Source organism: Aythya ferina (genome assembly GCF_964211825.1).
Source record: "Aythya ferina genome assembly, chromosome: Z".
Classification (NCBI taxonomy): domain Eukaryota; kingdom Metazoa; phylum Chordata; class Aves; order Anseriformes; family Anatidae; genus Aythya; species Aythya ferina.
The window spans coordinates 44535163-44679341 of NC_140299.1; the positions used below are offsets into that span (position 1 = coordinate 44535163).

Genomic DNA, 144179 nt, shown 5'->3' on the forward strand with positions numbered 1-144179 from the left:
CAGGCTCATTTATGGACTAGAAATGAAGTGTGAAAATTGTTGAAAAGTGTTACTTTTTATTGCAAATATTTCATATGTTTCTAACAGCAGTGTTTCAGGTGTACTAGGCAACACAATCTGAGAAAACATCTGAAAATTTCAGAACTTTAAAATCAGAACTTTGAAAATTAATGTTTGGCAAACAAATTATTATTTTTTTTTAAGTTGACTCTTAACTGAACTTTGAGTGGCAGTCTCTCTCCTTGTAATCATTGCTTCTCTCTTCCTGTTGATTCTTCATGAATTCCTTGAGCTTCAAGCCCATGACCCTTGCTGAGAAGGGTATCTTATATTTTCTCTGATGGCTGACTGTGACTTCAAAGCAATTGTCTAATTTGATCATGAATCACATAACCACCAGAATACATTGCACCATTTTGTCATTTGTAAAGAATCAACAGATTTACATGTAACATTTTCTCTTATTTTACTAAACAAGAGGCTTCATCCCTGAGGCTACGCTAGCCACCTGTTTCTCTGTCAACCTCTAGCAAAGAATCTTCTCCTACTACTTAGTATTGCTGATTAACTTTTAAATATCTAATATCAAATATTTATGGTGAGTATATCCTTTGTGGCTTTGGTGGAGCTCTGGAATTTTGCTTCAATGCTGCAAGAACTCAAACAGCAAGAACTGGACCTGATGAGGCCCCACACAGATTTCAGTATAACCTGGTTGAGTCAGGTGGTATGGAGCTTGGAAACTGAATAAAGTTTCTGAAACCTAAGTAAAATTAAGCAATCAAGCAGATTTTTATTTATCAAATAATTTCTCATGAATGCGTACAGAAGATGAAGAAAGGAAATACAATAACAACAAATGGAAGAGAATAAACATCTCCTGGAATTATTTAGTAGAATGCCTAGAACTTTTCATATGCAAGTCTGTGTCCTTGAGCATGCAGTTGCAGAAACAAAACGAAAACGAACACTAAATTTTAAAGCTGTGGATTGGAAATAGATGCAGATCATCAGCTTGAATCCAGGCCAGGATAGCAGTAGCTGAAAGGCATTATGTCATGGAAACAATTGTGTAGTCTGTTAAAGATGGGTTGAGATTTGCAGAAAGCCTTTCATTACCCAAAATCATGTGGGCATTAAAATGGAGGAGGAATATTATGATTTAATTCCTCTTTCAGTCCTTCCTGAGATCCAGCTCAGCAGGGGAAGAGCTAGGATGAGAGACTAGCTGTACTATTACCTGCAATGGATCACTGTAAACAAAAAGGCTAACATCAACCTAGTTGAAAGGAAACATGTAGTTATATGGGCAGTGTATCCACCCCCTACTCGTATCCTACTCTAATCTCTAATTAAGTGTTACATGGCTTCCATTCAAGGAGACACTCCATTGGTTTCAGTCAGAGTATAATAAGCTAAAGGAAACCAAATAATGGAGTGGTGCGTTATGGACTCTTGGGGCATTAATCATACACAGAAAGAAAACAGACGTCTCGAACTTCACAGAAAAGCATGTTTTTCTCTTTTCATTCATGTGGGAATAGCCAATCACTGTCAGATATGGAGCTCTCTGGTCATCTCAGCAACCAGGCAGAACTGACACTTTGCTAGTATATTACCCAGCAGGACAGAGCAGAGGGGCAGCAGGCTGCTTGCTGCAGCTGGTTGTACTGGCCATTGCAAACCACTGTGCTAAAACTGTGTAACTGGCTGCACACCTCAGAAACACTCCATTTGCTGTAAGTTACTCCAGCTTGTGGTGACATCTTCTTGTACAGTCTATTCTTGTCTCTAACTCTGTTTCTTTGTCGATAATAGTTTAGCAAGAAAAGTCTGAAACAAACAAACAAACAAAAAACATGTACTTATATTTATAATTGGGTTATGAGTCATGTGTGTTGCAGTGACTACCAGTTTTTGAATATATCAATATTAACTTGAAGTATAGAATACTGGTTCTTTCTAAATTCAGAGTCTATACCTCATAAAATAAGTTATATTCAAATAGAATCAAGGAACAGTAACTTTAAGAGTTATGATCTCCTATACCCCTCTAAAAGTCACACCTCTTTCAGGAATTTCAATTCAAATATTCTTTCATTTCCTTTTTGAAATGCATGTGAACTGAACAACAGCACAGCCTTATTTGCAGAGACAATATATGAGACTTATTTATAAGACTAATTCTTCCTGTACCTAGAGCAGAAGGAGGAGATGGAGAAAGTAAGCCTGGCTTTTGATATCCACAGGAAACCTGTAAACCAAACCCAAGTTCTGCATTGTTCAACTTTTTGCGTCTTTATCTTGAGCAGAAGTAGTTTTTTATTTGCTTATCTCAAGCAGCTACCCAAACTACAGTCTTTCCCTCTCTTTTATCAGTGAACAAAGCTCTGGCCTGCAGATTTTCCCAGAATTCAAACACTTCCCCAAATAGCTACAGCTTTGTAATCAACTCTCTGCTTTCCTGAGCTTTGTTTTAACCTCCTGATCACCTTTCAGCCATCAGAGGGCTCCATACTTGTGGGGAGCAAGAAACATCACTAACCCACAGCTCACCAGGGCCCTGGAGTCCAGGGTCTGAACTCTCACTCAGTGAGCACCTTGCCATACAGTGTTTCAGTGGTTCTGCAGTACTAGTAACGACAATCCATTGCCCTGGAAAGATAACACCCTTAAATTGATTACTTCAGCAAAATTTCCATAATTGATTTTTTTGCTGCTGTTGCTGTTCAAAGAATTTTATATATTTGATTTAAATTAAACAATGGTAAAAGGAAGAAACAGTGCAAGACCTTGTCCTCAGAAGCTGTGGCAATAGCTGTGTGGAAAGAAAATTGAGGTCCTGGTGCTACAAATACCCCCTGCTTATTAACTACAACAGCTTCACCTTGGAGAACGAGTAGGTCTTATTTAAAGCACTTGAAAAGTGGGAGATTCAGGCGGACACCCCTGTGTCAAGCACTCTGTGTCAGTGAGGCTGCAGGCTGCTCTGGGTTAGAAAGGGCTCTCTGCTCCAGACATGAAATCCCACATGGGCCAGAACTGGGTGTGGATACTCAGGAGGGATGTCGTAGAAAAGAAAAAGTTGCTGAGTTCTCACTGGTTTTCTCTAAGTGCTGGCTATGGAACATGAGGCCACAGGTTCCACTCTATGAGGGGGCAAAGGGCCATGCATTGAAAGGACTGATACATGCAGAAGACCCACAAAGCATTGTTCCCACTCTACCCAGTTACTCACTTGAAAAGAGAAGAGAAGAGAAATACAGGTTAATGCTTTCTTGTGCCTCTTACTTCAGGCAAATCTGGCAAAGTTCTGTGTCACAAGAGCCAAAAAGAAGAATTAATTTTACAAATAAAAGTGGCTGGGCTCCCACATAAAACCTTGAAATGTTGTGGGACTTTCCTTCTTGCAGCTTGTTTTATTGCCTTGTAGGCAACTGACATAGCAGTGGGCTATTCAGCTTTATTTCATTTATTAGTTGTAGAGGGCACACACACAGACAAAGCATGCCTAGCTTAAGGCTTCCAGGAAAGAGTTAATGACTACACATTATTACATCTGCTTGGAAAAAGTGAAATTGACAAAGATATATTGCTCCTTCATCTTGAAATGCCTCGAAGCCCACCTGTCCCATGAACGTCTTGCATACACAGCAAGCTTGTGCTATGTTTATTTCTAATGTAAAGTTTGTTCTTTTCATTTTGTTGGATCTCTTTCTCTGTTTTACATGCTGTATTTCTTGACATCTGTTGTGTTGCCTGAATAAGAGTAAAAAAGGTTTTAAGCAGTCATTTGGCACTGTGAGTGCAGTGGAGATTTTTAAGATGTTTGCTGAGAGACAGGCTGTGCAAAGGATTTGTTTTTGCAAGTATTTGTGTGCATATGCGTGCATCATCCCTGTGTGTGGCCTGTGTGAATATAAAGTGCCATTTACCCTGAGGGCTCTCTAAGCCACCCTCTCTGCCTGTGTAGAAAACATCTTTCTACTGTAACTAAGCAGAATAGTTATTTGTCCATTATTTCTTTTATATGTGCACACTTTGGCCCTCAGTGAGTCTCCTCTCCAATTTGCTGTGTATTTTTTTTAGGGGCAGCCACAAGTCCTCTAACACTACAACACAGGCACAACAGAGTTGAGAAGAGAGTCAGGACACTGGAAATACACTATTTCTCATTGTCTCACAAAGCAGATGCTTCAAACTCCTTCATGCCGTGACCACTTACTAGGACTGCTCCTCCATGCATGTTTCTGCCTCCAGCCTCCAAATGCACTCAACCACCAGTCCGTTTGTTGTATTTCTCACTCATGGTGTTCCTTTCCCAGCACATTTAAGTTTCTGATTCCTCAGAGGTTGCATGGATGAACTTTTTACAGAATTACCTAGGACAACTGCTTCATGGACCATGAAAACAAGGTCCTATCTCTATCCTATTAAACTATTTCTTCTACATAAATAAATAAGACACCAAGTAAAACCATCATAAACTTATAGTTCGAACACCTTTTTGAAATGATTGTTATAAAACCTTGGAATGGATTTGTTTAATGTCTTCCTCATGCATGCTTACTATGCATACTCACCACAAGAAATATGTGTTAATTTAATTATCAGTGCAAGCAATTCTAATCTACAGTAGTTTCTGGCATATAAAGTTCATTAGCAAAAATAAGGAAGCATAAAACACTTCACTGCTAGTACATTGAAAATTAAATTGGTCTACTTTGGAATCTGAGATAATTGATATCTACTTTAATGTAAGTAGTTCAAAAAACTTATTCCAGTTCCAGAGCACAATACATAGTGTTTGAATACAGTCTTTCATTTGTTTTGTTTATCACAAAAAGTAGCAAGTGTTTTAGACCCATTTTTCTTCTAGGGAAACTGTGGTTGAGGGAAGACTTTCACAACATTTTGAGAGTTTTGCTGGTCTAATGACTTTCCATTAGCCATTACTGCTTCCAGCATGGGCAGGCAGATTGCTCAGATTCTTCTAATATATTTCTATTACCACCTCAAAGCTGCTCCAAAATGATTAAGCACATGGCCAGGAACCGCAAGTTATTTTTCTCTTCCAAAGCTGAATTCCGCACACAGCACTTACTTTTGTGAGTGAGGTAAAAGGTGCTCAAAATTGTGAAGGATTTCTAGCCATTTGGGAAACTGGCACCAGGACATACATCTCCAAGTGCAATGCTGAGTGCACAGTACCTGCTGGAGAAACCTCACCAATGGTGATATCCTAGGACCTTTTACCTTTTACCTTTTTTAGTGGATTCAAAATTTCCCATTTTTTTTTCTCTTTCTCTCTCTCTCTCTGTTTTTTTTTTTGTTTGTTTGTTTGTTTGTTTGTTTGTTTTTTTGAGGATGTACCTATAAAATGGTCTATGTCTGTAAATCTAGCCTGGTGACACTTTTATTTCAGATGCTTCTTTCCAGTTTACAAAGCAGGAGAACATTTTACCAGAGGGCAAAGTTACTCTTCTCACCCTGTGAGAAGAGAGGCCTCTGCATGAAGCAACAGACCAGGACTGAATATTTTTTAATTTGTTTCTAGCTATTTGAATATGTCTTACTATAGGCGAACTTGTGAAAGAAAAGCACCCCAGTAATTAATTCCCAGACATTCCTAACTCATAAATATGAAAAAATACAGAGGTTGACAAAAGTAGTGGTTGGTTATATGAACTATGAAACTGTTCTCAATCTAGTATGCTTTTAGTGATATTAGATTAGATTAGATGATATTAGAAGTAAATTCTTGTGCTAGTGGTCTTGATTGTTTATTCAAAAGTAGTTATACGGTGTTAACAAGGAAGAAGAAATACATATGGATTCTTCATTGAAAACCACACTTAGGTTTCTAACAACAGGGACATAACCAGCATGTAGTGTTTTCTGACAGGCAACAAATTCTAGCATGGAAGTTAGAACTGCATCTGCTTTTGCTTTATAAAATGCAGCAAGCAATCTACTTGCTTTCCAGATTTATGGATACTTGGGATAGGAGTCTGCAGCTCTACCTGTGACACCACCTACACTGCTCTGCTCGCCTAGCTTGAGGCAGTGTCCCCATGGGCTGTGCTGTTGCCTCGCTGTGGTCCCCCAGGAGCTCACAGGCAGCCTACAATTGTATGTGCACTGGATTATGTCTACACTGGGTTGTTTTTGTGCTGTAGCACACTGCAGTAAGCCTAGGACATCCTGCTGTTAGATATAAGGGGCCTAAGTTCCTTAACTCTATGTTTTTGGAAAGGGATTGTATGAAATATTCAGCTATGATTTACATTAGGCACTGCTAAGGAAATATATAGAATTAGACATATTCTATGTCTAAAATTAGACATAGAATATCTGGAAAGCACATAGTGAAATTAAGAACCGCTTGGAGCCCTGAACTTCTTCCCATATGGTCATCTTCCTCACCTGTCAGTGTTTTTACTGCACTCACTCAGCACAGGTGAGGTGGGGCTAGGAATGTTTGCTGTATCTGGCCAGGATGGAGATAACTTTCTTCAAGTGGCCATATGGTGCTCCATTTTGGATTTGTGTCCAAAATTGTGTCAGTAGCACACTAGGGTTTTGGCTGGTGCTGAGCAGTGCTTGTATGGAATCCAGGATTTCTCTTTTTGTCGCTCTGCTGTCCCAACACACATGCCAGGGGAAGGGACACACATGCCAGGGGAAGGGGCACAATCTGCAGCACTGACTTGTGCTGAATAATGTTTAGCTTAGCTGATGGCCAGGGACAACTCACCCTAGAGGGCAATTACTTAAAGGAAAACTTAACTCTTCAAATTAGCAGAGATTTAGAATAGCAGGTTCTGGTTTTGATGGATCTGGATTTGGTTGCTGATGTAAACATGCCAGGGCCTATTTCACAGAAGAAATCAATGCATCATTTAATCTAGCAGAGCAAGGTAGATATCAGCTAGGTTATTGCTCATAAATGTTTGAGTTTTATCACATACCTTTAATGTTTTGTTTGTTTGTTTGTTTGTTTGTTTGTTGTTTGTTTGTTTGTTTGTTTTTAACCTGGTAAACAGACGTCATACATTATTTAGAAAATAAAAATAGATAGTAGATTTTAATGCCAGAAATCTGGCATTGAGCAAAATGCTGCTTCAGAGATGTTTTTATGTCAAAAATATAAAGACATTTTTAAAAGAAAGACTAAGAAAAGTAACTGTTTGAAAGTGTGTTAAATTAGAAGTCCAATAGTACTTCTAGCTCAATTGTTAATGAATGGTGGACAGCTTAAAGATAAATTTACATTGCTGGTTGGAAATCCAAAAAAAAAGACAAACTCAGAGCTAGATGGATATGGAAAGAGAACTTTATTCCTCTGACTGCTTATGAAAATCTCAAGATTTAGACTTTCCAGAAGACAAGGGCACAGATGCTACTGAGGGTAATACCTTCAGAAAGAAAATTTTGCATTGTACTCTGCTTTATCTTTTTTTGAAAACAGGCAGGCACTCATGGTTCAGGAGCATGCCCTTCTTCCTTCATAAATCTTAAGATCATAAAACACTTTTGTAAAGCCCACAAGTTCTCTCGAAGCATACTTGCAACAGCACTAGTGGCAGAAATGATGAAGTAATTGTCTCATTTAATAAGGTCCAAATTTTACTGCAGTTAATTTCTCAGTAGTCAGGAGCAGATTCAGCAAAAGGTTGTATTTCTTGGTGCAATTTCTGCATAAATGACATAGGAAATTGGCTTATTTATTTAAATGGATGTCAGATGTTGCTAAAAAGACAAGAAAACTCAGTCATGGGAAACAACTTCTTAGTACAACAGGGTACTTCTAACTGCTGAATAAAAGTGTAGGTAGTGAATTTTCCTTCCAGAAGTATGTGTTACACCATGCACCAGGAGTAATCACCTGACTTAATAACCCTTAGCAGTTACTACAACAGTGTCAGTAAAAAATAAATAAAATAAAATAAAATAAAATAAAATAAAATAAAATAAAATAAAATAAAATAAAATAAAATAAAATAAAATAAAATAAAATAAAATAAAATAAAATAAAATAAAATAAAATCATAATAGGTTTATATAAAGTTATACTTCTGGCAACGTATGACAAGCAAATATATATATATATATTTATATATATATTTATATTTATTTATATATATATTTATATATATATATATTTTATATTACATAGAGCTCTTCAAAAATGTTACATTTAATATTATCTCTCTGGAACACATTTCTTCAGGTAAAAGCTGGAAATAGTACTATGCCAGAAATACCTGTTTTTCAGTAGCAAAGAACGTACATATTTTCTTTTAAAGGTTGCAAGTATAGCTCTGTGCAGACTGCAGTTAGGACAAGCTAAGGAAGCAGAACATAGGGGAGACTTAAAAATGGGTACAAGTGAGCTAAATTCATTTTAGTATCAAGCAGGAAGGAATTCTGGTTCAAAGCAAGCATCGTGGTTCAGCTTTCAGGGGGAGGTAACAGGAGAGGGGCTGCAATGAGCATCCTGTTCAGCATGCTGCACATCAAAATCTGAATTTTAAAAGCCTTGACAATCTGAGTCAAAACTTGTATTTTGACACCTTAGAACTATTGTATAGGCCTCTTCTGTTCTCATATTCATTTTAAACAGACCCATCTCTGTTTACTCTAACAGCTATGTCTATTTACTTTAGGTTCTTTGTCAGGCTCCATGGCCACATTTCTTGAAGCTTCAACAAAATGATTTTGGTCCTGACACTGGTGAGAATTTACACACATGCTAAACTTCCATGAAATGTATTTCCCATGAATAACACTGCTGTCAGTGAGACCATTTTTGCAGTTCAACGTGTATCTAAGCACCTGGAGAAGCAGGTCCTTTAACACTATCAAACAGAGCAGGTGGCTTGTGTTTAGTAGTGTCTAGCTTAACTAACATCAGTTTGCACCTAAGGAGGCGTTAGGACATGTGACATTAACTCAGTTCTTATCTTTTAATGAGGAAATTGTCATTTCTAAAGAATAAATCTTTAGATAGATAACATAGGTAGATAAAATTCAAGTGGGTTCAGTAAGACATTTGGTATGATGGTATATTAGAAGTTATGTGGAGTTTGTTTAACCTAGGAATTATCAGAGACAGAAAACATTAACTCACTAAATAGGAGACTGCCTTGAGCTATCCTGAAAAGTTAAAAAGAAGCTATTCTTTCTGAAAATACATTTTGAGGATAAATAATTATTACTATTTTTAAATTAATTACAAGATCATTAATAAGTGTTAAGGCAACATAAGTTGCTGTTGCCCAAGTTGTAGGATGCCAATGATCCAGAAAAGAACCCAAATCTTATTCAAGAGTCAGGGAATTTTGAGGACAAGAGCCATGGGAAGAACTCAACAGTACCAAAAGAAATAACTTAACTCATTTAGCATTTGTTAATAAGAAATTTCACTCTTCTGAGTGATTACCACTTAGAAAAAGAACAGAAAATATGCCTATTATCTGTTGTGCAGTAAGATGTTAAAAGGAACTTACATTTTAAGAAGTAACCCTGTGTTTGTGAATACAAACCAAGTACAATACTCACTGCAGCTCCTCTCCCCCCATGCTTCCCAGTAGATAATACCAAAACATTAGGATGTGTGAAGAGAAAGGAAAAAAGGGGGAAAGAAAAGAGGACCAAAAAAATAAATAAAAGAAAGTTACATTTAGAAACAAGCAATTCATGGGTGGTTTTATATCAGCATGACCACTGGAATAAGCTGAACATAGTGTGTCAGAGTCTCCAGCAGACTCCTGTGTGGGATCTTCACTCCCATCCATGGCATTCTACCCAGCTTCAGCTGCTGTTCTGTCGTGGTTGAAGCCAAAGGAGACTCAAAAGCCTTTCATGTACAGACAGATGAAACAGACAGTTATACTGTCTGGCTGGCATGCTCACTTTGTCTCTGCTGCTAAACAAAAGGTCTCTGTACGAGGTCACTGTATAATGAGCCGCAGTTCAGTTGTAAATACATTTTCGATGTTTCCGTCCCAGTGCAGAACAAAGAGGATTGTCCCAATTCAGGTCAACACTTCACAACATCATCATTTGAGAAGAAAAATAATTTTTGTCATCAGTTTGTAAGCATCCCTGTTTCATGGGAAGCAGGCTTCCTGATGCATTTGATACTGGCTGCGATGTCAAATGTCTGCCATTGCCCTCTTTAATCTTAATTGGTGATCTCTGCTTTGAGCTTTGTAGCATTTCTGTACACTCAATATTATGTGAATGAATCCTGTTTTCATCCTTCAAAACTACACTGCTTTGGTTTTCAAAGACTTTCTTTCCTCAGGTGCCTGCAAGTAAATAAAATTTGAGGTGCAAAGCACCAACAAAAGATGAGCTGGACTAGGAAACAGAAGGTTGGTTGGTTTGCTTTTCCAGAAGAGAATTTTTCAAATTGGTTGATGTATTTCAGTTCCTCTCCAGAATGCAAAGCCAACTTCCAGGTCTGCAGGCTCATAATACTGATATTTCACCGTAGACTTTATATTTTGATTCTGAAACTGACTCAAAATTCTGTATTCACCCTAATTTCTGGGTTAAATTGTAGGACTTTCACTATTTCTCACTAACTTTAACATCATCTAGTCCAACTGCCTGACCAATTCAGGGCTAGCCAAAAGTTAAAACATTATCCAAATTTTTAGATTTTTGAGGATAAACGTAATATATTCAGATAGTATTATTAAATACTAGAGTAAAGAATATTTCAGAATTCCAAAATCAGATTTTCTTTCAAAAACAATGTACACACACAAGAAACTAGCAAAAAAAAAAAAAACAACCACCAAAAAAATAAAAAAAATAAAAAGGAAAAAAAGAAAGATATTGTTCTTTTGAACTGAAGATTATAGGAAATTTTCTACTAAGCATGTAATTACAGTTGTGAATTAGCATGGGGAAAAAAATAAACAAACAAAAAAAACCAGCTAAATAAGTTTACATCTGTCCCACTGTAACTTACAGATAAAGCAAAGTTGACAGTTATATATTAATTATATATTATATTAATATATATATTAATTCAAAACCTTTGGCAGTTTCTTCTTTCTGGATAAATCTCATCTCTTTGGCACATTTCTTCTGCCTTTGCACAATTTTGCCTTTGCTACTCCATGTTGTTGTGAACACAGCTACATTGCTCCTCAAGTTTACATGCACAGGGGCCAGTGATTAGAGATGGCAGTAAGCATTCCAGAATTTTTTAGATTTGTTTATTTTATTCCTGAAAATGATTACTGAATGCTTTATACAATGCATCATCTAAGCACGCAGTAGAAGCAAAAAATGTTTTTGGGTGCCATATTTCCAGTGTCAGCTTAGTTTTGTAACTACATTGCTAAAATAGGGCACTTGGAAAATATACCCTATTAGTTCCTAAGTAAGGAAGCATACAGACAGATTTTCTTGGCAAATTCTTACACTAACATAACAGCACATTAACAAGGTACTTTATAGCAATATAGGGCAAGGTTACTGTGCAAAATGTTTAGTTTTAGGAACACCAATACCTTTCAGTATAACCCTCAAACTTTCTCTGTTCTGAGTGTTTTGCATGCTTTCAATTACTCTTTTCCTGTACTTCCAGAACATGTCTGCATCTTCCCATGGCTGTGATGATCCAAACTCTGTTCCACCTCTGGTGTGAAATTCCTTATGCCTGATGACTAGTTTCTTTGGAATTAATTAGAATATTCTTCCTTTAAAGACAGACCTGCATTTGTAATACACTGCTTTGACCCAGGCATAATAGTATGGTTTCAAGCCTCTCACAAGGGGCTACCTCAAAAATGTGTCACCAAATGAGGCAGAATGTCAAATATTCCCTGAGTAAACAACTCACTAACCTCCAGCCCTGCTCACTCCTTACAAATCCATTAAGTGTAGGTGTTCCCCACTTCTGCTTCTTCTGAACTGGTGATTTCTGACTGACTACAGCTTCTTCTAGTTATGCAAAAGCTTATCAACCAGCATGATGTAAAAGAAAAAAAAAAAAAAAGTTGCTTGAAAAAGACTGCAGTCTGGCTCTTCTAATCTTGTACTTGTATTAGAAAATGGAGGTGGGGAGATTTAGAGAAAAGGTCTTCCTTCCTTCCTTCCTTGGTTAGTCAAAGCTGGGAAGTTTCTGACTTCTGTTTTCAATTGCAATTGTATTTTGTTTGACTATTGTTAAGAACAAATAGATTCTGTTAGGAAAAAAAGCTTTTAAAAGAACATGGGTGTGGTTTTTGCTTCTCCTCTCTTGCTGGTGACACAGCCTACATGATTGTACTTTGAAAATGCATTTCTTGGAGGGAGAGATGGAGGCTGGATGTCTCCTTCAATGTAAAAGATTCTATCTTCTTATTCACAGCAACAAAGACAAGGCCATATTAAAGGATTTCAGAGATTTGTCAGGATGATTCATCATGATACACTGCAAAATATTAGAAGCATGTTAGATGTATAGTTGATTTCTCCAGTCCCTTTCTACTGCATGGAAAACTCCACCAAGCATCTAATTTCCATTTATACATCTATACTTTTTCATTATCCCTGCCAAAGAAAACACAAAATCTTTAATATTTAAGAATAATTGCAGAAATATTAAGGAAGAACTATGGCTTATCCAGTCTAAAGGGTCTGGTTATGAGTCGTTTCAGTCTTTTCATTCACTGAATAAAAAAAACAAACTTTTTGGAACAAGACATATAATTCAATCTCTCTCCTCAGGATACAGTAATACCACAGGTGTAGAAAGAAGTCTTACACCTTTTCTATTTCTTTTGAGTATTGTTTGTTCCCTAATGTGTCTGAAATAGAGAAAACAGCATAACTGGAGCAAATATGCTCTAAACTTCTTTGTATAACTTCTTTTATTTCATGAAGAATATTGGGGTACAAATAGACCAGCCTGTCTGACAGTTTCTTTTGACATGTAGTTATGTTTATTATTCAAGTTTATTCTGAACCTATTTTCAAGAGGTTTCTTACTTTACAGAACAAAAATTAGCTAGCAAGAAATATAGATGGGCAAAAACAAGTATTTCAAGCACAATCAGAAGGTTATGAGTGTGCCAAAGCAAATAAACAAACACAATACGAAAGACTTTGTTTTTGTCCTACTAAATCATAACCTTATTTTGAAAACTGGTATGTGTTTTGTAATTTTTTTGTTTTCTTGTTGTGACAAAGAAGAACATTTCTTGGAGACTTAATTCACTTTAACATACACTTTGGGGAGCTTTTTGGAAGCTGATAGTAAGAAAACATCCTCTCCTTTTTATTATAACTTAAAAATTTCCTTTAATTCTGTGAATTTCTACTGTATTTTATTTAGTATGCTTTTGTATAAAGGAAAGAGAAAGAGAAAGGAGTAACACATGAACTTGAACTATTTTTTTTTTCTTTGAAAAATCCATTAGGCAAAATCCTACTTTAAGTTGTAAGGTTCAGTACTTTGCAGACGACACCAAGTTAGGTGCTTGTGTCGATCTGCTCGAGGGTAGGAAGGCTCTGCAGGAGGATCTGGATAGGCTTCACCGATGGGCTGAGGTCAACTGTATGAAGTTCAACAAGGCCAAGTGCCGGGTCCTGCACCTGGGGCGCAATAACCCCAAGCAGAGCTACAGGCTGGGAGATGAGTGGTTGGAGAGCTGCCAGGCAGAGAACGACCTGGGAGTATTGGCGGATAGTTGGCTGAATATGAGCCAGCAGTGTGCTCAGGTGGCCAAGAAGGCCAATAGCATCCTGCCTTGTATCAGAAACAATGTGGCCAGCAGGTCTAGGGAAGTGATCGTCCCCCTGTACTCGGCTCTGGTGAGGCCGCACCTCGAGTACTGTGTTCGGTTTTGGGCCCCTTGCTACAAGAAGGACAGTGAGCTGCTCAAGCGAGTCCAGAGAAGGGCAATGAAGCTGGTGAGGGGTCTGGAGAACAAGGCTTACAAGGAGCAGCTGGGGGAGCTGGGGTTGTTCAGCCTGGAAAAGGGGAGGCTCGGGGTGACCTTATCGCTCTCTACAGGTACCTTAAAGGAGGCTGTAGCGAGGTGGGGGTTGGTCTGTTCTCCCATGTGCCTGGCGACAGTGTGAGGGGAATGGGCTACAGTTGCACCAGGGGAGGTTTAGGTTGGATATTAGGAAAAACTTCGTTCCCGAAAGGGTTGTTAGGCATTGGAACAGGCTGCCCAGGGAAGTGGTGGAGTCACCATCCCTGGAGGTCTTTAAAAGTTGTTTAGATGTGGAGCTTACTAATGTGGTTTGGTAGAGGACTAGTTAGTGTTAGGTCAGAGGTTGGACTGGGTGATCTTGGAGGTCTCTTCCAACCTAGATGATTCTGTGATTCTGTACCAAAAATCTCTAGTGAAGTCAGTGGACTAGAAGACTCTGGATTTACAGGTATAACAGGCTAGGCTTTATGGGTATTTATGTTTTGTAACAAGTAGTGTACACTTGAAGTTTTAACATACACTGTATGAGCAGCTTTATCTGGATATAATCAGTACATCTAAAATGATGAATAACAAAGACCTACAAATAAATAGAAATGTTGTCTCACTCTTAAAAGGAACTTCTTGTTTGTTTGTTTGCTTGTTTTTCTCTGGCTTGTTTTTCTCTGACTTTAGTGCTTGTTTAGTACCAAGTCCTTATTTTATACTTGCCTTTGAGATTATTACATTTCTGCCAAAACTGCTTAAAAGGCTTTTCATCTACTTCCAAATCATCTAGGCTCTCTTTCATTCTACAACGTGCTGTTTTATTCCAGAGAAAAATCTCCCTAATAAAATCATCAAATATCAAATAATACACCAATTTTTGAATTAACAAATATATTTCTGGGTAACATTGTATGAAGTTAGTTAGAAGACTAACCAATTTCTTAAGGTATTTCTTAACCAATAACTTAAAAAGTATGTGGATATGTATATGCCTTGCTATACTATTGTATTACTATGTAAAAGCTGCAATTCTGGTGTAATTGATAAAATATTCCTCTGAATTGATCCTGTCATCTATACCTTAATCAGAACTCTAAGGAAATTTGTAGTGTTCTTTTTACCTAAAAAAAAAACACCACCCTTAATGCTGTCTATGACATAGAAGAGTTACTTTTAAGTCTCAGTTTTAGAGTATAGATGCTTTTATTGCTGCTTGAAATTTGCATTTGATTATCTGACTAATTTTCTAGCCCTTACCACAACAGATTTTTATCTTTGATAATGACCAAAAAATTACTATGTTTGCAACTAGATATAGAATTAGTTCATATTGTAGCTTTAGCACTTGTAATTACCTCCCTTATCTTAGAATCACAGAATAATCATATAATCATCTAGGCTGGAAAAGACATTGAAGATTATCGAGTTCAACCACCAACTTGATCTACTGTGTGCTACCTCCAAAATGGGTACATCAGTGCCACATCCACACATCTCTTGAATGCATCCAGAGGTGGTGACTCCACCACTTCGACGGTCAGCCCATTCCAATGCTTGATCACCCTTTCTGTGAAGAAACTCTTCCTGATATCTAATCTAAAACTCCCCTGGTGCAAATCAAGGCTCTTTCCTTGTGTCCTATAGCTTGCCGCCTGAGAAAAGAGACTGACACCCTTCTCATTGCAACCTCCCTTCAGGTAGTTGTAGAGAGTGATGAGGTCTCACCTCAGCCTGTTTCTCCAGTCTAAACAGCCCCAACTCCCCCTCATATGTCTTGTTTTCTAAATCCTTCACTAGCTTGATTGCTCTGCACATGCTTGAGAAACTCACTTTCCTTCTTGTAGTGAGGAGCCCAAAACTGAACACAGTAGTTGAAGTGCAGTCTCACCAGTGCTGTTTACAAAGGGACATCTTCTCTCCCTAAAGTTGTTTTTATTTAAAAAAACAAAATCTGGGAGTCAGGATTATGCTTTCCGTAAGACTGGGAGTTTCCATTTTATAGCAATGCAAGTTATTTATCACACTTTTCAGTAGAAATTGAGAGAATGAATGTTCTGTATCCAACGTTCCTAAAATCAATGAGTTTGGAATACTCATTGAATAATCAGTGAGTTTGGAATTTCTGTGAAACTTTTGTTTTGGGGAAACAAAAGTCTGAAGAATGACTGCATTTTCAAGTGATGGGGTTAGAAAAAGCAACCATTTCAAAATCTAATGCTCAGAAACTACAGGAATTCTAACCTCCAGATAGTAAGCTTAGTCTGGACATATATAATTATGTCTACAGCAATATTACTGGAGATTTCTAAGCGTTTTGCATGTCATAAAAAGGTTTTATATTTTGAGTTAGCTATATTTTCAAAGGAATGTCATGATTTAGACCTAGTTAAGAAGACAGTAGTAATCCAGACAGGAGGTGTTAGGGCCCGAAGTTCTTATCATAGAAAAATAATCATGAACCACTAAAATGATTAAGGATATCTTGATCACTGAGTCCATGCCAGGGATGTTTGAGCCACAGATGTTTCAATTTAGTTAATGAAAATAGTATGACAAACTTCCTCCCACATAATGGGATTAGACATTAATTTAAGAATATTAAGTATTCTAAATGATCAGAAGATATTCCCTTTATAAACAGGAAATCTGTGTGCAGGACAGAGCTGCAGCAGAGTAAGAAGTTACACCATCATGAAAAACTGAGTATAAGTAAACATTTCTACAGAGTGCTTGAGAGACACCTGAAAATGACAACTTCTTTGTGCCAGAGATTTTTCACATGATTAGTGTTGAAGGTGGATCGATGGCTTGTGGCAATGGTGATGGGAGCTTGGAATATTTTTAGGAAAACAACATTTTTGTATATCACAAAATCCTCACTTGAGTGAAAAAAGTAAAAACTGCCAAATTTGAAACATATGAGACACTGGTTTTAAATGAGGTTGGAAAACAGATTGTTTGGTCTCCTTGAAGTTAATTTAGCAGATATATCAACATGAACAGGAAGGCTGAGGACACAAAGGTAATCAGAAACAAAGATGGAGAGTAATAAATTATTGAGGTGATTTAGAATAATACAAAAACAGAAATATTTTAAAAAATAGAAAAATAATATAAGAACAGCACGGAATATTTACTAGTGAAAGGATTTCTGATGGTGAGATATAGCCAGTTAGGTTAATTCCCAACTAAAATATCACTAAAAGTAATACTTTTGATGCAGTAAGAAAGGAAAGATCTTATAGCACTGACAGCACAAAGCTTGTCAGTTAGGGTAGACAATGGGGACACACACAAGGTAAAAGAAAAACAGGGGCTCAGTTCTCCAGGATCTTTTGAAACTGGAAGACTTGGAAAGAAAAATGAAAGACGGCAGGTGATACAAGTTAGAGTGTTTGGAGGACCTTTTGTCATCTTAAAAGTCAGATGTGATAGCGTCTTGTTCTTATCTCAGCATCAACCCATCTCTTCTCCTAGTATCGCTCATAGGTTCTACAACTTATTCTGGTCCAAAAAAATTGCAACCAAACAATAATGCTCTTAAGGATACAAAAAAAAAGGTAATGACTCAACTAGATGAAGTTATTCTACAACACTTATAGCTGTATTATAATAACTTTATTTGTGTTTTGTAATATTAGCAACACTGCAATATTTGAGCTAGATTTCTGGTATATGTGTATGTAAAGGTTCAAGTATTAAAAACTTCGTGTCAAAGGAGTTTGAGAAATGCTAAGACATACAATGTCAAATTTGGCTACCCTGTACTTGTACTGTCAACCACACAAATTTTTTTTTGAAGTAAATGATTGAGGGTGAATAACCATCTCTCCCATGTGTGTAACACTGTAGCGGACTGCTGTGACTAATATAGGACATATATAATCACATGATATTTCCATTAGTAACATGTAGCACAAATATAGACTGGACACCTTTTTATTTATTTATTTATTTTTCCTTTTTCCGAGCAGTAAAACCTGAATATCTGTCTCATATATTCCTTTTGTTGCTATGCAGCTTTCTGTGTACTTTATTCCACAGATTTTATTTTAAAAGTACCAATATATATATATTTTAAATATATTTGTATAACATTGTAGTTTTACTTACACTGCTATAAGTTATTATAAAAACAGAAAACAAATTTTCATCTCATAAACTGTAAGAGTAGAAAAAATAAGCTACAAAAGGAGTCATTTTTTAAGTATTACTTCCAACTGCTTGTTTAAATCAGGTTGATTATTAATGATATTTTAGCTTTGTTGATGTATTGTTTACATGTTTTTCAAGTTAAAATCACACCACAGTACTTTACTAGCTTTTAATATATAATATTTCAGTTTTGCATGTATAGTAGAAAAAAATATATATTTCTCCAGTCTTTGTTAGCAAAACATATATTTCTCTTCTTAGAAACTCTGTATTTCATTCTGCATTTCCTGAAGAAAGTCAAGATTAAGGCATAAGTTTAGCTGATTCTCATGATAGTCACAGGAATTTTTAATTAAACTAACAAATATTATTGATTAACAACTTAATATTTTAAAACTCCTGGAAGGTGATGGTTGGACCAGATGATTTGGAGGTCTTTTCCAACCTTAACAATTCTATTATTTATTCTACTGTATTAACATACAGATACAAAAATAATTTTGTCTTACAACAGTTCTCGTCTTAGAATAATACTTAAAATGTTGTTCTCGGGAAAATATTAAATGTGACTTCAAACATAACCAACAATTTTCCTGTTCTTATTTACAATTTAGTGGTAAATTAATAAAACTGGAAAACAAAGGCTTTAAACATGATGGTTGGGTTAGCTCAACAATAGTAGATGAATTATTGAGAAAAAAAAAAAAAAAAAAAAAAAAAAAAGCAGACAAGAGAGCTTTCCCTCTCCTACTAAATTATACTTGAGATCCTTATCCCTCCATTACCTTCATCCCCATACACTACTCCTTTCCCGCAAACCCAGTGTACTGTAAATTGTTACAGCTCTTAAACTGACTTGTCATATTTGGCATTAGTTTAATTAGTTTTGGCAAATGCTTTTTGGTGACTCATGGGAGAGTTCTTTTCGTCTCTTTACTAACAGATGTACCATTTCCTGTGCTAAAAGCAATGACAACAATGTCACATGGCTATAAAATTGTAGGAATTTGCTACTCGTAGGCCAATAAAAACAACTTGCCTGGAAAAAAAAAAAAAAAAAAAGGAAGAAAGAAAGGGGAAAAAAAGGAAGAAAGAAAGGAAAAAAGAAAAAAAGAAAAAGAAATGGATTAGATAAGATAGACAATACACATTAGAAGAAATATTTGGTCATAAAATACTGGATCCTTTGTCACTTACCTAAACTTTGTATGTAAAATTCTGTATAACAGAAAATATTAACTTGGTCTGAAAGTGACAATTATTTGGGGGGGAAATAAATAAATAAATAAATAACTTTTTTTTTTTTTTTTTTAAAAAGTGACTACATTGCACAAAAAAGTGCAATTTTGTGCAAAAAGCAAAGTGCTCTTTGTGTTACTTGCATGGGATAAATAGAACACACATAACTGCTGTCACTTTATCATCTTAAGTACAATTCCTTACTATCATTATTAAAGTAAGGGGTGAGAAGTAGTAGTAAATGAGTAGTATTGCTCTATGGAGTGATACTAGATGACCAGGAAATGATCCACAATAATTTTTGAAGCATGATGTATTAGTTCACACATGCTTACTTTCATTCTATGCTTTGTTTATGCCACAGAAAGCTGCTAAAAGACTGAAAAACAAGTTGAAGTGTAGCAATTAGGATATAGCAGTTTCTTTAAATGATCCCCAATGTTCCCTCCTCATTCGGAATCAGAGGGAAAGCTGCATCTCTTCTGGCATGGGTTAAAAAAAAGGCAGTGGTGGCACCTTGCCTGCAATGCCATCTTTTTGTTCCAAAGAGGGCACTGGAGGAGGCTACTAGTTCTTTCCAAGACTCTCGTGTTCTCAAGCCCTTAGGGGAAAGCAATTTAAACTATCAGTGACCATAGAGTTTTCTGCCAAACACCACTCACATCTGTTCGTTCAAGTAAATCCTTACAAATATGGGTATATATTGTCTATTCATTTCTGTGTGCTTTCATAAACATTCTGAGATTTTTATCTCTTTTAACAAAGAACAGGAAAATCCAGTGAATCCTCAGGAGGAGAGATTTCCATGTGAATATGTGTCTGGCCATTCTGAAATATTTTTGAGATGCGTGTCCTTCTGATGAGCACAGCCAAAACATGTGGCTTTTGCCTGGCTGCACTATACAAATAGCATTTCAAAGTGTGGTACAGATATCTGGATGTAGGTAGACAGGAAGGACCATCCTGATGTTAATAAACTGTGATTGTTTAGATCTAGCTGAAACATTTTTTAGATAATTCAAGGGGAAAAAAAAATTTTTTTTGAACCATTTCTCAACCAGCTTCAATTACTTCATTCCCCAGTGCAATTAATCTGTCACCTTTATCAGAGCTGAATTCACCAAAACAAAACAAAAATGAAGGGAATGTATTCATCACTTAATTACAATTAAAGGTTCAGTTTTAGACAAGCTGCCACACGGATATGTAATTTACACTTCCTAACATCAGCCAACCCTCCTATGCTAGAGGGGGCAATTCATCAGTGGGGGGGGTGGTGGGAGGGTATGTGGTGTTTGACGGGAGTGCTGCCGGCAGTAGGCTCCGAGTCGACACCTTTGTTAATCATCCTAGTTATGCCCCCTTCTGGACAACGCTACCCACTCCTCTAGCTCCTCCAGCAGCAGCCAGGACCCAAAACTAACATTACGTACGTTGAACCAGCAGCTTGGTGCTGCAACTTCCCCACACATCACAAGGTGGGCAGAAGAAAATTCCTCAGCATTAGAAAGAAATCTTCAGCTCACAAATAAAAGATTACATACAGTCATTTACTTTTCTTTTTCTTTTTCTTTTTCTTTCTTTCTTTCTTTTTTTTTTTTTATTTTTTTATTTTTTTTTTTTTTTAAATCCTAACTCTCTGCATACATGAGGACAAGAAATAAAGGTTCTTAATGAGAAACTGGACATGAAGAAAAGACTAAAATTAAGCCTGGAGTTGAAATGGTCTCAGATGTACTTTTCAAATCACCTTATATTATATTTTCATGGTGTTTACTACAGATTCTTCCTTCCCACTTCCTTTTTGTATTAAGTAAAAAATAAATGATTTTAAAAATCTATCTGATATGTATAGGGCCCCATCCTGTAACATTAATTCAGGCTTCAGTTAGTCAATTAACCAAAGTTTGATATTTGGTTTATTTCTCACCCAGTTCTTGACTATTTTGATGGCTTATGTGAAAAAAAAACAGCACAGCAATCTTGGACAAGTGCTCTCTACCGAAGAGTTTAGGAGAGCAGATTTTGGCCTTTTCAGGGATCTGCTTGGTAGACCACTATGGGACAAAGCCTTGCAGGCAGGGAGGCCAAGAAGCTGGTTAATATTCAAGGCTCACCTCCTCCAAGCTCAGGAGGAATGCATCCCAACAAAGAAAAAATCACACAAAAACACTGGGAGGCCTGCATGGATGAACAAGAAGTTCCTGGAGAAACTTTAACAGAAAAAAGAAGGTCTACAGAGGGTGGAAGCGAGGACAGATAGGGAGGAATACAAAGACGTTGTCTGAGCAGTCAGGGATCAGGTTAGGAAAGCTAAAGCCCTTTTAGAGTTAAAATTGGCCAGGGAATTCTGGCCAAGAAAAGCTTCCCGAGGTACTTCAGTGATAAAAGAAAACTAGGGAAATTGTGGGCCCTCTCCAGAAGGAAATGGGAGACCTGGTTACCCAGGATACAGAGAAGGCTAAGGCACTCAATTACTTTTTTTGCCTCAGTCTTTGCTTGCAAAATGCCTAAAAATATTTGCAAAATGCCATAAGGCACAGGCAGGGACTGGGAGAATGAAGAACTGCCAGTTAGAGGAGAAGATCATGTTCAAGACCATGGAAGGAACCTAAAGGTGCACAAGCCTTTGGGACCTGATGAGTAACATCCTGAGGTCCCGAGCGAACTGGTAGCTGTAGTTGCTAAACCACTGTCCATCATATCTGAGAACTCATGGCAGTCTGGTAAAGTTCCCACTGAATGGAAGGGAAACATAACCCCTATTTTTAAAAAGGAAAAAAAGGAAGACCTGGAGAACTACAGGCCAGTCAGTCTCTGTGCCTGGCTAGATCATCGAGCAGATCCTCTTGGAAACTATGCCAAGGTACGTGGAAGATAAGCAGGTGATTGATGATGGACAAGTTTCACAACCTTTTATGATGGGGTTTATATTGTGTTTACATGGCAAGGTTTTGGTAGCAAGGCGGCTGCAGGGGTTGCCTCTGTGAGCAGAGCCCAGCAGCTGCCCCATGTCAGGTCAGAGCCTGCTCCAGGCGGCTCCAAAAGGGACCCTCTGCTGGCCAGAGCTGAGCCAGGGAGTGGGGCTTGTTGGGCCTTTGGGAGAGCAAACTGAAGAAAGGGAAAAACTGTGCAACAAAAGCAGCTGGGAGGGAGAAGTGAGAAATGAGAGAGAAGCAGCTCTGCAGAACCCCAGGTGAGTGCAGCAGGAGGGCACAAGATACTGCAGGCAGGCAGCAGCAGTTCCCCTGCGGGCTGTGCAGGGAGAGGGCCCTGGTGGAGCAGGCTGTCCCCCTGCAGCCCATGGGTCCCACATGGAGCAGATCTCCACGCTGCAGCCCCCCCATGGGTGGAGGAGCCCCCGGTGGAGCAGGTGGATGTGGCCTGGAGGAGGCTGCGGCCCATGGAGAGCCCCCGCAGGAGCAGGCCCCAGGCCGGAGCTGCAGCCCGTGGAGAGGAGCCCACGCAGGAGCAGGGGGTCTGGGGGGAGCTGCCGCCCACCCGTGGGGGACCCGTGCTGGAGCAGTTTGCTCCTGGGGGATGGATGGACACCATGGGACGGAGCCGTGTGGGAGCAGAGCTTGAGGAGCTGCTGCCTGTGGGCAGCCCCTGCAGGCTCAGTTGGGGAAGGACTGCATCCTGTGGGGGGGACCCCACGGGGAGCAGGGGCAGAGAGGGACCATGAAGGAGGGGCAGAGACAAAGCATTAGGGACTGACTGCAGCTGCCATTCCCTGTTTGGAGGGAGGAGGTAGAAGAGGGTGGATGGGGGGAAGGTGTTTTTAGTTTTCTTTTAGTTTCTCACTGTTCTAGTTTGCTAGCGATAGGCAATAAATTGCATTACATGCTGTCTTGCCCATGATTTACCGTCATGGTCAGCAATCTCCCTGTTCTTATCTCAACTCTTGAGCTTCTTTCTATCATATTTTCTCCCCCTTTTCCTATGAGAGCGGTCTCTAAATTGGAGAGATACAGACTTGACAAATGAACCATTTGTTGGATAAGGAATTGGCAGTATGGTCATACTCAAAGAGTTGTGGCCAATGGATCAATGTCCCAGTGGAGATCAGTAACAAATGGTGTTCCTCAGGGATTAGTATTGAGAGTGACACTGTTCAACATCTTTGTCAGTGACATGGACAGTGCAATTGAGTGCACCCTCAGCAAACTTGAAGATGACACCAAGCTCTGTGGTCCGGTTGACATGCTCTAGGGAAGAGATGTCATCCAGAGGGACACGTTTGAGAGGTGAGCCTATGCAAACCTCATGAAGTTCAACAAGGACAAGTACAAGGTCCTGCACCTGGGTTGAGGCAATCCCAGGGACAAATGCAGGCTGGGCAGAGAATGGTTGGAGAACAGCCCTAATGAGAAGGACCTGGGGGTGCTGCTTGACAAGAAGCTCAACATGAGCCAGCAATGTGCGCTTGCAGCCTAGAAAGCCAACCGTATACTGGGCTGCATCAAAAGCTACATGGCCAGTAGGGTGAGGGAGGTGATTCTCTTCCTCTACTCTGCTCTCGTGAGACCCCACCTGGAGTACTGTGTTCAGCTCTAGAGCTCCCAGCATAAGAAAGACATGGACCTGCTGGAGCAAGTCCAGAGGAGGGCCATGAAAACGATCAGATGGCTGGAGCACCCTTCTTATGAAGGAAGGCTGAGAGCTGAGGTTGTTCAGCCTGGAGAAGAGAAGGCTCCAGGGAGACATTATAGTATCTTTCCAATACCTAAAGGGTGATGACAGAAAAGATGTGGAAGCACTCTTTTTTAGGGAGTGGAGTGATAGGACAATGGATAGTGGCTTTAAACTAAAAAGGTTAGGTTTAGATTAAATATAAGGAAGACATTCCTTACTGTGAGTGCAGTGAGGCAGTGGAACTTGTTGCCCATAAACATTGTGAATCCATTCCTGACAGTGTTTAACGCTAGTCTGGATGGGGCTTTGAGTAACCTGATCTAGTGAAAGGTCTCCTTACCAATGGCAGGGTTGTTGGAACTATATGATCTTTAAGGTCCTTTCCAACCTAAATCATTCTATGGCTCTACAATTTTATGAAATCTTTGTGTTTAGTTTTGATGAAAGAATTGTAACTTCATCAAGTTTTGTAATGTGGAAAATCTTTTCAAAAGAAAATCACAGAAATTATTAGGGATTTTTAAGCACACCCAAGAGTTTCTTTTCTATGTTATTAAGGCTAATTTTGAATTCTTCTTTTTGACTCTGGACAAACACACATTTTTTAATGTTTAACACATAGGGAGTTATTTTGCTAATAAAGAAAGCCTGTTGTGACCTTTATATTGTCTGTGATACAAAAAACTCACACCATAACAGAAAGCAATATGATTTAATTAAAATCATTGCAATATTATCTGTCTCATGGTGACTTTTTTTCCCATCAGCAACTGGGGAAAATGTGTCCACTCCTTTGAAAAAATGTGAAAATATTTGGTATTAATGAAAACAAGTTGAATATTTATTTCTAGGTTAAAATTTTGGTTGTATAAACTAAAAATGACTAAACAAGGTTTCTGTAACATAATAATAACTCAGGTTGAAAGACTTCAGACCCTTTTAGGAGAACAAAATCTTCAAATGGCAATGATTCAATTTCTCACACTAATATAGATCAGTATAATTGCCTTCCTTTGCAGACAGATAAATCGAATGAAGCTATGATGCTATGTTCTAAGAGATTATCCTGGATCTTGATGTCATTATTTACTTATTTATTTATGGATAAGCATTCATTTGACAAATAAAAATGCTTAGTGGATGAGAAAAAGAGGCCGTCAATGTTTCGTGTGAGTATTCATGGACCCTTCAGTTCCTATCTAGTGTAATTATTCGAATTTCTAACAATAATTTAGTCTCTGTCCACGTTAATGGACACTTTTATCTTCCCAAGAATTTGTAGCTAGTGAGTTGAGAAAACCATTATTTACACACTTTCTGGCAGCACCATATAGTTCATATTGTCTCCAGCAGACTTATACGAATAATCATTTCAGTACACTCTTCTCACCACTGAGCAGAGAAATGAGATATAAAGAGTTTAATCCTTTCTCTTTTAAAAATATAGGCTACACTTTTTACAACTAAAGTTTCAGCTTTTTGAGTCACATACTTCATGATACACTGTCATTATCGTGATACATTATCATTATAACTGAATGTTATTGCTTTCCTTTCTTTTCTCTTTCAGATCAACTCAGGAGATACCAGTCATGGAAAACCAATGTGTAACTCTAACTCAAGTTAAAGAAAGAATATAATTTATACGTTCATTACTGTTTAAATAATTTTAGATTGTATATAAAGTACATAATAAACTTTGCTTATTACCAAATTTTAGTATTTGTATAGCCCATGTCTTTTGCATTTTTCCTTAGGAAAATTGTTTCCACAATGTTTGCATTTCTGACAGTATTAAAACTTGTTTAAGATTACTAAAAAATTTTTGTGTAAATAGTAAAAAAAATCACAAGACATCACATTGGGAGTCTGAATTACCACCCAACGTGTATCTTATTTTTAGATTTCTCATTACTCATACATTTACATTTTTTAGATATGCTTTTGGCTTTGTTTTCAATTCACAATTAAGCTTAACTTGCCTGCAATTTGTGTGCAAACTGAACCCAGTTGCAGTCGTCCTCTCTGACAGAGCAACATCTTTCTTGAAACCTTAGTTCTTCTGGCATGGAGAGGTAAACTGGTGTTATTGTTTTAGGTTTTGCTTTTTTGTTTTATTATCTTTTATGGTTATGAAACATACCCTTCCTGGAGCATTTGGCAGTTGCTAAAGATTAAAGTCAATTGTCCAATCCTCCCATCTCAGTAAAATTGCACCATTATTAATAAAACCTTTCAGATTTTGTGTGACAGCATGACTTGAGCAAGACAGAATGAGCTTAAAAAGGGCAACGGTTGTAATTCAATGCTATCATACTACTCACCAATGTAACTGAAACAGAATTCATATCAGTTTCCTACTCCAAGTGTCAAGAGATTTGAAATAAGGATGGGGACATCATATTAGGCACTAGGAATTTTACTGAGGCATCAGGCTTAATAATGATTTAAAAATTAGAAATTAAACTTGAAAGCATAAGGCAAGTCATCACCATCCTTTGTCTGTATAAGGCAAAATATTTCTGCTGCGTATTAACACTAGCAAATTTTATTTCTGCAAAATTTTTTAAAGCTCTTTTTATTTCCCATTTTATGGTTCTCAATAGGTAGGAAAGATATTAATGTGAATAGTCACAGAAGACTATTTTGCCCATCTTGTTGAAAGAATAAATAAACATAATCAAATAACCATATAGTTTATAAAGAATACTGAATTTGGGAATGTGTGTTTTAGCATATGGACACATACACAGGATACATAACAGACAAATTCTTCATGGCATAGTTCTGGGCACAAGAGTTTAGATGTCTTCTGTGTTTATCAGATCTGCATAATGAGAAGAAAAAAGAAATCATCATCTTGATGGTCAATTTCATTACACATCACTCATGCAGCTGCAATAGGTATGCACAACACCCTAAAATAACACTGAAGAACGGCACAAAATTTTTGTCTGTACTCTCACTATTGACAGGGCACAGTAAGTACCTTTTTTTTTTTTTTTTTCCATTCTTGCACTTTCATCTGATACATCAGGCTTCCAAAGCAGCTCTCTTACAGGGTCATAAAAAACTCTTGGATATTCTGAGTCCAGAACAAACACACACACACAGAAAACCAAAACAAAATAAAAACCCCCCACCTCTTTCACCACTTTTGGGACCAGACTTTCATTAGACTCTTCACCACTGCAAGACTCTACAAACATTTCTATTCTGCCCAGGTTCAGGCAAGCCTAAGTTGTTTTTTTGGCAGCTAAATAAGCAATCATCTCCTATTAAGCTCTACCTTTCCACAGGGAGCAATCTTCTTTAGGTCCTGGCCCTCAGCCAGTGTTTTTACTCCCACGGTAACAGATTTAAAAGAAAAGAAAACAAACCAAAACAAAAACCTCTTCCTATTCTCAAAGAAAAAAAAAGAAAGAAAGAAAGAAAAAAAAAAAAAAAAAAAAAAAAAAAAAAGCAGTGTTAGGCTTCTCCCTTGGAATCTTCCAAGAAACAATTTAATATTGGTCTCAGCAGCTCCAAAGCTAGCTAACACCTTTAGTGGCTCCCTGTATGTTTCTTGAGTAAAACAGGGCACAGTAAGTACCTGACAAATCAGCCTTACAGGATGAAATTATCTTAATCTTGGAATGCCTGATTCAAGAAAAATAAAGAGAGATTGCATTTTTTAATTTATTTATTTATGTATTTATTTTAGAAGAAGATGTTTCTACCAGCAGTGAAATGACGACCACATCATTGTGCATGAAATGCTTTAAAGTGTAAATATTACATTTATGTCGCTTATGCAAGCATACTGGGGGAATGTGCAGGGAGGGATGGGGGAATAAATATTCCAAATACTTCATTGAACTAAGGAAATTTAAAATATAGACATGTGACAGTATCAAACCAAACAGCTTACATCCTTGTGTTAGCTGACGTATAAACAGGAATGCCCTAACAGGTAAGGGTACAGGTTCACGAAGAAAGGTGTGTAAAAGGGACAATCTGATAAGATTTTCTGATTCTGCAATTGTTGCTTGCTGTTTCAATATCATCCCAAAATAGAACTGATACATAAACATGGTTTGGGAAGCTCCAAATATATGCTAAAACTCTGGCACCACAGAATTCAGCACAGCAGTTCTACCTCACAGCAAGATACACATATACTGGGATCTGTTGACAACTGTGTGTTGATTTGCCCTAACAATTGAAGTTTTAGTATCAGAGTTTATTATGTAAAATAGTGCTTCAGGCTATTGGTACTTTCCATGGCCAACTCACTCTGTATATTGCAAAGAAAAATCTCCATTGTTTATCCCTCTTTTTTGCTTGGTTTGCTCTTTACTGAAAGATGTACTACATATCGGCTGTGCCAGCTCCACTGCAGATCACAGGATTATGTCACTGTTGATTCTTAAATGTACCTGAATGCCCCATATGTTTGTTCATGTTGGTGGACAAATCAGTAACAACAGGTATGGAAACTGGAAGTGCAATAGCAAGCAAGTTCTGAGAAGCCAGAAGCATTACTATTAAAAGTTTTTGCCCAGTTGTCCTAGCTCTACTCATGACACATGCATCTTTCAAATAACAGAACACAGCCAGGGCTTTAACTAATGGCCCTCCAGTGCTGGCTGGCTGCTTCCTATATGTGATGTAATTGTGAATCATAACATATCATGAAGTTACTCAGTCTTAGTAATAGAACAGCATTTTTTTTTCACACATTTTGTTAATCTGTATAGCAAAAAGTAATTTAAGCCAAACTTCCACAGGTTGGGGTATTCTTAGCCAAGGAATGATTTTGTACAGATCAAAGTAGGTCCTCACCAGCTCTTGGAGGGTAAACCCCTACTGTAATTCATATTTACAACATCCTGCATATATATTGCAAATATTGTGACATAGCAGACTCCATTTTTCAACCGAGTCTAAAACATATGTTATGTCCAGATATAATAATTAAAGGACTAATTAGATCTTTTATTTTTTTTTTATTTGTTTTTATTTTTCCAGGAGCTGCTACTGCCTTCTGACCAAAATTCTACACAGAGTATCTAATTATTTGATATTATTGAATATTTCATTCAATTTAATTAGCTGGATGCAATATAGACTTCCTGACCTGTATACTCATTTGCAGCAAGGAAATTGTAATCACTGTTGAGGAAAGACATATCTATGAAGCCTTTGCTTTCTATGATCTGTTACTCATGCAGTGTACTGAGTGCATTTCTCAGAAGTTTGTGTTTACTTCTAGTCTGTGGTCCCAAGAGACATCCTGGGAATTGGTCTTCAAAATAATCCTGATTTGTGCTCTCCTTTCATCAGTTCTGCACCCTTCCTGGAAGCAGATCCTGCATTCAGCCTTCCATTCTTTCTATGGTTAACAATGCAATCTTTGCAATACATATGTATACATATGTGATCCTGCAATTCAATATACTGTACCAAATGACCCAAACTCTTTTCTTCACTAGAATTAATGGTCATAAACCCAAACAAGAAGAGACAGACAGCACGATACTACAAGCAACACTAAAGTTTGTGGGGTCTGAAATCAACAAACATTTCAATTGTGGAAGTTCCCTCCTTCCAAGACGGAGGTGAGAATAGGAAATAATAGAAGAATACACTGAAATGTAAACTGTGCCTATGACAAATGTAGGGGTCTTATCCAGAGAAAGAAAAAAGGAAAACAAAACTCAGTTATGCAGTTAATGATCTATTGATGTGTAATTTTCTTCTGCTTGGTTCACAGTTTAAAATATTGTTAATATAAAAATCAATCATTTTATTACCATATTAGACTACAATGAAAGCAAGATTAAAGGAATATTTATACCTGAGTGATCTCTACATTTTCCATTGCATGCAGCTTCTATTCCTGATAAAGCTTTTGGTTTCCGCTCCCACTTCTCTCTTCCTTTCCACTCATTTTCATCATTTGTTTATCATCCAGTATCTTTCACAAGACTAGGGTGGCACGGATCCATTGGAAGATTGCTTTCAAGCCTTTTCTCCTTATCTTCCTGTACTTGGACGCTCTCCATGCTAACTTACTGAGGATAGGAAGGCTTTCTTCCTGAGCATAGGCTTGTGCTTTAGCACTCCACCTTCCAAGTGGGAGTTGTTTATTAAGGAAAAGGAGCAGACATTTCAAACCAAAATTGAGAACTTGCTTGACAAGAAGCAGAAAAGAGATATAAGATTGGATGGTGCACTCTAGTTAAATGGGGTGTTGCCATTTCCTCTCACTCGACACCTAGGTTGCTCTCCCACTTGATGGTGTTAAATATCAGGCAAGTGCAGAGTGATTTCTTTTGGCTGCTTAGCAGGATTCTTCTGGAGGCTATGTGGCACACAGAATGAAAGATGAGTTATTTGATGCAGAAATAAACTCCATAACTTAACTTTCTAATCTGAAACCAAATCTTTATCTGTAACACGTGAATGCACATCTTTATAAACTTGTCAAGCCAAAAGGATTTTGACAGTATACACAAAGTTCAGGTCCAGGGCCTCATAAGGTTTCTAATGAAATGCATCTAATTGATATCAGTAGGACCTGGCTCTATGACTTCCAATAAACTTTAGATAAGAACTCTCCTCAGCTACTATTCCATGAAGAACCGAGACAATGCTGGCACCAAATGTTTAATAATTATCAGGTCTTCTCACGGTTCCTTTTAATTTTTTATTCTAATGCTACAGAGCAGCATCAAACCTTCTGTACTTGACACTGAGCTAAGAGCTAAGGTGTTAGACCAAATAATTTAGGGAGCAAAATGTGAACTGAGAGGCAAAGCCTGTGGAGAAAACTGAAAAAGATAGACTGTGGTAAGTTGAATAAATAACAATGGACAGCATATTAGTCTCTATTAGAAAAGCAAACAGACTCTTCAGTAGATGGCAGGTACCACAGATATGCTATGTTTTTAAGAGACCAATACAGTACAGAATAATTAATCCTTGAGGCTGCGTCTGGCACCTCATGTTTCTTCTGACAGCTACTTTAGTTTGGTGGCAGTCTACCTTGTCAGAGCACTCAACCTTCTTGCTAGCTTATACAGTATAAACTTTGCAAGTAGTACCGATGGGAGGCTCACATAGCAGTGTCAGAGTCCTGATGAAGGCTGCAGCTCTTTTCCCCACAAAAAGTAAGGGAAGATTAGAAAGAAGATAGAAGCTACATGCAACCTGCAGTGTTTCAGTGTTGCAATCTCTTGCTTCAACTCTTCCATTGTCCAGTTTAGTATCCTCTCTTTGGATAGCCTACTTCTCCAGTTGATGGAGATGTGGGTAACATGGGTGATGCAGCAATTGGCAGCTGTCTTGGTCATAGCAACCACGGTCATAGTGACCATGAAGCATTGAGTTTAAAATTTTTAGTGGCACAAGGAAAACTGCCCCCTGGATATGGGGAGAGCAGACTTCAGGCTGCTCAGGGAATTAGTAAGGTCCCCTGGGAAACTGCTTTTGAAGGTGTCAGCATCCATCAGGGCTGGTCAGTCTTTAAGCACTGCCTCCTAAAAGCACTGGATCAGGCAATCCCAAAATATTGGAAGCCTAGCAGGTGGGGCAGAAGGCCAGCTTGGCTGACCAGGGATCTTTTTCTAGAGCTTAGGGACAAAAAAAAAAGTGTATGGCTGCTGGAAGCAGGGTCAGGCAATGTGGAAGGAATATAGGGACACTGCTTGCATTTGTAGTGAGAAAATTCATGCAGCCAAAGCCCAATTAGAGTTGAAGCTGGTCAGGTCTGTGGGAGACATTAAAAATGTTGTTTGTTTGTTTGTTTGTTTTTTATATATATGAACAGAAAAAGGAGGACCAGAGAAAACAGAGGTCTGCTACTTGATGGGGATGGTCACCTCACAAACAAGGACATAGGCATAGAAGAGACTTTTAATACCTTCTTTGCATCTGTCTTCAACACAGATGGGTTTCAGGACCCCAGAAGCCCTGAGCTGGAGGGCCCTGACAGTGGGAATGACAAACTCCCAACTCATCCTGAATGTGTATGAGATTTGCTACTCCACCTGGATCCATACAAGTCCATGGGTCTGGATGGGATTCATCGTAGCGTGCTCAGAGAGCTGGCTGACATCATTGAGGGACCTCTCTCATTTTTCAACAGTCTTTGGAATCTGGAGAGCTCCCAGTAGACTGGAAGGTGGCAAACGTGCCAATTTTCAAGAAGGGCAAGATAGAAGACCCTGGCAACTACAGCTCTGTCAGTCTTGCACCAGTGCCTGGCAAAATTACGGAGATTATCCTGTGAGTTATTGAGGTGCACCTGCGGGACAATGCAGACATTGGTCCCAGCCAACACAGGTTCACAAGGGGTAGGTCCTGCTTAACAAACTTAATTTATTTTCATGATAAGATAATCCATCTAGTTGATCAAGAGAAGCCAGTTGATGTAATATTTTTGGATTTCAGTAAAGCTTTTGATGCAGTTTCCCATAGGATCCTACTGGACAAAATGTCCAGCATATAGCTAGATAAAAACATAATATGCTGGGTGAACAATTGGCTGACAGGTAGGGCTCAAAGGGTTGTTGTAAATGGGGCTACATCAGGCTGGTGGCCAGTCACCAGAGAGGTCTCCCAGGGCTCCTTTTTAAGGCCGGTTCTCTTCAATGTTTTCGTAAATGATTTGGATGTAAGACTAGAAGGTGTTTTGAGTAAGTTTGCTGATGATACTAAACTTGGAGGAGTTATTGACTCTGTTGAGGGTGCAGGGCCTTGCAGAGAGATCTGGACAGATTGGAGAGCTGGGCAATCACCAACCACATGAAGTTTAACAAGAGCAAGTGCTGGTCTTGCACCTGGGATGGGGCAACCCTGGCTATATGTACGGACTGGGTGATGAGACACTGGAGAGCAGCCCCGCAGAGAGGGATCTGGGGGTCTGGTTGATAGCAAGCTGAATATGAGGCAGCAGTGTGCCCTGGCAGCCAGAAGGGCCAACTGTATCCTGGGATGCATCAAGCATGGTATTGCTGGTTGGTCAAGGAAAGTCCTGCTCTACTCTGCACTGGAATGGCCTCAGCTCAAGTACTGTGTGCAGTTCTGGGCACCACAGTACAAAAAGGATGTGAAACTATTGGAAAGTGTCCACAGATGGGCTACAAAGATCGTGAAGGGCTTAGAGGGGAAGACATGGGAGGAGCAGCTGAGGTTGGTTGGCCTGTTCAGCCTGGAAAAGAGGAGTCTGAGGGCAGACCTCATTGTGGCCCTCAACTTCAACACAAGGGGGAGAGAAGGGGCTGATCTATTCTTTCTGGTGATCAGTGATAGGACCCAAGGGAATGGAGTCAAGCTGTGACAGGGGAGGTTCAGGCTGGATATCAAGAAGTTCTTCACTGAGAGAGTTGTCGCATGCTGGAACAGGCTCCTCAGGGATGTAGTCATGGCACCAAGCCTGTTGGAGTTTAAGAAGCATTTGGACTGTGCTCTTAGTCATATGCTCTGAATTTTTGGGTAGACCTGTGTGGAGCGAGGAGTTAGACTCGATGATCCCTGTGGGTCCCTTCCAACTCGGGATATTCTGTGATTCTATGTATGCATTTCCTACCAGCATTCAGAAATGAACTGTCCACTGCATATTCCAATATCAAGACAGGCCTTACTGTCTCACTGCTAAGCCTCATTCACTAACCCTCACAAGATTAAGTTTCAATGGCCCTCCTGTGAACTCAAAAGGCACAACGCTGAAATGGTAAATAACAGTGCCTCAGGCAGAAAGGAGAGGGAAAGAGAGTGTTTCCTTCATCGTGTTCAGGCATTACTGTAACACAGAAAAAGTATTCCTTAAATAAAATACAAAGATCTCTAAAGCCAACACCTCAGCAGAATTGCAAATCTTCTTTTCTAAGCAGCTCTCCGTTGAGCTGGGAGATACTACCAATTTTTGTTTTCTGAAAATGTCCTCAGTTCTATAGGAGGAGCATATCCCAGGGAGATAAAATGTTAATATTAATAAAAAAATAAAAAAAAATGATATAAAATTTTATATGGAAAATGATGAGTTATCAACACAAGCTGCTTTTCAAGAAGTACTTTCTTTTACCATAGAGATATCTTTAGTTCATATACTCAGTGAGTCAGAGGAGGTTCAGTGGTGCTGTCTGTAACTGCAAACTTTAGTGTACGTTCAAAACGAAGAATTGTCTTAAATCAAGATATACAGGATAGAATATGTGAAGGAGGATTTGTCTTCTCAGAGCCTCAGAGCCTCAAATTTCCTAAAGTCAGCACCATACTGTTTCAATATCAACTGAATCATGCAATCAAGGATTACTTATGATTCAAATATTCAGATCTTCTGTGATTCACATCTTGAAGTGTTTGTTTTCAGTAGAAAATAATTTCCATGTTCTGTAATATTTCTCAGAGTCACTCTAGTTATACTCATGAACACAAGACTAGTAGGCCCATAGCTCTAATTGGTTAATATATAGCCAGTTGGAAGGCTTTTTTTTTTTTTTTTTTTTTTTTTTGCTACTTATAGTCATGGAGGACACTTTTGGGGCTTGTCTCTCTACACAAAAACATTTCCATTGTTTGGAGCATGTCAGATGAGTAAAATTTGGCTGCCAATAGATCATCTTGTTCAGTAAGAATTATTTGCTATAAACACTGTGCAGGACTGCAGCCTTACACTACCACCACTACGGATCATAAATTCAACTAGAAATTATTCTCTCTTCTTCTTCTGCAGGCCTCAGGCCTATATTCTGCCAAGCAGGAATCTCCTGCTCATTCTAGAATCTCTCCTCAGCCCTTAGGCTTTACGCAAAATTAGCAGCCCACCCAAAATGGAATCCTAGGACCCCTAGCAGAGGATTTTTTTTGCTTGTATCTTGCATATGATGAACAAAATACAATCTTATGGAAGACTACACTGTGAAAAGGGAGCCTAACTTCATATGCAAAAAGATTTGATGATTGGCTCTGAGTTAAGACACAATGCTTTGTCTCAGGACTGAGTGGTACCTCATCTCTATCCAGTCTTGAGAACCTGCCTGTATGAGTCCTGCAGGTGTGGCAGATGTAAAACTGTCTGTGACCAAAATGTTCCAGTGTAAACGAGTGAATTCTTTAATCCCTTTTTATCAACAAGGAGTCTACATCTATAGACAGTGTGATAAAATGCTGAACAGGAAATTAATGCTAATAATATTTGTAGGACAAATACGCTCCTTGGCCCCCAACATACACACAAACAGATGTTCTATTTTTTCATGTCAGTGGGAATGGTGAGTTACAGTGCAGAGCTGAAATTCCAGAAGCTATGTTTGAATTATGCTGTCATTTGGGGATAGCAAATATCTTCCATCTCTACTCCATTTTTCATGAAGGAAATAAAAATGCAAGTCCCTGCTTGCCTCATGAAGTGGGTCTGGATTTAAGGGAGGTTGCAAAGAGGATGCAGCTAGGTAGATACCAGAGGTGGCCAGTTGCAGAACAAGAGGCAACTGAAACACAGGAAATACTCCCTGAACCCCAGGAAACACTTCTTTACTTTACTCTGTGGGTGACTGAGCACTGGCACAGAGAGGCTCCCTCTCTCGTTGTGGACTCTCCCTCCCGTTGATCTTCAAAAGCTCCCTGGACACGGTCCTGGACAACCTGCTTCAAGTGGTACTGCTTGAGCAGCAGCTTGGACCAGATGACATCCAGAGGTTTCTTGCAACCTCAGTCACTCTGTGGTTCTGTGGATTGTGTGAATCCTGGAGTCAGAGCTGTATGTTGTTATTAGATGTAGCAAAGGAGGACACTGCAGTGAGCTTAAAGTATATTCTGGAAGGCAGAGGAATGACTACCAAAAAGTGAAGTCTGCCAGTGTCATGTTAAAAGTTTGGACTATAGATTCATTGGTGTTTTCAATTATTCTCCTGTCATGTGGTAGGGGGTATGACCAGAGATTCTTCCAGTTATCATTTGCTAATTTGAACCTCCTCTCCCCCTCATCCTACAAACTAAAGATATTTCATAATAGTAGGAGTTGTTCTTTTTGTCCAATTCTTGGGGAAGAATTATTCACCTTCAGAGTCTGCCAATGCAGATAATTCAGTGAATCTAACAAAATAATTTAGGTCTTCTATTTATACACAAGTAAGTGTTGTCAGGAGTGTACTATCTACAACTCCGGACACCTCACAGGGGGCCTCTGTCCATGGTGCCAGCTGAGGCATTTTCTTACTTGCTGTCTGTTAAGTAAGCGGCACAATGGAAGACTAGAAAGGATGAATACTTAGAATATATCTGAAGAATATGAAAGACAATATGTAATATGTTTCTTTAGTCTTCTGCAAGAATACAAACCCATCAAATTACAGATATTTGCCTTTTTTTTTTTTTTTCCTAAACTAAAGGCTTTAAAATACTATTCATAAAACTCAACATGTGGAGAAAATGGCTTTGATCCAGAAAGCCTATAATATAGATAGATAACAGAAAAGATAAAATAGCAGAAGTCATGCAACAGGGACATTATAGCAATGACACTGAGCTTGTGTCTTTGCCTTTTTTCTACAAATACATTTGCTATTTGATTGTTTTTTTTTTTTGTTTTTTTGTTTTTTTTTTTTTTTATCCTTCTGTATTAGCTGCCATATTGAAGAAGGGATTGAAGGAATTAATAAGCTAAATGCATTAGTATTAAATGGCAACAAAATGAATATCAGCAACCTCAAAAGCCACTTTTTTTTTTTTTTTTTTTTTTTTTTTTTTTTTTTTTGCGTAAGAGATGACCTAGCAAAAGCTATGCCTTTAAAAATAACCTTTTCTGAAAAAGTTAATTCAAGTAAAACAAGTAAAGTGGAAATATGACATAAGGCATCTAAATAAGGATCCCATTTGTGGAGATGTCATCCCTTTATCTGCTGTGAAAGAAAACAGGCCCTTACAAACTGCACTATAGCTCCATCTGTAGGAAGCTTGGACATAAATAATTCTGTGAGTCAGCAAATACACATATGGATATATCTCGCAGCTCTGGCATTTCTTGTATCTCTTTTTGAAAGCCTGGAGTTTACAAATTAGGTCTCTAATTCTAGGTCTCCTCTGGCCCTAGAATTCCTTCCTGAAGTCAAAAGGAAAACAGGGAAAAGGGAAGATGAGAAGGAAATAAAAGATCATGTTCCATGTCTTCATCCCAGTTATCTGAACTGTTTTACATATATTTTACATATAAATGTATCAGAATTTAGGTTAAGGCTTTTTATAAAATTCAGGCTTATGATGTGTCTGGAATGCTTTTCAAGGTTTGGTTTCTGCACCTTAAGGCTTCTTCTTTGTCAACTCAAATGACAGACAATATTTTAAAGTGATAGACTGCTATAATTGTTGTTAGAATAAATGTGTTTTTGTTTGTTTGTTTGCTTTCATTTTTGTATTTATTTTTCCTCAGAAAACAATAGGAATTCTGTAGGAACTAGCTACATGGACAAGTCTTGTCTCCCTGTCTAAATGCCTGTGCTACCGCTCATCCTAAGAGGCCACAGTTGTGATGCATCTGAAAGTACACATAAACTACGTAGGTATTACCATACACATCTAAGAGTTTCAGCTATCAATGGATACTAATTAAGTTAGGCTGTATTTAAACTGGCTTTCCTGCAGGCAGTTATTGGCTTTATTTCAATAAGACAGAGCACGATGCAGACTGCAAAGCTTACCTGAAATAAATCAAAAGTCCACACTTGCTGCATTGATGTGGTTAAACTACTACTTGATATCCCAGTCAACTAATATAAAGCCATGTCACTGTAGGCAAGCAGAAGGGCACATTTTCTGATGCAATTATTTTTATGGTTATACCTGGGGATTCTTCTAATTTAGATATGAACTGTGCTGGCACGAGAGGTCTTGTTTAGAATATCTTACCATATTTACCTAAACAAATTATTTCAGTAACTTTTAGTCTAAGTATATTGTTAGATATCATACTACTTATATTACAATACTAGCATAAGTTTTCAGTATACATGTAAACCAGCTGTTTTTGCCAGTTGAAACAGTTTTTCCTAAATGATGGTAGCTACTTTTGGTAATGTGTTTTCACTGAAAGTGGTATGCAGACTGAAACAGTACTCTATTTTCTCAGCTTAGAGGCACATTCATTCCAAAACAAAGAGCACAGAGTCAATCATCAAGCAGTACAGTCTTCTCTGATTATCTTCTGCAAATGACCACATCCACTTTAGCTGATATAGTAAAATGATTTCTGTGTTTACACAAAATTACTTTAACCAGTCTTGGCACAAATGATTCTATTTCATTGCAGATTTATATATTGACTGTATGGAACTCTAATTTTTGGTAGAAAACAATACATAACAATAAAAGCTGATCTTGGAACTTGAGTTTACCAATGTGAATCTGAAGCTGTGAAATGAGAAACTAAGAAGCAAAGGATTTTTATTTATTTTTTTTTTTATTTTTTCCTGGTTGCTGTAAGTGTTCTTTGTTCTCTCGGCAATTCTTTCATTCAACCTCCCTGCATTTGTTTGTCTAATTGTAAAATGTATTGCTGCTGTCAGTGTACGCTGCAATATGTTACTGGCTGGGTATCAGAGATGCTGTGACAGAAAATATTGTTAAGTAAAGTATTTGAAGAAAATTAAATAACAACTTCCTGCAGCTTATGGTACATTTGGTTTTAAATTACAGGTTTATCCTATCACCTATTTTGCACAAATACATGCCAGAGTTGGTAATACAGCATTTGTTCAATCACAAAGTTGTTTCTACAACATACTGCAGTTCATTTTGTATTTATAAACTGTGGTGTCTGACAACACTTTTAAAATTCCTCTAGGCATTTTCCCTAGTGGCTAGGTTTGGTTTTGGTGAGCAATTTCAAGGCACAAGAGCTGTTTGCCTTCTAATTGATAATTAGATGGCACATTAGCAATAGTCCTGATCCCTGAGAAAACCAGCCTAGATTTACCCCACAGGACATTCCCTCTGGTGCATGAGAAAAAAAAATGGTATATTTCTCAGATATTATCATTTCTTGCCATTTATAGAATAGAACCAGTGTGGTAAATATGACCTATGAATCAAATTACACACCAGGAGATTTTTACTGACTTTTCCAGATCATAGCTTTTAAAGGGTCTTTCATTACAATGAATTCTGGTTGCTCCAGAGAGAGCTGTACAGCAGTTAACAGGACAAGTAACATTCAGTTTATGTGCAAACTGTACTTTATATTGAATTTTATGTATTGTAATCTTCCATATAACTGCAAAGTGGTGAGATGTGATTATACTATCTATCAGTCTCCCCTAATAATATTCAAATCTTTGGACCAACTTCACCTAGAACAGACTGAACCACAAAACCTTTGTCAAGTTTAGTTGGAAGAGGTTTTATATCCAACCTCTTGCTGAAAGCAGGACTAAATTTAATCTAGATTATATTGCTTAGGTCTTCATCCAAGGTTATGCTGCTCAGGTCTTCATCCAATCAAGTGTTAAGAATTACTAAGAATGGATTCTTTAGCTCACAAAAAATCTCTGTGAAAACTACATATTTAAGGTCTAATGAAATTTATCAGCTGGGTAGGTAGGCCAGTATGAGTGGCTTTGTCAAAGGCAAGGCAGACAGGAGGCAGTTAATAAACATTTTTGTCACTTCTACTAGTTAGCCAGGTGGGTGATAGTTGAGGTTAATGTTGTGCCCTATGGAGGAACTGGCAAGAACCTGATGGACAATATCAAAAGGAAAATAAACAAAGAAACAAACATACAAACAAACAAATAAATAAATAAATAAAAGAGAACTTTGTTAGGTTTTCTGTTTCCCAAATGTATTGGAGTAGCTTTTTTTTTTTTTTTTAGTTGGTTTGTTACTTGCTTGGTTGCTTGCTTACTCTTGTTGTTCTTGTTGTTTTGATTTTGTTTGTTTGTTCGTTTTGGCTTCTAAAACAAATACAACATCATAAGCCGAAGTTTCATTTTTCAACTATTTCTTCTCCAGTGAAATGGAATTCCCATTCATGAACAACATTTTCACTGTGGAGATACAGGAAGTAAGATACTAGATACATAATTGGCCTAGATTAAAAACTCTTATTTGCCGACATCCTTCAAATACACTTAAACCACCTAGCTTGACTTTAACTAGGATTCAGTTTATTTCTGAAGGCAGAATGCAGATGTGCTGGTTTGTTTTCATTATATATTGTTTAATCCTGCAATTCTTACAAGTTCCTAATTGTACTTGATACAACAGAGTTCATTTAGACATACTCCAGAGTTCATTTTCATGCTCCAGAGCAAGAAAGCATCAACTGCTATAGAGTGGATTTTAGCTTCCCCAATTAGGGTATAACACATGAGTAATTCTGTGGATTCATACAGGTTGGAACTAGTAACAAACACCCAGAACTGATGTATCCAGACCTTTCTAAACCTAGATAAACCTAGATTCAAGAGCTAGAATTAGCATTACAAGACATCATCATATTCAAGAATACAGCACCTTATTACAAGTTCAATTTAAAGTCTTAAGGAAATTTTCTGACCTCTTCAGACAGTTTTAGATATTACTACATTTAGTATGAGAACAATATTTTTCTAATTTAAATATGGAACACCACCAAATGTGTTTGTTACTACTGCTGAATTTTAATGTCTACATATGTGTCCACAGGTATTTTATTACTGGTAAAAAAATAAAATTATAAAAGTCATTATAAAGGTGGAACCAGGGCATATAACTAAGGCATGTGAGAACAGACAGAAGCACCCGAGATTTTGGGGAATGTACCAAATGGCTGATAAGATCAGTAGAATAAACATTAAGCACTGTTAATATGGAAACTTATGTTCATATTTTTTCATGGTGGTTCAGAAAAGTCCACAGAATATATATGCCAAATGCTGACAAACCTTATGGAAGAGGCAAAAAAATAATCTCTTGCTCTGTTAAAGGTTTTCACCAGAAATAAAAATACTATAAATATAATACATTGCTATAATTTCTGAAAGACTGTAAACCTGTGGGCCTCTGAATGTCCATTATAGTATGAAAACATATACAGGTTTATTCAGTGGGCAGCTGGCATGCCAGTTACCTAGCAATGAAAGACAAAATTTTTTCTACATGCACATTTTATTGCACATCTGTCAATAACCCCCCCTTTGAGTTGTTTGATATAATTGCATCAGAGGCATTACCATAGGAAAAGACCTCTCCAAAGCAAGCATCTTATACAGAAATTGCTTTTCAGAATAATTTCATTGCTGTTTAAATGGGTATCTAACCTCTGAATATTAAAGAAAAATATCTTTAAAAGATACAACTAAATCTCAGCATAGAGGTAAAGGCTTACATTCAAACCACCCTTAAAATTCACTATATATAAGCATGGTAACTGTGGTTTTCTGCTTACCAGCACTGCATTCAGCAATACTTGGCAATCCAGCACTGTATGTTCTTGAAAGGGAGAGTGACATCAGAACAGCTAATCATTTCAGGGATCCAGTAATACAGACTGATTTCTTCTTATTTCGGATGTAGAGGACATTTGTTTAACTGACAAATTGGATTTTATTTCCCAGTCAACTATATCTTTCAATGACTGATCATCATCCAGTCCTGAAATAAATGTTACCTGATTAAAGTAGTAAAGGTTAAAACATTTAAAACATATGCTGTAGATCTCAGAAATCAAGTCAAGATGTGTAAGGGTAAGAATTATTAGAGGATTTATGAAATCCGCCCTGAACAAATTAATTCATCAGTTTAGCCAAAGGCCTGTCAATGAATTCAAGAGCTTTACAAAAAATGTAACATCTGTTGCATATTTAAAGGTTCTGTTTATATGTGAATGTAGTGGATTATTCTTTCTGAGACGGGATACATAGTTTACATAAATGTATTTGGAAGTTAATTTGGAATTGCTCTCATGTCTTTGAGGATCAGGAGTAATCCATGGAAGACTCTAACAATTACTAGTCCTCAAGCCTTCGGAGTGACTGAGGAGAATTAGGTCTTGAGTGAAGCTGAAAGATACATACATAAATCTAGATAATGACAGTGTCAAAACAATCTATTACCACATAACCACATAAGGGTTAATTTCTTTTTCCTTTTATTTTTTTATTTTTTATTATTTTTATTTTTAGGAATCAATATTATGTGTCTTTCTAGAAACAAAAGAGTTTCTCTCCCTTTTGTGGTCTTTCTGAGATGATGTAATAACTTAGACTCTAATTTGTCCCAGCACTAAGTACTTACTAATCTCATTCTGTTTTAGAAAATCACATAAGTCCCATTCAGCTAAAAGAATTTAAATGTCTTGTTGTGAAATGATGGTACTGATCAGAAAATTTGCATTAACCACTTAGGCACTTAGTTTTTTTCTTCTATATATATATATCAGCAGCTGTGATAAGAATGCTCTTGGGAGCTCTTTTTTCTGCTATTTTTTTCCATTTTGTTATACCTAAGACTGTATTATCTCTGTGTTCTTTTCATCTGGGTGGAGGTCAATGGAAAACACTTGACAGTTGGCCAAGGTAGCCAGGGACTTCTGCCTTACACTTACAGTCTGTGTCATGCCGGCAGAATCAACCTCTAGGACAGACACAGAAGAATTTGAAACAGGGCTGGAAAGCTTTGGGCTGACTAATCTTCCATGTTGTGGAAATTCTCTGGAATTTCCAGGAAGCAGAAGAAACTCAGCATCTTTATTTTTCTCTGTCTTTGGCTGTTCTTTTCTTTTTGGCTTGCTTTACTTACCAAACTTAAAGCATTTTTGTTTACAGAGAGGGGAATGAAGCATTCAGTGCAAGAGAGCACTGTGCAGGGGCAGGCAGGTCTACCATGCAGTGCTGCCCTATGGCAGAGACCGACTTTGCAACGCTATTTCAGGTCAGCAACCTATCATGCTCAGAAAGAAAAATATTCTTCCAAATGCAGTAAATTCTCCTACTCTTTGGCACTGGTTTATGCTACCAAAATGTGTTAGCAAAATTGACCTTTTTAAACTAATTTAATATCAAATACTACATATGAATACACAAAAAGAAATCTACTCTATTTAAAAAATAAGAAAAAAAATATTAAGGTTGTGATTCAATACCTAAATAAGACTGATTTTATTTATTTATTTAATAAGGAAGCTTATTACATCTTCTTGAGGTAAATTAAAGGTTAGAAAAAAAGTATGCTTTTACCAGTAACAGTAATTACTTTTGTAAGTCATACATGTAGATTCTTTTTGTGATTTATAGATAGCTTATTCTATATGCTACAACCTGAAAAAAAATGGTATCAACATGGAGTTTACTGGTTAAAGTGATCCACAGAAAATATTTGAATGGTATATCTCAAAGGAACTGAGAATTTGCTTGTGGCTGAGGAACATATATGTTTGCTTTGGACAGTAAGACTTTATTATGGCATATGAATTAAATTTACCATTTTGTGGTTTTACTAAGTTTTAATTATTGATACTTGCATTTGGACATGCTTAATAAAGTAGGAATGGGTTTCACTTTGTTTGGAGGTCAATGCCACAGTATGTACATGTACCTGTATGCACACAAACTTGCAGGTGACATATTGCTTTGAAATAGAAATGTGACATACTACAGTGATCAGGTACCTGACAATAGATGTAAATGATATTAACCCAAGAAAAGGCATACATGACAACTTAGTTTTCTCATATAAAACACAAAATGTTTTTGATTATTTCATTAAATTAATTTAACTGGCATAATGATTTTTTGATGTTATAAAATCATGTCACAGAATTTCTCCAATTATACTTTCATTTGCAATTTCACACACAACCAAAGACTTGAAAAAATCCACCAGTAGTTTTACTAGTACTGTATTCTGTTGCTGATGTCACAAAAAGTTTCATCTTTATATGTAACTAATACGTGACTATTGGAAAGGGGCTCAGAATTCATCTGAATCAAAGATACAGTTTGCAGTGCAGTTCACATCATTCTATGAAATGTCTCTGTGCTTGGGTTACTGGTTTAATATATTTGTTATATTGAGAGCTGATTCTGCAGAAATAATCTCTGACATACTGGCCCAGACGTTTGTGGTTTCTGGCACCAGTGGCAGGCTGATCCTCATAGTAAAAGAGGTTAACAGACTTCAGTGTTGGGGAAAAATACCCCATGAACAAAAATATCCCTGCCTTCTACATGAACACACAGCATTCTTACATGCTTTAGAGGACCTGACTATCGAATTGTTTGACAAGCCTCCAATTTAGCTTGTTTAGCTCCAATTTGCATCTTCAACATATTTGTACACAGTTATAACGCTCTTCTAAAAACTGCCACTTCATCAAGCTACCCCATTTTGCTAGATGTACTGTATGAATAATGCAAAGAAACACAGGAAATAACTTGTATAAAACACTGCATTCTACTCATATTATCAGAGTCTATTTTTTTGTTTGTTTGTTTAAACAGGAGTTGTTTCTTTTAATGGAGCTTCAGAGTTGCTTTCCAACATATTTTAGGGCTTTTTTTTTTTTTTTTTTTTTTGGGGGGGGGGGTTGGAGGAAGGGGAAAAGAGCGATGTATGTCTCTGCATGTTTCATTGAAAATTGAAACACATCAGGTTATGTCACACAATTGAGGCAAATTGCTTAAAACAAGTTAGAAAGAATAAAAAAAAAAATGTTCTTTATGCTTACAACTATATGCAGATTTTTCTTCATTTTTGAACATCATAGAAGCTTAACAATTCACAGCTGGCATCACAATTCCAAGGCAACCCTACAGTTTTATTTGATGAGCAATACTTTGGCTAGGTTTGACCTGACAATTAAGTCAGATGGCCTGTTTACAAGGGTTGTGCATTCCAGGTTTTCTGATTGTAGCTATGAAAGCTGCATGTCCAGTCTCATATATCACACTGCATTTGCATATTATCTGGTTAGGAGGCTTTAAATCCTGACTTTCTTATTGCTTGAGGACAACTCGCTACATACCTCCCGACTCCACCTCCCCCCTCCCTCCCTCCAAAAAGGAAAAAAAAATGTGTCTTTCCACTTCTAGTCTTTTTCACTCTCTTTTTGCATGTGCACTACTTTTAAGTCTTTCCCTTCATGATTTGGTGTCAATCAAAATTCAAAAAAGTAAAATCAAGCATGAGGAAGCAAATGCTTTTTATTTTTTCCTGAAGGAAAAAAAGGGATTACGGGAACCAAACTCAACCGTAATCTCCATAAACCATTTCTATGACTACTGCTCCTAATGGAAAGCTCTGTTCCATTTCTGAAATAATTTATATTTGTAAAGTGAAATGTGTAACACATAATAAAAGATCCTCTGAAGAACAATTATGCTGATTCGGTTTAACCAGGCCCAGAGCAAAACTGAGACTGTTCCACAAACCTTTTGAATGTTCACATATTTTTCTGAAACATTCAAAACTGCTCTACACAAATATCTGCAACAAATCCAATGGAGCTGACAAGTCTCATTAGCCAGTTCCCACTCCAGGCAATCATGAAATCTGAGTGTTGCTGACATGATCCATTTATATACAATATTTATTTAAGGACAAAACTTTGCATTTTCCTCAAGTTACCCTTTAACCAGACACTTGAAGGAAATGAATCAATACTTTGTAACACTTGTGGAATCAGTCTCTCAGGTTTATTCAAGCTGAATAACACATCATCTGGCAGACAAACTTTAAAGGACAATTTTGCAGTGTGTTATAAGAATTATACTGCCCTGGCTTCTAAGAGCTCAGAAGATTTAAGACTGTCTGGTCTGTGTTTGAGAAAGAATGAGTTAGCAATACAAGGTATATCTGATTTATTGAGTTAAACTCTCAAGGTGTTATCTATTTTTATGTGTTATGCATATGTTTTACGTGTTGTGCAGCATTTCCAGACACACTTAGTTAGCATTTTCAGGATTTTGTTTTATGACTGAGGGCAAGAAAGAGAAGAAGGACTTGAAGACCTTGTGAGTTATTAACAGGAAAATGAGATTGGAAGTATGCATATAGTTAGGTTAGAATTATTGTCCTGTGTTCTGACACTGGGCTACAAGGGACAAACTGGTCTTTGGCTAAGCAATCTGCCTGGTATCTAAAGCTCTTCATTTTTAAGTAATAGCACTAGCAGTTAGCCAGAATTCAGTTTGTCCTACATACTTCACAGAATGGTTAAGGTTGGAAGGCTCCAACCTCTAGTCAAACCTCCCCTGCTCAGAGTGATTCACCTTAAGCAGGTTGCTTAGGCATATGCCCAGCTGGGATCTGAGTATCTCCAAGCATTGGTACCCCTGAGCAAACTGTGCTGTAGGAGAATCACCACCTTTTGACCATTTGGAGACGCTCTTCCTTGTGCAGCCCAGCATGTTGGCCTTCTGCGCTGTGAGCCTCCACTGCTTCTTCATTGCCAACTTTCTGTCCACTGGGAACCATAGGTTCTTACCTGCAAAGTTGCTTGCCAGTCTATTGAAGTCCCTCTTGGATGGCAGCACAACTATCCGGTCTGTCAAACACTCCTTCCAATTGTGTATCACCTGTAAATTTGCTGAGGATGTACACTGTCCCACCATCTGCATGAAAATGTTCTGGCCAGTACTGGCCCCAGTATTGACCCCAACATATACCACTAGTAATGGGACTGCAGCTGGACATTTTGCTGCTCACAATCCTTTGAGCTCTGAAGTTCATCTAGTTTTCAATCCACCTCACTATCCCTTTATCTAATCCATAGTTCATTACTCTGTCTATAAAAGATGTTACAGGAGAAAATTCTGAAATCCTTGCTTACATCAAGATAAATAACCTACACTGCTCTCCCTTAGTCCACTAAGCCAGTCATTTCAGAAGGCTGGTCAAGCATGAGCCTGATCTCCTGAAGTACAAAATCATGATCCTGCTATTTACCTTCTTCCCGTCTCTCAAGATCCTGGACTCCACCATCTCACGGCTGCTACCACCGATGCTGCCCCCAACCTTCATATTACCAGCCAGATCTTTTTGGTAGGTATGAGACTCAACAGGGCAGCTCCATCTGTGGAGATCACCTGTGTCAGAAAGTTGTTATTAGTGCACTCCTGGATTGAAGTTGTGAGAAAAAAAAAAAAAAAAAAAAAAAAAAAACACTTCTGGATTGCTTCTATGCTACAGCACTTGTCATTTGAACATTACTGGGGTGGCTAAAATCCCAATGAGGAGAATGGCCTGCAAACAAGGGTGTTCCTCCAATTATCCAGAAAAAGACCTCTCCTATTTCTTTCTGATCTGGCAGTCTGCAGCAGACATCTACAAGAATGTTGCCCCCTTTGGTCTGCTCTCTACTCCTAACCTATAAACTCTCAGCTGGCTTGGGATCTGTCCCCAGGCAGAGCTCTCTCAAGGAAACAGACTGTCCCACTCCTCCCTGTCCTGGTCCATCCATCCTAAACGGACCCTGTATATCCATACCATCACTCCATTTGTATATCCACACCATCACTCCATTTGTGTGAGCTATTTCACCACACTGATCACAACCATACTGTGTAGCCCTACAGCTGCACACAAGAGCTCTAATTTTTTTTTATGTTTCCTAAGAAGTGTGTATGAGCGCACAGACACTTCATAGCACCCCAGCAGGCCTATTTCCAACAAGAACTGCAAGAGCTTCTTGAATGTTATTAATAGGGGATGTGTAAAACTGTGTGACAAACAAACTTTAGGTAGAGACAAAAGGCCTTCCAAAATATTAATTCAGCACATACCACATAACCAAGTTCCTCTAACTAGCACTTTTAATGTTATCATGCTTAATTAATATCACTGAATTGAACAACCCCTTTTTTCTTCTGGTACAGAATTAGACAATTGTCTTATATTTTCAAAAATTCTAGGTGCTTGTGCTTTCTATGGATTTCAGCTCAATTTGCAAACAGTGCATCTGAGAACCACTAACCTGTTTTGTTTTCAGACATGCTGACACAGAGGATGCTGTAAAAAGTAACTAAGCTGCCCTTTTGAGATGCACAGCAATTAGTTTATTTCCTCCATCTGTCAAAGAAGACTGAACAGGAAAGCCATGTGAAATGCCTTCAGGAATACAGCACATCTTTTCAAAGTGCATATCCCCATTATCCTATTCATTTTGGTTATTACCTGAGTCTAATACTTAGTCTTATGAGATCTAAAGTTAAATATAAGCAAAGTTCCAGTTTTCATATGGAGTTTGGATATATTGAACTTTTCAGTAATATCAACAGCTTTTCAAAATAAAATCTTACAAATCTTTTCCTGCAGAAACATGGTGTGAGATAATCCTCGCTTCTAACTTGAGCTAGAACGATTTCCTGGAAGGACTTCTATATTCTAAAAACTGTAACAGATAGATTACATAAGTAATTAATTCACTGACTTCTGAAAACATTTTCATTGTGGGCCTGGTCCTACAAGGAAAGAATGTCCTGGTGAAAGTTCTCTCTCTCTGTCTAGCTTCCATTTTTTATGGTTTATTATTATTATTATTTTAATTTTTTTCCCTGAAGTGTTGTAAAGTTACAGAAACTGCTTGTAATTTGTGAGAGGAATTTTAACAGCAGAGGAAAGCTATCTGATAACCAACTAAAAAGCTAAGTAAGGATGCCTTTCTTCCTTTGTTGACCATCTTAAGAAGAGTTACAAGAGCATACCTAGGTGTAATGGAGACTCAACCTAGTAATATCAGTTGGGTTTTCATGGGCAATTCTGGCTCCAGATAAGCCACTGAAGCCTTACCACTGAATGGGACCATTGGAGTATAGTCAGAATGTTAGTTCCTGCTAGAAGAATTAAAGTGTTTAAAATTTAAAGTGTTTAAGGAGTTTAACCTATTTCTTATTTCCTCCTATTGGGCAACTATAATACTGTATTTATTACAGTAAAATAACAGATGTACTCTTCTGGGAAGAATCCTTATTAAGCACAAGTATCTCTGTAGAAGAATCAAATGCAACATAATATAAATTAAATAAACACTTTGTGGTATAAACAAACCTTTATCTTCAAACATGACCCCGTTTAAAAGTTTGCCTTAGAATCACAGCATATATTCTTGCTGATCTAAGACGTTCTGAGGGCTGAGGTTCGTTAAGTATGTGAGGTCGCAGTGAGGTTGCAGTGCAATTATTTTGCCAAAGCTTCGAAATCTGAAACATCACCGTGCTGCTCCCAGCCTTGGCTTTGTGACAGTTCTTGTCACATCCCTTTAGGACCGACGCGGTGCAGGTAACTACAAGACTACAAGTATGTTTTTAAGGCAATATCTTTTATTGGTGGTGTATTTTTGAACAGTATTCGCCAATAGATGTGGTGCTGGATGTGTTTTATTGTCTGAGTACACACGTTGCACCCTCACGCCTCAGAGAACCACAAGCCTAACCCCCTTCCCCCAGCCCCTCTCCACCCTCCTCTCCCGAGACAGCCCCCAACCCTCGCGATACTTAGCGCCGCGGCCCGGCCGTGCCCCGCGGGGTGGTGCCGGGCCCAAGATGGCGGCCGCGGCCACGCTCCCCCTTGGGCGTACCGCCGGGCTCCGGAGCGCTCCGCCGGGCCCGTCCTGCCCGGGGCTCCGCGGCCGCCCCCGGGGAGCGTGAGGCGCGGCCCCGCGGCCGGGATGTGCGAGGCGACCGCAGGTGAGGGCGGGCGGGCGGTCGGGGAGTCCCGAGGGGGTGTCGGGGGAGGCTCCGTGCGGCGGTTATTTCCGTTAGGAACGGCCGCCTCCTGGGCTCGTTGTGTGTTATTTTTCCTCTGGAGAAGGGGTGGTGTGTGTTGAAGTGAAGGCGAAGCTCCCCGCTTCGTCATCTTTTTGGAAGACAATGTTAGCCGTAGCCTCCCCTGTTGAGCAAGTTTTAGGACTTTTCAGGAAAAGCCGCGGTTTTGCTTCATGGTGTGTTGAGTGTGCGCTGAAGGTAGGTTGTCGGAGTGGAAAAGCTTCCAGCTGTACGTTAAAGTGGTTCAACCTCGCTATCTACAGAGCGTTCGCAGTGATTTTGCTTATTTTCTGCAGGAATAGTTGTTAAAGCGGGCTAGGGAGTGACAGTAGGCCATTACCTCGCTTTGCATTTTCTCATAAGTGGTAATGAGATAGATAGATACAGGCAAACATCTTAAATACCCTCATTTTCCACAGATGGCAAGTGTACTGCAGCTATACTTGGAAGCCACAGTAGAGAAATTTCTTCACTTTAAAGGTCTTACCCTACATAAACAATTGTCTGGTTCCAAAAAAAAGAAGCTAGTGAATCAGGCTAGTTAAAGTAGCAGTTCTTATTTCAGCCTGTACAGCGTTATTTTCTGGAACCTTGCAGCAGTGGTATCCTTAATACCATTATTTTGCCATTTTTCTCATTTTTCTTAGTAGATTTAGAATTTTGTATTTCTGAAGTAACTGTCCTGTGCTCTCTATTCTGCTTTGCACCTGGAATGCTAGTTCTGTCAAGTCAGAAGTGACTTGTAAAACTGAAGGAAATGCCTTAGAAACAAAGGCACTGTCATCTTATCATAGCTTTAACCTAGTTAATGTACTCTTCAAAGGCTACGTGTCACAGATATTACTGTAAAAGAAACTAAAATAGGAAATACTCATGTATTTTAAATTCTGTTTTGCATATTTACCAATGAGCTGGATATTACTAGTTTCATATTTCAGTCTTGCTTCTCAGTTTTGAGAAATTGCCCAAAGATTCAAATGCTAAGGGGAGAAAGTCATGCTCTCTCCCTCTTTTGTTTTTCATGGATTTAGGCATGTGTGTAAGACAGTACAAATACCTTAAAGTTCAAGAGATTAGTTGTATATAATTTATTGAATATACTGTGTGTACATCAGCCTTTGCCTCAGAAAGATATACTTGAGCTTCAAATTTCGGGGAAGATCTTCAGGCATGACTGAAGGTATGTAGTATCTTATGTACAGGGCACAGGGTGTGGGGTGGGACTTCTCATCCCAAGCAAGGATGATGGAAGGGCAGCATAAGAGATCTGCAGAATCATGAATCAAATGGAGTGATCCTAGTTTATGATCTCAATAGTGTAAAAACTAGTGGGCCACTGGTTTAGGATGCAAATCTCTTGCAGGTGAAACAGACCACACCTGTGAACATCCTAGTCAGAAGACATCAAATGCAAGAAATTTGCATGTGTTGAAAGGGGAATTAAGCTACTTGGAAGAGAGGTCCACTGTGGTTTACTAAGCAGAAACCTGTCCCAAGGAATTTCCATACTTCAAAAAAAATCTTAAAGGCTAAAGAATTTTAGAAGAGAGGCATTCTGTATACTTGTGATTTTTTCATTGTGATCTGAAAGTCCATTTATGGCCACTGCTAGCTACAGAATAGAGGGCTACGTGGATGTTTCTGTTTTCTTTTACTATATGCAATTTAACCAACTGAATGAAATATACTTATCACTAGCTAATAAAGTGTAGAGAATAACCTTGTGAGTATACGCTTCCAGGAGCTCCGGGACTGGTGAGAACAACCTGTCTCCTCCATCAGCTTTTCGCACTGAGACATAAAAGTGGGGGAAGGTGGAGTTTCTTGCCTTCAGCACTTCCTCTTTTCTGTTCCTTACTTCTGAAAATTAACTTGGTTGTATTTCTGTTTCTTTCTTTTACTCAGCACTCAGATTACGTTTTTTTTCTGTACATCTGCAAAGAATTGGAGTGTGAAAGGGTGTATGTATTGCCACTGATCGTGGGTATGAAGTACAAATTGTTGCAGGATTCTCTCTTACTCCTGTGCAAAAAAGCCTCACTGCCTGCTTCTGCTAATGACTTTCCCAGATGCAGCAAACTTATTCCAACAAATAAATAAGAAACAAAAGTTCTGAAATGAATTGTATTTGTCACTTAGTTTTTGGAAAGCTGAGCAGGACAAGGCTAGAAGTTGTTTCCACAAACTTGGAGGCCTGCTTCCTCAGTTCAGATTTGAAAACCTTTTCATGCAATCATTAATTTACTAGGACTTCCTCTTTTGACTATAAAAAGTGAATGCCCTATTTTTTCTAATGAAGACATTTTGTTGGATGTTTCCTTGTCAATTTGATGTGGATTCTCTCAACTGATATACTGCTGTTCTTATCTTTTTCTGTTAGCAGCATATATATATAACATTTTAAAATTGTATATGAAATAGCTGGAAATAAAGCAGATCAATCTTCTCTGTTGTTAGTATTTGATAAGCTGTATGAAAGCTGTAAGACTTTACAGAGACCATACAGAGGAACAGATCTTAACAGTTTAAGGCCTGACGGCTACATAAGGAATTTGGTAAATAGCTATTTCAGTGAACAACATGGGCATATGCTAAGATACTGTATGTTCTTACAGTACACTTAGTGTTGTTTCTAAACATGTTTTTTGTTTATTTTTTAACCTAATGCTAGACTTTGTAAGGAGAAAGGTGATGTTTTCGTGCATGATTATATTTGTAAAACAACTTGCTAAAGCTGCACTACCAGATTCAGGTGGATGAGAAATGTATCTAATACAGAAGATCCCTTTGACCAGATTACATGGACAGTTAATTGGATGCTAAATCTGCAGGTATCACCTTTTAGTGTTTGTGTGGGCTGAGTGAAACGATCACCGAACAATGTAATCTATCAGAGTTTGGCTTTTACAAAGGATATTTTTCATACAGATTTTCAGGCATTTATAAAACAGCAATGCTTCAGCAAACTATAATATACCTAGCTCAGGGTTTTGTTCTAAACACTAAGCAGTTTCTAAACACTAATACTAGGGCTGCTGTCAATAAAATCTTAAGTTATATGCACTTTTCAAACAAATTTGTATCTAATATTTATATTAGTATGACAAATGCAATACTTCATGCTTTTGGCTAGTTTTTCATTATGTTTTTGTTCTGCTTTTTTTTCCCTCCATAGGTACGTGGCATGTTGGAGAGAAATGCCTTGCACCTTGTCCTGAAAATGGGAAACTTTGTGAAGGAACAATATCATCTATTGAAAAGGACAAGAATGGAAAATCATTTGCTACTGTATCATTCCTGGAATCTGAAGAAAAGAAAATACTAGTATCTAAACTCTGTAGAGTTGAAGCTGGTAGAGGTCCCTGGAAAAGCGTAATATTTGATGATGGTGATCTGGAAAAGCCTTATTTTCCTGACCAAAATCTTCTGTCTTCAGCAGTGGCTTTTAAGTTATCTGACAATGGCGACTTTATCCCATATACAATTAATAGATACCTACGTGATTATCAAAGGGAAGGAGCCCAGTTTCTGTATGGACACTACGCTAATAAAAGGGGATGTATTCTTGGAGATGATATGGGCCTTGGAAAGACAATACAGGTATTTATTTTATTCTTTATGACTACATTGAGACAAAAGATAACAAACTGCAAAAAAATTATCTGTGAGGTGTAAATTATTTTATTTATTTATTTATTTTTAAATTGACTTATTTGAGAAAAGCCACCTCAGCGGAGTTTAACTTCCCTTTCTTGGTGTGAAATTGTAGGAGGCAGGATGTGACGACTCAGAACAGTACTTCGATCCAGAAACCTGTGCTACTTTAAATCAGCCCCTAACAGGCCACAAAACTGGCATGTGACCACTTCTAGTGTAAGGCTGGGTAATTTCAGTAGTTAAAATGTTAGTGCTTGTTTCATGTCGAATGTATTTTAAGGGTTGATACCTGCACATAATGAAAGTAATTTGCACAGGCAAATGTACATACACCTTTTAACTGACTGTCGGTATTAAAATGTCTTTTTCCCTTTTTTTTGTGGAAATGAATAATTTGACTGCACTGGGAACTGGAAGAAGAAGCCATGTTTACTCCCCTATCTGGGAAAAAGTGCTTAGATGTTCCATGTTACTTTTGTCACTCTGTTGGAAGTACAACTTATATTGATGAAAGGACAAAGTATAGCTGGATTTTTCCATTATGCTGTGAATAGCGATTCAAATTATTCATTTATTTTATTAAAATTAGGGTGGTTTTGTTTGAAACAATTCTCTTTAATCTGTCTGGTTTTAATTTAGCCCATTGAATGCAATGGTCTTTGTCCCTCTTTCATTGCTCTTCTTCCACATGTGAAATGCCAGCTCATTCCCTTGCTGGCAAGTGCTGTCTGTTGCGCTTCCATTGAGGAGAATGTCAGCTGATGCTTCAGTGCGCAGAAGCTTGTTCTTTAGTGAAGCATTTAGAGAAATAAGTAAACTAAATTGGCAAAACTTGTCTGGATAGGGCATTTAGAGGTGTATCATGGATGAGCAGAGGTGCTACTGATCTGTTAATGCAGTTATTAAAACCAAACTGGAGCTGTTTACTTTGTGCTTCACCTAACCTTGGCCACATCTCTTGTCCATGGCAGCTTAAGAACTAAGTAGTTATGCAAGAATTGCAAATATCTGATTTAATATTGTTGAAGCATCCACATAAGACAGTATTAAATCAGGAAAAAAATAAAGTTATCTTGCTTCTATGTCTTGTATTTGAGAGTTGTAGCTGATACCCTGATGACCAGGTCATACTGAGCATACAGCGACTTGTGTTCCTTTGTAGAATTTGGATGTGATACTATGCCTTCTAATCACAATGTCAAGTTCACTTAAGAAAGCAATCCATAAGATATTCTTCAAAAAATCTACCTTATTGAAACACAGTATTTATGCTCTTATAATGCAGTGTGGGAAAGCAGTTTGGAAGATAAGAATTAAAAGATGAGTTCACTTGTTTAGTACAGATTACTATGTATGAAAGAATAAATACTACTTAAACTTGATCAAGTACTAGATAACTGACTTAGTGTTACAGAAAGTTTTGCTTTTGTTTATCAGTTGTTTGAGTCTTACCATTTCTAAATTATAGGTTGATATCTGAGATAGACTTTTCTGTAAGATTTTTGCATTCTAATGTTCTTTCTACTCCTGTTTTTTGCTTAAATTGGCTTGAGTGCATGGCTCTCTCTTTTCAAGTTGAAGTGTAAACAAGTGCAATAATGTTTTTTATATGACTGCAGTAATTTAAAGTTTTCTATGAAAGCCTTTAGATCTCTTCCTGCATTATCTGAAAGAGCCAAAGGTTTCTCAGCAGAGTTGCTCTTTTACACCTTTGCTATTGTTACAAATGTGTGATGCATAATTCTTCTGAAACTGGAGGATCTGGAAGGCACATGCAGATTTTGTTTGGTAGAATTTTATTGCCATTCTTGACAGGATTTAAAAAGATAGTGAAGTCAAACAACATGTGTAAGCTTGCCTCTTAGTCTCGGTGTATATGAAATATTATGCATTCATTTACTTTTTCCATATATCTTTTCCCATCTAGTCCTATATATGATGGGTTTCCCTGTGTTCTTCTCATCTAACTCTACTCTTTTCAGATATTTTTCAATCAACTCTTGTGCTCTTGGCTGGCTCTTCTCCCCCATCACCGGAGAGAGAAAGCTTTGGCTACATTTTTTCCTTTTTTGAAATCAACAGCTGACAGCTCTACCTCTGCCCTGCTATGAGCAGCTGTGAAGCAGCTGCAAAAGTCCTGAGTAAAGGGAGACCGGTGAACTTTGAAAAGGGTACCTCCCTGATGCTGCATTGGTTCTTGCTTCTGCTTAGCTCCATGGATGTCATTTGTCCCAAGTGGGTGTTACAGATTTAAATGTTCTGGCCAGATACCAGAAACCTCTCCCTTTTGCAGAAGTAGGGTTGGAGTACGGTTAGCAATTGTCTCTTCCTTCTCTCCTCATCCAACACTCATGTGCCCTTCATGTCAGGAGAACAGCAAGATGTGCCTTATCCCTTCCTGTCTTCTTTATAATTTCTTCTGTAATTTTGAGACATTTCTACTTCAATGTTAAAGAGCAAATAGAGCAATTAATAAATTTACAAATGCCCTTGTAAATTCAGAATTCTCCAAGGGGAGTGGTTCCCATTTTAAAAACTGAGAATGATTTACAATAAGATAAATATATAAATATTATATATAGAAATACTAAATCCCATTCAGGATTTTGTCTGAAGTGTTTATTTTCAGTGGAACTTGTTCATTCTGTTTGTTTTGTTGTTTGTTTGTTGTTGTGTTTTTTTTTGTTTGTTTGTTTTTTTTTTACATGATTGCTGAGAATTGTTTTCTTTCTCAAGGTCATTTCATTTCTGGCTGCAGTGTTGCACAAGAAGGGAACACGTGAAGATATTGAAAATAATATGCCAGAATTTTTACGGAGGACAATGAAAAAAGAATCAAAGTATAGCCCTAAGAAGGTACATCTTTTAATGATAAGCTTTTAAGGATTTTGATAAAAGGCAATAATTGTTGTTGTTTGTTTGCTTTAGGAGTTCACATATGTTCTTTTTCAATGTTCAGTTAATTTGGTAGGTTAGGGGGTTCTTGGCCTTTCTGGGTGTGTCAGGGAAGCCTTCAGTTTTCCAGATTGTCACAGCGCATTGTCTAACAGTTTCCTAGTCTGTTAATGCTGTCGGTATGTACTAGTGCAAAACATTTGGAAGTATCTGTGTGAGATTTGTGGCTAGAGTACTTTAAAAAGTCTGTGTCAGTGAGCAGAACATAATAGTTTTGTGTGATTGTGTTCCTAAACTACAAGAAATGTTGTATGTATATGAGTGGATATTGTAATAGTACTTTTAAATATTTAAGACTAATGCATGTATTTGGTAAGCTTATTGCTAATATTCTTGTGACTTTGCATGTTGAATGGCTATTGTAATGTCATAAGTAAGGCTGATTGATCTACATAATCAAATACTGTTACAGCAAATAGGGATGTATGTAACTGTTCGTAGTGATACAGTGTAGTAGAGGACTAGTTAGTGTTAAGTCAGAGGTTGGACTAGGTGATCTTGGAGGTCTCTTCCAACGTAGAGGATTCTGTGATTCTATTCTGTGTGAATGGGAGAAATAGGATGTTTGTAATCTTACACGTCAGAGGACCCATGCAATTTCTGTTGTTCAATGCTTATGCTATTGGAATGACTAGAATATCTTGACTACCAGAACGATCTGTATGACGATAGCTTTGTGAACAATGGTTATGGGTTCACTGAGAAATTCAGGCAAGCAAGAAGAGGTGAAGGGGTAGCATGTAATGTGAGAAGACAGGGGTGCTTCTGACTGGCTACAGGACAAGAAGAATTCTACTCCAGGGGCAACAAAATATTGGAACAGGTCACAGAGAAAGGTCCATCCCTTAAGTGTTTTCAAGACCTGAGTGGGAAAAGCTATAAATGACCTTGTCTGGATTCAATGTTGCCTCTGCTTTGACCAGAAAGTTGGATTAGGACTACATGAGGTCCCTTCCCATCTCACTTGATGTTATTTTTCTGTGATAACAAATGTGTTATACAGATTGTCTTAATTTTTTTTTTGATGCTTTCTGTTTTAATCATGTATTAACCAGAATTATGGATTGGAGGAAGCTGCTTTACTTCTTCAATCTTCTGTTTTTAGCATCTGTAAAACATTACATGGTATATGGATGCAGATGCTATAAGAAAGCAGTGTGATAGTATATCATGTCTTACTGCAGTTGATAATTTGAATAAATATCAGTACTACTTTGGCTATTTTTTGTACCATTACAGTGTGGTTTTTTTCATGTAGTATTTGCACACTCAGTAAACTTACTTCTGAATTTATATTGACTGTTCAGATATTTTCTGTATTGTGCTTTGAAGTGACAGAATAAACAGTTCAAACTACTAAGTGGTAAAATAAATCTCAAGATTTTGATATTCCTTATTGAGAAAGGTTTGTGCTGAAGATTTTCAGTAATACTGTGACGGTTGTTTGTTTTCAGCCTTTCCTCATAGTGGCCCCTCTTTCAGTGCTGTACAACTGGAAGGATGAGTTAGACACGTGGGGGTACTTCAAAGTCTCCATCTTACATGGCAGTAAAAAGGATGATGACCTGAGCCGTATCAAGCAGGGGAAATGTGAAGTTGCCCTTACAACATATGAGACGCTTCGCTTGTATTTAGATGAACTTAACAGGTAATTATTTTAATGCATTTTTCTACACATGCAGCTTTAAATGCCTGTTTTATTCTGTGTTACTCCTTGAAAGTACATATTTCTAATGTGTGATGTATTTACTGTTAAAATCCAGTGATTCATTGCATGGAAGAAGTGAATCCCACTTAAATGTCTTTGGAGAGTTTACCCTATACTTTCTTTGTAATAGGATGCTTGGGAGAAGTGTTTGAATAGTTTTCATAAAACTTGTCCTTGCTGTTTAACCCATTCATGAAGTGTTCTCTAACAACTGCAGGAATTGCCTTCCTGAAACAGTGGTAGATAAAGATATGCAGAAGATATTTCTATCTTTCAATACAGTTTAAGGAAAAAGAGGTGTGGAATTTTTTATCAAATGTTCACAAGGTATTTTCCTTTTTATTTGTATTTTTCACCTGCTTGATGAAATGCCTGAGTCCTAAAAACTTAGATATACAAGGGAAAGTATATAGGTATCCAGTTTTAAATACACAATCAACTTAGCTGAATCAAAGTCTTTATGAGATTAGATCATATTAGAAGTCCTACTTTGTTTGTCTCATGGTTGCCAGTGGTTTTAAATGAGGAGTTTTGCCTTCCCCTTTGTTATATTTGGGAGTACTTAGCTTTTCACCTGATCCTAGTGGTCCTCTTTCCCTGTTTCATCTTGGAAGTAGGGTACAAGCTGCATGAACAGCTCTCTGTTAGTAGTAGCAGCCTGCCCTTAGCAGCTAGTGTCGTTTGTCAGTGGCTTTGCAGACCTTCTTGTGCCGGGTGATAGGAAAGGCCCAGGGCCCTGTGTGTCCTGCTGTTCTGGACAGCCATCACCAAAACAATCTGATCTCCAACGATCTATCTGCAGGGCTGAAAAAGAAGTGCAGATAGGAGAAGACTAAAGGAGTAATGCTAGCAGTACCCTCTCTTCTTCCTGTTGTCTTTCTGAGGAACTCTTCACACTTGGAGATTGAATAGCCCACGTCAGCACAGGAGGTCCCATGTGTGAATAAATACATCGCTTTAGTGTATGGATTTACCAAACCATATCTGCAGAGCATGTGACTAGATGGGCTTGATACTCTTTTGACACTGAGAGGTGTCATGCTTAGCTAGAATGATGGATTGGCCTCAGACTGGCTCTAAGTAGTTATTATTAAGGATGGCTTGACAAGATTTTGTTCTTAAGTTCTCTAGTTGACTTTCAAGCTTCTGTAATAAGTAGATTAGCTGTGAAAGCTCTTCATAGCTAATTTCATATCCTTGAAGTTAGCAAAGCTTTAGATCGGGTATGTAGAAGTTCTGTAAAGAGAAAGAATACATAGACTCCATTCTTCATGTAAATTAAGTTATTAGCAGACTTTAGGAATGTAAGAAACTTGGATGTGAGTATTTAGTAGGCATCAGAAATGTTACAAGATGATTTTCGCAGTAGTCATGTAAAACGCATAAGACCCACTCAGGAAAAAGGTTTTATATAAATGCATCTGCTTCAGCCTTTTGCTGCTTCAAATAACAAATAATTTAATTGAAATATTCATTCATGTATATAAAGCAATCTTATAAAATTATTAAATTTCTTCCTAGGGACTTGATGATTTTAAACTTATATCACAGTGGACAGTTCATTTTGCCTTCAAATTTTATACTTGAACTGGTTGCAAAGTCTCATTCAGTCCCTGCTTCTGCTGTTATATGCCTCTTGGTCTCAAAATCATGAAATTCTAAGACACCTCTGCCATATTGTTTTTTTATAGATACTGAAGAAGTTGTGTGATGCTTTCATTTAGGAAACTGCAGTTAGAAATGCTTTGAGTCTATTCCTAGTTACAGTGGATAGTTTTTTGGGGAGGAAAAAATGAAGTATACCTATGTTAGTCATGGTTCAGAAGTTCACAGTAAGAGATTTATTCAGTTTATTTCTAAATCTTCTTAATGAGTGGAATTAGTGCTGGTAAGATGTGCTGATTGATAGTGCTGGCGAGACATGCTGTAGTTGATTGCTCCGGAAATGGAAAGCTTTCTTCACAGAAAATGTTTGATACAGCTGACATTGGTTCATCTGTTTGTCTAAGAGTTTTAGCTGTTATACTTAACTATGGCAATTAAATTTACTAAACAAACAGAATATGAGGAAACTGCTTTGTATAACACAATGTAAAATACGAAAAAAAAATACATACTTTTAGGCTATACTTATCAGGGCTATGTGTGTGACTGATGTCAATTTTTATGTGTATGTGGAGTGATGGGATACGTAGTTTCAGTTAAGACAGTATTTCTTCTGCTCTTCTGCAGTGTAGAGTGGTCTGCTGTCATAGTGGATGAAGCGCATAGAATCAAGAATCCAAAGGCTCAAATAACTCAAACCATGAAGTCCTTAAAATGCAGTGTTCGCATAGGCCTTACTGGAACCATTCTTCAAAACAATATGAAGGAACTGTGGTGTGTTATGGACTGGTAAATAAAATAGCTTTTTTTTTTTTATGGTAAAACACCTGTATATCTTAATTATGTAGTGGGATTGGGATAGAGCTGGATTTGGACTTGTCTCTGACAAGACAAGAAAAGACAGCATATTTGTGAGAATGTAAATATTTTTCCATATATGAATTTGAAGTAAACTCTTTCTAGGTCCGCTTGTAATACGTATTTTGCAGGAATTTAATAGATTTGGAGTTCCTCTTAACCTTCCCTAGTGGGTGATGAGGCAATGGAACAGGTTGCCCAGAGAGATTGTGGATGCCCTCATCCCTGGAGGTATTGAAGATCAGGTTAGATGAGGCCCAGAGCAACCTGATCTAGTGGGTGGCAACCTTGCCTATGGCAAGTAGGTTGGAACTAGATGATCTTTGAGGTCCCTTCCAATCCAAGTCATTCTATGATTCATTTTATTCTATGATTACTTCTTTGAGGAATTTGCGAAGCATTTAGTTGTTTGTTTGTTTGTTTTTCCCTTCATTTCTCTTTCTTTTCTAAGGACTTTTTTTTTTTTTTCTCTTCTCTCTTCCACACAGTAGGTTGAGAATGATTACACAGCTTTGAATGACATCATGCCTTTGTTTTGTCCAATATGTGCAGGTCATTCTGACATACTTGGAAGTTGAAAGTAATAGTATTTTGCTGCTTTTCAAAATGAACTAGTGCAGATTTTACAACGCAACAGTCTTGTCCAAGGAAACTTTTGAGAGAGAAGTGGAAATCCTAGATATAAATCCAAACATAGAAGCTTTACTGGCGATACTTTACAAAGGAAAAACAAAGGAAACGTTCTTTAGGTTTAAGGAAATCCAGGCTGAAGCTGAAATATCAGGAAAGAAATTCTTTAATGCTAAGCTTAGTGTTGTATCTGGTCCATTAAAACTATGCCAATGTTGTTGATGGGTTGTTCCAATATATAGTGATGCCAGTGATTACTAAGTTCATGTTTCTGTTGGGTTTCTTGGAATTTTATTCAGTAAATTGTAGTATCTATATAGCCTGTTTTTAATAAAAATGGTAAACATTGAAAATGTGACAGTCTAGCTTCCTATTTAAGCTCTTAAACAGGAGCAGCCTTGGAGTTTGGAGTTTCTGTATGCTTGTGACTTGGTCTGCTGAGCTGTAGATTTCTGGAGACGGCATGCCTTTTCCTAAGGGGAATCTCTTTAAAATTTGAGGATCACAATAAGTAAACGAAAAAATTTGAATGTCTGGAAGTAGTGTATGTTTCTATTTATATACACCACTTTTATTCATTTCCTTACTGGTTGCTAATTTAACATCTCTTGCTGTTAGCCAAAAACAATGTATGGTATGCTTTTTTAATCAGTGGAAAGGGATCGGCAGTCTTGGTGTAAAGAAAACGCTGCTATTCCTTCAAGACCAACCCCCTGCCCCACTCTTTTTTTCCCTACTTTTTTTTTTTTTTTTTTAACAGGGCTGTACCAGGACTTTTGGGTAGTAGAATGCATTTCAAGAAGAAATTTTCTGATCCAGTGGAGCATGGTCAGAGGCACACTGCAACCAAAAGAGAGCTAGCAACAGGTCGTAAGGCCATGGCGAAGCTAGCAAGAAAAATGTCCGGCTGGTTTCTGAGACGTACTAAAGCACTTATCAGTGATCAATTGCCAAAAAAGGAAGATAGAGTAAGAGCGCCTGTACATTTCAAATACAATGCTAATGAATATTTCTCTTCTTTATTATTGTTCTCTCTTTTGTCATGCCTCTACTAGTTCATGGTTTTCTTTTGGACTTATGAATTTAAGAAGAATCCAGAGCCTTGAAAAAAATGCACATGCAGTAGTGTGCTTTGTTCACATAATTACTATGATTGCATGTTGAAATGGAGTTAATCAAGCATGAAAATGCTCAGCTAGACTTCTGACTAGTGATTTACACATCTATTTTATGTGCACTTCTGTGCTTATCGTTGCAAACACAATGCAATGTGTGTAAATCTCTTGAAATTTGATGTAGGACTTCTGAATTTGCAACTTGATACATTGTACGTAGAACAGCTTGCTTTGAATCTTTTCTAACTCTCATTGTCAATCATTAAGTAGAAGAAAAAATCCCAAACTAAAAATAATGATTATTAGGTCTGTAATCCTGTTCATCTAGTGCTATTGCAAACATCATATAAACAGTAATAATACTCTATAGCTAAGAGTTCTAATTAATTCTTATTAGATATATTTCCTTCTAAGTAGATGAATGCATTAATTTGAAAATGTTTTTGTTTTCAAAATTTGGTATTTGTTCTTCATCCTTAGGTTATAATAATGTTGTCTAAACTGTCTTCTAAAGGAAAGATTAACACAAATGTCAGTCAGTTGCCTTTCTAAATCTAGCAGGTTTTATTCTTTTCATTCTCTTGTTAATGTGAGTATATGTTCAAGTTACTGCTGTATTATTATAGCTCAGCATGCTGCTGTTGCTTTGTGGGTGGCCTGGGTTAAGGAATGGTCTTGGGATTTCTGTCTCCTGCTGGTTAAGACTAAAGATGTCATGGAGATGCCACCCATGGTCTCTGAGAGGAGGGATAAGAGTTTTGGCCATAGCACTGTGTAGATCCTTGCCTTCTCAGTGCTTATTCTGTTTGTGCTGCCTGTGGTGTTGCCCTACAAACAGCTAGTGCCTAAGAAGAGGAAAGGGCAAATTAAGCAACTGGCAAAGCACAGGGGAATCCTTAATTACAATTACGCATTTCTCTCTCTCACTCTTCCCTCCTCCTGTCCTTCCACAAAAGCCCTACTGAAAGGTTTATAGAAACCTAACTGCAAGTTATTGTAGCTTGACATTTGTATTCTTTGTAGAATTTTGGGAAGGGATGAAACAACTTTATGTATGTTTTGGATACCGTTTCATACTACTTTTGTGTAAAAATGCAGATTTTTTTTTGTTTGTTTGGGGTAGAATAAATTCCTGTAACTATTTGGGCAAATATATTACTGTTTTCTACTCTAGTTCCAGAGCATTCTTGATGCAATGCTCTTTGCTTTTATTGTTTGCTGCTCATAATAGTATTTTTGGGGTTTTCTCTTTGGCAGATGGTGTACTGTTCCCTGACAGAATTCCAGAAAGCAATATACCAGGCTGTGCTGGAGACAGAGGATGTAAGCTTAGTATTAAGAGCAGGAGAGCCCTGTAACTGCAACAGCGGCCGTAAAAGGAAGAACTGTTGTTACAAAGTAAGAATTTACATTGTCTGAATTTTAGAACATAAGACTTGCATACTTGAGTAGTAGATGGATTTTCTCAATAGGTTCCCTGCTGAAGGTGAGCAGATTGAAGTGGCTGTCTGGCCATTAGTTTGGGATATCTGACTAGAAACATTGGAGTTAGGGCATTGGAGTTAGCAAAGTTAAGGCTTTGCTAGCTGCCTTAATAAGCAGTTAGCTGCCCTGCAGGTAGTCATTATTAATACAGTAAATTTGGTTAATACAACTTTAATAAAGTTGTATACAACTTGTATAGTAAAGTTGTATTAAGTATGTCTGTGATACAGTTTATGTTGGAAAGGGTAATACATTGGGATGTTCACTATGTGTAAAGTATGTTGCTACCATGCACCTTAACTGGTCAGTGCAGAAAGATACAAATTAGAGACAACCTGGACACAGCAGATTGTCTGGGTTTTGGCTGTGTCATGACTACAGTTAGATCATGTCTTTCTTTGCCACTATACATGTGCTTTTATTTACCTTACTGAAGGGAGAACTGTGACAAACCTTACAACGCAAGCAGAATGTTGTTCACTAGGAACAGCTCTGCAGATTCCTTCCTTCTTCTTTAACGTTGATTAATCCAGCTTTGTGTTTTTCTCTGTATCTCTTAGTAGACTTAGGTTAAGGAAGTATTTTAAACACATAGAAGTATATATCTCACACTTGCTTTTCCCTGTTTAACTTCTGGCCTATTTAGGTTCTCAAGCATTGGTGTTTTTTTTTTGTTTGTTTCCCATTCCACTAATGTAGTTTATTTAGTCTTCTGCATCTTGATTTAAAAACAATGTCAGCCCATTTAAGTTGCCATGAATAGTGCCATTAGCTCTTTGCAAGCTCTTGTTTAGTGTGATGTTTTATAGAAAAATGTAAAATGCTGTAGAATGTGATTCACAGAGGGCATTAGGCAAGTCTGGGAATACTTGAGAGGTCTTACAGACTGACTTATTCCAAAGTTAACAATGAAATTTAGTAACCTGATCAGGGAAAGGAAAACTAGTATTGGTCAAAACAGCCAACCATAATCAGAAAAATACCTGCTGCTGTTGCTGCTGCATTGTAGAACATTTCAAGTTGTTTGAATTATGTTACTTTAGTTGTTTGTGAAACCTTATAAATTTTTGCAGTAAAATTAGCAGTTGTAGGGTAAGAAGTCATTCAAACAACTCTACTTTGATTTGCATTTACATCAGTTGTAAGGTTACTGGTTTTTTGCCTAACAAGGAATTCTTGGTTATATTAATTTCTGCAGATATCATGCTATCTGAAGTAGTTAGCAAAGAATGAACATGGCTTTTTTTTTCTTTTTGAGAAGACATTTTTTATTAAAAGGACCATGAAGCTAGGAATAAAAACTTAATGCATTTTTCTTAGAAATACAGAATGCATCGGTTTGGAATCAATTTTAGTGCTATGCAGAACTGCTAATACATTGAACCTTGTTAGAACGGTATTTTAGCTTTTCTTATTTTCAAGTGTATTTGTTTGCATCAAGCATTGTTGTTTGTTTGTTTCTTGTAGGCGAATGCTTATGGTGAAACAATTAAGTCACTGCGCTTCAGCTATCTGACAATCCTACAGAAAGTTGCAAATCATGCTGCACTGCTGCAGACAGACAACACTAGCAAGCAACAGGTTAGTTTCAGAAGTTTTAAACAGTTGAACTTGTGGAAAATAGGGTGAAAACTTTTGAATAAAAATTTCTGCTGTCTTCTTTCTCTATCTTAACTAAATGTAATTCAGATATTTTTCAAAATTCTCTTTCCATTCAGTAACTTAGAATCCAGCCATTATTTAGTAGATAGAGATGGCACACAGTGGAATGTTGATATAGTTGATGATTATCTGGAAACAGGGTCTATATTAAAATTGAAGAACTCTTGGAGAAAGAGTCATAAATGCAATAGAAATAGCATTATTAGAAATGTTTACAAAGTGTTTACTATTATAAGTGTTTACTTTGTGCAAATAACACATTCTAATTGCTTATTTATATTTTTCTCTATAATTTTATTTTCAGAGATGATCTTCTGTAAATAATATGAGAAATGTTTTGGCAAAACAAGGGGAGAACAGTATCAGTTTCTCTTGTTACTATGGCAAGTAACCACAAAAGACAGAGGTTTTTAAAAAATACTTCTAGTGCACCTTAATATCCCAAAATGATCAAAGGTATCAGGGATGTTATCACTTCCTCTCAGAAACCACAAAGGGAAGGAAATGAGAAAGTCCTAGCAAATTTTGGCAAGTTTGTTCTATCAAAAAGGTTTTGTTTATTAGGAAGTGTTACTGTTAGTGCCCAGAGACATATGTAGTTAATACACACGTGTTTTTTGTGTGTTGCATATGTAGTTCTTGCTGTGAAAACATTTCATAGTGATTCTTAGTTGACAGATTAGATGTTTTCCGCTCCTCTGGAAACAGAGATGTAACATGTGTGATCTATCCAAATTTTAGCAATAGAGTTTTATTTGGCTTTTGACAAGTTTAGTTGCAGTTCCCATACTGTGTTCTTTTATATCAGTGGGACTGTAGAAATCCAATTACAGTAACAGATACAGGAGAAGTTCTGGTACAGAACTATTGGGTCATACAAACACCAAGTGAAGAGTTCTTTAAGCCGAGTCCTGTTGCAGTCTCTGCCCCAGAGAAGAAATCTTCACCATCTCTTATTCTAGCAACTGGATTGTTTCCTTTCACATAGGATCTTCTGTCTTTTTTAAATGAAGCAAACCAAAACACACAGGAGATGAGTGATCCAATACTTCTGTACCAAACTGAATAAAAATACATAACTCTTTCTGGTAGAGTTGCTTCAGCAGATTGTTTCAGCCTCTTTGACTCCTTTCATGGCTTACTGTTAGCTAGTGCAGCTGTGACTTTTAATGCCTGTTCAAACTTCCTGCTTTTCTTTCAGGAAGCACATATCAAACGGGTGTGCAGCGAGGTCTTTTCCAATTTTCCAGATTTTGTGCAGTTAAGCAAAGATGCAGCCTTTGAAACAATTTCTGATCCAAAGTACAGTGGAAAAATGAAGGTAAACCTTTTCTTTAGAGGAAAAATAAGTATTGATAATAATAGATCTGTCTCAGTGTATGGGTGTAATAAAATGTACACTTAATGGTTTTTTTTATCTTACTTATTCTTTTTGTGGTGGTGGTGGTACTGCAGAGATAACTTGTTTTGGATCAGGATTGCATCATATAAAGACTGGAAAAGAGTAATTTGTGATGCTAAGACTGATATCCTAAAATACTTGCTTTGCATATTTAGTGATGGGCACTGAATTGACCCTGACACTCAAGAATGAGAATCTGGGGTTATGACAGATGGTTCTATGAAACCAACAACTTGGTGCCAGTCAGGAATACTTAGGAAAGGGAAATAGAGCAAAAGTAAATTATTATGAATTGAGTGACTTGTGCCTCCTTTAGTATTTTGGCTCAGTCCCTTCTCTCAAAAAATGTGTTAGACCTTGAAAAGGTTCAGAGGAGGGTTACAAAGGTGGTCAGTGCTAATGGGTGGAAGGAACCAAGTGGGCTGGGACTCTTCAACCTGGAAAAAATTTCAAATTATAGAGTTCTACACAATCATGAGTGGCATGGAGCTAGTGAAGATGTACTGAGTATTTATTGTCTTTTCTAATCCTTGGGGCATTGAATGAAGCTCATAGGATCCAGCCTAAAGATGATCAAAATAAACATCTTAAGTGTAAACCTGTGAAACACCTCATTTCAGGAGCTGTGAGTTTTCCTGGTTGGTTATAGAGGGGAACAGGATGAATAACTGAAAAAGATGTTTAATGTAGTTAATTAAAAAGAAAAGTATACCTGGTTTAGGAGTATTTCTGAGACAACAATAAATAGTGAATAAAAAGCTGTTCAGAGTGAGGTATGCTGTATATTTGCTTTCTTTATAAACCAGGATGTTTATAACTGCTCACTGGGGCTGGAGGGAGGCAGAAACAAAGTCGCATTTGTTAGCAGTGATGATTACGATCACTGTTTTGATTTCTTGTTATGCAAGCAACATCTTTTTCTGTTACTATATACATGAGAGAGGCCTGTATCCGACAATATACAGTTAATTATCTCATGAAAGTTAACTTCGTTGTTGGCTTGATACTGTTGGGATGTCTCACTAAAGACTTTCCTCACCTACTATATTATGCTTTTTATTTCATTTTTGACCTTTTAGCATGTGATCAGTCCGTACAGATCAATCTTCATATATTTTGAGGTAAACAGACTGTAGGTAAATGTGGGAGAAAAAAAAAGTTCACAAGGAGGGTCTTAGTATGGAGAAGTTAAATTTTTAAAGAGTACAGTGTATATTAAGTATTTATGGAAAACTAGGTTTTTAAAGCTGTCTTTTGCTTTCGAAACATTTATTTTGAAAAATGTTTTTTCAGTGGTTTTGGTAGATGAGAGGTAAGTGCAATATAAAATGCTGTGGAAAAGTAAGAAAATGTTTTGAAGTGTTTTTCACAGATCATTTTATTACTCTATGATATTAAAAAAAAAAAAAGTCAGCTTAGACTTTTTGTACTAGTTGTAGACATTGTATTAGTAGTAGGCAAAAGTGCAAAGCAATGTGGACCTTTCTTTCCTCCACCATAAGAAACTATAATTATTGTATCATAGAATTATCAGAGTTCAATGGGACCCAAAGGATTGTCGAGTCCAATTCCTGGGTCTCCAAAGGATCACCCCCCCCAAAAAAAAAAAAAAAAAAAATCAGACCATGTGTCTGAGAGCATTGTCCAAATGTTTCTTGAACTCCAGAAAGCTCAGTGCCATGACCACTCACCTGGGGAGCCTGTTCAAGTGCCCAACCACCCTCTCAGTGAAGAGCCTGTTTCTGTGTCTGGCTTGAATTGTGGCACCCAAGACTGAACACAGTACCTCAAGGTGAGGCCATACCAGTGCGGAGTAGAGCAGGACAGTCATGTCCCTGACAAGGTAACAGTGCCGTGCCTGATGCACCCCAGGGTGTGGTTGGCCTTCCTGCACGCCAGGGCACACTGCTGCCTGATGTTCAGCTTGCTGTTGACCAAAACCCCCAGATCCCTTTCTGTGGGACTGCTCTCCAGCCTCTCATCCCCCAGCCTGTACATACACCCAAGGTTGCCCCTTGCCAGGTGCAAGCACTTCCAGCAAACACATCTAGCACTTGCTCTTGCTAAACTTCATATTATTGGTGATAGCCCAGCTCTCAAATTTGTCCAGATCTCTCTGCAAGGCCTCAGGCCCTCGACAGAGTCCACCCAATTTGATATTGCCTGTGAACTTGCTCAAAACACCTTCAGGTCCTTTATCGAAACCCTTATGAAAACATTGAAGGGACTGGTCCTAAAATAGAGCCCTGGGGAACCCCAATAGTGACAGGTTGCCAGCCTGATGTGACCCTATTTACAAGAACTCTGGGTCTGACCCATGAGCCAATTGTTCACCCATTTTATTATGCTTTTATCTAACAGCATTCTGGTCATTTTGTCCAGAAGGATGTCCATTTTGTCTCTCAGAGGACAGACAGTATCAAAAGCCAAACTGAAATCCAGAAAGATTACATTGACTTCCTTTGGTCAACTAGCTGAGTGATCTTGTCATAGAAATTAAATTTGTTAGACATACATATAACTTCCCCTAGTGAACCCATGTTGGCTCTGACCAATGACAGTGTTATACTTTAGGTGTGTTTCAGTAACTCCCAGAACAATCTTCTCCATAATTTTACCAGGCACTGAAGTTACGCTGATGTAAGATCTTTTGATCTATTATTACAAGGGGTTCTTGCATGTTTATTTTGTTTTTTACTTTATGAATTTTCAAGTGCTGCATTTATGACAGCCCAGTAGATTTATAGTATGGCTTTGCGTTGTTGATGACCTCTGGTTTCGTCTATGTGATGCTTCAATTGGAAATCTGTAGTACCTGTTTTGGTGTATTGCAAACTGTATAGAATTTTTTAGAATTACTATGCATTAATTCAGGAAATATGTCTGAATATTCTGAAGAATGTGATGGTATCTCTGTGCCTGGAAAGAGAAGTTTTATGTTGTGGGCCAAGTAGCCATTTTTGAAAAACAACGTTTTTTGAGACCATTGAATTTTACTTCAGAATAATTGTACTGCCAAAAATTGGTCCATGTGTATCTGGTACTGGGGGTAAACAACCAAGGGACAGTGACTCCACCACTTCCCTGGGCAACCCATTCCAATGCCTGACTGCTCTTTCTGAGAAGAAATGTCTCCTAATTTCCAACCTGAATCTCCCCTGGCACAACTTGAGACCATTCCGTCTAGTCCTGTCACTAGGTATCTGCAAGAAGAGGCTGACCCCCAGGTTCTGACAACTTCCTTTCAGTTATTTGTAGAGAGCAATGAGGTCTCCCCTGAGCCTCCTCTTCTCCAGACTAAACACCCCCAGTTCCCTCAGCTGCTCCTCACAGGACTAGTGTTGCAGACCCTTCACCAGCTTCGTAGCCCTTCTCTGGACATGCTTCAGGGCCGCGATGTCCTTCTTGTACTGAAGGGCCCAAATACTGCTGCTGATTGCAGTAGAGGTTTGTTTTCTGAGACAAGACTGTCTAACTTGTTTTCTGTTCTGATTTTTTTTTTTTTAAGCGGAAGCTGTTTGAGATTATTTTTTTTAGATTCTCTGAGCAGACTCATTTTGAGGACCTCTTTCATTTAGAAGGACCTCTTACCGTCAGGAAGTGCAGAAAGGAGGGTCAACAGATATTAGAGCTTGAAAACTACCTTATATGTTTTTAACATGCTTATTGAGAAATAGAATATTTACTAATTACAGAAAACGTCTTTAATAGCCTTGTGCCACTGTAGTAGCTCTAATTTTCTGTTCTATAGATACATTTTAGAAATTAATTGAAATGTTATCATAACTTTCATCTGGTAGCATAGACATAGTAGGTATTATTTAGTTCTTTTAATTAAAATTTAGTACGTACTTCCCGGAAATTTTGGCACAGGTGATTCATCTTTTGCAGTTGAGCATATTTGCACAGGAAAAGTTTGTGGCACTTACTTTAAATTTATTCCAGAGAGGAAAGGAAAAAGGCATGGATTCTTCAATGAAGTTCAAAACAGTTACAACTGCTAGCAAAGTAGCTGTAACTGTTTTGCAGAGGTAAATTTCATGCCTAGATACTTAAGCTGAAGTAGCTGAATATATGAGAATGGAAGTAAAAGGGGTGTGCTGCCTAGTTTGGAAACCACTACTTTTCCATCATGAAGTGAAAAAAAAGTTTGGAACTACAGACCATAAGGACAAATTACACTTTTACTTCTGAAAAGCAAAGATTGCAAATTACAGTTTCTGCCTCCATACAAAAGCTGTTTGGAAAAAGAAGTAACATAAATTAAAGGAGAAATAATTTTAAAGCCTGCAGTAATCCTCAAGGCTATCTTGTCTGATAATTTCTATAGTTTTGCTAAAATCCTGTCTGAGATAGGTGATATATTTTTCAAGTGTGAAGGGCTATTAAATGTCTGAGCAGTTGAAATGGCACTTTTTTAAGGATACACATATATATTTCCACAGGCATCCATTTGTGGAGTTTTGGAATACTGTTCTTAACATAAAACCCTTAAATTAATCCTATGTAGTTACTTCTATTTAACGTATTGTCATTATTTTAGTAGGAATACGGAAGTCTGTGGGGAGTACCTTGCAAATAACAGTGACTTCCACTATTGAATATAAATGTAACCCAAGTACACGTTGTTTTGAAGGCTTAAAAATCCTGTAATTTAGTATGGACATGTATATGTAAGAATTCTCAGATATGATTGGCAAAATTTCATCGTAGTCAAACAACTCACAATATGTAGTGATGTAAATTTACATGGACTCATACAAAAATACTTTTGTTTTGGAACAATCAGTTATTATTTTTCATGAACAATTATTTACTTTTTCAAGCTACCAGATTTCAGAATAATACTTTGATGTGCAAGCATAGAATTTATTTCTCTTCGGTGTAAAATCATTCATTACTTTTCAGTGTTCTTTATGATCTAGAATAGCTAAAATCCCCATGGACGTGACATTGATCCAATTTATTTAAACAAACTGGGTGGATTTGTTTTTATGTTCTCCCATAGGAAATTATTTGAGCTATATTTTATTCTGATAATAACAGAACTACAGTAACCAAATTCCTTCTGCTTTAAAAGCATGTCACTGTGTGTTGTTTTTTTTTTTTTTTTTTTATTTAACTAAACAATGCAAAAGTAAGTCACTTAACTCTTGCTAAATTACCTGATGTGATTCTTTTTCCTAATAAAATAAATCCAGTTTTATATTTTTATTTTTGCCTGGTTTAATTGTAAAACATCTTGTTCTACATTGTTTTCACTTGTAACTTTCTGGCTATTATATACAAATGGGTTTATAAATGGTGTAGAATGGCTGTCTTATATTTTAGATATTGTCCAGAACTGTAAAATTAATATAAACACTCCTCATTATTTGCTTGTCAAAGATTTGTTAGGCTTCTAGTGAAATTAGAGTGAATTAAAAGTGTAAGTATTTATCAGTGGGAGAAGAAAACAAAACACAAGTTTTTAAATATTTATTGCCCAGTGGGAGAAAACTACAGACATGGTGTAAAAAATTCCTCTTTCCCCTTCGTGTATTGCTTCTACGCAGTACTCTGGAGCTGCCATTGCCAGATGTGGACATGCTTCTTTTGAAAATAACAGTATCACTATTATACACACGGCTCTAGATTATTTGCTTCCCCACCAGAAGAACATTGTGTGTGGGCGGATTATTGGCATTTCAATGTCTGTGCATAGTCTGGGAAGCTGGATCCTACTGTAAACAGAGCAACAGACAAGAGTGGGAGCGGGGAGGGGCATATGTCTCACTGCTTATTTTAAGAAGACAAGTTCCAAGAAGTTCTGAACTTAGATGTAGTGCAGAAAACTTAAACAGGCCTTCCTGTTTTCAGGGGAATTTTGCACATTTGTTAAAAGCAAGAATTTGCGACCTGACCTAGCGTGAGATAAGTAACGTTTTGTTGCAGCCTATGCACTGATACAAATAGCTTCTGAATATACCTGTTAATGGTATGATTACCATGGAGATACTTACTGGAAAATGAATACATTCAGCATCTGTTACCTTTGACATTTTTGTTATGTTAGTTTTAAAAAACTAACAAAACTAATTTTGTTATGCTGCTGTTTGGCTTTGCAAACAATTAGTGTAGCATGTTTAAAGTCTGAAAACACAACTGAGTGCATCTGAGATGACCTGTAGATGAAATCTCTTCACTTGTGTTCTGTGGTTCATTTGTAGGTTCTTCAGCAGCTCTTAAATCACTTTAGAAAAAACAAGGACAAAGTTCTTCTTTTCTCCTTTTCCACAAAGGTGAGTTTCTTATGATTTTTCTCTATTAACCACAGCAGCAAGTTCTGATGTGTAAAGCAGTAAGGACATAAACAGTATTCAACTGCCTTTGTTTTTTTTTTTTTTCCTCTGTGCTGTGTGAAATGATGATAGAGAAGGACAGCAGACAATACTCCAGAAGCATGTTGAAACCTTATGTTATCTCATGATAAAAATACTGATTGCAAAATAGACATAAGCCTCCGTTTACTTCCTTACAGCTTTTTAGATTTGTTTTAGTACTTGAGGTATATTTGTAATACTGAATTCAGTTGGTGCATCTTGAGTTAGAGCAGCATCACTGCAAATTACGACTGAAGTATCATACAACTGTTGTGTTAGCTCTGCAAAGTATTTAAATTTCCTCTTTTGCTGGCTTTTGACCATCAGCAGTACTCAAATTTCAGCTTTGAGACTGAAACACCAAACCAGTTGTTTTAAGCTTAAGGCTGTTTAATTGGAGCTAGAGTGGTATTTGCACTTTGCTTTTAGAGACTTGCTCTGTAATTTTCTTGTCAGGAAATATTGAGTTTCTTGAAGTGGTGCAATATATAACATTGGTTTCTTTAAACGTTTGTAATGATAGCACTAAAAAAAAAAAAGCATTATAATACTGAATGACAATTCAGAGTCTTAAATATTTAATCACTTTGTGGCTGTAAGGAAGATTGCAAGTTAATGTTTAGGTGATTTAAGCTGTGGTTCAGTGCTCAGGACAAGTCTGCTGGTTACTGCAATTTCTTCTACTCCATGCCTCTAAACTCTGACTGCATACCAGCCTGTTTCTCTTTGTTGGCTCTGGTGCTCATTTACCATACCTAAAGTCACGTTAACTTGCTAAGATGGTAGGAAACTGTTTTAAGTTGCTTATCAGCTTATTGAGGTGAACTGACTCAGCATCATGTAGAGGTGGGACAGACAGACAGAGTGGAAGTATGAGACCCTAGCAGACCAATATTAATCGCCTTAGAGTGCTGTAGAATCACAGCTATAGAAAGTCAAGGGCTCTGATACCAAAATGTGGAAGATTTGCTCTAATTTTTGTTCCTTTGTCTATAGGAAATATTCAAGAAAGAAGGCGCTAGTGATTACATGTAATTGAAAAAATACCAATGAGTACTTGATCTTTTTTCTTCCCCTTTCCTCCTCTCCCCCCCAGCTGCTAGATGTGCTGGAGCAGTACTGTATGGCGTCTGGGCTAGATTACCGAAGACTTGATGGAAATACAAAATCAGAAGATAGGATGAGAATCGTAAGAGAATTCAACAAAAATCAAGAAATCAACATATGCCTAGTATCTACAATGTAAGAGAATTTAACTTCTTGTGTTTTTGTTTCACTCAGATGTTGTACTGCGTAAAAAATAGGTTGTTCTAGATTTTGCTTTATGATCTTGTGAGGGATAACTTTTTGGAGAAAGCGAAGTATGTTTGTTGGCAAACATGGACTTACTGCTGTGGACCCGCATTGTAAAATTTCTAGAGGCTTCCGCCCTCCCCATCTCCTCTGTTTTTGAGGGCTTCTAAGATCTGAAGAAAGGAGATCCTCTGAATTAGAGTTTCAAATTTCCAGTTCCTGTAGGAGTGAGGAAACAGTTACTGACATAACACCATGATTTACCAAAAGCTTTCACCGTATTGTAGACCAACTCCATTTCTTGCACATTATTAATAGAACTAGCAAGTGGGTATAAACACTTGTGGTGCTTTCATACTGAAGGCTAGTTAAACACTACAATACTCTTACTCCCCCTCCTCAAAACACCAAGGGGGAAAATTTTGCTGAAAAAAGGCTCATGGGTTGAGATAAAGATGGTTTAATTAATTAAGGACTAATAATATTAGGGGGAAAAAAAGTAGTAAAGGTTGAACAGATGCAAAAGGAGAAAATTATTCTCTACTTCGCATCAGCAAGCAAAGCTTGCCCATGTCTTGGGAAGCAAGGCCTCAAAATGCATAATGGTTGCACAGGAAGTTACATGCTTACCTAATGAAAGCCTCCCTGTTCTCCCTCTCCCTTCCCACCTTTTATTGCTGGGCGTGACATCATACGGTATGGAATATCCCTTTCATTGGTTTAGATCAGCGGCCCCAGTGATGTCCCCTCCTCACTTTTTGCCCACCCCTAGCCTGCTGGCTCTGGGGGGGGGATTAGAGGAAGTCCTGATGCTGTACCAGCATTGCTCAGCAGCACAAGTGAAACTCCATGTAACGTGCAAACATGCTTTTATCTGTACCATCACTTTGGTCCTTTGCTAAAAGCATACGTGTTGGAGTAAAATAGAAGGGTCCATACTAACTCTGTTTAATTAGAAATCAGATATCATCTTAAAAATCACTGCAAACACGTGTCAGAACTGTCTTTGGATACCCTCTGGAGCATGTGTGCGGGCTTCTGAGGAGATTTGTAGTGCTGGTCATGTGCCTTTGCTTGTAACTTCAGATTTTGGCCATCAGCTTCCCTAAGACCTTCAAGAGTCCCTGTTCTTTGCCACCAAAGACAGCAGGGTATTACTGTATCTGTAGCATAAGACAACTCACTGGTCTGTGCTTATAAGTAGTTCAGTTTTGTTGCTATAACCTTTTCAGTCCTCTTCTATTAATTTACACAGACACAATTCTGAAGGTTAGGTGAATAGAGGTGGACCTTCTCTTACTGCACTTGTGAATACTGAGGTAGGGGAGCTGTGCATGCCTATGCCTGGTAGTGGTGATTGATAGTGGTTTTAGCATTTCTCAACTTAGTAAATGGAAGGAGCAATCAATGATGGAATTGCAGTCAATATAACCTATCTTTACTAAGTTAAACAGGAGGTGCAATTCTTAGTGTAAATCACCACAAAAGACAAAAAGTGGTCTTTTTGCTTGATTGATACATAGTGCTGGAAGCAGCTTAAGTTTTGTAATCCTTTGGAAATCAGAAAATTATTTATCTCCATTCTACCATACAAGAGGTTTTCCTTTTACTCAGATTTTTCAAGCATTAGGGCTTTATATTATTGTCTTATTTCTAATTACATAGTAAGTTGAAACATGTTGACAGAATTGGGTCATGCTCTTCTGTTGATACTGTATTGCAAAGTTTTTGGCTGACTGTTCTCTGTAGTCAATTTGTATGTGCTCTGTCCCATTGCTCAAAGAGACAAATGTTGTTTTTCACCAAAAATACTTACGCATTCTTTTGGCTGTAAAAATGTGTTCTGCAAAGGATGAATTCCCAGCGTAGTGATTTTGAGTCTGCCATTTTATTCGACTGACACAATTAACAGCTTTAAACAGGAAGTACCAATCAATAAATTAGTGAGTTACACTGCAGACAGTGGTGATGACTTCACTGTTAAACATACAGTGTTCCCATTTTTCATTAGTGTTCCATTTTTCATATAAGTAAAATGGCCTTTTTGCCAGGAGTTGTCTCTATATGGTTCATAGACATTTGAAAATTCAAATTTTAATTGGTTTATGTGTTTTTGAGAAATGGAGCCTTAAATAGTAAAGTTAAAAACTGAAGTTGTATCCCTATAGCTTGACCTCAGGTATTGCATTTAATGTTAGTACCAAACAGACTCACATAACTATTCATAATGTTTGTAAACTCTTTATGTTGAAAGAAAATATGGCTGATTTCATCAGAGCTTAAAAATTCCATCAGGCCAGTAGATATAGATCATGATATTTCATCCTTGATCTTTATGGAAAAAGAGGTTTAGATCTGTTGGAACTTCTAGGGCTCATGAAGTAAAATTTGATTTGGAGTACTTCAGTTCTGCACTGGTGCTGCTGGGAGATCGCATGATTATTTGGAAGAAGAGAACGGTACTTTTCACAGAATCACAGAACTGTCTAAGTTGGAAGAGACCTCCAAGATCACCTAGTCCAAACTCTGACCTAACACTAACAGTCCCCACTAAACCATATCCCTAAGCTCTACATCTAAACGTCTTTTAAAGACCTCCAGGGATGGTGACTCCACCACTTCCCTGGCAGCCCATTCCAATGCCTAACAACCCTTTCGGTAAAGAAGTTCTTTCTAACATCCAACCTAAAACTCCCCTGGTGCAACTTTAGCCCATGCCCCCTCGTCCTGTCACCAGGCACGTGGGAGAACAGGCCAACCCCCACCTCACTACAGCCTCCTTTAAGGTACCCGTAGAGAGCAATAAGGTCGCCCCTGAGCCGACTCTTTTCCAGGCTGAACAAGCCCAGCTCCCCTAGCTGCTCCTCATAAGACTTGTTCTCCAGACCCCTCACCAGCTACATTGCCCGTCTCTACATTGCCCGTCTCTACATTGCCCGTCTCTACATTGCCCGTCTCTACATTGCCCGTCTCTACATTGCCCGTCTCTACATTGCCCGTCTCTACATTGCCCGTCTCTACATTGCCCGTCTCTACATTGCCCGTCTCTACATTGCCCGTCTCTACATTGCCCGTCTCTACATTGCCCGTCTCTACATTGCCCGTCTCTACATTGCCCGTCTCTACATTGCCCGTCTCTACATTGCCCGTCTCTACATTGCCCGTCTCTACATTGCCCGTCTCTACATTGCCCGTCTCTACATTGCCCTTCTCCTAGCAAGGGGCCCAAAACTGAACACAGTACTCAAGGTGCAGCCTCACCAGAGCTGGTTACAGGGGGATGATCACTTCCCTAGACCTGCTGGCTACACTGCTTGTTATGCAAGCCAGGATACTATTGGCCTTCTTGGCCACCTGAAGTACTTTTTAGTTTAGAAATACTTGCTGGAATTATTAACTTGATAGAATGTGAGAGCTTAGAACTTCATTGATGCTCCTTTGCCTAAAGAGAGGAAACTGCCTACAGACAATACTGAAGTCGATGTGGTGAGGCTCTATCACAATTTTCTGGAAGAAATAAGAACAAGTATTTGCACTTTAACAGCTAAGTTACCTTTCTCTGGGTTTTCAATGCTAGTCCTTAGAATTATTCTGAAGGAATTAATTTAATGAAAATCTATTCCTCCTTCTCTTTTTTTTATTATATAGAGAGATTTGCTTAGATGATGATGATGGGTACAGAAATTTGTAGACTGTTTCTATCGTGAATAGGTATAGTATATGTTTCCATTTTGCCTGCAGGGTTCAGAATTACTGCCCATTACTGGACTGTTCATTGCTTTAGACGTGATTACAGAGCTTCATTTACCTTCACAACTATTGCAAATAATTCTATGTGCATTTAATCACACTGAAAGAACTCTCAGCCACAAGATCTCACTGAAACAGAACTTGTAAGCTCCAAAAGCATCTCAGTAAATACAACTAAGTAGTCACAGCTTTCATGGAAACTTTCCTAATGCAATAGTGTTTTGTAACTTTTGAACATTGTGGTATTAAGTTGTCAGTGACAGGATACAAAAAAAAAAAGCAGTGTGCAGTCTTAAATAAAATGATCTTTTGAAAACAGTTGTTTGCAATAGAAATGTTATAAGGCCCTTAATAAAGGGCTTTTCATTCAAGTCATATTATACTAATTTGCATGGACCATCTTACAGTAATATGACTTAAACAGCTGATTAAAATGATATTTAAAATGGAGGATATTTTTTTTTTTACAATGCACAAACTAGCTACTGCATTCATTCTGTCCATGAAGGATATAGGTGGCATTGTTTTTCTGTTCTGGAGTATCTGAATTTTTGTGACATGCCTAAAATTATTGAAAGGTAAAATCTTTAGAACACTGAGTATCCTGTTTAGTTATTTTTTGCAGTTTGTCCATTTAACTTGCACTGAGGCTTTTCACTGAGAATTAATATTTCAGTTCCAACTACTGCATTTTTTTATGAGAAAGCATTTGGAAATATGTGTTGACTTATGCATCAGTCTGACCGCATGGTTGTCTTGGTAAGAGGAGAGTATGAATTCTGCCCTCAGTAAAAAGAAATACACCAAAATTCAAAAATACAGTAAATTATTCTGAAAAACACAAAGATTTTTATTCAACATTTCAAACGTTGAGATTGCTCATCTTCCAGAAACCTCCATTAATACTGGCAGGTTTTTATACCCTCAGCCTTTCCAGGGTTTATTAACACTACACCACGCTACACCTAGTAGGAAGAGACCACAACTGTGTTTACATTAGAAGAATATTCCATGTAAACCAGAAGGTGGTTGGGTTCTGTAAGCTTTTGGTTTCTGTTTCCATTCGTTCACTTCCCTGTAACCTTTATCTTTCTCACTGCTTTGAACAAGCAGAATGTAAAGTAATCTGTTAAACAGTTGTTTGGTAAATTGTATTGAGTAGACTCTTAAGTCTTGCAATAAGTCTTTGAGAAAATCCCATTTTCAAATTATTGCTGCCTATGACAATGTAAACAATTGTTCTAGTACTTAAATGCTATTATTTAGCTTGTAGTTATATAGAGAAGTCTTTGTCTTTTCTGTAGGAACATTAGTTGAGACAGTGGAAAAGAATGTTCAGTATATGCTTGTTTTGCAGTTGGATGAGAAGTTGTATTTTCCTCACTGTGGTTCCTATCAATTGATACAGCTATGCACATTTCAAACTCAAGTAACTGAGCAGTTTTGTTGGATTCAGCCAGGGCATTAGGTAGTTAGTTACCTCAGGTTAAATGTATATTCTAATTCTCTTCTGGATTGCAGGCTTTACCTGTAATCATGCCACAGCTATTTAATTATGGTCATTTAACTGGTACCTCTGCAACTCTTTTCCCCAACAGTAGAAATTTTTTTTTTACAGGGACTTTTTTTTTTTTTTTACATGTAATGTATACGAGTACTGCTCATACACAGATGTGTGGCTAGCTTTATTTTTAGCAGTTGTCTTAAATACTGTACAAATAGACTGGTGAAAGTTGTTCATTCTTCTAGATGCAACTTACCCTAGATTTTGACCAGTTCAATCCAAGAAGTATAGCACTATTGTTAAGACCATGTACTGGGACTAGAGGAAATAAAATTCAGTGCAGATGCTTAAGTCCCTCTTTGCTTAAGCTATACTTCTCCTGTTTCTGTTATGGGTCTGTAATATTAATTGCTAAAAATATGGTTATGAATTACAGTATACTCCTTGGGGGAATTGGGCTGCATAGCTCTCAGCTTGCATGAAGAAGTCAGTATTTCTACTGTAGTGAAGGTCACAGCAGTTGGTTGTGACTGAATGGGTCATACAGTTCGTAGTCATCTTGCTACTTAGGTGAGGAGACTGCATCTCACAGTAGTGGTTATTTAAGTGCTTGGAGGCAGTCAGCTCAACATTAGCGCAGAGCTGTCAACACAGCATTAACACAAAGCCATGCCCCAATTTCCAGTATCTCTGTAGTGCTGATTTAATGAGGCAAGGAAGATTCATGCTTATATGGACCTAATACATTGGGGGGGGAGGGGAAAAAAGTGTTGTTCTTGCTATCACATAATTCTGCCGATTTTGTTTGGTTTGTTTTATGTTTTTAGGGCTGGTGGACTGGGTCTTAATTTTGTGGGTGCAAATGTTGTAATACTGTTTGATCCAACATGGAACCCAGCAAATGATCTTCAGGCTATTGACAGGTATATTCTCAAAATGCGTAACGTGAACTATATTGTACTCTTGTTTTGGTTGTGTAATCTAATTGTCCAACTATAATTTTTCTAAGGGAAGACATTTTTTAAATAGTCTGGCTTATCTGTAAGACAGTAAGAAATGTCTGGTTAAATTATTTTTTTTTTAGCTTTGATGTTCTTGTTTTTAATCATTATTTTGTATCTTATTTAATATCTTAATCTTGTATTTTATTTTCCATTTTATTTTTGTGGCACCATTACAGTTGGTTCATAAAAAAAGTCATAGTTATTGTAACTCTTTGTTATCTCTAAAAACAAGTGCTTGGGTAGAGCCGGATGGCATTTTTCCTGTGTTTGTCAGGGCAAAGTACGTTGTCATTGACCCTAGTTCAAGTGATGTTTTGAATTCCAGAATCCTTTAAGAAAAACATTTATGTTCTTTTCTACCACACCCTTGTGGAGATTAGTCTTTTACCAGCACTCACTTCCATGATAGTGTTCCTTTGTGGAGTATTTCTAGGAATCTTGGTTTGTCTTTCTAGGATCTTTGACCACAGGATGTTCCCTAGGAGTTCAGGACAAACATTTGAATTGTGGAAGTAAAGATCATTGGAAGCCTTAAAAATTCAGTAGATACGTGTATTTTCACGAGGAGAAACAAACTTCTTTTTGTTGTCCCATCCAATTATGTAATTCTGCTTTCAGGATCTTTCTGATAGCTAAGAGGTGTTTATGTGCACCTGTCCTACAGAAATACATATATCAGAAATGCGTGTTGTTGGAAGGGACCGTCTTTAAAAGAGTCTTCTTAAGATCACATTTCTATAAATTGGGTCAGCGTCTCATGAACTTCATGCATTGAATTTTCTGAATATAATTTGTTAGAAATCTCAGAATTTGCCATTTAGATAATCTACTGCCTGTTCATTAGTTATTTTTATGATGTTGTAACTTGCAAAGTGCTTTATAAAGTTAAGAAAGAACAGACTGCCCGAAGTAATCCATGATCTAACTCATGTATAATGCAAATACAAGAATATCTTGTGCAAGAGCAGATGCAGAGGGAGAGGGAAAAGACCCTGAAAAAACATAGTGGAAGTGTTTTTTAGAGAAATGAGAGACAAGCCTTGTGATACAAAGAGATGAAAGTTTTTGCAGCTGGATAGGACTTAGAAGAAACGTGGAAAACTAAGGATAAATGAAAAGGGAATTAAATACTGAGAGAGTTTGGAAAAATTGAAAAGTAACTCATAAATGATTTGGAGCATTCTCATTTTGTTGGAATGGTGATCTTTGTTTCACTGCCCTACAAGCTTGCTTTATTCTTTAATTATTTAAAAAAAATGTTTTTTAATAAGTCACTTTCTTTAAAGAGCTTACAGGATTGGTCAATGCAAGGATGTTAAAGTGTTTAGACTGATATCCTTGGGAACTGTGGAGGAGATGATGTACTTACGTCAAGTTTATAAGCAGGTAAAGTTCACAAAGTATTTTAAATAAAAAGGGTTTTATAGGTGTTTCAGTTTTCATTTAGTTGACCTAGCCATGTGTCTGACGCAAATAAAATTGAAATCTAAAATACAGAAACTCAAATTATATATGTATCCTGAAGTATACTTTTGTGAATACCGTGCATAATTCAAGAACGATATAATCTGTGCCTTTGGTTGCTAAAGTTAAACTGTAATTTGGTTGTATAGTTACTGGCCTACATAGTTTAAGAGACGTGCTGTCTAGGAAAATGCCTATTCAATGCTAGAACTAGAAGTGAGTAGAGCTCAAGTACTACCAACAACTGAGAGACAGGTACAAAAAGTATTACATCTCTGGTATTCATAAAACCATAGTTTTGGCATTCTTTTTCTTAAAGTCAAATACGTTATTCCAAGGACTGCACATTTTTCAACATTTGTATAAAACTAAATCTCCCCGACTTCAAGAATTCTTGAATTCTGCCTGATAAACTATTTACTTACATGTTTCTGTTTCATGTGGAAGGCTTTTTAGTCTCTTCTGTTTAAGCTACTTTGGAAGAGTACATAATAATTTAATTCTATTAATCTCTGAATATTTTATCCTGTGGCTGTGTTTAGTGTTTACTAAGTAAGTATACAATGCCAAAGGCTGTGTAAAAAAAATAAGTAGTCAAGATACAGAGGGAGTGTCAGTAGTTCTTATAGTAGGTATCTGATACTAGATAACAGTGAAGTAAAATATTTGAAATAGATGTGTATTCATTTATTCAGTAAAACTAAGCAGCTTCATACTATACCACAGTCTATTATACCACCATCTGTCAGGGAAATTAAAGCAAAATATCCTCCCTTAGGAATTTCTGCCGTCTCTAACTAAAGCTGTGTATATAACATAGATGCCAGGAAATTCTGACATGTTGTTGGAGCAAACACTTCTGAAATCTGTTGTGTTGTTCTGTTTTAGCAACTACACTGCGCGGTGGTTGGAAGTGAAAATGCCAAGCGGTATTTCGAGGCAGTGCAAGGATCAAAGGAACATCAGGGAGAGCTTTTTGGGATCCATAACCTTTTCAAACTCAGGATTCATGGGTCTTGTCTTACCAAAGAAATCCTAGAGGTGTGAAGTCTTTCCCTTTCACTTTTGGTTATTAGTTCTATATTTTTCCTTTCTCATGAGATATTTTGTCAGAATTTTGAATGGAAGCACTTTACAAAACAGAATGGTGAACCTTAACCATGTGTCTTGGTAGTACCTTAAATGAAATAGGCCTGCTAATTTCTCTGCAGAATATAAGCTGGAAAAACTTCCTTAAATTTTATTGAACAGTTTTTTGATTTGCTTAAGGTTGTTTTTTCTCTATGTTACAGGAGGGAGTTGTACAACTGAGGTTTCATATTCTGTAGGCTATCGTCCCAGTTCCAAAACATGTAGTGCAAATTATTTTTAAGTAATTATTAATATATATAATTGTAGCAAGTATTCTGCTGGGGGGGAAGAAAGGTGTAAAAAAAAATATTGAAACCGTGTAAGATACAATTTATACAATAGGTCAATTTTCCCGTGGGTTGTGTGCTCCTGCAGGTCATGGGTTTGGATCAAAAGAGAAGTAAGTTTATTGCTAAAATGCAGGTCTTAGTCTGGGGTTTGCTTATTATACTTTAGATGCCTATACCTCTATAGTAAGGGAAAAAAATATATTGTTAGGTCTGCCTTTGTTAATTTGAGAGGATACAATTTTTGTTCTCTATATATTTTTGATTCCTTTTAGAGGGAAGGGCGAGTAGAAGCGGGAGTTATGACAGCAACTACTTGGCTAAAGGAAGAGTCTCCTCCACACAGCTCAGAAAGGGTGAGTTATCTCTGTGGGATACAGGGCAGAGTGTGAATGTCTCTCTAATTTGTGACACTACAGTAGCAAATGTTGTCGGTACGTTGTTAGGCTGGTAATGCTTTTACATGTGATTGCACTTGCCGTCTTTCATTGGCTGCTTGCCTTTTGTTGTACATATTATAAATCATTATATAATGTTCTGCTGTCTGGATTTACAATAGAATATTTTGAACATCTGGTGTTACAGTGTTCTGTGACCTTTACAGTACTTCGGTATCATCAGGCTCAATGAAAGTTTTACTAACATGCTGTTACTATACAGCAACATTCTTTTCTGATGGATTGCTCTGTACTGCCTTAAGAGCGATAGCCTTATGCTATCACAATATGACCTGCTATAACAACCAGTCATTTAAGAATCTGGCACCTACTGCTCTTTGGAAGATTTTGGTTAGGTAATTGTGGAAAGGAATAGAGTTGTTTCAGAGGATTGAAAACTTGTTTCAGGCTTTTTGGCCCTCTGTGGAAGACATGGGCTATTTAGTTGATGGAGTAAAACAGCGATTATTGTATCAGTGGTTTGTTCAGTCATGGCTTTTTAATTCAAGTAATGAATCTATAGGCTTACTTCTGGAACCAGAGAAGTTTTTCTTTAAAGGCTAGGCTTAAATGTAAACATTTTATTTATTTATTTTTTTGACTGAACACTATATTAAGTTGATTTGGGAAATAAGCAATAGAGTCTAGAATATGGCCTCTAAGGGTGAAAATATCATATCACAGCGAATTATACTGAAAATTAGCTGCTATCTCTTATGTTTTGGAAGGGAGGTTCTGCAGGTAATTATCAATACTAATTTAAATCAGTGTGACTTCACAGTGGTCATGACCTCAAATTGGACTTGGTGACACAATTTTTGGGTTATGTTAAATACTTTCACAGGCAGGATTGTATCAAGATTAATATATTAAGCTGAACTTTTAAAACTTTTCTACATGAAAAAAAGTTGAGTATTTACCCTCTGACTTCCCATTTACATATTGTCACAGTTCTTGTCACAGTAATATACAATTTTAGAGCTGTACTCCGGACTCCTATAGGTTTTTAAGTGTTTTAAGGTTGCCTGGAGGTAATTTTTGTTGTATTGCAGTAGGGTTCAACTAATTTTAGAGCAGAATCTTAAGTACTTACAGCTCATTTAAACTGTTAGCTGCCTTATACAAGGAGGTTGACCATAGTGCAATGAGATTTTTTATGAATACCATTCATAAAAAGGCTTTTTTATGGCTTGAATCATTAAGTCACTTTTCAAACTACCTTTGAAAGATGGAAAGTTGCAACAAGATTAGTATAAACTGAAAAAATATGGGTGTGAATTAGGAAAACGAATGTTGATTTAGAGTATGCTGCCCACTGCTGAGATGCATTAACAATTTTTTAGTGTTGTCTTCTTTATTGTTCTGCTAAAGACTTTGTTCTGCCTCACCTTGTTTGTAGTATCTAACAGCTATAATCTATTTTTCTTTTTTTTAGTATGAACGACCAGACTTTGGAGGAGATGGAGATCCCCCAAACTCTAAGGCACAGTTAGAGAGAGAAGAAATAGATCTTCATAATGATTTTAGTGATGATGATATGCTGGAAATTTCCATGAAAAGAAATGACAGAAAGAGGCCTTGCAGTGCAAATAATTTAACAGTAACAAAGGGACAGCTTTCCTTAATGCAGTGTGGTTTTTCTAAATTGTTGCAGAGTGAAATTGAAACTACCAAAAAAAATGATAATGACAACTCTTATCATTCAAGTTCTGATGGTCAGACTACAAGAACAAATGTAAATAGCAAATGTACTCGTGTTCAGAAACATCTAAGCCATGTGCATGTTTCAGAGCGCAGCAAAGCTGCTCAGTCACCAAATGGAACTGACAAACAAGAAATGTGTAGTGCAGATTGGCTTGTTTTATCAAACTCTGAGGAGGAAGAGGATAGAGAAGATGAGGATCAGTGCATTTCAAAGCAGAATGATGTAGTGATGGAAACTGAAAGTAGTTCTGAAGAGAATGATAACATTATCTTTCCAACCCAAGTTTCAGCATGCCACCAAGCAATGCTTACTAAAAGAGCTGAAATACACAGATCACTGTCTGAAAATCCTTTAGAGTCAGCAAAAGATAGGTCTATATTTAAAAGAGACTGTAGGCAACTTGGATTCTGTAGTACTGAATCAAATGTCAGCAAAATCAGGTCTTCTGAAGATGTCAAGAACAGTGCAAGAGATTTGAAAGGTGCAAGTGATGTGAGTGATGAGTCTGATGATATTGAAATTCCCTGTAATTCTGAATCGGAAAAGTTGAGAACTTCCAGCTTTCCAAGACGGAAACAAAGGCATGCCCATAGCAATGAACTGGGTAACTGCTCCAAATCTCAGCTGCAAGCGAAACCCAGTAGAAAAGAAAAGGAAAGTGAATCTCAGAACATAGATGAATTTTCATCCTCTGAAGATAACTTACCAGTTGAGAAGATTCATGCCAGAAAGCAAAGCTATAAGTGTAAAAGCCAGAGACAGACAGTTCGGTTTGGGTCCAAAGTCCTCCATCCTATTCAAGATAGAATGTGCACTGTTGCAGAAAAGAAGTCCAGCAGTTACGCTGGGCATAAAAGTTATGCACATAAAGCAGAATTTGACCATCAGGATCACGAAGTGGAATCGATGGACAAATATTTAGGTAACTATTCATTTAATTACCTTGCTTTTCTTTAATCTAGAGTAGTAATGTGTTTAATTTACCACTGTTGGAAGGTTTTAAGTTCTTTTGTTCATTATCTTGTAACAATGTACTAAGTTATCTCATAATGTCTTGCTGTTACTCTTTCTACCTGCTAGCCTTACTTTCCTGTCTTCTGGGGAAATGGGCTGCTCTGCAGTATTTTCTTGAACATTTACTGTCCATTGAAAAATGCTAGGATTAAAGATTTAATAAGAATTCACAAATTGAGCCATGTAAACAGTAAAGACTTTAAAGTCTTGAAAGGGATGGTAGTTTTTCCTCACATGTCTTAGTTTTTATTTATGTGACTTAAGAGTTTGAAATACCATGTAGAAGATTTGGTTCTGTTAGTGACTGAACTTTAAACATCAGTATTGCAGCCATTAAATCATGGACACTTTGAAACTTCTTTCTCAATCTGAAAAAGTCCCACACTGAAATGGCAGCAGCATTAAACTGGATAAATCTAATGATTGTTGTTAATTTCACAGAGCAGGGAAACCTAGGGCTGAGTGAAATAATAACAAAAGTTACAGCTTTCAAGTAAAACCTTTTTAAGATACGATATGCTTCTTGAGAATAACTGTGTACCTTAAGAGTTTTGGAATAACCAAGATCTTTGATATCATTCTCCTAATATTTCAGATGGTGTTCAGGAAGTGGCTTATATACATTCGAATCAGAATGTGGTTGGATCCAGCAAGGCTGAGAATCACTTGAGCCGGTGGGCAGTGCGAGATGTATTTGAGTTGAAGCAATTTTCCCAGCTCCCTGCTAATGTAACAGTCTGTAGTGCCAAGGTAAAGAGAAATGTTTGGGAAATGTTGGTTTTAGTCTATTTTTATCCTCATTTTTCATCTTAAAAAGCTGTAACAAACTTGGTGGTTTTTTTGTTAATGGCCACTGTGAATGATCAAAGTCACCGAGGATGGGAGGAGGAGGAGGAGAAGGGTCAAATGGTGGTCTAATAAATTACCTTTGGTTTTTTTTTTTTTTTCGTATTGGTCATCCCTGAAAGAGTTGGGAATTGAGCAACAGAGCACCCCTCTGCGTGATTTTTCTCTGAGAGAAACAGTAGGAGTAAAGATTAGGTGTTTGAAATCAAATTCTGTGCCATGTTGCTCTGATTTGAGGCTTGAAAAATCTTCAGTTTGACCTGGATTCAGTTAACAAAAATCCAGTTTCCACAGCACATGCTAAAATCTCTGTGGCATGGAAAGTCAAACATTAATCAGTTCGAAGATTTTTTTTTTTTTTTGAGGGTGGAAACATGCAGTTGCTGTAATGGGTTAAATTAATGGTCATTAGAGTCTGCGCTTAATGTCTGAAACATAAAACTAGAGTTTACTGGGAGAGCTCCTTTGCAGCAACAGATACGTTTTAAGTTTTTTGTTGGTCATGCGTCTTTTTTAATTACATTTGGAATACATACAATCTGGAATAAATTCAGGTACAGTTTGTGTATTTTTATTCTTATTACAGAGTGGTTTTAATCTACTCTGATTATCTGGACGCTTTGATGTTGTTTGCATTGTAATAAACATTTGCATTTTCCTAGACTGATCCTTAAGATAAACCACAACCATATAATAAGTAATTCGTGAATAACCAGTTTAGTCTTTACAAACATATTAGCAATCACTGTAGGAATTGTAGATACAAGATTTTGTCGTTCTAGGATGTTGAACATCCACAGTGGCTAAAAGAGTTTCTTCCAGTGTTGTTGATGTACTGTAACTAATAGAGCCATTAGCAGGGATGCCAAAGAATTTTTACACTGGGAAGATCAAACCAGGCCAACTGTTGTAAAGTGAGGCCTTTCAATTCCAATACATTTGCATTAGAATGTCCCTTCTTAACAGAAAAGTAGGTCAAAAATACTCAGGAATGTAGAAAGATGCTGTCTTAATGGGTGTTGCTGGTAACATTAATAAAATTAAATATAAATGAAAGAAAATGTTGAAAGGACAACTTCGAACAACTGTGTGTTGATCCATCTCTCTCAACATTTATTTTGTGAGAGTTCAGTTGTATTGTTTGTGCAGTTTACCTATTATTACCTAGAGCCTGTGTGACTACAAATATTATAAATTTATTTCTCTTGTTTAACTTGTCAGTTTAAGCCATCTATTCTTTGACTCAGAAGCAATGGTAGTATCAATTCTCTTGGAGATTGAATGAGGCAGGAAGATATCAGTAATTATGGAGAAGGCTGCCTCTTGGTTTCAGTTCCTGTTCTTGCTTTGACATAGAAAGCATTAATCTAGAAATAATTCCTCTATGGCTGCCTATTCTTAAACACGGAGCTTGGAATTCCTTGTTCTGTGCTTTTTTTTTTAAAAAAAAAAAAAAAAAAAAGAGCTGCTAAAGCCTCATAAAATCATCTGAAAAGAGTATCTACTTAGAATATAACTTTTATTCTGTTCATTTATTCATTATTTTAGTTTCAAAACGTTTTCTATGAAAAATATGATCGTTTTTGCTCTTCTGGCCATCAGACCATTTTTCAATTAATTTGCATTAGTTGAAGTTTGGTTTCATTGTCTGAGCAACTAATTCATCGTAATTAAAAAGCTGATTGCAAGTGAATCTTACCGAAAAAGATTTCAACAGATTAGTATTAGATGTAATACTATTTTAAAAATACAGCTAAGTTTCCATCACAGTTTTAGGGAAATGGTGATAGTCTTAAATGCTGGAATCTTAACTATAACCTGATAGTTCTTGAAGGAAAAACAGAATTTCTGATAACTGAAATTTCTCATTTATTTTGATTTCTAGCATCATTATTCTAACAGGGACTAACAATTATTGTATAGCTGTTTCTGTTTACTTTGAATTATCACTTTTTTAAATAGAAGTTTTTTTATAGTTATTTTATATTGAAGCTTTATTTGAGAGCATCATGAAGACCTATGAATGATATGTCCTTTTTTAAAGTACATTTAATCAAATTTTCTGATTTTCTACGTAAGACTGATCAGAAATTGGTATTTTCAATTCATAAGTCTCTTTTTGACGATCAAAATATTTTTTATGCTGTTCAGTTAATCTATGCCAACTGTGTCTTCCTGCTTTGATCTGCAATCTGTCTATAATAAGGTGTTTCTGCCTTTAAATTTATTTTACTTTATTTTTAAGAAATGACTCTTTTGGGAAAGGAATGCAAAAACATTGAAAACTAACAGAGCATTCAATTGAAGTGGATGTGTTTTCTGTTTGGAAATACTGTTTTTTCCTGCAGATCTCAAAGATTGACTAAAGCATTTTTCTTTCTACTTATGTATGAATCTAGAACCACAGGAGCAGAAAGCAACAACATAATAAGCATTAAGTAATAAGCAAAAATAATAAGTAATAAGCAACTAAGATGGCCTCATCAGAATATTGACATTTTGTTGAATTCATCTTTTTTCCTATCCACAGTGGATAAACTAGGTTTATTAGTCCTTTATTGCTGAAGCATGGAGACTAATGTAGGCACTTAAGTTGCCCACAAGTTACAATACGCATGAGGATCCTGGGGAATCGAGGTAGAAGGTTAGGGAACAGGAAGTTTTTGTTAGTCAAAGAAAGCTTTACAGGAATTTAGGAAATTGTACTTAAGAACATGGGTAACTAATGAACTGATTATAAAAAGTGTAAGATTTGAACTTAAGGATAGGAAAAGGTGTCTTGTTGATGGTTTCTTTCCTTAATTTGACTTCAGAAAGTCTGTGAGATCTGGGCAGTGGGTATTAATGTATGTTTTTTGAAGTGTAAGTTTCAGTTGAGCATGTTTTCTATCCAGTAAGGAATAGTCAGTCTGTCCTTAATGTTACTTGTGCTATGATTCATGTATCATCTGCCTTTTCTCTGATTAATGAAACATAGTATGTTAACCTCCTAACCTCCTCTACCTCTAAAGGCATTTTGAAACAAAGTCTTGGTTCTTTTCCACAAGAAACAGCTCTTGCTACTATTTCTTCTTGTTTGGTTTTTGCTCCAGTGTCCAGAACTGGGCTGATAGACACCTCTAAGTCTGTTGCAGAGCTTTTGACTCTTTCTGCAGAGGTGTTAGGGAACACGGTCATACTCTCAATTCTTGTTTGTTTTCAAATGAATTGTACAAACTGGCTAGTTTAGCTAGAACATCCACTCTTATAATAGGGTATTCTTGTTTAGTGTGGATATCCACAGATTCTATGTGATGGCTGAAAATTCAGTTGGGTTGGGTAACAGCAAACAGAATATGAAGCGTGCCATCATGAAATGAGAGTAAAACATGTGAGAGCTCTCTCAAATTCTCAACTGTGAAAAATTAGATAAAATCTAAAAGTAGTAAAAGTAACAAGATGATATACGCATTAAGTAGACAAACGAGAAAGTAAACCACATTGTGGATGAATATTACTAGCCAAACTGAGTCCTGTCCAGTATTTGAATTAAAGAAAGATAACCATTTGAAGATAGTTTGAATAAGACAATGGAAGAAGCAAGCAAATGTCTTTATCACATGCTCTTGAAGAAACTAAAAGATACTGTATTTTGGGGAATATCTACCCTTTGTCTGATGAGGTCATCAGAATGCATAAAAATGGAGAATGCTGTAGCTGTAGGTAAGATGAAGTGATGTTTCCAGTGAAGAGAGAAGCTGTTGTCATCTTACAGAAGGAGCTATCATAAATAGACATCTGTAGCAGTGTATATCTGCTTTAACTTTAGTTTTCAAATATAACAAGGAATGCACTTAAAAGATTAGAAATTTTAATTTATTTACTTTAGATAGACATAGTACTTATACATTTAGATATCCCTTAAAGGCAGAAAACTGGAATTATGGTAACAATATTTTAGCCTCCTAACAACAGTTTCTGAGTCATACACATTACCTAGTGTCTGAAAATTGTCCAAATTCTGCCCATTGACCACAACTGGCAGTGTCAGATCAATGTAGATTTGGGGAAGAGAGAACAGAAGAGCAGAACGTACTGTTATATGATGTCTCCCAAAGAGCTGATGTTTCTGATAGTGCTATTTATGTGAAAGGCATTGAAGTGTCAATAGGAAGAGGTGTTTAAGTTCCTTGTTCCATGCAGAAATGTGGCAAACAGCTGTTCTGAACAAACTTTGAAGATATAGATTATATCTCAAGTAATTTCCACTAAGTCCATCCTCTGCAGGTTCTGGGCTATGCAATGTATTTTTAGCACTAAGTCTTTCAGAGACCAGTTAAGTGTGTCTCTCAGATTGCAGTTTGCAGGTCAGCTGTCTGATACCATGATGCAGAGAATATCACACCAGACTTCAGTGTTCTAAACTCCTGAGTGGAAAATGCATGTCATTTAGTGTGGCAGGTATCTACCACAGTAACAACTACTGAGATCTGTTCTTTGCAGCTTCCTTACTGATACACTGGATAGACTTCATCTGCTATTTCACAGTAGATTATTTCTAAGAAGGATTTTCTGATATTTCTTATAGAACTATGAAGGAATAAGATTATGTTAAAAAAACAAAAAAGATACTAGAGTAACAATCTTGTTTGCTTGCATTTTCTGTGTTGTTTTTAGGCTGCTCTAATGCCTTTGAATCATCTTCATTCCGCATTTTATTTTTGATTCAAATCTGTTTATACATCTGTGCAAATAGACTTGGTTAGAAATTCTCTTTTTATCAAACAAGTGAAGAATTGTCTATTACTTCATCACTATATATTAAAAAATAAGTTCTTTATTTGGGTTTTCAGCTATCTCATGTAACTACAGAAAAAAGAATATTGAAAACAAGCACTTCTACAAAAAATGTGAAAGAAACCTCTAGACCAGACATGGTGGCCTTTTAAAGCCAGAGTGTAATTTTCAGACTAGGTGTACAGTTATTTCAGCCTTTCAGGAAGCAAACAAAGAAGTCTTGAGATTCATTCATGTGATACTTTGTTCAAAATTCTTCTGGCATTGTGAATTTTAGGTAAAAATGAAAGTGTTAACATTTTCTCTGAGATCTTAATCATCAATGAAGTATTTGAGAGGTTTTTTTCCTGGTGGGTTCCAGGTTCCAAAGCAACCTGCAGTGTAGGGGCTTGTTACTTTGTTTTTTTTGGGTAACTTGCACTGTTTTTTGTGAAGCTTTTTCTTAGGTACAATAAGGAATAGAAGCCTCCCAGAGTCAAGATTAAATATCTTCTAATGTTTCTAGTCTATTCTGAATTAAATGACTGCATTCCTTAATTAATTCCCTAATTAATTGGCAAAAACAACCCGTGTGAAATATTTTACGCAAGTACAGAAGTCTGAAGTAGGCTTTCTTTACTTGTTGTAAAGCTGAACTTGTGAAGTATTTCTTCAATAGGAATCCTGGGAAGGGGGGAGGGGTGAAGAGAGGGGGCTGAAGCCTGGGGAAGACTTTACAGAAGGCATAATGTGTCATAATAGTCAAAAATAGGAAAAGGGCATACTAAGTAAATTGAAAAAAATGATGATGTCCCACATTAGAGCTAACTTGCCCTTTTTAATACGTGGAAAAGTATTAGTCACATAGAACTTCTACTGTACCTGTTGAATATGTGGAGTCTTTTTTTTTTTGTCAGCCAACTGTATGTTTTCAACTTAAGTTTACTTAGTTTTACTGAAAAGAAATGTACAAAGACAGCCATTCAATTGAGGATTAATCACTATGGCAACAGAAATGTGGTGCCTGGAAAGGGGGAGGATGTATTCTCCCCTCTGCTTCCTGCCAGCTGTCATATTCAACCTCTGTGGCATGAATTCAGGCCAAAATATAGACTGTGACCAGCTCTAAGAAACTATATCTGTATTTTTATAAATTGGTACAAGAATCACACTATAAAAGAAGACTTAATCCTCTGAATTGGATGACAGACATTTGGCAGTCTTGCCAGTGTTGGACAGAGAAATAACGGGATGCTTTGTAGTAAAACCTGGATTAATGGTAAACCCCTCTTTATGTTATTGCAATGTGGTGTAAATGAGAGAACTAAGCATGCTGTCAGCCTGAGAAAAAACGTGCCCTTTGTATTTCCAATGCAGATTTAAGTGCTGTTGAGAATACTGTAAATAAAAAAGTTGTGTTATTAAGAACTTCTCTTTATTGTATTTGTATTGCATTGACATTTTGTAGATTATTTAAACAAAGACTTTATATCAGTTATAGTAACTCTGATTGCAGTGTGTTTGCACAGCTTTCAGGTTCAACAAGTTTAGATAGTTGTTTACAATGAGTAGGCTTTGGGGAGATAACATTCCATTATGCTTGCTCTTCTGGGATGGGGAATGCCATTCAGCTTTAAAGTAATTGTTCCCAAATGATTGGCCTGTAATGCTGCTTTATTGAGATTACTGTTTCAGTTTACAATGGAATTAACTATTTCAGTATGGTGTGGGTATTTTTAAATTTGGTCAGCATGTAAGTGACATTCTGCGATGTAAGTTGCATTTTCTTTATGGTGTACGTGCCTGGCTTTCTGTTTTGCTGCTGTTTGATGGAGGGGTGGGAGTGGAAAAGAAGGTAGATGAAAATCCATAGACTTCTGCTGGAATAAAGTTAACCTTAGCTTTGAATTTTGAGATAGGTTGGTTATCTCCTCTCATCCAAACAGTAACAATAAGTGGCACATAATTTATGGCATTGTGTTTGTTGTGAAAAGGTCATATGGCTTATAAGAATTTTTTATTTTAAAAAACAACAACAACAACAACAAATTAAAAGAAACTGCTCCCAATGAGAAAATTTGCTGGTACTGTATTGGAGAAGAAACAGTGGAACTCAGAAGTAAATGCAAAACAGAAAGAAAGCACTCTGTCCTCATTTGACTTAGTAGGCTATTTTCCACTGCCAAGCAAAATACTAGAGTCTGTGTAGTCCTTAGTCTCTGTTTGGATGAGAAGAAAAAAAAAAAGTGAGATGAAGAATGGGAAAATATATACTGCTTTGATAAATTTTATTTTATCAGCAGGTGTAGCTAAATATTGGTCTATCCATGCTCTGGTAAACATAAAACTGCAAGTCCTGCTTTGTGTGTTGGTTGAATATTTTGGGGGACTAATAGGAACACTGGCTAAATCTAAGTCTAACTTTTTTCTTGTAGCTTGGATGGTATTTCAGCTATTGGTCTGCTATGATATTATCAAATATTAGGTGTCATAGAATTCATTTTAATTCAGAATTAATATAAATGCAATTGTTCAAGAGTATTTTAAAATTCCAGAGTAGGTTAGCTTTATTTTCTAGACAGTTGAGCTACTCAACATTAGCCATGCAATTACTTCTAATTCTCATTCTATAATCCTATTCTGCTAGAATGATAGATCAATTCAATCTGGCTAAGACTGTCTTTCAGTTAGGAAAGTTAAATTCAGAAGGAAAATTAATGTATGTGTTAAATTGATTTAATATACAGTAAGATGCAGGCATATTTCAAACTGGGATGTGTAAGTCACTATAATGCTTTGAAGTACATAATTTGTTCAGTATTGTATCATCTGTAAGTAGAAAAGCAATTCTGCTTTCTTTTAAAAATTGGGTGGAAGCATTCAGATTATTCCATGAAGATAGCTTTTCTATGATCTTGAGTGGAGGGACCTCAATTTTAGATAAACTATGTGAAATTTTCAGAGGACACTATTATACTCCATTTTCCTTGACATGTAAAATGATTTAGGAAGAAATTCTTGTTGGACATGAGTAGGTGTAGAACAGAGAAAATGAGACCAAAGACAAACAGGTAACGAACATTTTAGTCTGTTTATATATGATACGTCCTGGCAAGTATATAAAATGTAGACAAAGTAAAAACACTATCTAAGAATAGCATATATTCAAGAACAGAATATAGAAAAATCATACTTTTGGATATATATTATCCAAAAGGCTTCTGGGGAGTGGGGATGGGGAGAACCAAAAAAAAAAAAAAAAAAAAAAGGAAAACTAATGGGGGAAAAAAGATTAACTAAAATAATATAGAATTGTAATTTGGATAGATAAAGTCACTGGAATACAATGAGTATCACTTGGTCAAAATAGCAATTGCCCAATATCCGCTGCAACTTGTAATATACCTGAGAAATTGTCTGTTTTGTCGGGTTTTGAGAATAGTGGGAAAATGTATGCCATATTTTACCTTGCAGTTCTATTATTTGCTTGCATGCCAAGTTTTAAGAGGATAGTCATACTGAACTCAGAGTTTTCATGCTTTTTTCTGATTGAGGTAACAAGGTATTTGAGAAGGCTATTCTTGTTCACTTCAGAAACAAAAACAAACAACAAAACTCTTCAAGGGATGATATCCTGGATATCTGGCAGCAGTGGTTTCCTGTGTAGAGAAGAGCTAGTAACACTGCTTCAGGTGTGAGTGGGGAAGTCAGAGATGGGAATTGCTGCTGTGAAGCAGTACCCGGCAAGGTACCTGCCATTAATGGTTCTTCAGTTAAACAATAGAAGAGGGGATGATACTCAGATGTCCTGCAACTATGGATGAGGAGTAATTGTGCAAACATGTTTTCATCTTCAGGCTTCTGTAGGAACTTCATTATCCTCAAACTTGTTACTAAAGAAAATGCCATAGGCAAGAAGAGACAGCCTAAAAAAAAGTATTATCCCAGCACCAGTGTCTTTTTCTCTACTCATCTCACCCCTAGACTCTGCTCATCTGCTCTATCACACGTTGTCATCTTGCTGTACTTAAGATGAACATTGTTCTCTCTTGCTGTGCTTGAAGGAGCTACAGAGAAAAAGGGGGAAGTCACAGACCTAAAATGATCGGTCACATGTGAGGATGCTCATATGTGTATGTTTGCATTCACTGCTACAGGGCGCAGCCACCTCTCTGTGCCTGTAGCAGGAAGGACTTAGGTAGAAGTTTTTTGCCATCAAAAATAGACATGAATTGGCTTGGGTATGTGTATGCTGTTTTAAAAACTCCTGTAACTGTGTGGTGGCAGGCGCATGGAGCAATCAGATCCAAGAGCTGTTGGAATCTCTAAGCAGAAGTGACGGCTGCGCTGTAGCACTTACATTTTTGCTTGATTCTCAGCTGCATGTCCTTGAAGAGTGTGAGTCTTTAAGTGTGCACTGATGCACACTGTGCAATACTTCAAAGGTGCAGGTGCCGGACTCATGGTTACAGCCCGTATATAGAATGCAACTCCAAGAAATTGGAACTTACTAGTAGTATCCAGAACCTTAGGTATAGTTTTATGAGTAAGACAAGTACCTAACAAATGAAGAAGGAATAGAGGAAAATACTTGCTGTGGCAGAAAGATAGGAAGGGTGTATATGTCATATTTAAGTTGAAAATCCCAGAGTTTAAATGGAACATGAAAGGTGAAAATGAATGGTTTCTCTGACATTTGTTCATGAGTGGTAAGAGTCCCAAGGTTTTCTGAATGCTTTTAAAACTGTTTTCTGCAAAGTTATGTAATGACCACTCTTCCTTCCTATTGCTTTATGTGAAAAGGCTCTTTAGAGCCAATGCAATAAATGAAGATGGGACAGGATAAGAAAATAAGTGTAAAACAAGAAGAAATGACTGTTTATTTACATGTTACTTTCCATCATTGACAATTACACTTCAGAATTTCATTTTACTGCTCTTTTTTTTACATTCCACACACACTCCTGCCCCTCCCCATTTACTGGGATGTTTTCTGCAGTGTAATCTTCTCTCATGTAACTTTTTTGAATCCAAAAAAAATGTTGCTTCTACTGATCAACTTGTATCTATAGCTCTTTGGGTGTGTTATATACATGCCTGTGTTTGAAGATAAATTTTTTATTTCTCCTAAGCTTTGTGCTGAGATTTTCTTGGCAAAGAGGAATGGCAGAAGTTTGAAGACAGTAGTAAAAATATAATGTTCAGTAATTCAGTAATACATTAGTACTTTTTGGCTTTGATAAAAGGAATTTAGGTGTTACTTGTTTCCCATGCCAATGTGAAATGGCTAGAGACAGGAGAAAATGTGAAGAATGCAGTAACATATAAAGGTGTGTTACAGGTAATTCAGTATATGTTCACTTAATTTATCAGGTGACCAGTGAATAAGTGGTGAAGTTTAAAGGGAAATTTGTACTTTGAGCAGTGAAAATTTCTATGTGTACTTTAAGTATTTAATAAAGCCTCCTTTTGTAATTGCTGTCAATCCTTTGTAAAAAAAGATCTTCTAAAATACATTTGGGATCCACTAATGATTGCTTTAGCTTTACATCATGTATTTCATAAGGCTAATTAGAAGATGTGCACTGCAGTACACACCAAAAAAAATGAACACAGTGATGTGTCTGATGGCGTAATGTTTGGCAAGAATTCTTTTTCATCAGCATGTTCTTTTAAGAAGTTCAACAGCACTTGTGGTTATTTAAGTAAAATAATTAATATACAATACTATAAGATAAGCAAAGGTAAAGTGCACTTCCAATGCACAGAACCCTTGGGGTGAAGGATTTTTCTTTCCTGTATTATTCCCTTCTTCAGGTCATAAATTTTTGAATGGGAAACCCTTTGTATGAATACATTGTTGAATGTGCTATTGTCAGTAATGTAATAACAACAGTCAGAGGTTCCTAGCTGAATGAGATTCAATTGATTTGTCTTACTTTGCAAGATTGCCTGAGGCATATGACGCACATGATAATTCAGATTCACAAGACCAGGTTTCTAAAGTCAAAGTGGTATTGGATGTAGGAACAGATAACGGGACGGACATGTGATGGTAGAGAAAGCGCTTGAGAAAAAGAAAATAGCTGTCAAAAGGAATTTTTCATCATAAAATTGATTTGAATTGTTAAGTTAGAAGGCAAGTATTTAATGGGAATAAAAAAAAAAAGGTTTTTTGAGAGGGAGGAAATAGTAGAATTAATCACTAACAGATGACATCAGATTGAAAAGAAAGCTAAGAAATACAGTGCTGAAGTGTTGATTGAAGTTTTAACTTTTTTATGGTAATGCAAGTAGAAAAATACAGGGAATATTTTCATCTATACACGTGGAAATGCTATCAGTAGCTTGAACATCAGCCATGTGTCATCCAGAGTAACAAACTTCAGATTGGACCTTTAGACAGTGCTGACCCATCGTGAGAAAAACTACTGAAACAAGTCTTTTAGTTCTACTGACAAAATGCTTAGGTATAAAATGCTTAGGCTTATCGTGCATACATATGTGTAGATATGTGTATATGAATATGAGTTTGGGGATGGATTTAAGTTGGCAAACTCTCAGAAACATTCTGAAATTCAAGAGAGCCAGTTGCGTTTCAGCCTAACTGGGTGCCATGTAACTAATTGGCCTTGCTGCAGAGAGCTGTGATAAGATTTTCAAGAGTAACTCACAGTGGCCATTAACTCTCACAACTCTTGGGATGACTTGTTTCCACTAAATTTTTGTAGAGTCAGCAAAAATCTTTGAGCTGCTAATTTGGGCACAAAAGGAGGAACTGTCTGTGTGTATACAGTGATATTTTGCTGTTTCTTTCTGGTTGGCAGTGCTAGTCCATGCAGTTAAGTTTTGTACTTCCTGAAGTAAATATGCCATATCTGAAGTTATTTACAGTTAGCAGTTTTTAACAGAAATTGCTTGTCTCTGCAGAATTATACAACTTCCGGTATGTCTACAAAATTTGCCTTTTTTTTTTTTTCCTCCAAAGAGTTTTTAATCTGTGTGTGAACAGATATGTAAACAAAGTGTTGCTGCCTTTTATACTTTGGTCTTGTTTATTAAGTGGTAGTTGAATGTACTTTTATGGAGGCTTTAAATACTTTTAAGACAGGCATTAACGTGGTCAGGCAATTATTATTAGATTACACAATCCTAATTTCCTGACAGAGTGACAAATACCCTATGCATTGTCACAGTAAAGTCTGAGTTATATAACTATTTTGTCATGCCAAAATTACATCAAAACAGATATATTTCAAAACCGGCATTGGTTTGTTTTTTGTTTTTTTTTCCAATATATTTTCCCGAGTAAGTTCTGTATCATCTATGCAAATGTGTTTTTTTTTTTAAAAGGAAAGAAACCTGTAAATATTTTAAATATATACAGAATTAGCAAGGTAACTATACAATATTTATGCGACAGATGATATCTGCTAATTCAATGTTAATTTTGTTGCTATCACCATAATATTGAGATATAGACAGTTTTTAAAATCTTAATTGGAGCCTTAGTTTCAGTTTTGTTTACTGTAATAATGTATTGAAATTCTGATGTTTGGAATTGTGCATGTAGGTTAAAGAGTGAAAATCTATACCTGTAAGTCCCTTAGTATAAACTCTCTTTGTATGCTAGTTTGAGGTTACTTGCCAAAGTAATGGATTGGGAACAGATGTGCAATCCTAAAGCTCAAGAACATTGTGAACAGCCCATGGAAATAAAGGAAGTGGACATGGATCAAATAGAAACACATTGGGAAGAAACACTGTAGATCCAAAACCAAATTTTGAACTGTAGATGACAAGGTGTGAACATAGTTTGTGCTTTCATCTTTCAGATAGTATCAGTAGGGGGACTGAGGACGTCATTAAGCAGTTGTTTTTTTTTTCCCTGACCTCATTTTGGGGAAAAGATGGTATAGCTTTTCTGTTTTTCTTTGTTCCCCCCTGCCCTGTTCAAATGCATTCTTTACTGTTCATGTTGCCTTCTGAGAGAGGAGAGATGTGTACAAGTACAGTGTGTTTTGCTCTTATCTGTATTATAATGTAAGTAGAATGTGTAGTTTTTTTCTCCACTTTTTCAGGCAAGCATAGTGATACTTTCAAAAGTAACTTTATATGTTTTATAAATTGTGTGTTAGATGCCTTGATATTGACAAAAATGTTCTTATCTTAATTTCAGTATCTCTATTTGTATCACTATATATAATAATATATATTATCAGGAATTATTAGGAAGCAGAGAATCTAAATAATATTGTACTAGATAAATCAAGTAAGATATTGTTAAGACTATAACATACAGATAAATCTTTTTTCTTTTTTTTTTTTTTTTTTGCAATTATATTTGGAGGTTCTAACTGAGGTTTGGGTCCCATGGCATGAGATTAAGTATTTGTGTAACATCTGTTAGTGTATTAGAGAATTTTGTGATCTTTCAGTTATCCTAACTAACATGTTTGGAACAGTATCCCACTTCACTCTTAGAGAACTAAGACTTCCCTTCACTGTACCAGGAAGCTGATGACGTAACAGAGTTTACAATGAAGCTCTGAATCCCAGTCTTGGCACACAAATTCTTGAGCTTCAGAAGCAGTCATAACAACATTGTTTCAGAGACACAGTGGTTTTGACAATTTCCATGTCTTGTTTTGCTAGAAAGATGAAGAAAACTCTGAAGAAGAGATGTCGGGGACGAACATTATGAAAAGAGGGAAAGAAATGACGTTGAACAGTAAGCAACACCTCTATGTTGTGCATCCTGTGATCCAGAAAAACAAAAAAGTACACAGAGTGGGTTCAACCACCTTCTTGGTTGGAAAGACACCCAAAGAAATACGTAGGTGAGAATAAAGTAAAATTCTAGGCTTGAAATGTTACTGTTGTCTTTGGTTCAACCCTACTCAGGGAATACTGATGATTTTCTGTGGCAAGAGCAGAACTAATGGGATACTTCCACTCAAACTTTATGGAGTCGCATAATTGATTAATAAAACAAACTGAATCCACAAATCAGTTTAATGTGTTGGTTCGATCTGTCATATGTTATATGACACTGTGCAGATGTCATCACCACAGTATTCATGGTATGTGCACCATGCAGTATTGCAAACTAATGTTTTAGCTGTCTAGAAACAAGAAATGTTACAGTGAGAGCTTCTGACTGCCTACTGGTTTTGTCTAGATTTCATCACTTTCATAGACTGTAAAAAGATTGGACATTATATATAACTTTTTATCGTGAAACTCAGTATTTTTTTTAATATTTCTTTTAATATGTTTTTTCCCCTTCATCTTTGGAAAGATAAGAGTTTTTCTGTCTTATTTTTCCTTTTTCCCCAAATTCTTGCTGTCAATATTGATAATTAAATTCCATTGATACATAGATAGCCAGGTGGTATGTGGAAAAGAAAGTGGAAAGCTATTGCTAAGTTGGCAAATCTGGAATTCGGATTTGGTATATATTTTTAATTTGGCCTTGTGACAAGGAAATCACTATGATAGTTGGTATATAAGTCATTTTGAAAATTGCTTCTTTTGTTCCTAATTAAAGTTGTTGGTTATAAAACATTTTTTCTTTTTGATTATTACAGGAGACAATTTGAGGAAATGGTATCCCACTTCAATATGGGATCAGTGGAAGAACTTGCAGAACATATTACAAAAGCTACATCAGAAACACGGCAGAAGATGTTGAGAGAATTTTACATTTCGAAGCATCCAGAGGTGGAATCTTTGTTTCCAGTTGAAATACCAGCACAAGTTTCTCATGATTATGTGGAAAGAGAAGCGGATGCAAGAAACACCAGAAAAAGAAAATCTGTTGTTAATTTTGGAAGACTCAAGTCTAGACTTTCATCAGCTAAAGAACTTCTGAGTGGAACTACAGGAATGCAGAAACAGCAAAGCTGTGAAGAAGTAGAGCAACTTCACAGTGATTCCTGTTTGCAAGATAATGTGTGTGTTAAAAATACAAAATACAAACAATCACTCACTGATGCTACTCAAGATACTGAAAGGAGAAACAGTCAGGCATTCAAGGATTTTATGGCATCTGGTTCATTAAGCAGTAAATCAGAAATAATTGAGGTGCTGTCTGTAAAAAGCTGTGAAGAACAGCAGGATTCAGAAGTAATAGAGCTGCCAAGAAAAAGATCCCTGTCTCAGTCAGAAAACAAGGAGAGAAAAGCTAAGACTTATAAGAAGTCTTTTGTGGACTTGCTTGGAGATACCTCTATTCTCAATGACCTCTTCGGAAATGGTGGAAATGAGCCTACGGAATCACCAAGGAGAATCCCTTCAGGGCAAGTAGAAAAATCAAAGGAAAGACCGAAAGACTTCTGGGACATGCTGAATGAGCAGAATGAGGAGAGCCTCAGAAAGCTCACGGACCTGGCAGTCATAGAGAAGCTGTGTGAAAGAGTACCTCAAGCAGTGACAGAAAAGAGAGGTGTGTGTGAAAGTTCTCTTTGGAAAAAAAATGAGAACTTTCTATGGAAAAAACACAGTACAGATGATCCAGATGAACCATCTACTGCTACATCTTGTGATGTAGTGAAATGAAGGTTTTCTACATGAGTTGGACTATAATTGTTTTAATTAAATGAACATTAAAATGTGTAGAACTTCTGCAAAACATGATACCTCCTTGAAATGAAATGTAAAGTGATGAATTCATATTTATGATGATACTAGTGTACATTTTACATTGACTAAATTGTACATTATCATAAGCTATGGCATACCATTTTAGATTAAATTCTTTTTAAATATTTTGAGTGCACTTCGCTTTCTTGAATCCTGATTATATTCCTACAGTCGGTAGCAATGCTAAGCAGTTTTCCCCGTGTGCACATTTGCTACCCTCAGACATTGTGGCAGAATCTGAGTATGGTAACAGGATTTGACAAAGCAACTCTTCATATTTTCTGAGCTACTGAGGACTCGGAGCTTCCAGAGACAGGGGTGATTTCTAGACTGCAATGTTGTTTTTTTTTTTTATTGGATTTTGCTCAGTCTCTCTACAAAGCTTTGGAGCTTCTAATTAACTTCAGTATCCTGCGGCAGTGAGTTCGTTGGCTTAGTTGATGTGAAGGAGCACCAATTTTAGTTTGTTCACTGTCTTTTTCAGTGTGAGATCTACTGCATGTTAAATGATGTGAAGCGTCAAATTTCATGTCACTACATTTCTACCTTTTTTATAGACTTCAATGATGCCTTTGTCAGGTTATGTGGTCTGAACAATACTTTGGTGTTGAGAACTATGTAAGGAAAAAAGTTTCTATTTTCAAATGGAATAAAATATATTCTGACTTCTAGCAAATTTCAGGAAGAATGTATTGCCATTCAGTAATTGAGACTCATGGTGTCTTCATTTCATACATCTATTTGGTATGAAAAAATATAGGTGGTACAATAATGCAAAACAAGTATGGCTTATACTTGAAAACTGTCTTTCTTGCTCAGCTTAACAAATGAAACAAGCTTCCTTTTATAAGTACTGTATCCTGATTTTATTTAAAAGTTTTAACAAAAATGTTAGTTTTTATTTTATTTTTTAAAACTATGATATGGTATTTCATGTGCACTTAAAAAAAAAAAATGTTTTACTACTGTGTATATGGACTGTCAGGTTTTTGTTCTAAACTCAGGCTTGGGTAGCTTAAAAAAAAAAAAAAGTTGAAGAAATTAACTGTAATCTGTTGAGTTAATTTTGCTGTTGACACTAAATATTACTGTAAAGTGCATTGCAGCCTAAATTCAGCTTCTGCTGATAGTTGGAAGTTTTGTCAGTTGTGTTTCCCACTTTCAAGTCACACACTTCCAAGTCAGACCTTTCTATCAAGATGGTCCATTATCTCATCGATGTGTACGATCATCAGTTGAAGGAAGAAATGACTGAGTGCAGTAGGTGTGTGCACACCATCAATCCTGTCACTACTGGAAGCATAGGGGAATTTGTGCATAACATGGTCATATCCCATTATTTAAGCTTTGAACCTATTTTCAAGAGGGCAGAAGGGGGGCAGGTATGTTCTGGGTGGTGTTCTGGTTTCATAAGTAGGCATCATGGCACATGATGGGCCTCGATGTGGACACATCATTGTCTGTTGGCTCTACTGCAAGGGCTGCTGAAGAAGAGGCTGGGGTACAGCAGTGAATGCTTGAGGAAAGCACTGATGCCATTCCCAGCTTTGCACCAAATACATTTCAACCTCTGCTATGTAGAGTTCTATGCAGATTTCTGTCTTTAAATGTAGGGTGTTTTGTGTTCCTCTAGTTTTGGCATGACAGCTGCTGTGTGCTCTTTTTGATCTTGTTGCTCTTTTTCAGCCAAGGCAAATATTTACGTGCGTTTTCTGCATTTGACTTCACCCTCCTACACAGGAATTGAAATGTGCTTGTATATGATCATAGTATCTAACATTAGCACTTCTCAGAACATCAAATTTATATACTATTACTTTCCACTCACAGCTTTCAGGGAAGATTATTTTTGTGTTGAACTTCTTAAACTTCCTTTTTGACCAACAGTTCACTAGTGGTATGTAGGGTTGCAGACTCAGGCACTTAAAAATGAGGATTGAAGGTTCAGCCATAAGTCCTTTCTCCGATGCGTGCATCAAACACGTGTTACCAAATAGGATGTGTAATAATGTTTGTTTTTTTTTAATCTAGTCATGATTGCAAGGTGAGGTACACGGGCTGTACACTACCCAACTAATTCTGCAATGGAACACTGATTTATTCTAGCAGGAGGCTAAGGAACACGATCCTAAGAGTTCTTTATATTCTGCATCCAAAATGCTAAAAATAATTCCATACATCTGTGTAAAAGTAATACTTTTGGAGGTGTGCTTTAAAGGAAAACACCTAATGGATCTTTCTTTTGTTTCTGTAGGTGATATAATACACATAATTCAAGAAGTCAGAGGTTATGTTGTCAGTTTTTGAGAAAGTGCAATACAGTATGTGTGGAGTAAGAAGACTCCTACATACCCACAACTTGTCATCTTACTCCTGAAACACTGGCTGTAATAAAGTCTCCAAATGAAAACTTTTTCACAGATTAAGAGAAGTGGTTATAAGATAAGCAATGTCATGTCTCATATGCCTCATAGTCTGTCACATTTCTCAATACTACGATATTGTGTGAAGGAGTACCTTATCATAACACACAACCAAAAGAGACCAAGACTTCATGTTGCTCTGGAAACCTTAACCATAATCTTTGATTTCTGTAAGCTTTGACATCTTAAATTTAATGCTGTATTAGCATAGGGTTTTACATTGAGTATACTGTATAAATTGTTTTATGTGAAGGGTAAATGTTATGAAATTTTAAAACCTTGGACACTGAAGCTGCACAGCAGCAGTCTGTGAATGGTGGTGGTTTTTGTGGTCTGGATGACTGCCCATTGGAAAATAAGCTTAAATTTGATCTGGAGCAGCTTCTACTTTAGGTCATGGGAAGCTGTTGTAGGCTTTGCTCTGTCTGTTAACTGTTATGCGCTTGTTGTAAGTGGGAGCCATCTAAAAACCGAACTGGGAAATCTGACTTAGTTACCTGGAATGAGGAGCTTAGTTCTGAACGTACACGATGAAGTAGTAAGAGGCTTGGTCTCTATAGACAACTAATGTGAATAAAATAAATGTGTTCCCTAATCATTTCTCTTTCTTTAACCCTGAATCTATGCTGTTAGCATTTTATTATACAATGACATTAAGATGCAAAATGAAATTCAGGACAGTCAATTGGAGCAGCTGTTTGTTGTTTTTATTTTGTTTTGTTTTTTAATCTTTTAGCTTTAAAACTGTTAGTTATTGGTGCCTTTGAATTATGTACAGTTGAAAGAAGTCAATGTACGATAGGGAATATCCGGACCCTTCTTGTTGATGTTACCAAGTAGGGCATAAATTAAGTCCTTTGATTGATAGCATTAATACTGATTTTCTTTACGGATCAGCATTCTTCTGCTTAGTGAGGCAAACTGCGTCTGCTTAACGTACAGAGGAGAAGATTTGGTGGAACAAAGAATATGGCCTTCAAATGCATAAAAATGCTGCAGAGAAAGGGCATAGTGCCTTCACTTCCACTGTGAAAAGACAGCACACACCAAAGATAACAGGTTAGGTAACAGGACAAGTCTCTAAGAGTAAATATTGTGTAATATGTTGCTTAGGGAGGAGTGCCAATGTTGGACGTCATTAAGAATGCGAGACAAATATCTGTTAGAAATTACATGGATATAACTGGACATATTTTAGGGAAAATGAAAGGGCTGGTAGCTTCTCAAATAATTTGAAAGCTGGAAGGGGCTAAATAATGTCTATTTTAGTTTATACCAAAGTGCTAGGGAGAGATTTCACTCCAGCACCACTGGATTGTCAGTCATGGTCTAAATCAATAGATAATGGGGAAGATGTGATCATATTGAGTTTGGTCAACATTTCCTTCTTTCCTTTCTTTTAGAATGTTTCATGCAGTAGAAATGTACAGGTACAAGGCTGAAATGCAAACTAATTCCCAAGAAAGAAGTCATCATCGGATTTCTGAAGTAATGAGGAAATTTGTTTCTCATCTGTAAGATGACGAAATGTGTATGTCAAAACCTCCATAGAAATGCATGTTTTATTCACATCTATGCCAAGTACTGCTAATTTATTTGTGGAAATGCATTTTTATTTTAATCTGTAATTAAGCTGAGCTACGGGGTGATGTCTTGAAGTAAGATTTATGTTACTCTGTATCTTCCTATGCAAATTTAACTTATTTTACCAGGGAGTATCACCTAACCCATAAATAGTGCAATTTAGTGCCCTAGGGATGTGTGTATAAAATATTTTTGTCATGAATAAGATGTGTGTATGATTTTAAAAAGGTAAACTAATTCAAAAAGGATGACATTTTGAAGGCATATCCTTCAAATGTTAAAAGTAAACAGCTTTTTTCTTAATGGAAATCTGTGACTATCATTTTGTTTGGATTTGAAAATGAAGGAGGCTTTGGGGAATTCTGTGTTTAGGATTTCAGTGGAGTGAGATTTGTGCAGCTTCCACTCACAGGTTCCTGCTTGATTGCAGTGAGGCACAGACTACTGGGAGATTCTAACAGCTTCCAATTGTAAGGAAATGGCTTCTTGGCAGTTATCACCTGATCTCAATTAACCTGATTAAATCACCTGATTAAATCAGCCAAGAGGAGAAGGATGTCTTTTTTTTTTTTTTTTTTTTTTTTTTGACCCTGTTTCCAGCTGAAAGCAGCTTGCATGGGTTTTTTGTTTGTTTGTTTTGTGTTCTTTTTTTTTTTTTTTTTTTTTTTTTTTTTTTTTTTCTCTCCTGTTCCTTATTGGAGTTTCCTTGTTCTTGTAGCTGATGGGGTTCTGATGGTTCTGGCTCTGGGTCCCTGACCCGACAGAAGGTTTCAATAGTTCCCTTTGGCTTTGGTGGGAATTCTTTGACAGGGGGTGGGGGAATAGGATGCCAGTGAAATGGCAAGAAATCTGACCCTGCCTGCAGTAACAAATGCAGCTCTGTCAGCAACCTGTTTACAAAACTGTCACCAGACCCACTTAAAAACAGTGTGTGTGTCCTGGGTCTGTTTTGTAAGTGCAGTTCGGATCTTAAGCATGTTTTACAAATTAGAGCTATGCTTATAACTGGATTTGGGAATAGCCATGTGGTACACACATTTCATTTTTCGGTCTGGGGGAGGGAGAATGAATAATTTCCAATAATGAATGTGTTTTAAAAAGTCCGTGTGTGCATACAAACATTTCATGAACACAAAAAGGCAGTTTGAAAGGATGTATTTGCTCAGCTTTAGCGGGTCATGACTTCAAGCACTGAAAGGCAGACCAACGCCAGCACCATAGCCTGAGCACAGTGAGTGAAAGCAGCATTAATAGGAAATAATTAATAATAATTAATTATTAGAGAAGAGAAATGGCTAACAGTATAATCATAATGTAAAAATTATCACTAGATACTTCGAAGATGAGAATACAGTTACGGTGTATGAGAAAGATTATTTAAGTTACTTGCTTGAGAATCTTTGCAGCAGAAGGAGAAGATTCTGTTCTTCCAAGGAAGCATTTAACTGCCTTTGCTATTAGGTCTTTTCCTGTTCCAGCAGTGCCCTGCATATTTTATTCACTGCATACCTTCCAGCTTATGCAACAAATGAGGTAATATTCTTATGAAAACTTGCTCTCCTTGCATTTGTACATTCCACGATTCCATACATCTTGATTCAGTGCATCCTATGGAAAAAAGTAACGACCATCTAAGTAGACTTCGTACCAGGATCTACCTTCCTGAATAGTGCACCTAAAAAACAGGTAACTGGCTCAACGTAACTCAGACCATTCAATTTCTGGGATATTAATTGTACTTCTAGATTGTGCAAGTGAGAGGTACACAAAGATTCAGAACATTTAAGATGTTACGCACTTTTTGCTGTAGAACATGCGTGGACCATAGAATCATCCTTGTGATAGTAATTGAACCTGTATTTTGTATATGATTGTGCACAGAAGACACTAATTCTAAAAGAGGAAAATGGGTCTGCACAGATTGGTGGGCTTCAGAGTTGTTCAGCTGACATCCTAACCTTTGTTGAATTGGCATCCAAAAGGCTAAATTGCATTTTTTCCAAAGACCAAGTGAAGACTATTCCAAAATGAAAGAAGTAACTTGATGTAGGTATTCCCCATATGCATGATACTTAAGAGTTATTTGTGTTTGCTTGAGTTGAGAGGATGGAATCAAGTGGTCAGATTCTGACCTTGTGTTCAACTGAGATTGTGCACATAGTGATCTATACAAACTGGAACATGGGCAGGCCTGCTGCACTAAAGCACCGTTTTCTGAAAGTGCATACACAGAGAAAAATTGCATTAGAATTTGCATCAGTGTATAGTAACATGTACCAATGGCTAAGTATTGGTAATATGTTTGGTATTAACGTTAGCAATCCCTAACGTTGCTCTCATTAAAGACAATGGCAAAGCAGCATGGATAGTTCAGATGCTAAATGAATACCAGCTCAACTCAGAATGAATCTGTGTTTTACTTCACTAGAACTGTTTATACTAAAGGGATTTTCTTCCTCTATGGTTTGATACTAAGTTGTTTCCATCAAGTGGACGCTCATGTAAACATGATCTCCTGTATCACCCTGAAAATCATTCTATGCCAATTGCTTTAAAAACAAATACCAGATGTATATTTATGTTGTTTGAAGTAAATGCTCACAACTGTAGGCAGTGCTGGCCTCTCTGTGATTAAGGCTCTGGTGGAAGTTACAGCAGTTCCGAGTTGTCCTGGTTCATTATTCAATGACAACGAAAATAAATCCATACTGTGGTCTAATTGGGAATATAATTTACGTACCTCCGAGAAAGCTGCTTTCTTAGAACATCTCTTTTGTGCTTTGGTATCTACACCCCCCCAGTAGATGCAGATTTGAACTTGCCTTAGTCCTTCTACATGCAGAAATTGTATGAGCTCCTCTTGCCTCTGCCTGCCCCACACAGTTTTGTAGTTGCACTTTACAAATTACTGGATTACAATACATGACTTGTGATTTAACAGTTTTATACCTGGAGGGAATATTTTGTCCGCGTGCTTTGGGAGGGATATTGAGGGTTGGGAAAGGGGTCTCCCTACTATAAGAGATCAGGCTGTCAGGGTCGTACACGGAACCAGCCTTCTGAAAGCCTGCCTAATTTCGGCCAAGCTCTAAAAACTGTTTTGTCCATGTTCCATGTACGTTTCATAGAGAGTAGCACCATTATTTTTCTTAAACTCAGGGTATCTGGGTTTTAAACACACAAAGTCCTCTTTAATTTAGTTACTATGTTTTAAGCATGTCACCAGCTTTTCTTCTGTTGCTTCAGTCTTTCAGAGGCAAGAAACGAGTGTTCAGAATTGCTGGGAAGCTGCAGTGAATCTGTTCCACCTACTGCAGAGAGCTTTTTAGACTTGAACATTTTTAGCCTTGCAGGATTACAGGATGACAGACATGAAGTCTGTGATATGTGTCTGGTTTCACCTTTTGGTTTTGGTCATGTAGGAACCAGGAATTAACTGAGGGCTAGAAAAGATTATAGTCACCAGTAGCTTAATTTGGATGAGTTGAGATGGAAGCCAATGTGCAGCTGTGGCCTCTTCACAGCCGCAGAGAGGCTGCAGCTGAACTGGAGGTGCAAACTGGAATTTCTTCATTCTTGGCTTTCTTCTGGGACTCTTTATACAGAAGAATTGCAAATCTGAAAGGGAAAGAAATAAAGGCATATTTCCAGGATCATGTTGTTCTGTGCAAAGAAAAAGGGCGATGGCCTGGGAAAAAAGAAGTTAGTATCAATGAGAATACTGCTAAAGATTGTGCTGTGGTACATATATGGAAGTTTTCATGAACAGTTTTAACATTGGCATTTTCTAACTTTTGACTGTTTTTGTAGCCTTAATATTTCTGCCATGGTTTTGACGCTGTGATTTTGGAAAACTTTAAGGAAAAAAATAAAAAGCAAAAAGAAAAGCAATTCAAACATGAGTGATTCCCACATGGATCATCATTAACATTTAGAATCACAATTTCTGACATTTGTCCAATTGGAATGGCTCATAGCAGTAACTAGTAGGTTGCAGTCTCTTCTATGGACCAAACACTTAGAGGAAGAAAGGATATAGATGCTAGTAGATGTCACAGATACTAACTGAAAACAAAGGAGTGCTGGGATTTGTGAATTATTGTTTCTGTTCTACAGTCTGGCGAGATTGTATTATGTATTTAAAACACAATGGATCATTCTGCCCTGACTATTCTACTTTCTCACTGCACCTGTCCTTCCGTGTCTCCTCTGCTTTTTTATTTCTTTCTTGCTTGTTCTCAAGTTAAGCAGCTTCCTTAAGTATACTGCATGAGTACCATCAATGGATACTGATGGTGTAATAAACAGAATTTCTATGCTTTCAGATCTGGTGCCACAGCAACTCCTGGGGGCCAGAACTAGAAACTGCATAAAAAGTCCCAAACTGCCCCGTATAACCTTTTCTACCTGGGAGGATGCTTCTTAGTTGGCCTGTGGAAAGGATGCACACATGGTCTGATGATGGACATGGAGGAGATGTATGAGGTTAAGGTCTCCTTCTGTCGAAGAGGAATATACAGAAAATAATGGTGCTGCTCTCTATAGAGCATGGGCAAAGCACAGTTTTTAGAAATTTATAACTTGGCCAAAGTTTGGGACATTTTCAGTCAGCTAGTACCAGGCATGACCCTGACAATTTGATGCCTTACAGTAGTGAAACACATTTTCCCAGCCTCCATATCTCTCTAAAAAGCATACAGACAAAATAGCTTCTCGATAGCTTTCAGGGGTAGGGAGGGAATGGGGAAAAAAGGAGATTGCTCTCCTTTAACCCCATATTCAGAACAGCTGTACTATTTTACATGAAACTTAACAGAAAAAAAAAAAAAAAAAAAAAAAGAAAAAAAAAAAAACAGCCTGATGCAGACACCCAGCATGGAAAATTTCAGCTGGAGCACTGAGAGTTTGGCGAAGTTATAAACAACTGAAAGCAAGGTCCTATAATGGAAAGTGTTAAGCAAGTTTAGCTGTTGGTGGGAGTAACAGCCGTGCTTAAAATACATGTACAGATATAAATTTGTATGCATAAGCAGCTATGCAGTGTCACCATGATAGAGCAGATACCAGTGGGTGAGACAGTTCCTGGTATTTCTGATTAGGTATAAAGTAATGAGAAGAAGAAGTCAGTCTGTAGGCACTTTTGCTCTCTTTAAGCCCTATGGGGGCAGCTCAGCAGCCATGATGCAATCCTCATGCATGAGAACTCCTTACCTGCCGAACACAATGAAACTGCTACTTTTGGATCAGTATGTGGGACGTATTTAAGGAGACCTGAGCAAGGGTTTGGCCAATGTGTCAGTGGTTAAGAGCACTGTTTTGCTTCAAGACGCTGGGGAATTAAACTCTGGAGATAATATTTTAGCACTAGAGTAACAGCTGTGGAAAAGTTTGCCCTTTGCCTATTCTGCATGTAGTTTGTTCTCACCATACACCATAATTCCTGTGCTTGGGAGAGGAAAGGATGTGAGGTTTTCTTGTATGCAATAAACTCTATCTGTCTGTTTTACTTCATGGGATTATAATGGAAAATAATATTTGAAACACTCACTGATTTTAGCTAAACTAAACAAGGAGTGACAGAACCAACATTATTCTTTAACAAAATTGTGGGGAGGGCTCCTTGTCATCTCCCTATGCAGTAAAAATAGCTTTAAGATGTTTGCATCAGCAGTTTCTCCTCTTGAAAGCTGTGTTTAGATGGCATAGGCTTTTCACTATTTCTTTTTGGCATGGTATGCACATACTGTAGTAATCCATTTTTTCATCAGCTTGTTGCTAATAATGAGCCACCTAAGCTCTGAAAACCTCCCTCTGCCGTTAGCTGTAGAAGAATGCTTAAAGGATTTAGGGATGTCAGTCATCATCTTGTTTTTTAGCAGGAGTGTGTGTATGTGTGTGTGGGGATGAGGGGAAGAGAGCATGAGTTGGAGTTCAGAAATTACACTGTGTGTGTGGTCTGAGGTTATTTCTCATTTCATGAAATGCACGCTTCATTCCTGGCTCAGGCAAAACTTGCACGTCACTGAATAAGTCCCTTATCCACTTTCCAAAACACTGAAGAGATTTGAAAGGGCTCTGTGGGTGGACTGCTACTATCAGCAAAACCAAATAAGCTAACTTATTTAGCTAAGCATTTTTTAATACTTAAACATAATAACCTTCAGCAACACTTGAACAGTTGTGGCCAGCCAAGGGAAGAGAAGGGGAAAAAAATGCAGAAGTTTAAGCAGTCACACCTTAATTAACTTTAAAGGCTGGATTATAGTTCTTGATGTGTAAAGGTGCTGTCTGATCAGTCCAGGGAGAGCACAGCGGGATGATTAAATGAACTGGCTGTACTGCTAGGAGTCCCCTGGGGTGTGCTGGCCATGATTTATTCAGGATGTCACCTTCCCTTAATCAAATGTGGTGTGGACCCAATATAGTCATGCTTGAAAAGATGAATCCAAAGACACCTTGTATCAGGCTGTTTTGGTGTCCAACAAAAGCAAACGGTGCTACCTGGAAAACCATGGATGTCCAGCAGCAAAGAGTTACTGCAGCAAATACTAGTTCAGTGTTAAATCTCAGTATCCAAAATAACTTTTGGTTTATTTAATGGCAGAAAAAAAATAAAATAAAATAAAATAAACCCAGAAAGCAGTCAGGATACTAATGAAGCAAATGAGTAATCATGGGTGGGAAAAACCTAAATGACAAGACAACACCAGGGAGTCTTACAAAACATTGTTATTCTTCTAAATGGAAATTATTTAGCCAGAACAGGGCTGTGTACTGCAGATTGTTTTCAGGCCAGTAGACTAACACTGATCTTGATAAATTTACTCTAAATTAACAGTGTAGCTAATGCCCCAACTGTCTGACCCATGTATTTACAGGATTAACTTCATTATCTGTCTGAGTTAAGTCAAGCTGGACGAATCTCTTTCAAAGTGATCTTGGAGCCTGAGAGATCAGGATCTGTGAAAGACCATGCAGGGTAAAGCACGGTAATGTAATTTGATCAAGGCATCCTCCAACAGGTGTATAGCATGATCTTGCCCTTATTAGCACAGGACAGACCCACACCTCTCAGAGCAGAGTACAGGGCTAAAGGCCTTTGCCCAGGGAGGGAGGTTCTGTTTCACTGTGGCATGAGAGGGGAAATAGTTGGGTTATAGTTGGAGGATTTTCTGAGACCTTTGCAACCCAAAGGGCAAGTTTGAATACTTCGTACCTGCCAATGTTAAATCTTGGCCTGATAGGGTTTGCTAAGTGGCTGCTAGTAACCTGTGTCAGCGTCTCACTGTATTATTCATTGAACAAGAGTGTCCCAAGGGGCTCACTTTCTGAATAAACAGGGGACAAATGAATGTTAAGAGGTTATTGAAGCACAGGGCTGAAGAAAAAGGTTCTTGATGCTTTTGCTTCCTTCAATACATTAGCAATTCTTAGTTGCATGCCAAAAACTGATGCCAGTGCATGCCAAAGCCATGTTGCATGTTGTCTTCACAGGATACAGGGAGACAGAAAAACACTGGCAATGCTGTGCAGTTCTTATCTGTGGCCATAGCCCAGTGCTGCTGACCTCCCCCATCATATTTTGCAACATGGGATGGAGAGGGTGGGCTTAGCCTTCCGTTTGATATCTGATTTGCATCTGTCCCAGTTGTCTCCACCCCAATGGGAAACTGAGGCAAAAGGTGTGTAAACAGCACACACAAAAAGCCTGTGATGGTCCCAGGTTGCCACAGGCCTGAACTTTTATTCCTTTTCTTCTTTTCTTAGGCTGTTTAGCATCCTGCATCAGATCTTCCACTGCATTGGTTGACTGCCCAAACAGTGGGCACAGGAGAGGAGACATGAAGCACTTTGTACAGTCGAGGATGATGGTATGGAAATCTTTACAGTGTGTGCAGTTACAATCTAGAGTGCTTAGTCAATGTAGGTACAGAAAAGAAGTGTTGGGGCATATCTAATTAAAACTTAAGGGTAAATGAATCTAGAGAAATAGACAGCTTAGCTGATGGGGAAAGGTGGGATTGAAGGAAAGTTTTATTTTTTTTCTGCAGGCCAATCACAAATGCTCCAAAGAGAGTTCTGAATAATAGTACACCAGTGTGGTATAAAAGTCATTACGTGTTTTCCCTGGCCTTGGATAACAGCAGTTATGTTGAAGTTCTCCACATTTTCACCAGCCCCAAAGCTGAAATTCATCTTCTGTTGTTGTTTATTTAGTCTGACTAGTTCTGGACAAGGTGTTAGCCCCTCATTCATTTGTGCTTAATGCACAGCAAGTCCAGCTGCCGAATATGGGACTTTTCTCGGCAGTTGTCTGCATTAGTGTCTGGCTACTAAGACCAAGCGCTGCTGCCAGACCTCCATGACACTGTCCAGACAAGGCTTTCCCAGAGTTGGATGAGCCTAGGAAAAGCAAAGAAAAAAACCCAACTCTTAATGAAATCAATGCCAGTTTCAAATACCACACTATAAAGTGCTTCTACTTGTGAAGCTAGCAATCAGAAAACCTCTGCCTAGAAGAGGGCTCTGAACTGGCTCCTATTATGGGACCTGACACTGAGTTCTTGGTGGTAAATGACCACATTACTCTTTGGGGCCCGTGGGTGTTAGAGAAAAGATGCATGTGAGAAAAGTCACTAGCTGAAAGCAGGGCATGTTTTGAACACTAGAGGTAGTTTAGTAGCCCAAGCCTGTTTCTGATTAAAATCAGAGACCTTCAGATGAATGGAATGTAAACCACATACCAATTATTGGAATCCCATAAAGGAAACTCCCTTTTCCGTCTGTCTATCCATCCATCCATCCGCCCACCCACCCAAGAACAGTGTCCCAGAAATATCACTTTTTAGAAAGGATGGAAAAATTCAGTGCTTGCTTCCTTTTTCCTTACCTCCCAGGTGCTGGATGACAACTGAAGAGATGAAATTGCAGTGAAGCCACTTGAACACTTATCAAAGAAATGGACCTGCTAATTAAGAGGATAATATTTCCTGGCACCAAGACAAAACATACAAAGCTGAATCTCAAGGCCTTCCTCAAGCAAACTTCTGTGGGAATGTGGCTGTGTGAGGGCTGCAAGAACAAGCCTTTAAGTAAAACCCACTCTAAATGAAAGCGTTAGATCAGCATGCTGGTTAGAAGAAAATGTACTTCCTGAAAACTAAGGCATGAGCATACCTGTTTCTTTTGCCAAATCTCACATTGCTTTGCATTCCCATTGCACTTTTTATTGAGGCTATTCTGTGTATTGATTACAGTAATTAATCTTTGTATCACTTCTGTGAGGCAGGACATGTTTCTCCCACGTCCACTGTGCATTTTAACTATTACACTATCTATTTTACAAATAGTAAAACTAAGGCACAAAGTTCAGAGACAGCAAATCAATGCCAGAGTACAGCAGAGTCCTATTCCTGGCTCTATCCACAATACACACGGTTTTTCCTAGGTATGCAGTAATCTCAAACATGCTTCTTAACTGAGCAAATCTTCCCATATGAATGAGGGTAATATATCTTTTTTAGTGAGTATTCTGTATTTCTAACATCTATGACTCCACAGAATTTAGATCACGATAAAGATAATACTATGGCATGCTTTTTATATTTACTATAATTGTGAGACAGTTCAGTCTGAGTACAAAAGGCAGCCTTTGGACAGCTGGAAGAAGTTTTAAATGTTAATAATTTGGGTAAGAGTTGGTTCTACAGTGGTATTATGGTCTAGTTCACAGTAACTGTTTTTTGATACTTTGCTGGCCTCTAGAGGGATAACTTATACATGGGCTGAAGCAGTAACACAGGGATTTTAAGCATTACAGCCTGCTCTTCAATCTTTCTTGCCAGGTAATTTGTTTCTATTTTGCAAGGCTTTTAAGTAGCGAGGCTTTGTAGCTCTTTGGAAACACTTTTTTCACTTCCATGATTTTCTTTCTGTCTGGGCAATAGGTGTAAGGTATGTTTCTTCTGCTTGAAGAAATAAGGGTAGAAGATCCTGGCAATAAACACCTCTCAGCCACTGAAGTGAGAAGCTCTGAGGAAAATGTGCCAGAAGGGTGTGAGAGAAAGAAATGCAGAAAAGAGAATACAGCATTTTTATGTATAACTTTTATTTGTAATTTAAAAGCTCCTAAATGCTGAGGGTTCTTCTCATAAGTCCTGTCCTGGTCAGTGAGAAGCGTAACTGTATTGTGTAAGTAAACAAACAAACAAATGGACCATGACTTTGAAATCCCCAGAAAGAAGCATATTTTCCTTGGCTTTTTCTGCTTTGTGCTTCTCTTCTTGCATTTGCTGTATTCTCTGCTTCGTTCCCAAACTCCACCTTTTTATTTCTTTCAGGATACATGTATTAAATCTGAGAAAAACACTAAACAGAAAGGCTGAGTGTTTTCTGCTGAGAGTTGATAAAGTTTTATAAGCAGTAACTGCTTTCAGGGAATGTTGTAGCTTTCTTCAATATTAAGCGCACAGTTTTCTAATGTTTCAGTGTGCTTTTCTGTAACTTGACTGCGTAGCAGGCATCTTGGTGCTTTTGGAGGCCTGAGTTACTGTTCCAGCTCATCTGTAGACTTTATGCAACACCAGCAGCATACATCCTCCAGATCCTCAGCTCTATCCTAGCCCATTATCTCCAGTTCTAATGGCCTCAGAGTTGAAATATCTCGTCTCATGGTATCTCCATTACCATCCTATTAGCAGTTTTCCACCTGGAGCGAGGTTGGCTTGCTGGACCTCAACCGAAACTAATTTAATAGAAACATAGAATGTCCTGAGTTGGAAAGGACCCACAAGGACCATTGAGTCCAAATCCTCATTCTGCACAGGACCACCCAAAAATCAGACCTGAGATGTCTGCAAGCATTGTCCAAATGCTTCTTGAACTCCAGCAGGCTGGGTGCTGTGACCACTGCCCTGGGGAGCCTGTCCCAGTGCCCAACCCCCCTCTGGGTGCAGACCCTTTTCCTAACCCCCAGCCTGACCCTCCCCTGTCCCAGCTCCATGCCGTCCCCTCGGGTCCTGTCGCTGTCCCCAGAGAGCAGAGCTCAGCGCCTGCCCCTCCGCTCCCCTCGTGAGGGAGCCGCAGGCCGCCATGAGGCCTCCCCTCAGCCTGCTCTGCTTGGGGCTGGACAAACCAAGGGACCTCAGCTGCTCCTCATACGTCTTCCCCTCCAGACCCTTCACCATCTTTGTTATCCTCTTTTGGACACTCTCTAAGAGTTTCACGTCCTTCTTACACTGTGGTGTCCAAAACTGCACACAGTACTCAATGTGAGGCCACACCAGCGCAGAATAGAGCAGGACAATCAAGTCCCTGCCCAGCTGGCAGTGCCGTGGGCTCCCCAGGTTACGGCTGGCCCTCTTGGCTTCCAGGGCACACTGCTGGCTCATGTTCAGCTTGCTGTCGACCAAAACCCCCAGATCCCTTTCTGTGGCGCTGCTCTCCAGCCTCGCATCTCCCAGCCTGTACATACACTCAGGGTTGTCCCTTCCCAAGCGCAGAATCCAGCACTTGCTCTTGCTAAACTTCATATTACTGGTGATCACCCAGCTCTACAATTTGCCCAGACCTCTGTGTGAGGCCTCTCATTGAGGAGGCCTTATTGAGGGTAGCCTCAATGGAATCAATAGCTCCTCCAAATTTGGTACCGTATGCGGACTTAATCAGTATACCTTCAAGTCCTGCCAGCATCCAAGTAATCTATGGAATCAGGCTGTGGTTTAACCCGGCCGGCAGCTGAACACCACACAGCCGTTTGCTCACCCTCCCACCTCCCTCTCTAGGATGGGGGAGAGAAATGGGAAAGTGAAGCCTGTGAGTTGAGATAAAGACAGTTTATTAAGATAGGAAAATAATAATAACAACAATAATAATAACAATAATGATGATAATAGTACTACTACTAATAATGTGTACAAAACAAGTGATGCACAATGCAATTGCTCACCACCCGCTGACTGATGCCCAGCCTAACCCCGAGCAGTCTGGCACTCCTCCCTCCGGCTAGCCACCCCTATATATTGTTCAGCATGACCCCATGCAGTATGGAATACCCCTTTGGCTAGTTTGGGTCAGCTGTGCTAGGTCTGTCCCCTCCCAGCTCTTGCTGCACCCCCAGCCTTCCTGTTGGTAGGACAGAGCAAGAAGCTGAGATGTCCTTGGCTTGGTGTAAGCACTGCTCTGCAACAATTAAAACATCAGCATGTTATCAGCACTCTTCTCATCCTAAGCCAAAACTTAGCACCCTACCAGCTACTAGGAAGAAAATTAACTCTGTCCTAACTGAAACCAGGACAAATCATTAAGAGAACTGTCCCTAAAATGGAGTCCTCGGGAACCCACTAGTGACTGGCCACCAGCTTGATGTAACCCCATTTACTATTACACTTTGAGCCTGAATTTGTAATTCCTCTGTGCCTACTAATATGATAACCATAGAATACATTTATGTTAACTTCTTCCTTTCTCTTTAGGGTGAATATCAAGAGCTTTCAGTGTAGGAAGGAGCCTCACCTAGGGACTATCTTGATGTCAAATGCTATTTTAACATTTAAGTTCACATACTTCTTGACCAAATTCTCCCATGCAGTCCCTTGCACCATTTAAACATATATGGCAAATGTTACCAGGTGTGACAAAATGTCAAGATCTCACTGGTAGGTTATACATCTGTCACAGATTTGCTTCTGTTCAGCTCTTTTTTTTTTTTTTTTTTTTTTTTTTTCTAGCAAAACACCAGAAGTCAAATGCTGTAGTAATCCTGATGTCTAGCTAGAGTCTACAGCAAAACTCATTTAGAGTTCAGGAGGACTAGGCTTCCAGTCTTCTGTGGAAAAAATCCACCACTCCAGCATGCCTGTCTCCCATGGAAACATTTCCTCTAATTCCTTCTCTGTGCTGGTATTACTGTAAGGTATGTCATCAAAATACCCAAATTTGACCTGTTGTTTGCCAAAATTTATATGTACTCCTCAGTAAATTCAAGGAGTTATCAGGTTAAAACACTGCTGCATAATGTAGCAACATATAAGCATTTGGTGAGAACTTTAAAAATCATCTGAGCAACTATTGATACTTGCTGTATGCTGCTTCAGAAGCCAGAAAAGGTAGCTTGTATGAAACTGGTCTTCAGGAGGATGTGTATTTACTAAACACAATTGTGGGGAATCATGGGGAATCTGTGTAGTCTCTATGTATTTTTAGTGGTTTTTTGTTTGTTTGTTTGTTTGTTTAATGTCTCTAAACAGAATAAAAATTTAAAAAAGGAATTCAACTGATTCAATTAAGAAAATTAAAGGAGCTATGCAGAGCTGCAGAGTTTCAGCGTTATTTTGCAGGCTTGGTCAGTGTTTAATGTGCAAAAGGAGGCAATCAAGAAGTAGCTGTTGGCTGTTTTGGCCTTAAAATATGTACTAGAAATTACTGGATTAGGGGAGATGGTAACTAAAGATGCCAGGGAACTGCAACAGCTACATGTCATCTGTGCAACAAATAACTGGGGTCAAAGAGAAAGCACAAAGACCACATTCAAGGACTGTGTCCTTTTGTTGTGGGAAACAGCCTCACAATGCAAATGCTTATTCGTTCAAAGCAACCTTGAAGAAACTGCTAGAAACGGGGACAAATTCAAAAAATATGCAGGTCAGTGCTAGCCTTTCAGGAAGACAATGCCAGGATATTTTGGATTCATCAGCTTGCAGGTGACAACACAGAACAGGCTGAAAATGTTGTAGCAATTCTACAGCAACGACAATGACACAACAATGATTACTGTGTTATAAAATGAGAGATAAAGCAAGGCTTGATACAACCTCAGTGGTTGCTTTAACTTTGCAGCCAGGCTATCAAAGGCACACTGGAGGGATGAATTTGCAAATAATAATAATAATAATAATAGTAATAATGATGCTCTGAGCAGTTTTAACAGGGGAAATCCTTTTTCCCTTGGATATTATTACTGAAAAGGTCACAAGTAATTGAACGAAAATTAGGCATAAGGCTCTGTGTTGTGGAGCACAGGAGTACTGCATTTGTTGGCAGCGGGTAGCAAAAGGGTATTTATCTTATCTGCTGAAGTACAGGATATGCAGACTGTCTACTATGGAGCCTAAATTAGGTGCTGAATTTCTCTCACCACCCCCACCCCCGAGCTTTGGTTTGAATCACCCATTATTCTCTTGAATTTGGAGGCTGTAGCAGGCATGCAGTGTCATTGAATATGTCCCAGAATGCCTGAGGGTTTAGGGAAAAAAAGAGGGGAGGGAGGGAGAGAGGTGGGGGAGATTCCTGACTAAATAAGAAGGGAGCTTCGGTTTCAGGTATGTCAGAGTTGGATCAAAATTTCTGGGAAGCCCAAAAAGCACATGATTTCTAAAAGGTTTCACCTTTGCCTGTTAGGTGAATGTGTGATTTTCTTGTATGGAGTAGAGGCTTACCATGTGGTGGAAGGTCTTTCCTGTCTTTGCGTTTTGATCTTTCACATCAGCAGAATGTAACTGTGCTCATGGTGACAGAGGAAGTTAGCAGCTACTAAGGGCTGCTGGGTAGGAAATGATTTTCTGCCATTGCAAACAGCCAACTTCTAAATCTTGTTCTAGGAGTACATGTAAAGGTCTTATGCTAAGAATGACAGAGAAATGTGGTTGTTTATGGCACCAACTGTTAATGATAGTCATTTCCAGCTATCGTCCAACTGGCAAATATTGGTTACGGCTTGCCAGTGGAAGCAGGAGACAGCAAGAGTGAAGGAACTGGAATGTTGTTTTATGGCATATTCTGATATGATGGTGCAAGGTGTAACATGACTCCACATTGTACCATAGCGTATGATGGCAAATGGATTGACTCATATACGCAAACTGTTGTTTGTCACTGCCTTTAGCTGAAAACAAGTTAGAGTAGCTAATTTATATTTTCAGATTATTGTTCTTGTGAAATACAGTTCTTTTATGCTCCAAGCAACATCAGAATCCTGTGAAGCTGCTGAACCACAAGTCTCTGAAAGAATTAACCACATATTTCTATGCAACTAAGGGGGGGAATTTTTATGTTAATCATAGTAATGCCTCTGTAACTTTCTAATGTCTTTTTCATAGATTCATGAAGTGTAAAGCTGGAAGGGACCATTAGTTTCTTTCACAACCATTGGATTTCATTTGTTTTATGTTAAGGCACTAAGCATACAAGAACTTAAAACAGCTTTCACCGTGTTTTACACTTTCAAGATTGGCCAGAACACCATATGCATAGATAGCCTTCAGATGTTCATTATAATTAGCAAATCTTGCTATCCAAAAGCCAACTGTTCCCATATGATTTTTCCATATTATTTTGTTGTATCAAGAACATGAGATATGAGAGGAGGCATTCCCATCATCCATTCTTACTCATCTGTAAACACTGTCAAAACCAAGAAAACTGATTTCCAGTAAACCTTTTTCTTCTTTTTTTTTTTTTCCTTGAAACTGGAATACATAGCTTGATGCTGGATTTGTTTTTTCCAACTCCATCCCCCTACTTTGCTTAGGTTTGAAATTGCTGAATAGGATTTCCAATAGGAACTCCAGTATAGGCTTCAGCTTTCATGGACTCTTTTTCTACAGTGAAGAATACAAGAAATTCTCCAAGAAAAGGAAGGAACTCATTGGAATAATAGGAGAAAAATGCTACTTTCAGTTTGCGGGGGGGACTGTTTCTGGTAACAGTCTGAGTGGGTCTATTCAGCACGCTGAATGCATAGCACAAGGGACAGGACTGTTTAATGAAGGACATTGTTATCTTTTTTTAGCTTTCATTGTTAAGAAAACTGGAAGGTATTTACTGAATCAAGCTGAGCTAGGGTTGTGAAATGCCTTCACTAACAACTGAATTCTCTCTCTCTGACACATTTCATCTGCAGTGTATTGCCAAGAATTCAACAGGTAATTGCTTGCCGTGTGCAGGGGTCTTGTTTGCAGAACTGCAGAGCACTTGCAATAGCCATGGAAGTCAATGGAAGTGGTGTCTGGAAAGTGTTAAGTGCCTGCTAGTGCTAGAAACTAAATAAAATGAAATAAAAAAAATATAGGAGCTTCAGTTTAGGCACCCAAAACAGATGGAAGGTACCTTTGGACATTAATCTGCCTATGCTTCAATTCCCATCTTTTATAACAGTCCCTCATTTCAGAGGCTTCTTGTAAACACGGTCTGTGAAGCATTCAAGTATTATAATAAGAAGTAAACAGAAAGACCTGCAAGCAAATTAGCAATTCTTTCTTCAAAGTTGTGTCTGAACTGTGCAAAAGGCGCATGCAGAACAATGGGGATGGGACAAACTGTGTGCCTCACCATTCCCTGAGGCACACACACAAGTGCACCCAAGGAAGATTTTATGGGTGTTGGAAGTTCTGGTGTTCTTCATTTTAAAGAATTGAATCTGCAACTTCATTGTGTATTTTTAGTTCTACATGTGTGCACCATGCATACAAAATATTACCATCACCAATAGCATTGCTTTATAGTCCTTAAGACTAACTGGAGGATCCTAAAATATTTCTTATATTCATAGTCTTCTCTTTTACTAGAAAACTGTCTGTGGGTTTTCTAAGTCATGTCGTCTTTTATATCTAAAACATGGGAATAAGTATTTAATTGTCCACAAACACATCCTCCCTCCCTCCAAAATCACAAGGAAAATCAAGAGCTTCGCATTTTATAGTCTTGTTCTGTCCTTATATGTTTTGGTTTTCAGTTCTGTAAACAGTCATTTGCTGATCCAGTTATTTAACTTCTGCTTTGTTTCCAGCTTCCCTACTCCCTGCCCTATCCTTCTTTCTGAGGATGTCCTTTCCAGTATTTCAGTGAAATGACTTCTCCGATGATACTAGCATTTACAAAAAATCCTCTCATACCGTGTATGAAATATTACATGCTTTTCCTAACACACTATGAGTTGCTTTCTCATCTTTTCTTGTAAGTGGTGCTTAAATTTGCAGTATGCTTCACTTTAGGTCTATTGAATACCACAGAGCTTTCTCTTCTACCAGTAAAGGAAACCTCATAAATTTTAATGGCTATCAGTGTACTTCTTACTTCAAAGGCACTTCTACGATCTCACTGGAATTTCCCTTCTTGAAGATATATCCATCAAAATTGTTGCTACATATAATCATCACTGGAGAAGCAGAAGGTTGACTGGAGGCAGTATGCATTTAAAATAACCATAAGGATGTGACTGAAAGATCACACTAAGGACGTAAGCCTGAGGTTGTAAGCTTCCCTTCCTATCACTATCCATATAATAAAAGGAATACTCTCACAGACAGACCTGTAGGACATTTCTCATCCATCACGCAGAAAATGGATTGATTTGTAATGAAGCCAACAAATCTCTAGCTTGTGCATGCTCCTTATTTGATGTGTGATGCATCTTTTTGCTCCTGGTCTGTAGTTCATAGAGACCAAAATGATGTCTTTAGGTGAAACAGGAGACTAGAGGGCTGCTGGGTTCTTCAGGATTTGCAACTTCCAGATGTTTTTGCACAACTGTTCGAAATTGAGATGTTGAGTGAATGGCTTTCATTTTGGTTTTCTACAGCACTCTCTCATGCTACTTCTCCCCCGCCCCCCCTTCCTTTGTGTGGTATTTGAGATGGTTTAAGGTAAGGGCATATATTGTCTATCCATTTTTATTGTGGCTCTGGATCCAATCAGTGCTGCTAGTGGTTGAGTGAGCTCTGTCTAGTAGCTTTTTACAAGCTTCTTTATGCTGTCTGAGTAGTTGTGTCTTTCTTTAGCAAAAATGTTTGACACTGCTGGATCGAATGAAACAGAAATTGTCAAACTAATTTCTGAACTCTGCTAATGAAAAGGAGTAATGTGAAAAAATAAATCATTACTTTGAAAAGACCCCTATGTTGTGTCTCATAAAAGAGCCTTCAGATGTTCTTTAGTTTGAACTGTATTTATTTTTATTACTCTTCTTAATATCTAATAATGAAACCTTCTATTTATGTGCTTCATCTTCAAAGTGCCTTGAAAACATTTGTTATCTGAACATCTGGAGGATTGGATGTCCTTCCACCATTCAAAGTGTCTCCCACTACTACACGAGATAATCTGATGTCTTAAATGATTCCAGCACAATTTTACCACATGCCAGACTCCTGGGAATGATGATTTTGCAGCAACTTTAACCTCGTGTCCTATTTGCCCAAAGGCTTGCCGTATATTTTAGGTATTGACTGTGATTCAAACATGCTATAGCAAAATAATATATTTCAATATGACACAAAAAAATGAATTTGATTTTTCTGTAACTGGAGAGTTGTGGTGGGGTTCTTCTGTTGTTTGTTTGTTATATATAGGTATATGTATGTTACATACATATATATAACATATATATATATACTAACATATACATGTATATATATGTTGCTTGGTAGCCTTAATCTCAGAATCATGTGAAGTCTAGTGCAGCAAAAATGTATGTTGAGACCTGTCAGCTATTCCAGCTGGGTTGTTCATGGTGATCTTCCTTTACTATGATGCATTTGCATTTTTTACAGATGGTTGAATTGTCCCATCAAATCTGATATCAAGAATTTAATGCCTTTACTGTTGTGTGATCTGCTTACTGTCATCTTCTTCTACAGGAGACACACTTTGCCTTTGTGGATGTTAAAGAGGAGTTCAGGCAAATTGTGTGAGCACAACTGATTGGCTCAGTGTAAAAGTTTGCTATCCCCACAGAGGCTGGAGTGGTTGAGGCTGCAGTGAAAGCCTTTAGTATCTAAGCCTTTAGTACCTGCCAGCCATTTGTGACTGCCCTGTGTTGGAGTTTATCACCTCCCAGCTCTGGGGACGGAACAGTAACAGTGTTCACTATGTCCCTGCCAGCAAAGTTGTCTGTGTTAACCAGCATGTGTGTGATTTCTGTGGTTTGGAGTGCTAAGCAGCTAAGGGGGGAATGCTTTAAGGCAGAGAAGCAGTTCAGGAAGTCCACAGCCTCCTCCACAGCTTCTCCCATCCATCTTGGTACAGCGGAGGAACTCAGGAGTGGCCTGCTCTATCAGTGGCATTGAACTACTGAAAAAAAATGTCAATGAAATGATAATAAAGTGAATAGTTTTGCTGTGGGATTAGCATTCATTGGGCTCTCACATTAATCTTATGTGGGATGTGAGTCTAGGTTCAGTGAAACAAATAAAAATATTATTTGCACAAACTTATAAAGGAAGAGCACAGCAATTCAGCAAACTCAAATTTGGAGCTGACTTTCATCTCCTGCTCCTGAACAGCTATTCAGGGCCTACTTGCCCTGTTTGAACCTATTTAATTTTTCTTTTTTTTTTTTTCTCTTTTTTTCATTTGGATACTTGAGTAGTTGAGATTGGGAAATGGCAGATGAGTGTGTTTTACAGGAAAGTTTAAAGGAAAGAGTGTGCAGCATGTTATCAATCATGTCTTGTAAATATGATTACAGCATTTACACTGCATCACATCAAAAGCCAAATGTTATGTGACATCTCCACCATCGTAAACTTTAAGGAAGCTTTTTTTTTTTTTTTTAAGTATAGTGATCTATCTCTGAAATTGGATGCCTGCTGTCAGCATTGAAAGCAGCAGCACTCTGATTTGAAAGAGCTGGTAGTAGAGGGTGCAAATGCCAAGTTTTCAGTGGTGTGGCAACTTAGGGAAGAACCAGAGATTCACTGTCACCTGCTCCAGTTACATGTAGTGAGGATGTTTGGCATCTCTCCAGCTGTGCCTGTGATGAAATCATTATGGGAGTCTTGTTACAGCATCTGGAGAGTTGTCTGTGTTAAACCACTACCTCCCACTATCCTAGTGCCCTCCTTTGGTTATCTCATTGGGTATTTTATTTATAGAAGTTGGGCTTTTTTTTTTTTAATAGAATTTTACAATGAATGTAACTTTTTCAACACTTTCATCAGAATTCAGCAAAGGTAAGTTTTCCACTGTGATGACTGGGGAGATGGATCTGAACAGAAAGACTGGGTCTGAATTTTCCCTTGTCATTGAGATGAATCTAAGTGCAACCTGTGTCTGGCATTTATTTTGTCACCATGATCCATTGTGTACCTTTCACCAGCAGCTTTTATGCAAGAAAAAGAATATGACTCTGAAAAACACTGTGATTGAGCACGATTTATTTTTCGCTCATTTGCCACTCATTAACTCCCCTGTCAAGCATTCTGGGTAATGTAGTCCACCAGGCCTCTCCTTGGGGTAAACAGCACCAGATGGTAAATGTTAGTGCTGTGGGAGATTCTCCTACAAAGAGCCCTAGGCACAAGAACCTTATACAATACAATTGTGCTCCGAACAGTGGGCTTTGTGCATGTGCTGTCTGCAGAGGCTGTTTCTCTCTCAAAAAGAGAGTCTGTGAGACTCCACACAGCAGGACTTGTGGGGATGGGGAGGTGGAATGGGGACATGCACTGGAAAAGCAGCTTAGCCTCTGGGTGCTGGGAGCTGGGATACGGGAACAATGGGAACAAAAATGGCTGGGAATTGGGATTTCTGTTATAAAGGAAATTCCAATGGTTTCAAACAAGGCTTATTCCAAAACAGAACAAAATGCTAAAATACTCCCATCAATCCAATGTCTGATGGTGTTTGATTACTGTGGTAGTATTGAAAACAAAGATTGTTTCAATATTAGTGTATTATATCTGCAGAACTTTCAAATAAATTAGTGCATGTGATATATTATGCCTACAACATGTAACTAACATAGTATGTATAGATGGCAGCATTATATAAACTTGATGTTTTTTAAATATGAGCAACTTATTCAAAATTATGAAATTTAATGTATGTATTCCAGCTACTTCCTGACAAATTTGTGTAAATTTGTGACCCCATTGCCACAAAGTTTTCTCATACAAACAAGCTGCATATTTTTAAGTAGTGTAAGTGGGGACAGCATCATGTTACAGTTGTGACCAAATGGATGCAGTTCATTTGCTAGCATGTACAGGAGATCAATTACTGTCCTGATAGCCCCATCCAGCACTGTTGTGCTAAACCCAGATATTCAAGTTTATAGACCAGTATTTAGCATATCAGTATTTAGCATATTATAGAATCATAGAATCATAGAATATCCTGAGTTGGAAGGGACCCTTAAGGATCATCAAGTCCAACTCTTGACACCGCACAGGTCTACCCAAAAGTTCAGACCATGTGCCTAAGTTCACAGTCCAATCTCTTCTTAAATTCAGACAGGCTCGGTGCAGTGACCACTTCCCTGGGGAGCCTGTTCCAGTGTGCAACCACCCTCTCTGTGAAGAACCCCCTCCTGACGTCCAGCCTAAATTTCCCCTGCCTCAGCTTAACCCCGTTCCCGCGGGTCCTGTCACTAGTGTTAATGGAGAAAAGGTCTCCTGCCTCTTGACAACCCCTTACGAGGAAGTTGTAGACTGTGATGAGGTCTCCCCTCAGCCTCCTCTTCTCCAGGCTGAACAGGCCCAGTGACCTCAGCCGTTCCTCGTACGTCTTCCCCTCAAGGCCTTTCACCATCTTCGTAGCCCTCCTCTGGACACTTTCCAACAGTTTCATGTCCTTTTTATACTGTGGTGCCCAGAACTGCACACAGTACTCGAGGTGAGGCCGCACCAGCGCAGAGTAGAGCGGGACAATCACCTCCCTTGACCTACTAGCGATGCCGTTCTTGATGCACCCCAGGATACGATTGGCCCTCCTGGCTGCCAGGGCACACTGCTGGCTCATATTCAACTTGCTGTCTACCACGACCCCCAGATCCCTCTCTTCTAGGCTGCTCTCCAGCGTCTCATCGCCCAGTCTGTACATGCAGCCAGGGTTTCCCCGTTTCCCTTCTCTCAAGTTTGGGAAGCTAAGTTGTTAAGTTCTAGGCAGTTTCCATGACACTACTGCATAAGTAGAAGTCTAGTGAGTGAGCCTGTTTTTTCATTATTCCATCTCCACAGAGTGCAGTGGCCTTTCTCATCTGCTTATTACTAGGTACAACCAATGCTGGATTTCTTGTAGGCGGCACTGACACTGTCACGGGCAAAGCTAATTTACCATAACTTTTCATTATTGACATATCCCCAAAGTAGCAATGTAGTTGGTCCCGATACATCTTTAAATGTTGTACAATCCAGGATAAGAATTTCCTACAAGGCACAGTAATTCCATGGTTTTCTCTGGTGCCCCATGGTACATCTCTGTAAACCAGCAGCTGGATACACTAATTAGGAAATGAAAACCATAGTTTTGTCCAGAGACATACTTATGGAGCCATACTGCTCTTGCCCCATGACTTCTAGCAATTTGACTGTTTTGCAACCCCAGCAGGCAGTAATGAAAGATCAACATATCCTTCCTAATCTTCCTAAACTGTAAAAAAAAGGATATAGACTCACATAAACCACTAAAACAGCTTTAAGCATTGCCTCTGTCTCTAAGCCAGATAATAACTCAGGACAACAATGATTTCAACAACCAAGTGTAAATACATTCCTTCCCTTCAGCAGGTAGCCTGGCTTTGCAACTGGAGGTCATGTGTGCACTGGTAGTTGCTTAGTTAAAGCCATCTTTAAAAAGGACACATGCTACAAATGGTTTAGCTGTCCCACTGAAAGTATCACTGAAATCTGTACCTCTCCAAAAAATTGTCCAGCATGACTTTCTTGGTAGAAGTAAACCATATGCATGTGTACGCATCCACCAGTGTAAATCTAGCCCTTCACGTGGAGACTTCAGACTAGGATTTTGGACCATCAGTAGCAATGGCTATCTTTTGCCATCAAGAGGGGTAAATGTCCACTATATTACAAGCACACTCCGTGGGCTGAAGCAGCATACGGCTGTCTTTCTATGAAGGAATAAGATCAACAAGAATTGCTGGGGGGAGATTTGATGTTGATGTTGGCCAATGAAATGCAGTTGGACAGCAGAGATGAGCAATTTCTCTTCTGCCAAATCATATGAGCTGGCAGAGCTCCCCATGCCGTGTCTTATCACGTGTTCTGCTCTGCATCTGTGCAGCACCATTCTGAGACACATCCAACCAGCGCTGCTTAGGCCAGTCTGTACAACTCCGGCAACTTGCTACCCCTGTAGTCCTAAACTACTTTACTAAGCACTCAAGACCAACAAAATGAGGCTGGTTTTACCTACAGCAGAGCAAAGCTGAGGTGGGGGTGATGTGGCAAGAGACCCTTTCAAACTGTTCAGTTCAGACTCCACCTGCCAGTAGATAAACGAGCAATTTTGTAGCTTGGAATTCATCTAGATTTGTCACTGCCCCGTGATAAGCAGGAAACAACTGAGGTAAAGTATCAGTTCAGTTCCATATGTTACGGTGTGTCTATATATATTTGTTTTACCCCTCTTTTGCTTTTGTTTGACACCATGTGAAGAATTCAGTAACTTAAATATGGGTGTCTAGCGTTTAGATGCTATGGGGTATCACATCTTACCTCCAGATGCTGTCCCAGGTGGTCACAGAGTGCCCATAAGTCCTTTACAAGGGTTTCAGGTGTATAAGGGTGTCTTAAACCACAGTAGGCTCCTGTGTCAGAGCAACAGAATCTAATCTTTTATTGCTGTAGTTGAACTATGTCCCCCATGAGATACCTTGGCTATAACACCACTACTATAGCGAAGAGGAACAGCTCTGGCTTTTTACCAGCCCCAAGCATTTATTAAGAACAGGAAATTCACGTATTATTGTAGAGGGATGAAAAGATCAACAATGAAAAGTTGGATAACTCCCCACGCTTTTAGTTCACATATAGAGAAATGACTATTCCAAAGCACTACGCCTAGAGTTTGGTCAGCCTGGAGCTCTAAATGTGTATTGCCCAGCTTTCTGAAGCCCAGAGCACTTAATCCCACCACAAGCTTCATCCACCCCCTCACTCAAACCATTTCCTTGCACCCTTGGTGGACAAGAGACCCGTGGAAATGGCTGCTCTCTGCAGACCCACTGAGGCCTACCAGCACCCTGGTGGTATCTGCCCTGCTTCTGCCAGCCAGAAACTGCAACAAGGTTAAGTTCAGGTGGCTGCCACTGGCTAGGGTCCCACGTGGACAGCTTAGTGCAGATGCTGTTGACTCTGTCCATCCTTGCTCTGAAGTCAGCTCTCCACCACAGTCACGGCTGCTCTCCACGCTTGGCACAGGCCCTCCATTTTGGGAATGCAGAGCAAAACAAAGCCCGCTGCTACCTCCAAGCTTTTGAACTTTGTTATTAAGCCAAAAGATGTAACTTGTAAATTCAGTGTCCTTCTGCAAGCATACTTAGAATAATAATCTATAAACAATCAAAACATAAACAAGTTCCAACCAAACCTTCAAAACTCAGCAAGAGATCTTATCAGTAAGCATGTAAACAAAGACACCCTGAACTATATTTTGTCCTTCTCTGGGGAACAAAGCTGAGTGTAAAATTAAAACTCTCTCCTACACCTAAAAGCAGACCTTTTACTCATCTTCTCTCTCTCTCCTTTAAACCCATCACTTCAGACAATGTTTACTCTTTTCTCGTCATTCCTCTCTTGAACTATTGTCCTCTGCCATGCCTTCTGTTTGTCGTGCCTGATTTAGATATAAATTCTTTGGGACAGGGGAAATATCTGTATTTGTAAGTTGTCCAGTAAATTTATGGTGCTATATAATTTATGGTTGTAAGTGCAGGACATATTTCAGTTTGACATTCCAACTTATATTTTCAAAGCCATAAATAAAGTATTTATGAGCAAGATCTTGAACATTTTATTTTTAACATGTTATACTTGAATGTTTATTTCAGGGATGGATAAATATTGAAATAATGTGGGCTGAACATACTCCTCACTTTCTCCTTCTTCAGGCAATATTGAGGGGCCAATGCCCTCTTTGCTGCCAGAAAAGGGATATTTTACTCTGCTTATGAGAATCCAGCATACTGTGCGTCACCAGGGAAGAGTGAGCAATGATGGCTCCAGCTAAAAATGGCTTCAGAAAGGACAAACAATGACTGCCTTTCAAAAGCACTTGTGAACTAAGCTGATACACAGAAATGTTATTTTGATATAGCACAGAGTGAGTATGAATGTTCATCTCTTAAGAAAATATTTGAGTGCAGCTGTTGCTCTCTTGTCCCATATGGTTATGCTTTTAAGCATGGCTTGAACTTGAAGCATTTTCCATCTATAAAAAAAAAATACTTTAATGAAATCCTTTTTCCGAAAATAATATTCACATGTGTGTCTTCGCTTCTGATATTTTTCTAATTAGTTAATCTTGTGACGCATAGTTCCCTTGTCCCCTTGCTCTTTTCTATCTGCATTTTATACCCACAGCTCTGAAATCTTCTTAACTGGCTCAGGAGTGCGGAAAGGTTAGGCAGCCTTGGTTTTGCTCCAAAGGACCTTAACTTACACTATTATGACAGTGTGCAAAGTCTCACAAACCAGGTGTACCGCCTCTTCTTTACAGACTCAAACCAATCCTCCTATTTTAATGTACTCACTGACAGAGTTTCCTGTTATATTTGTCTCTGTGAGGCCGTTCTAAACTCAGCCCTCAGCATGGGCAGATGCTTTGTTAATGTATCGCTTACATCACCATGAAAAAGAAACATCCTTTTAAACACGGGAATGTGTTCGTGCAATGTACTCTGGGCCACCTGGCAATGTAGCCGAGATTATACGTTAGGAGTTGGGCTCATATCTATACTGACACTGAAGCATAGCTGCAGACAGGTCATTTTCTTTTAAAGGTAATGTTCTGCATGGGATATTAAACAGACACCCTTTCCAGTAGCCATACAGATGGAAGCAAAAATTGCACTGAGCCTCCCAAAGAAGATTGGTAGACTTTAAATATCACTGGCAAGGCAATAGACTAAAGTACTTGCTGTTTGTCAAATGACCTTCAGGAATGTCTTTTCTGAGCATCACATTATTTTAACAAAAGTCACGTAAATAAAACCAGTTTGTCTTCCCATATGTAATCTATTACCGGCTAAGCAAAAAAGACATATGCTCTTTCCCTATCTACTGCTGTGGCATGTCTTCATAAAGGAGATGAGAAGAGAGCCCTTCCTTTTACAGGGAAATGCTGGAATTACTCTGATATATGAATGATAAACAGAATATCTGAATTTGCTAATTTCTGCTGTGCAAGCAGTGCAACTATTGTGACATTAGATACTACATTTTATTTTCCCCTGAGCACCCTGTATAAATAGTCTGTGACAGTTTAATATACTCGGTTTAGTACACCTGTAACCCTCCACTATCAGCTTTGCATTTCATGTATGATGCTGGGAGCTGGTGGCACTCTGAGTCTCATAATAATACTTCTCCATTACAGACTTGCAAAATAAAATGGCTTGTGATCAGGCAGCTATGTACATTATTATATTTCATCTTTTTTTTTTTTTTTTTTTCTTTGTCCTTTTGCAAGTATAACCTGCACTGGTTAACACTGTACTCTGAAATGCAAGTATTTTGATACACCACTTTTTCACAAGTGTTTAATATCTACAGTTTCTACTGTTTACATGACAGTTTGCAGGTCACCTTTAAGGGCCTGACAATAGGAAGTGCCCAGTTTGAAAGCAGCCTTGAGAAGATGCAAAGAAGATAGGTAAATACTTAGTATTAGCAGAAAAGACACGAAGAACAACATTTATAGTGAGTGGTCAGGTAACACTTTTTACTAAAATTGCTGAGGACTGTACAACAGAAGTTTAAAGAAGGAAACTTTCCTGCCAGTTCTGAGGATTAAATGGTAATGGATCAAGCCTCAAAAATTCATGAGACTGCCTTAAATACACATTTAAAATATATATATAATAACGAAAGTCACGTTCTTTATATTTTTCTTTCTTTCTTTGATGCTTGCTTATGCCTTGCTTTGTCATGCAAACAGTCATTCAGGCTTGTTCACAGAAGCCAGGCAGGGGGCTGGGGCTGCTCTTGTATTTATTTAACATAGCTGCAGCGCATGCAGGACGCCGAGGAGCATGGGGAGCCCATGCCTCTTCTCTGCTGCACAGCTTGGAAAGGCACAGACAAGTGTGTGAGGAGCAGCTCAGCTGGATCAGGGGCTGCATCTTTTGGCCACCAACGCGATGCCCAGGAGCTGTGTGTATCCTGCTCTGCCTTTCCATGGCCACACGTGCACAGGATGGACTCTGTGGCTACTGCAAAGACTGGTTGTGCCAGCTGAGAGGAGTGCACTTCGGGATACATGACCCCCAAATTCTTCTGTTCCCTGTCCCTGGAAGAAGAGTTTCAGTTTTCAGGCTTCAGCTAGGGAATCTAGACACTAGCTACGCATTAAAAAACAACACAAAACAAAACAAAAAAACTTTATTCAGCAGTTCAGGCGTTTGAGACTTTAAGAAAGAGGTTCCAAATATTCTGAATCATGCTTCAGCAACTCTAAAAAATAAAAACAGCTTTTAAAATACCTGAAATGCATCAGTGAGTCAGTCAATTAGGTAACAATTATCTATGCAGTCTCTCCATGATTACACATAAATGTATAAAAGATGGAGTGGCTGTTCTTTCCAATATTTATGCTTGATCCAACACCTGTTACATCATTGGTAAAACAATAGAATGATTTCTATCAGCCTCAGAGCAGGCTTTGAATGAACTCTTCAGTAAAGAGGATGGGAAGAGGAACCACAGCCAGAGAAGTTGGAGAACATGAGGACCTACAGGGCTTTTAGGGAAATTTCTGTGTATGTTTTTCCTTCCTATTCACTATGCAACTGATGCGCAGATAGTGTTCAGCTACACAAATGAGATCTCAGTCCAGATTTGGGACCATTGAGAATTTGCACTTTCAATTGTCTTTTATTCAGGGACAGAGTAAGAGTTCAAAGGACTTGGGATTAGCTTGATTTCAAACACAAAGTACAAAATAAGGGCTTGTAAAGTGCATATACAGCTGAAGAACTAGATCCTGACCAAAAATTAGTATGATCAGGATTTAAAATCTGTCACTGAAGAGTCAGAAATAGTATATGATTGGAAACAAACAAACAGGAATTTCAGTATCCATTAATTGCTTCTATATGATGAAGGCCCAGTGATAGTTTAATTCTACAAACTCCAGTCTGATTGATTACCAGTGGGCTTTCATTGATTGATTGATTACCAGTTGGGCCAAAACAGGTGTTAAAGTTTCTTCACAAGCACAAGGATTTTCCTGACTGCTCCCCATCACCGACACACTGCATAGAAAACAATTTATATTGTGCCCTGCTGATGGCTCTGTGCCTGTGGTGGTTTTACCCAGCTGGGCAGGTGAACTCTACCTGAGCCACTCCCTCACACTCTCTCTACAAAGGAAGAGGGGAAGAAGGTATGATGGAAAGGGCTCAAGGGCTGAGGTAAGGACAGGGAGATCACCAAGAACTATCATCATGGGCAAAACAGACTCAGTGCAGGGAAATTAATGTAATTTATTGCCTATTGCTAGCAGACTAGAACAGAGAGAAACTAAAAGAAAACTAAAAAACACCTTCCCCCCATCCACCCTCTTCTACCTCCTCCCTCCAAACAGGGAATGGCGGCTGCAGTCAGTCCCTAATGCTTTGTCTCTGCCCCTCCTTCATGGTCCCTCTCTGCCCCCGCTCCCCATGGGGTCCCTCCCATGGGTGCCGTCCTTCCCCAACTGAGCCTGCAGGGGCTGCCCACAGGCAGCAGCTCCTCAAGCACTGCTCCCAGACGGCTCCGTCCCACGGGGTCCATCCATCCATCCCCCAGGAGCAAACTGCTCCAGCACGGGTCCCCCAAGGGTGGGCGGCAGCTCCCCCCAGACCCCCTGCTCCTGCGTGGGCTCCTCTCCACGGGCTGCAGCTCCGGCCTGGGGCCTGCTCCTGCGGGGGCTCTCCATGGGCCGCAGCCTCCTCCAGGCCACATCCACCTGCTCCACCGGGGGCTCCTCCACCCATGGGGGGGCTGCAACGTGGAGATCTGCTCCATGTGGGACCCATGGGCTGCAGGGGGACAGCCTGCTCCACCAGGGGCCTCTCCCTGCACAGCCCGCAGGGGAACTGCTCCTGCCAGCCTGCAGCACCTCGTGCCCTCCTGCTGCACTCACCTGGGGTTCTGCACAGCTGCTTCTCTCTTATTTCTCACTTCTCCCTCCCAGCTGCTTTTGTTGCACAGTTTTTCCCTTTCTTCAATCTGCTCTCCTAAAGGCCCAACAAGCACCACTCCCTGGCTCAGCTCTGGCCAGCAGAGGGTCCCTTTTGGAGCCGCCTGGAGCAGGCTCTGACCTGACATGGGGCAGCTGCTGGGCTCTGCTCATGGAGGCCACCCCCATAGCCCCTCTGCCACCAAGCTCTTGCCATAAAAACCCAATACAATGTCATTATGCTTTCATTTGTACCAGCTCTGGCCCCCTCAATAAATTGTTCATATGTTGCTCTCCTTTTTCTCCTAAATGTGTACATCTAAATCTAACCAGCACCCAGAGCTGTTACTCCACCTGAGATACAGCCCAGAAACTTATTTCTACCTGTCACGAAAGGCAAGGAGGAGACTAGTGGGCAACTTGTAGTGGGACCTGGAGGCTGTACCTTGGTCCATTTGCAGAACAGCAGCTTTCCCATATTCTGCATACTGTAACTTTAGGGAGGTAATAAACTAAAGAGGAAGATAATGCCCTTCAGTATTTTCCACTAAACGAGGAAAGAGACCCTAGAGAGAAACTGCATCAGAAGTAATGAGTAGCAGGTTCATCTTTTCTAACAAAAAAAATATGTCACCAGTGCTATTTCAAAATTTTGGAAGTGGGCTGACTGGTTAAGGGGCACCACATACCAATCCAGTTCACTTGCAAGCCTGCCAGGTGAGAAAATATGAACTGAATGTTAAGCATACCTGCTTTGAGCTTTAGATTTTTAAAAAAATCATGGACTGAAAGAATGTACTTCTCCAACTTTGTAATTGCAGCACTAGATAATAAACTGTATGTCCTCAAGCTATGCTAGGTGATCTGTTTCTGCCTTGATTCAATCTTTGCCTGTTAATATTGGAGAGAGAATTATTCCTCTTCTCCCTTTAGCAGTCATTTTGAGTCTATCTTTCAAAAAATAATCGAAAGATAGGCTTTATTCTAAACTATTATAATTTTTCAGAAATCACTGAAAATATTATAACTGGTATAGTCTAAGAAGCAAAAAACAAAGTGTATTTATTACCCCATCTACTCTTTCTTTTATAAAGTCTTGTTAGTTCTGTAAGGTACTGTTAGCTCATGTTCAACACTACTGTTCACATGCTTCTATTTGCACTTGTCCATTTCTTTGCAAGTAAGTACAGACCCTCCCCTTCAAGAAATTTCTCCCCGAGTTCCTTCCTCTTCCTGAATCAAAACACACATTAGATTCTGAAAGTTTGCCCAAGAACAGAGCAGAAGTTGAATTAGCCTTTTCTAGGTAAGACTGCAAACATTTATTTATTTATTTTCAGAAATAGTCTTAGTTCAGGAGCTTGCTAACCATTTTGCCCTTACTTCAAATACTTTCTTTTTTAATGCAATTATTAGTATTCCTACATTATGTTATGAGAATTTCCATATTTCACATAACTACTGGTGTGTGGGAATGTCCATATTTGAGTCATCTCCTAGTCAAAATACCAGGCAGATCCACTTCTACCTGCAGCATGTCAAAGAAAAAATTGCTGTAGAATCTACTTACACAACATTTTCTTCATCACAACATGTTTCTTCTTGGTCTCAGGCATTTAATGACTGGCTTTCTTTCAATAAATGAGTCTCTCAGTGGAGCCTGTGAGCGTAACTCATATGCAGTGAGCATGCCACTGGGGCTTGTATGATGAAAGTCTTGCTTCTTCGGTGCAGCAAGTGCATTTGAGCTCACTTCAAAGTCAACAGAAGTAAAGGTTATACAGATTCTTGGTTCAAAGTATAGAGAAGTTTGTGAGTGTAGATCTGGCCTGTGTTACTATCACTTTGGTCTCCATAAGTGTCAGTATTACAGCACTAGGCTTGGATGTCCACACAGAGTGAGCATTCTGCATAAGGGCTTTACATAGAGCACTGGCAGAACCAAGAAAAATAGGCAAAGTTATCAGTAACTTCTCTCCTCATTGTGACCCCAGTACTCTGTGCCTCCTAGATATTCCTTGGAGACCTTCCAGGTAAAACAACCACCATAAAAAGTAGGCCTCTTAAGTGACAGGAAAGACCACAGGCTTGGATTCTTTCTTCAGCTTGCCCAACAACAGCCACCATCTGGCTAACCATCACAATGCAATAAGTAACTCAGATCAAAAAGCTAGCCTTATTTACTGTCTTCTCACATAAATGCAGACTAAGAAGAGCTATATATGTACAACAAAAGCTAAAACCATACAAAGATAATTTAATCTAACATTAGGAAAAAAAAAAAAAAAAATCTGTCAGAAATTCCACTCTCAGGAATGGCTATTATCGTTATGCTTAGTTCAAAGTCCAGGAACACTAATGTATTTCAGCAGCTAATAAAATTACTCTTTGGGATTTTTTAAATTTGCAATCCACTGGGCTTATACATTCCAGGGATAAAAAGGAAAAATACATCAATGCTTTGAACAAATGCTGTCTAAAATGGAGTCATTCCATCTGAAAACAAATCAACTGTAATATTACAAATACCTAGCTGTGATACAGTAGACATTGAAGTCCTTCACAAAGAGTTCATTGTACAGGTGGGGAAATTGCAACACAGCCTGGGGAAGTGGCTTCTGAAGGCTATTCAGGGCAGAGCTGCTCTCAGAAGTTTGTTCAGCACTACATGCACTTACTAGGTTAGTTTAGGTAAGTGAGTGACTTTTCTTGCACAAGTAGAGGAAGGAAAGACGAACACAGAGCAACACCTGGGCCTCTAAGCAGGCTTTCTAAGACTGACTGTGCTGGGCCAATGAAAGTGTAAGATTAAAATCTGAGTACTGAGCCTGTCACAGCCACCAGTATATAATGCACACACCTATTCTCATTCAGTAGGTCCACTAATAATGAAGTGGAAAGGGGCATTGTTTTTTTACTTTGCAAGGAAAATGTGATTGAACTTTTGAGACACTTTATGACCTTTGGGTGTGAAACTCTTGCTAAAATGGTAAAAGAATTTTGGCAGGCTAGAGAGAGAACAGGAAGAGGTACATTGAAACACAGGAAGGCAGTACACCAAGGTGATCTTTCTGCACTAGATACCTTCTGAAAATCTCAGTGAAATTGGGGTGTGCCTGCCTTCTTCTGACACTTCAGCTTCCTAACTTAGGCAGATGACAATTAGTGTGACACTACTTGGGTCAGAGGAAGACAAGTACACCTTCTTGCTCCATTGCTTCTCATTTCTTTTTGTGCATCTAATTTGAGGTTTCCAGCTGCTGTGGCTCAGCGACTTCAGTAACTCCAGTCCTACCTGAGCAGGAGTGTGGGAGTAGTGAGGAGCCTTCCTTCCAGCTGCTGTCTTCTCAGTAAGATCAACTCCTTTCTATACTTAATTCCTGCTTGGCTCTGTTAAATACAGGTCTTGCAATCCTACATTTGTCCATGTTGGGACACTATAATATTCAGAGAGATTGGGACTCACCTTACAGAAAATCTGCTTCACCATCACACTTACTATTGCTCCTGCAGCTTATTGCCTCCCCTTTCCGCTATACTGAATAACAAATAATATGCACTAGAGAGTGGAAAGGGCCTTTTTACAGCTACATATTTTGGTCTCACTGTAACGAGATGAACAGGAGAAATGTCTGACTACTGACCACCCCAGGTGCTATGCAGGAGGGTGGCTGCTGTTGTTTCTCTCGGTGTTGCTACAGCTGTTTTTCCCCAGCAGGGATGCACTGCCAGTATTTTAACTCCATCAGTTCACAAGTCTGACTTCCTCTGCAAAATGCTTATATGTGTTTGTACATACATACGTATAGTTGCCATAGTTCTTCTTTTCTCCTGCCCAAATCAGGTGTTACTTCCCCCATTTCCTTTCCTCTTTACCCAGCTGAAGCTCATTTTGTTGGTCCCCAACTTAGAAATATCATTGGTGAGGGACAGGTTTCTGGGCTTCTGAGTGGATATCTTCCCCTCAAGGAAGACTGCATGTTCACAAAGATAAACTGGTCTTACTGCCTGCTTGTTCAGAGAGCTGGGAACCAGACTTCACACTTTGCCTGTTCTCCAGGTTAGTGTTGGTTCACCTGTGAAAGGGAGAGGAAAGCAGCAAAGAAGAAGGTGAAGACTAAGCAGTATAAGTGGCAGTTTTAGGTGCAACCAGTGAAATACTAAAATTCAAATATTGTCATGGAAAAGCAGTGTGGATGTAGCATGAATGTAGTGTGAATAAATCAAGGTAAAAGTATTGTTGCACACATGCATAGATGTGACTTTGAGAGGAGAAGATATCACTGAAGTTTCATTCACACACCAAATAGTTCTTTTTGCTTAACTGCATTATGTTTTGCAATCTTTTGTAGAAAACTACAAAGTTAATTTTCTATGTGGATCATTGTCAGAGTGAGAATAACAATGCTTTTGTAATTATCAAAAAACTAGTTGAAGAAGTGACTTTACTTACTCATGTGCTTTTATTTTTTTGTTTTGTATGAGTAGCAATAAACAAATATGCAGGTACCATATTGGTGGGAGTTGTAATGTGCTAAGAAATTGAATGTAAAAATAATTTTCAAATTGATAGCAATATGTCCTTCCTTTTAGCTCAGCTCTGCATGATCGCTGGAATTTTGCTTTGACTGCAGACAAAAGTTTGATGAAAAATTCTTCACTTCTCATGTTTGCATCCTGCAAATGTTATGTCTTAAATCCCCCTTTTTTTCCACATGACTTCATGTGCTAGCAATTTGACTTAATGAGTAGCTACAATAAATGTACAGTATGGAAATATTGTTATAAGTCTGCTAGAATGTTCCCATGCTTAAACAAAGTGTTGTGTTGAAAGAGATGTAAAATATATAATTACACTGAGGCCTTGAACAAAATCCCACTTCTAAGTTCATTCTTATCCTTTTTTGGACAACGTGAGTAGGCCTTGATTATCCCTTCTTTTTAAACAGTATTGCTGAGCTTCTAAGCATCTGAGCTTTACTTTCCCTATCATCATCCATGGTCGCATTCAGACTATTAAAATGAATAGATTTCCTTGTGTATTGTTTATTTTATCTGAACCTTGGCCAGATTCCTTATGTAGTGATGTCATTAAAAAAATCTCACATATGCCCATTGGTAATTTTATCTGGAAATTTAATTTACTGGAGGCAACAAACAAGCAGAGCCTAGAATTAAATGCAATGAGATTTCCTCTCCACTATATTTACAAATATTAGACAAGTTAAATCTGCCTTCCGCTCTGCTTCAGTGCCAGCTTGCTCCCAGTTTGTTTTTCCTTACATACAAGAGCATAAGTCATGGCTGCAAATGTAGACTCCACAGATGGGGACTGTGATTTTTTTTTTCCTTCTTTTGTAACCAAGACTTTTCAAAGATTAAGGAGACAAGTTAGTTCTAACTTAAAAACCAGCGAGCTTCAGGCTGTCCTGTCCCAGCCTCCAGACTTTGGAGAAGAGCATGTGCTTGATGTGTTTTGGGGGGTACCTGTATACCATTAGCAGGTCTCTCCCTGGGTAATCAATGTGTTGACATGCACATATTTTGCATTTTCCCTTGATATCCTGGTACTGGCAAGGAGTTCTCACCCGGATACAGGCTTCCTCTGTGAACTGCCTTCTTCCTCCTGTGTCCTGGCCTTCCTTCTCATGAAATGTCTGCATCCTGGTCTGCAAGGAGGAGAAAGAGCTTACAACCCAGGGAAGGGCTGGCAGGCTGCAGGCCAGGGCTGTCCCAGCTCTCCATAGGGTTGGTGTGCAGTTGTGCTAGGCCTGACCCATGGCAGCTTGCACGGAGAGCACAAGCTCTGCTCTGCTTCCTTCACTCTGACACTCTCACCTGACCAGCTTCTGAGAATATTTTGAAAAATTTATTCAAAACTCTAAGCAGTCTGTAGCCCCAGCGCAATAATAGCACTGTCACACTGTTTTACAAGGCTGTAATCGGGTTCCCTTGCTGGCATAAACCAGGAGAACTTCAGCCTGGTGGTTTCTCCACTTGGTGACTGGCTTACTGCCTTGTAAAACAGCACGACAGGACTGTTACTACTGAAGGAAGGGACAGGCATCAGGAGGTCTGATTGGTTGACACCTCTTTTTCATTTGGCATAATATTTTTCTTCTTGGAAGTAACGTATAAAACAAAATGTTTGCAACTGTAACACCTCATAACTTACTTTCCCCCCCCCGCAACGCAAAATCAATTTTAATATAGTTTGCTTAATTTATAACCGACCTACCGATACCGCTACGTGTGGTTTACACAGCGCCCCTAGCAAGGGGGATGCAGGCGCCATGCCGAGGTGGGCAGAGGAGGTGGCCATGAGGCCCCACCACGAGCAGCAGCACCTGCGCCAGCCTGAGCCGTGGCTGACGGGAGGCCTGCGGCCCCTTGGCTTCTCCCTGTTGGTCCACACCAGCTGGAAAGGCATGGGACATCTCATAACGCTTACGGTGTTTTCCTAAGTACTCTTGTGGCTCCTTCTGGAAAAAACAGTTGTGCGCTTGCAAGGCTTCTGTGTGGTCGGGAAGTACTTTTTGCCCCAGCTTTCACCATCAGCCCTGGTATGGACCCTGAGGCCCAGCCCCCTGCCACTTGTCTTTGGGATCAAAGCGGCATGGTCCCAATGCCAGTGCAGTACACTGGTTCCCCCTGGGTGATTCCCCTCCAGCTGGAGAAAGTCCAGGATCCTGCAAGGAGATCTGAGTGTGCAGCAACCCAGGCTGCAACAGCCCCTGAGGCCCAGATGCTGACATTGCTGTGTTTTTCATGACTTCTAAATGAAAGAAAAGGGATTCAAATGAGCCCCAGGTTATTGTAAACCACCATGAGAGAAAACTGCATCGTGGAAAAGCTCTTAAAAGGGCTTGTACTGCTGAAAGAGCAATTAGGCGGCTCTTCCTCCCTCCCTCCTGCCCAGGGCTAAAGAACAAATGCCAACTACCTGGCACTTGCCAGGGGCTGAGATGTGTGTGCAGTTACTCATGGTCAGGTGAGGTTTAGCAACTTCTTGCCTGTCTTAAGTCTGTGGTAATAGGCACTGGCAACGCATGAATGAGTGGATAACAGGGCATGACCATGGGCTTATCTCCATCTGTCTCGCTGGACTTAGATGGCCATCATCACCGACACCTATTGTCTTAGAATCAAGCACCTACAAGCTAAAAATACACTTTGAGTCAACCTAAGAAGAAAAAGAAAACAACAACAAAAGACATAACTAGTTTTAATTCATTGAGGCCCAATGCTATGTATCTCTTGAGGACTGTTTGTCTTTACTGCCTCTAAAACTAGGTGTAGTCTTTTGAGATAAAATGCCTCTTTGAAAAAAATAATCTTTCATGTTCAAAGTCTCAGAATGAGCATTTATGTGTGTGTGTGTGAAATTTCTCATTATTCTTTTCAGCTTTGGCACATTTTAACATGTTCAGCTTAGAGCAGTGAATTGTCAAACCAAAGCTGAATTATGTGTAGGTAAAAGAAGTCCTCCCCTGAAATAACATCCCCTAGCCTTAGTTATGATCTAACGTGATCCTGGTTGACTTTGCCTCTTAGGGCCATCGGTGTTCATGCTGGATCAGATTCATTATCTGTAGAGGATGTAAGGAATGGCACAGTCACAATTCCAACTTACGCAACTGGTAGAAACAATGAGTTCAGACTGCCACTTACCATTTTTTTCTTTCAATTTTTTGCTAAATAAGTTTGATTTGGACCAAATTCTAGAGCATCTGCCTAGTGTGAGGTTAGGGTACAGCAGCTCCAAAGCCTGGGTAGTGGCAGCTTTTTTCAAGACGTTACCTGAGGATATGGCTGGTATTGAGATCCACTGAGGACATGGAAGTTTCTTATTAAGATTCACCTCATTCTTCCTGCTGAAACAGGAGATCACAGAATCACAGTAACATGTAGGTTGGAAGAGACTTCCAAGATCACCCAGTCCAACCTCTGACCTAACACTAACCAGTCCTCCACTAAACCATATCACTAAGTTCAAGATCTAAACATCTCTTAAAGACCTCTAGGGATGGTGACTCCACCGCTTCCCTGGGCAGCCTGTTCCAATGCCTAACAACCCTTTCAGTAAAGAAGTTCTTC

General features: G+C 38.2%; 1 protein-coding gene and 1 long non-coding RNA gene across 5 annotated transcripts; both read left to right on the top strand.

Moving 5' to 3' along the window:
• Positions 1–49451: 49451 nt before the first annotated feature.
• Positions 49452–103636, top strand: ERCC6L2 (ERCC excision repair 6 like 2; the record flags this gene model as incomplete). 4 transcript variants are annotated; one of them, XM_084504015.1, is made up of 19 exons in its annotated part: positions 49452–49609; positions 52863–53287; positions 56081–56200; positions 57754–57947; positions 60240–60401; positions 61861–62068; positions 63473–63613; positions 65168–65281; positions 66564–66683; positions 72974–73045; positions 74223–74368; positions 80501–80596; positions 81964–82063; positions 83030–83182; positions 83835–83915; positions 85432–86623; positions 87311–87465; positions 100972–101156; positions 101907–103636. In XM_084504015.1, the coding sequence occupies exons 1-19, from the start codon at positions 49591–49593 to the stop codon at positions 102874–102876; spliced, it is 4653 nt and encodes a 1550-aa protein (XP_084360141.1). In that variant the 5' UTR covers positions 49452–49590. The 4 variants fall into 4 exon arrangements, with proteins under 4 accessions (XP_084360141.1, XP_084360144.1, XP_084360142.1 ...); XM_084504016.1 differs by lacking the exons at positions 49452–49609; positions 52863–53287; positions 56081–56200 and adding an exon at positions 58225–58334 and having other exon boundaries at positions 57930–57947; XM_084504018.1 differs by lacking the exons at positions 83835–83915; positions 85432–86623; positions 87311–87465; positions 100972–101156; positions 101907–103636 and having other exon boundaries at positions 83030–83188.
• A 4886-nt stretch (positions 103637–108522) lies between these two features.
• LOC311427580 lies at positions 108523–116837 on the top strand. Its single transcript, XR_014687439.1, has 3 exons — positions 108523–108653; positions 114735–114838; positions 115865–116837. It is a non-coding gene; the product is annotated as an uncharacterized lncRNA (long non-coding RNA).
• The last annotated feature ends 27342 nt before the right edge of the window (positions 116838–144179 follow it).